The sequence below is a fragment of the Plecotus auritus genome (genome assembly GCF_963455305.1).
Source record: "Plecotus auritus genome assembly, chromosome: 10".
Taxonomy (NCBI): domain Eukaryota; kingdom Metazoa; phylum Chordata; class Mammalia; order Chiroptera; family Vespertilionidae; genus Plecotus; species Plecotus auritus.
In genome coordinates, this window is record NC_137785.1 from 3,128,684 (window position 1) to 3,247,510 (window position 118,827).

The following is a 118,827-nucleotide window of genomic DNA, read 5'->3' on the forward strand; positions in this document are numbered from 1 at the left end:
CACACATCAGCTGCCTTCTGCACACCCCCTACTGGGGATGGAGCCCCGAAACCCCCACATGTGCCCTGACCGAGCCGGCAACCATTTGATGCAGGGGACATCGCCCAACCAACTGAGCCACACCGGCCAGGCCAGGCCGGACAGAATTTTTTAAAAATATATTTTTATTGACTTCAGAGAGGAAGGGAGAAGGAGAGAAAGATGGAAATATCAATGATGAGAAAGAATCATTGATCAGCTGCCTCCTGCCAGCCCCCTACGGGGAATTCAGCCCGCAACCCAGGCATGTGCCCTTGACCGGAATCGAACCTGGGACCCTTCGTTCCACAGGCTGACGCTCTATCCATTGAGCCAAACCAGCTAGGGCTTTTTAAAATATATTTTTATTGATTTTTAAAATGTATTTCAGAGAGGAAGAGGGAGATAGAAACATCAATGAGGAGAGAGGATCATGGATCGGCTGCCTCCTGAACGCCCCCTACTGGGGATCGAGCCTGCAACCCTGGGCATATGACCTGGTCCAGAATTGAACCGTGACCTCCTGGTTCATAAGTCCATGCTCAATCACTGGGCCACACCGGCTAGGTCCTTCCTGCTATTTAGGGGGACTTTGTGTTGTGGGGTCGAACCCTGGAGTCAGAATAAGACCACCACAGGCTGCTGATTGATTAAAAAAAGCAGGCAAGGATTTATTGAGCTGGCCAGGACGGCCACGGAGTCCACCCTCACGACCGCGCCGTCTCAGGTGTAGGCAGTCCTTTTAAAGGTCTAACCCACAAAAACTCTCCTTTGTTCTAAACGAGCCCCAGCCACATCCTGCTGGACATCGGATTGGAATGTGGACCTATCTTGCGAAAGCAGATGGTACAGAAGCAGAACTGAGCAAAGTTAATCATCTCTAAAAGTTGTCTGCCGTTTCAACTCCTGGAGCCACTGAGTCAGTGGGGATCCATCTCCTGTGGTTCTGGTCCACAGGCCCAGGAGAATAACCTCTGTGATGTGGGATGGGTTTATGTGCTGAGGTAACTACCCTATTGTTTAAGCAAGTAAGTGTGTGCAGAAGCCAGAATAGCAGGGTTAACATTCAAACAGCAGTTTTTACCCAAGTGTGGTTGCTACCATACTTCACTTTGGTGGAAAGAGTGGGAAGCTCAGGGAAAAACTCATGCATCAGAGACCCCCATGGCTACAGAGAGACCAGGGTGCCAGGGCCCAGACGTCTTGAATCTGCTGATGGAGGAACGTCACCAGGTGTCCGACCGAGGCAGTCCGCCGGGTCCTGGGTCCAGCAACCTGGGCGCTGGAGTTCTGGCTAAGGAAGAGATCAGAGCCAGGAATCCAACGATAAGAGAAAGTTCACGTTTAGAAAGTCACAGCGGTGGGAGCAGGGAGCCGTGGAAGCAATGGGCTCGGGAAGCAGGTCACGGAGGCAATCCCCACCCTGGGAGCCAGGAGAGAGAGAGGCAGGGAGACTGGGCCGGGGGGAGGGGGCGGGAAAGGGCTTCTAAGGGCGGGGATTCGAGGGGCGGTCCCGATGGAATAGTCACCAGCTCTCCAGGTGTATCCTTTCAGGGCTGTGGGCTCCACTGATGGGTCGGCGCCAGGGCATGATCACTGGTGCAGCTGGCCCTGCGGATGCCATGGCATCACGCGTGGGGTTTTGTGGGTCTGGAGCTGAAACACAGCGGAGGCCTGGAGGTTGTCCCTGGGGGTTAGGATTTCAGGGAATCGTCCTGCAACCCCCCGCCCACTCGAATGAGGCCACTTTTCAGCCCAGTAAACAAGCAGACAAGCCCTGACGGGTTTGGCTCAGGGGATAGAGCGTCAGCCTGCGGATTGAGAGGTCCCAGGTTCGATTCCGGTCGATGTTTCTAACTTGCTCTCCCTCTCTCTTCCTCTCTGTAAAAAATCAATAAAATATATTTAAAAAAAAAAAAAAAAAATATATATATATATATATATAAACAAACGAAATTAAGTTCTGTTAAAGAAATAGAGCTTTGTTAAAAAAAAAACAAAAACAAAAAAAAACAACAACAACCAAAAAAAAGCCCTAACCGGTTTGGTTCAGTGGATAGAGCGTCAGCCTGCGGACTGAAGGGTCCCGGGTTCGATTCCGGTCAAGGGCATGTACCTTGGTTGCGGGCACATCCCCAGTGGGAGGTGTGCAGGAGGCAGCTGATGGATGTTTCTCTCTCATCGATGTTTCTAACTCTCTGTCCCTCTCCCTTCCTCTCTGTAAAAAATCAATAAAATATATTTAAAAAATATATATATATGTTAACAAACGAAATTAAGTTCTATTAAATAAATAGAGCTTTGTTAAACACACACACACACACACACACACACACACACACACACACACACACACAATAAACAACAACACCCAGAAAACAAACGTGAACACCCCGCATGTCCCCTGCATTGTGCGTTAGGATTGGCAGTCGACTTGCTCTCCCCAGCGACGGACACTAGGTGGCAGCAGAGGTCCATGAAGCCCATGAAAACGACCTACTCTCCCCATGACCAAGCGTGTCACCCTCACGGGCTCCCACGGGCCGAATAAACAAGGTTTAAGCTTATGTGGCCGCAAAAAAAATAAATAAAATAAAATAAAATAAAAGCTTCCATTTCCATGGAAACGTAGGCTTATGTCGAAAGAGACGTGCTGCGTACACAAGGGCTGAAATAAAGGAGTCGTCGTTCACACAACATAGTAGAACATTTTAATACAAATAAATATTTTTTTTTTCTTGAACGTGAACTTGCCAGACACGGCATAACGGCACAGATTCCTAAGCGTCGCGCAAATGAACCCATTTTTTTCTTGTTCTCCGAAAGCGAAATATTTCCTGTTGTGCACACCCAACACGTCGGTCCAAGACTGACGACGTGGCCCTCGGCTGCTAGAATATTGGCCGCGGGTGTCAGTGGCGAGACATGGTGCACCTGCGCGTAAGGGAGATGAATGCCACGCGATGATAGCCATCCGTCATGAGCTAACGTTGTGGTTTGTTATTAATAATTATATTAGTATTTATAGTATATGAATATATTACAGGATATTGTGAAAATTAAGTTACGACATTTTTATTTTTATTTTACTTTTTAAAAATATATTTTATTGATATTTTACAGAGAGGAAGGGAGAGGGATAGAGAGCTAGAAGCATCGATGAGAGAGAAACATCCATCAGCTGCCTCCTGCACACTCCCCACTGGGGATGTGCCCGCCACCAAGGTACATGCCCTTGACCGGAATCGAACCCGGGACCCTTCAGTCCGCAGGCCGATGCTCTATCCACTGAGCCAGACCGGTTTCGGCAAGTTACGAGATTTTTATTAAACCGTCTCTTTACATACCGTTATATTGGCCGGGCCACCAAAATATTTGTCGTGGGCCGCCTGCAGCCTGTGGGCCGGGAGCTTGACCTGCTGGTCGTACGTGAATGTGTAGCCCTGAATAAACCTTTCTCCCATGCTCACTCCATGAGTCGGATTTTGAATCCGTCCCTCGCACACCGGCATCCAGGACAGCCCAAGTGGCGATCCAAACTGGCCTTGCAGGATGTGATCCCTTTGGCCTTGGACTTGGACTCGAAGAAGGACCCCAAGCCCTGGCTGGTGTGGCTCAGTGGATGGAACGCCGGCCTGCGGACCAAAGGGTCCCGGGTTCGATTCCGGTCAAGGGCACGTACCTCGGTTGCAGGCTCCTCCCCGGCCCAGGCCCTGGTCAGGGCTCATGCAGTAGGCAACCCATCGATGCGTTTCTCTCACATCGATGTTTCTCTCTGTTTCTCCCCCTGTCTTCCACACTCCCTAAAAATCAGTGGGAAAATATCCTCGGGTGAGGATTAAAAAAAAAAAAAAAAAAAAGACTCGGGGGAAAAATTGAATGGAGAGATGCGAGCATGGAAGCATGGGACTTTCTGATTCTTATACGTTCCGGCCGAATTTATTTTTCTAGTTTTGATCTATGGTTATGGATGCGCGTTGACACCAGAGGGTCATCTCCCACATCCGGGTGGTTGCTGAGTAGGGAAGGAGAAGGGTGTCAGCAATTCCATCAGACTTCCACCCTCACACAACATCCTTTGAAAAAAAGATAGCTTTCTTGAGGTTATATACCAGATCCGTAGACACAATTCCATGGCTTTTGTCTATTCATAGATATGTGCAACCATATCTATTTATTTATTTTATATTTGTATTATATATTTAATATAATAATATATTTAAGTTCTATTAAAGAAATAGAGCTTTGTTAAACACACACACACACACACACACACACACAATAAACAACACCCAGAAAACAAATATCAAAGAGGGAGGGAGAAGGAGAGAGAAACATCCATGATGAGAGAGAATCATGGATTGGCTGCCTCCTGCACGGCCCCCACTGGGGATCAAGCCTGCAACCCAGGCATGGGGCCTGACCAGGAATTGAACCCAGGACCCTTCCGTCTGCAGGCCGATGCTCTACCCACGGTGCCAAACCAGCTAGGGCCGCCACGGTTAATTTTAGAACACTTTTATCACCTCAGAAAGAAATCTCAGGCCCTGGCCGGTGTGGGTCAGTGGGTTGGAGCTTCACCCCGTGCACCAGAGAGTTGCCAGTTCGGTTCCCCGTCAGGTCACATGCCCAGGTTGCAGGTCCCATCCCCGGTCGGGGCGCATACGGGAGGCAACTGATCAATGTTTCTCTCTCACATTGATGTTTCTCTCTCTCTCTCCTCCCCACCTCAAAAAAAATAATAATGAAAAGAAAGAAATCTCATGATCTTTATTTTATTTTTAATATATTTTATTGATTTTTTTACAGAGAGGAAGGGAGAGGGAGAGAGAGTTAGAAACATCGATGAGAGAGAAACATCGATCAGCTGCCTCCTGCACACCTCCTACTGGGGATGTGCCCACAACCAAGGTACATGCCCTTGACCGGAATCGAACCTGGGACCCTTCAGTCCGCAGGCCGACGCTCTATCCACTGAGCCAAACTGGTTTCGGCAAAAATCTCATGATCTTTGACGATCCCTCTCCACTCCTCCTGTTCCCTCATTCTCAGCAAACAGATACCAGCTTTCTGTACCTATTGATTTACCAGGAGCCTGTGGATGGCCCTTAGGAAAACGTGGTGGGAGCGAAGCATGTTGACGGAGAGCCCGGGTTATCGGTCCCATGGCACGGATGGCGCACTGTCAGGGGGTTGTGTAAACCGCGAGACGGGAAGACCCGAAGGCGAAGGGCAGGAACCCCACCTCGTTTCGAGTCCAACTCACCGTTTCCTCGAAGGAACCACTCAAAGTATTCTTCAAGTGAATTTGGATTTCTGGTGATTTTCAGCGTCTTGTGGAAATGATAACCGGAAATAATCACGTCTCTGGGATTTCTCATGATGTAAATAACCTTAAATGGAAAAAAACAAAAACAAAAAACACAAAGAAACAAGAATAAGTGTACCCATCTGCCCTGCTCAGGATGTGGGCCAGTGGAGGATAACCCACTCCCATTGAGGTGTTTGGCTCTACGTTCATCTTCTCTGCTTCACTGATGTAACAGGATTCATGGCGACCCCGCCCTACGGCACACGTTGACTTGGGCTCCATGGAAGGAGCAGTTGGCAGTCGGACATCCCCTGAGGGGTCCCAGATTGAAGAGGGTGCAGGCTGGGCTGAGGGACAATCCCTCCCCCCCGCCCCGTCCCCAACACCCAGCGCACGAATTTCATGCACCGGGCCTCTAGTCAGTAATAACCTTAAATGTAAATGGATTAAATGCTCCAATCCAAAGGTGTAGGGTAGCTGAATGGATACAAACACATGACCCAACTCTATGCTGCCTACGAGAGACCCACCTCAGAACCAAAGACGCACACAGGATGAGAGTGAGGGGATGGAAAACAATTTCCCATGCAAATAGAAAAGGAAAAAAAAAAAGCTGGAGTAGCAATCCTCCTATCTGACAAAATAGACTTCATTTTTTTATTATTTTATTATTTTTTTATAAATAATGTATTAATTATTTATTTTTTAAAAATATATTTTATTGATTTTTTACAGAGAGGAAGGGAGAGGGATCGAGAGTTAGAAACATCGATGGGAGAGAAACATCGATCAGCTGCCTCCTGCACACCTCCTACTGGGGATGTGCCCACAACCAAGGTACGTGCTCTTGACCGGAATCGAACCTGAGACCTTTCAGTCCGCAGGCCGACGCTCTATCCTCTGAGCCAAACCGGTTTCGGCCAAAATAGACTTTAAAATGGAGGCCATCACAAGAGACAACAAAGGTCACTACATGTACTAAAGGGATCGATCCAACAAGAGGATGTAACCCTGGTAAACATGCATGCACCCCATAGAGGTGCACCTACATGTATAAAAAAAACTTCTAGAGGATTTTAACGGAGAGATCGACAACAATACAGTCATAGTAGGGAGTTTAACACCCCGCTGACCTCACTGGACAGATCTTCCATGCAAAAACTTAACAGGGAAACAGAGACTCTAAAAAGGACACACTGGATCAGATGTATTTAACGGACATGGATAGAACGTTTCACCCCAACGCAGCAAAGGTGGGTGCTATGCCCAGCCGGTGTGGCTCAGCGGTTGAGCGCCGACCTATGAACCAGGAGGTCACTGTTCCATTCTCAGTCAGGGCACAGGCCCGGGTTGCGGGCTCGACCCCCAGTAGGGGGCGTGCAGGAGGCAGCCGATGCATGATTCTCTCTCATCGTGGATGTCTCTCTCTCTCTCTCTCTCTCTCTCTCTCCCTCTCTTCCTCTCTGAAATCAGTAAAAATATATATTTTTAAAAAGATGGGTGGCGATCCTGCCTTTCCTCTGGTTAACCATCGACAGAGTGTGCTCGGGGCACTGTATCCCGGAACAAGGTTTTAAACCATCTCACTGGACTGAGTCACACACTTAGCATCAGCCATTGTCTGAAACACAGGCATCCAGGGCACCCCGAGAAGTGATCCAAATGGACGTGGCCTTACGAGCTCACCTTGGCCTTGGACGTGAAGAGTGACTTGGGGAAGAACTGCATGGGGAGGTGGGAGGTGTAGACGCACGGGTCTTTCTGCTTCCGGATAAGTTCCAGCCCTGCAGGGCTCTCGATCCAAGGCGAACGGCCCCAGCTGACCACAGACTGCACCCAGCTGGGATCTCCCCTGGTGTGGATCGGATGGACGATCTCCTTCATCCAGCTGGTTCCTGGATAAGGAAGAGGGTGCCCTACAGTCATCGGACTGGGGTGCACTGGGACGTGTTAAAGGCACTGTCGTGTCATTTCAGCAATGTCGCCCACGTCCGTGAACCCAGCTGATGTTTTCTCTCTCCTCTTAACTTTCTTTTGGCCACATTCAATGGATCCTTCATTCTTTTTTTCTTTTTTTTCCCCCTTTTTCTTTTTAAATCCTCACTCGATGATGTTTTTTGCATTTAGAGAGAGGGGAAGGGAGGGAGGAAGGAAGGGAAGGATGAAGGGAGGGAGGGAGGGAGGGGGAGAGAGAGAGAGAGAGAGAGAGGCAAGATAGACACACAGGGAGAGAGAGAGAGGCGAGATAGACACACACACACACACAGAGGCGAGATAGACACACACACAGAGGCGAGATAGACACACACACACACAGAGAGAGGCAAGATAGACACACACACACACACACACAGAGAGAGAGAGAGAGAGAGAGAGAGAGAGAGAGAGAGAGAGAGAAAGAGAGGCGAGATAGACAGAGAGAGAGAGAGAGAGAGAGAGAGAGGCGAGAGACACACACACACACACACACAGAGAGAGAGAGAGAGAGAGAGAGAGAGGCAAGATAGACACACAGGGAGAGAGAGAGAGGCGAGATAGACACACACACACACACACACACACACACAGAGAGGCGAGATAGACACACACACACACACAGAGAGAGAGAGGCGAGACACACACACACACACACAGAGAGAGAGGCGAGAGACACACACACACACAGAGAGAGAGAGGCGAGAGACAAACACACACACACACACACACACAGAGAGAGAGAGAGAGAGAGAGAGAGAGAGAGAGAGGCAAGATAGACATACAGGGAGAGAGAGAGAGAGAGAGAGAGAGAGAGAGAGAGAGAGGCGAGATAGACAGAGAGAGAGAGAGAGGCGAGACACACACACACACACACACACGAGAGAGAGAGAGAGAGAGAGAGAGAGAGAGAGAGGCAAGATAGACAGACGGAGAGAGAGAGAGAGAGAGAGAGGTGAGATAGACACACACACACACACACACACACAGAGGTGAGATAGACACACACACACACACACAGAGGTGAGATAGACACACACACACACACAGAGGTGAGATAGACACAGAGAGAGAGAGAGGTGAGATAGAGATAGAGAGAGAGAGAGGTGAGATAGAGAGAGAGAGAGAGAGAGAGAGAGAGAGAGGTGAGATAGACACACACACACACACACACAGAGGTGAGATAGACACACACACACACACACACACACACAGAGGTGAGATAGACACACACACACACACACAGAGGTGAGATAGACACACACACACACACAGAGGTGAGATAGACACACACACACACACACACACACAGAGGTGAGATAGACACACACACACACACACAGAGGTGAGATAGACACACACACACACACAGAGGTGAGATAGACACACAGAGAGAGAGAGGTGAGATAGAGATAGAGAGAGAGAGAGGTGAGATAGAGAGAGAGAGAGAGGCGAGATAGACACACACACACAGAGAGAGGTGAGATAGAGAGAGAGAGAGAGGCGAGAGAGAGACACACACACACACACACACACAGAGGTGAGATAGACACACACACACACACAGAGGTGAGATAGACACAGAGAGAGAGAGAGGCGAGATAGACACAGAGAGAGAGAGAGAGAGAGAGAGAGAGAGAGAGAGGTGAAATAGAGAGAGAGAGAGAGAGGCGAGATAGACACACACACAGAGAGAGAGGTGAGATAGAGAGAGAGAGAGAGAGGCGAGAGAGAGACACACACACACACACACACACACACACACAGAGGTGAGATAGACACACACACACACACAGAGGTGAGATAGACACAGAGAGAGAGAGAGGCGAGATAGACACAGAGAGAGAGAGAGAGAGAGAGAGAGAGAGAGAGAGAGAGAGGTGAGATAGAGAGAGAGAGAGAGGCGAGATAGACACACACACAGAGAGAGAGGTGAGATAGAGAGAGAGAGAGAGGCGAGAGAGAGACACACACACACACACACACACACACACACACAGAGGTGAGATAGAGGGGGGGGCACATCAGTAGGTTTCCTCCCACACATGCCCTGACCCGAGTGAGGCAAGAAACACAACCCAGGCATGTGCCCCTGACCGGAATCGAACCCAGGACCCTTCCGCCACAGGCCCATGTTCTACTCACTGAGCCACACCAGCTGGGACTTGCTCCAAATCTTCGTGACCAACACCCTCCACGGACTGTGGCACCGCTGCGCAGCGGCCTGTCCTAAGCATGGACATTTCTGTTCTAAGCAGTCACAGCGGGAACGCCTCAGCCCACCCCACAACGCGGTAGCCAGGCCAGCGTCTCCGGCGCCATCGCTCGGAAAGGCTGCCGACCTTTAAAACTCAATGAGTCACTTTGAATCCACTGCCCCGATGTGGCCGGGTTCGCATTCCTCTCTCGCTCTCCTAGTCTGATCAGAGCTGCCAAGGGACTCGCCTGCTGGCATAGAATTCTCAGATCTTCATCTCATCGCCTGCTTCCGACTCATTTTTTTTAAAAAATATATTTTATTGATTTTTTACAGAGAGGAAGGAGAGGGACAGAGAGCTAGAACCATCGGTGAGAGAGAAACATCGATCAGCTGCCTCCTGCACACCTCCCACTGGGATGTGCCCGCAACCAAGGTACATGCCCTGGACCGGAATCGAACCTGGGACCCTTCAGTCCACAGGCCGACGCTCTATCCACTGAGCCAAACCGGTTTCGGCCCGACTCATTTTTTTGCTCTTAGGATTCCGTCATCGTAGAGAGCAGGTAGTGATCTTTGCTCAAATGCACCTGCCATTTTGCCATTTATTTTTTTTTAAAAATATATTTTCATTGATTTCAGAGAGGAAGGGAGAGGGAGAGAGAGAGAGAAACATCCACGACGAGGAAGAATCATGGATGGGCTGCTTCCTGCACGCCCCCTACTGGGGATCCAGCCCACAACCCGGGCCTGTGTCCTTGGCTGGAATCGAACCTGGGACCTTCCAGTCCTCAGGCCGACGCTCTACCCACTGAGCCAAACCAGCCAGGGCCATTGGGTAGGTGGGAGGTGATCAACCAAAGACCCTGTATGCGTATATGCATGGCCCAGGGACACAGCCAATAGGGTGCTGAAGGTGGGGGGTGGGGTGGGCTGGAGGGCATCAATGGGGCGGGGGGCGGGGGGAGGGAGGAAGGGGAAGATATGTAATACTTTCAACAATAAATAATTATTTAAAAATAAAGACATCATCTTATTTTTATTTTTTTTTAATATATTTTATTGATATTTCACAGAGAGGAAGGGAGAGGGGTAGAGAGCTAGAACCATCGATGAGAGAGAAACATCGATCAGCTGCCTCCTGCACACCTCCCACTGGGGATGTGCCCGCAACCAAGGTACATGCCCTGGACCGGAATCGAACCCGGGACCCTTCAGTCCGCAGGCCGACGCTCTATCCACTGAGCCACACCGGTGAGGGCCCGACCCTGCTTCCTTACCTGACTTTGGGTAGGACACTGCGATGACGTCTTCGTCCCTCACCACGAATCCGTCCCGCACAGACCTTAGGTCCCTGATGGTAATCGTGTAGAAGGGGATCCCTTCAATCCACAGGTAATCTGTAGCCATCCCACATGACAGCCGGCCCAGCTTGGTCTGTGTGTGCTCTGGTTTTCTCAATGGGGACAGCCGCTCTGCTTCCTGGGTTCGGAGCCAGATGATAATACACCGAGTGGCCAGATGATGATGATATCTGAACGCATAATAATATCAGAGGCCCGGTGCATGAATTCATGCATGGGTGGGGTCCGGCCAGCCTGGCCAGGGGGAGGGGACGTGGGCGGTTGGCCAGCCTGCCTGCTGGTCCAACTCCTGGTCGAGGGGACCATTTGCCTATGAGCCTTTTATTCTACAGGATAGACACGGAGTGGCCAGATGATTATGCGTCCAGAGATCATCATCATCTGGCCACTCCGTGTGTAGAGGGCAGAGCAATCCAAGGCTCCTGCTTGACGGCCACTGAGACAGAGAGAGTCACAGGGAGGGTGAGTCATCAGAACACTTTCTGAAGACTCAGCCACCCATTGCATCGCGGGGAGCTCCTGGAGATTTACAGACACAAAGAGAAGAGAGAGAGGTGGACGCCTTTCCCCTTAATGGCCATTTCGGGGTGGGGGGAGGGGAAGGGAATAAAAACATAAAACACTTAAGCTCTTCCCCCCGCCCACCTAATTATCCCCACGCTGTGGGCAATTTTTCTCAGGTTCACAGCCAATTATGGGCTGAATTATGAACGCCTCCAAGCAAGTGGCTTCTAGAGAGCCCCTGAAAAATGGCGATTTTTCTAACAGGATCAGGTTAGATTTGAGTTCTCTTTGGCCTGTTGAACATGCCTGAGCCCTGTCCACCCACGACTGGCAGCCTTTCCGGTGTCCCTACGTGTAGGTACGGGCGGAATGGGTACAGTCTTTTAACACGAAATGAGCTCAGAATTGTTTCCTTGCCCGATTTTTCTCCTTCCAAGAGTTTACGTGTCCCTGGAAGCTGAGACTCAGGTGGGTCAACCAGGACTTCATGAGCCCAGAGGACTGTCAGGGGGAACCCCGATCGTTTTAATCTTCGATCAGAAGGGCTCACTATGCCGAAACCGGTTTGGCTCAGTGGATAGAGCGTCGGCCTGCGGACTGAGGGGTCCCGGGTTCGATTCCGGTCAAGGGCATGTACCTTGGTTGCGGGCACATCCCCAGTGGGGGGTGTGCAGGAGGTAGCTGATCGATGTTTCTCTCTCATCGATGTTTCTAGCTCTCTATCCCTCTCCCTTCCTCTCTGTGAAATATCAATAAAATATATTTAAAAAAAAAAAAAAGTCATGCCTCGGGGTTATCTGTTGTCCTCAATAAGTTAGTGAGCCCTTCTTTTTTTTAAAAAAAAATATATTTTATTGATATTTCACAGAGAGGAAGGGAGAGGGATAGAGAGCTAGAAACATCGATCAGCTGCCTCCTGCACACCTCCTACTGGGGATGTGCCTGCAACCAAGGTACATGCCCTTGACCGGAATCGAACCCGGGACCCTCCAGTCCGCAGGCCGACGCTCTATCCACTGAGCCAAACCGGTTTCGGCCCGAGGCATGACTTTTACATCCTTTCCACAACTTCCCCTTTACAAACAGGAGTGATTCTGGGTTGTGTAATGTTTAACAGTGGAATACACTGAGGGAAAGGTCTGTATGTACTCAGAAAATAAACATTTGCTTCTGTGACTGTGTGTTTACTTATGGAGGACACGTTATGCCTACAGCATACAGTCTGAAACAAGTCTCTTCCAGGTTGCATATAAATGGGTTTTTTATTTATTGTTGTTTTTTTAAAAAATATATTTTATTGATTTTTTACAGAGAGGAAGGGAGAGGGATAGAGAGTTAGAAACATTGATGGGAGAGAAACATCCATCAGCTGCCTCCTGCACACCTCCTACTGGGGATGTGCCCGCAACCAAGGTACATGCCCTTGATGGGAATCGAACCTGGGACCTTTCAGTCCGCAGGCCGACGCTCTATCCACTGAGCCAAACCAGTAAGGGCTATTTATTGTTTTTAAATACTTCTTCATTGTTTTTTTTTAAGTGTAAGCTCTATGACAGGGGTGGGCAAACTTTTTGACTCGAGGGCCACAATGGGTTCTTAAACTGGATCGGAGGGCCGGAACAAAAGCATGGATGGAGTGTTTGTGTGAACTAATATAAACTCAAAGTAAAGGAGCGGAGGGGAGAGCAAGAGAACCGGATAGAACAGCCGGATCTGGCCCGCGGGCCGTAGTTTGCCCACGGCTGCCTATGATCTAGTGTTGACCATTTTTTAAATATATTTTATTGATTTTTCACAGAGAGGAAGGGAGAGGGATAGAAGGTTAGAAACATCGATGCGAGAGAAACATCAATCAGCTGCCTCCTGCACACCTCCTACTGGGGATGTGCCCGCAACCAAGGTACATGCCCTTGACCGGAATCGAACCTGGGACCCTTGAGTCCGCAGGCCGACGCTCTATCCACTGAGCCACACCGGGTAGGGCCTTCTTCATTGTTGAAAGTATTACATATGTCCCTCTTTTTCCCCCATGGACCTCCCTCCAGGTAATTCTTGATAGCTATGGACTTGCCATTCCCAATTTGTCCACTGCCTCCTGGCTGTTTCAGAATTCCTTTCTCTTTTCTCTTGCTGGGTTCCGTTGCTGAAATCAATAAAATCAGACAGAGGAGAAGTAACAACAGACACCACAGAAACAAAAAAGGTTATTTCAAAAAAATATTATGAACAACCCACATGCCAACAAATTGGACAATCTGAAAGAAACGGATGCATTCCTAGAAACATACCCATTCCTAAAACGGAATCAAGAAGAAAGAGAAAATCTGAACAGACGGATTACAACTAACGAAATCAAAGCGGTAAAAAAAAAATAAAAATAAAAATAAAAAAAATCTCTCTCAACAAACCAAAGTCCTGACCTGGATGGCCTTCAAAGCTGAGTTTTCACAAACATCCCAAGAAAAACTCACACCTATCCTTCTCAAACTATTACAAAAAAAATTCCAGAGGAGGGAAGACTCCCACACACATTTGATGAGGCCAGCGTGATTCCACTTCTAAAACCAAACAAAGACACTACAAAGAAACAAAAATTATAGGCCAGTGTCTCCGAGGAACACACGTGCGACCGTCCTCCACAAAATATGAGCGAACCGCACTCAGCAATACAGTCCAAAGGTCACACACCACGGTTACGTTGAGTCCGTTTCTGGGATGCAAGTTCGGTACAATACGCACTCGTCGGCTAACACGCCACGCCACATACACAGAATGAAGAAGCAAGGTCAGACGATCATATCAACGGATGAAAGAAAAAGCATTTGACTAAACCATGCATACATGCACGACCCAAAACTCTCAGCAGCCGAAACCGGTTTGGCTCAGTGGATAGAGCGTCGGCCTGCGGACTGAAGGGTCCAGGGTTCGATTCCGGTCAAGGGCATGTACCTTGCTTGCGGGCACATCCCCCGTGGGAGGTATGCAGGAGGCAGCTGATGGATGTTTCTCTCTCATCGATGTTTCTCGCTCTCTATCCCTCTCCCTTCCTCGCTGTAAAATATCAATAAAATATATTTTAAAAAAACAAAACTCTCAGCAAAGCGGGGACAGAGGAAACATACCTCAACATAATAAGGGGCCAGGAATGCCAAACGCACAGCTCACATCACACTCCGCTGGAGAAAAAATCAAGGTGTTTTTTCTCAAGATCAGGAATGACACGGGGAAGTCCACTTTCACGACTCATAGTCAACATCGTCCTGGAAGTCCCGGCCACAGGAATAAGACAAGAAGAAGAAATAAAAGGCATTCAAATAAAAAAAAGGAACAAGTAAAAATGTCGTTATTTGCCAATGACAAGGTACTGTATACAGAGAATCCTAAAGCGTTGAGCAAAAAACTACTAAAACTAATAAATAAATTCAGTCAAGCAGCAAAATAAGTCTAAAAATTTAGAAATTGATCACACTGTATGCACCAATCATGAACTATAAATGAAGGGCTCATACAACTCAACTAAATGAAGACAAAAATCCAATTAAAAAATGGGCAATGGACATGAATAGGCACTTTTCCAGAGAGGACATACAGATGGCCAATAGAGATATATGAAAAGATACTCAATGCCACTGATTATCAGAGACATGCAAATTAAAACCACAAGGATATATCACCTGTCAGAATCTGTCCCAGAAAATAGTCCCATTTACAATTTCATTAAAAAAACAAACAAACTAGAAATAGCCCTAACTGGTTTGGCTCAGTGAATAGAGCGTTGGTCTATGGACTGAAGGGTCCCAGGTTCAATTCCGGTCAAGGGCATGTACCTGGGTTGCGGGCATATCCCCAGTAGGGAGTGTGCAGGAGGCAGCTGAATCGATGTTTCTCTCTCGTCGATGTTTCTAACTCTCTCTCCCTCTCCCTTCCTCTCTGTAAAAAAACAATAAAATATATTTAAAAAGTAACTAGAACTAAATTTAACCAAGCGAATAAAAGACCTGTACTCAGAAATGTATAAGATACTGAAGGAAAAAAATTGAAGAAGATAACAAATAAATGAAAGCATATACCGTGGTCTTGAACAGGAAGTATTAACTTCATGAAATTGTCCATACCACCAGAGCAATCTATAGATTCAATGCAATTCCTATCAAAATACCAATGGTGAATTTCACAGAACTGGAACAAATACTCCAAATTTTATTTGAAACCACAAAAGACCCCCAAATAGCAACACCATTGATGTTTCTATCTCTCTCTCCCTCACCCTTCCTCTCTGAAATCAATAAAAATATATTTAAAAAAATAAAAATTAAATCAAACCACACTGCCTCAGATTCAACCTGCTCAATGACAGTCAACTTTCAAAGTTATAAATTTCCCAACATTTAGTCTGAGATCATTTCTAATACCGTTTGGCAATTTTACATTTCTTTTATGTTGATTTTCGATTTTGGGAATTATTTTCATTGAAATGAAATTCACATAACGTAAAACTAAAGTAAACATAATGGCTACATATTAAAGTAAACATTTCAAAGATAACTTTTGTTGGTCATTAAAATTCTGTTATTTTTTATTTTTATTTATTTTTTAAAATATAATTTTATTAATTTTTTACAGAGAGGAAGGGAGAGGGATAGAGAGTTAGAAACATCCATCAGCTGCCTCCTGCACACCCCCCACTGGGGATGTGCCCGCAACCAAGGTACATGCCCTTGACTGGAATCGAACCCGGGACCCTTCAGTCCACAGGCCGACGCTCTATCCACTGAGCCAAACCGGTCAGGGCTCTGTTATTTTTTAATTTATAAAAAAAACATGTTCACTGAAAAACGTTAGAAGAAAATAGTTAAATTGTCAAAAGTTTAAACAAATATAGAATCTGTGAAGCACTGAGAGAAAATAACTTTTTTTAAAAAAATATATTTTATTGATTTTTTACAGAGAGGAAGGGAGAGGGATAGAGAGTTAGAAACATCGATGAGAGAGAAACATCCATCAGCTGCCTCCTGCACACCTCCCACTGGGGATGTGCCCACAACCAAGGTACATGCCCTTGACGGGAATCGAACCTGGGACCCTTCAGTCCGCAGGCCGATGCTCTACCCACTGAGCCACACCGGTTTTGGCACACTTTAAGAAATTATAGAAAGGACGTGACATTTATTTTCTGGAAATTTCTATTCGTCTGAACAGAGTCCCCAGTCCTTCGGATAGACGGGGCATGGCAACGGTTGCTTTTGCCGTTGGCAGTCGCCTGATGCTCCACGTCTCGTGTCGCCACGGTAAACTGAACAACTGAGCAAATATTAGCTCACTTCACGGTAGGAGGGTGTTAAAAGAAAAAAAAACAACAACTACCAATGTCCTCAGCTCATGAACATTTGGAAATACCGTCAATCAAGTGTGAACGCGGCTTCAACGTTAACGGCGACGCATCCAAACCATCCCCGCCCATCACGATATTTCGAATTCAATTAAGAAAAATCAATGTGCGACGCATATGATAAAAGTAAACGTGTTACTCGCAATTCGGGTGTTCTTGAATATTCTCAGCTGAAAACTCTCCGCGAAAAAAATGATTTTAAAGTTGGTTCGGGGCCCTGACCGGTGTGGCTCAGTGGATAGAGCGTCGGCCTGCGGACTGAAGGGTCCCAGGTTCGATTCCGGTCAAGGGCATGTACCTTGGTTGCGGGCACATCCCCAGTGGGGGGTGTGCAGGAGGCGGCTGATCGATGTTTCTCTCTCATCGATGTTTCTGACTCTCATCCCTCTCCCTTCCTCTCTGTAAAAAATCAATAAAATATATTTTTTTTAAAAAAAGCTGGTTCGGGCTGCCACGTAGGGAAAATATATATATATATATTTCTTTAAATAGACACGCGTGGCCCGTGGGGAAGGTCTGTCGTGTGCGTCTGCAGACGCTCACGGTGTACAGTGGGTAAATGTATTTTCCCAGACCAAATATTACACACGTCTAATCTACTTCAGATGAGTCACGGTTTTCATGGGCTCGAGGCACACCACTGGACGGAACGTGTTCACAGCTTACTCAATGGTCAGCCGTGGGCCCTGGGGGGAGGTGTCCATGGAGGGAAGATAATTGCGGCAGGAGAAAGAGCCTCACCTTTAATTTCCCTGAAATTGCCCGCAAATGGAAAAGAGACGTCCATGTGTCTTTAAAAAAAAAAAAAAATATATATATATATATATATTATTGATTTCATAGAGGAAGGGAGAGGGAGAGAGAGAGAGAGAAACATCAATGATGAGAGAGAATCATGGATCGGCTGCCTCCTGCACGCCCCCTCCCCCCCCCCCCCACCCCACTGGGGATGGAGCCCACAACCCAGGCATGTGCCCCTGACTGGGATCGAACCAAGGACCCGTCAGTCCGCAGGCCGACGCTCTATCCACTGAGCCACACAGGCCAGGGCTCCATGTGTGTTTTATCCCCTCTTTGCTTGTTAGCCTTTGGGCCCCACCCCCCCTCTTATGAAATGAATCCATGAGTCCTCAACACAGTATTCCGAGTTAGCTCATGACTATTGAAGATAACTATGACCCTCCCAGTTGTCACCCAGGAAGCCTGGATGGCTCTGCCCTTCATATTATACTAGAGGCCCGGTGCACGAAATTTGTGCATGGGGGGGGGGGCCCTTAGCTCAGCCTGCACCCTCTAGCAATCCAGGACCACTGGCTCCTAATGACTTGCCTGCCTTCCTGTCTGATCGCCCCTAACCGCCTCTGCCTGCCAGCCTGATTGCCCCTAATTGCCCTCCCCTGCTAGCCTAATTACCCCTAACTTCCCTCCCCTGCCGGCCTGATCACCCCCTAACTACTCCCCCCTGCCAGTCTTATCGCCCCCTAACTGATCCCCCCTGCCAGCCTGATCGCCCCCTAACTGCTCCGGGCTGCTGACATGATCGCCCCTAACTGCCCTCCCCTGCCGGCCTGATCGCCCCCTAACTGCTCCCCCCTGCCAGCCTGATTGCCCCCTAACCGCCTCTGCCTTGGGCCCCTGCCACTGTGGCTTTGTCCAGAAGGACGTCTGGACGATGTCCGGTCTAATTAGCATATTACCCTTTCGTTAGTATAGATAAGATCTGAGTCAGAAGCAGGAAGCAGAGTGTCTGTCTTCTATTGCTGTGGCCAGTACAGCCGGACCTAGCTTGGAAGGCTGGCGTTGGGAATGGCTAGAGATTACGTGTGGATTGAAGGGGTTCCTTTCCCCACAACCACCAGCAGGGACCTCAGATCTCTGCGGGATGAATTTGTGGCAAGGGATGAAGATGTCATCGTAGTCTCTTACCCGAAGTCAGGTAAGAAAGTGGGATGAGACACTGAGGAGGTGGGGAGTGGGGTCCCCAAAGGTGTGCCTTCTCTAGGCCTCACCTTTGACTGTGCTGTGGTGACTGGGGTGGTTACACTCCAGAAAGAGGGGGTTCATGCAGGCAGTTATGATAGAAAGGCATGTGACTACCAGGGCATCGTAGAGCTCTAGAGAGCCTTATGGGTGAAGCGTCTCAGGCAGATGACTCAGTGGATGGCGCTGGGCGTTGAAAGGGGACAGGTGCCCTGGCCGGCGCGGTTAAACGGTTAGAACGTTGGTCCGTGCACTGAAGCGTCTTGGGTTTGATTCCCAGTCAAGGGCACGTACTTGGGTTGCAAGTATGATCCCCGGCCTCAGGCAGGGTGCATGTGGGGAGTAACCAATCGATGTGTCTCTCTCACATCAATGTCTCTCTCTCTCTCTCTCTGTCTCTCCATCCCTCCCTCCCTTTCCACTGTCTCTAAAAATCAGTGGAAAACTATCTTTGGGCGAGGATTAACGAAACAAAAACAATAAATATAGGAGACAGGATACCTGAGAATCTGGGCACAAGGAACCATCTCTCCTGAGATGTCCACAGCAAATGTACTATTGTGAGGCGCAAATACATATATTCTGACATTTGATAAAATGGGCATAAAGACTTTATTCCAGATTAGTGCAATGAGAGAGAGAGAGAGAGAGAGAGAGAGAGAGAGAGAGAGAGAGAGAGAGAGAGAGAGAGGCACTAAAATCAACTCTGAAGGTAACTGATAGCCGGGGATTTGTAGGTCATGAGCAGAATGAGGAGGTCAGTGGATGCAAAATCGCTAAGAGGATTTCATTAGACATCAAGGGTTAGCAATTTCTTGCAAACATGGCCTAACAAGATCCAGGCTAAGGCAAGCCAAGGCGTTGGACATCAAGGACGGAGGACGGGGACCTTGATAAGCTATCCAGGGTGAAAGGGTTTCTCGTGATTGATTTATAGAAATTCTTACTAACCTTGGCTCAGCACGGACGGTCACAGACCGTCGAGATCTAGTCACGTAGAGGACTCAGAAGAGTCTGGCTAACGTTTGGTCAAAGATAAGAGTCTCGGTCAGCGTTGGAGAGGGAACAGAGCAGGGTGGGTTACACGAATGGTCTAGATTTGAAATATATGGAGGGATAGTCAGGACCCTGAAAAAAAACACACAACCAACCATGTTGTGGAGGATAGGAATAGTATAGTATCAGGAGATGAGGCTGGATGTGTTTAAATGGAAAAATCAATGTGGAATATTATTATTATTATTATTATTTTATTAATCCTCACTGGAGAATATTTTTTCCATTGATTTTAAAAAATAAATATTTTTGCCGAAACCGGTTTGGCTCAGTGGATAGAGCGTTGGCCTGTGGACTGAAGGGTCCCGGGTTTGATTCCGGTCAAGGGCATGTACCTTGGTTGCGGGCACATCCCCAGTGGGAGGTGTGCAGGAGGCAGCTGATCGATGTTTCTCTCTCATCGATGTTTCTAGCTTTCTATCCCTCTCCCTTCCTCTCTGTAAAAAATCAATAAAATATATTAAAAAAAAAGTAAAAAAATAAAAAATAAATATTTTTATTGATTTCAGAGAGGAAGGGAGAGGAAGAGAGAGATAGAAACATCAATGATGAGAATCATAAATCGGCTGCCTTCTGCACGCCCCACACTGGGGATCGAGCCTGCAACCCAGGCATACGTCCTGACTGGGAATCGAACTGTGGCCTCCTTGATTCATAGGCCAATGCTCAACCAGTGAGCAACACCGGCTGGCTCTTTTAAAAAAAAATATTTTTTATTGATTTCAGAGAGGAAGGGAGAGGGAGAGACAGATATAAACATCAATGATGAGAGAGAATCACTGATCAGCTGCCCCTTGCACGCCCCCTCCTGGGGCTTGAGCCCGCAACCTGGGCATGTGCCCTTGGCCGGAATCGAACCCGGGACCCTTTAGTCCACAGGCCGACGCGCTATCCACTGAGCCAAACTGGATAGGGCAGTAATTCATTTCTTGATGATAGTGGACATACCGTATATTAGTTTCAGGTGCACAGCATAGTGATCGGATGTTTATGTACCTTACAAAGTGATCCCCCCACCCCCATATCCCCAGTCCCCACCTGGCCCCACCCGTAGTGATTTACAATATTACTGACTCTATTCCCTGTGTTGGCTATTTCCGTTTTTCAATGTATCTGTCTCAACCACCGAGCCAGGCCAGCTGGAATCAATGAGGAATCTTGAAGTCCTGGTAAGGCATTAGGAAATTGTCCAAAGACAATGTAATTCCAAGAAAGGTTTTGAAATGGCAAAGCGATAGGTGCATATTAAAGACATACATACATACATAAAATGTAGCGATGGAGTCAAAAGTCAGATTGAAATAGGTGGCACTGCGTTCGTTGCTATACAGGAACCAACTGGATATTGGAGATCGTCCATCTGATCCACACCAGGGGAGATCCCAGCTGGGTGCAGTCTGTGGTCAGCTGGAAACGTTCACCTTGGATCGAGAGCCCTGCAGGGCTGGAACTTATCCGGAAGCAGAAAGACCCACGCGTCTACACCTCCCACCTCCCCATTCAACTCTTCCCCAAGTCACTCTTCACGTCCAAGGCCAAGGTGAGCTCGCAATGCCATGTCGGTTGGGATCACTTCTTGGGGTGTCCAGGATGCCCGTGTTCTCAGGACACGGCTAACATGTGATTCAGTAAAGGAAGATATGTTAGAGGCTTGCTCCATGGCACAGTGTCCTGTCCCAGACAGTCTCCCTGGTATGGCTCCAGAGGACACTCAGCTTTTAGTTTAAAAAAAAAAAAATCCTGGCTGCATCGTCTACACCAGTGGTCGGCAAACCGCGGCTTGCGAGCCACATGCGGCTCTTTGGCCCCTTGAGGGTGGCTCTCCCACAAAATACCACGGCCTGGGCGAGTCTATTTGGAAGGAGTGGCGTTAGAAGAAGTTTAAGTTTAAAAAATTTGGCTCTCCAAAGACATTTCCATCGTCGTCCTGTTGATATTTGGCTCTGTGGACAAATGAGTGTGCCGACCCACTGGTCTACACCGAGGTCCTCAACATGGCCATGGCCATGGGGTAGGCATCTCAATCGTCAACCCGCACCTAAGTTTCAGAGGGCATGTGAGTTTGGCCCTCACATTTGAAACTCAATGGGGGCTTTTCCAATCATGATACAATCCATGATGGGCAAGTCATTTCCATTCAGCAGATCGACAGCCCTCCAATGTGTAATTTTAGGAGCTCGAAAGGAAGACTTTAACACTGAGTGATCCTGGGCTATAAATGTGCATTTCTGCCTCATCTGAGATTACAGTTGAAAACATATGACACCAGAAATATTATCCACATTGTATGACACTCCTTCAAACCATCTTAGGGGATGTCGTATTACTGGATTTATTATGAAGATAGTGGAAGGTATGATAACTGAGAACTTTCCCACCTGGTGAAGGACATAGACATACAAGTCCAGGAAGTGCAAACAGCTCCAAACAGAATGAACCTACCAGAGGCCCACACCAAAAACACATCGACATTAAAATGCCACAGGCTAAAGCCAAAACCGGTTTGGCTCAATGGATAGAGCGTCGGCCTGCGGACTGAAGGGTCCCGGGTTCGATCCCGGTCAAGAACATGTAACTTGGTTGCGGGCACACCCCCAGTGGGGGGTGTGCAGGAGGCAGCTGATCGATGTTTCTCTCTCATCGATGTTTCTGACTATCCTTCTTCCTTCCTCTCTGTAAAAAATCAATAAAAATATATATTTAAAAAAAAAATGCCACAGGCTAAAGACAAAGAGAGAATCTTAAAAGCAGCCAGAGGAAAGCAATGAGTCGTGTACAAGGGAGCTCCCATAAGACTATCAATTGATTTCTCAACAGAAACGTTGCCTTTCAGTGCTGAGTGGTTCATTGCAAAGACCCTCTCTTATGCACGCACTCAACTCCGCTGTATCTCTCCCTTCTCCTCACGGGGGACACAAATCCTACTAGACCTGAGCCTTTCATGCATAGATTTCCATCATGATCTCTCACATATAACTTTCCTTAATGACTTGTGAACAATGACCAAAAGAACCCCACAAAAAAAAAACAAACAATGACCTGCCCTAGCCGGTTTGGCTCAGTGGCTAGAGCGTCGGCCTGCGAACTGAAAGGCCCCAGGTTCGACCCCGGTCAAGGGCACATGGCCGGGTTGTGGGCTCGGTCCCCAGGGCAGGACTGGCAGGAGACAGCCAATCCATGATTCTCTCTCATCATGGGTGTTTCTCTCTCTCTCTCTCCCTCTTCCTTCCTCTCTGAAATCAATAAAAACATATTAAACAAACAAACAAACAAACAAACAAACAACAAAATCCCAATGACCTGTTATAGGGATGTCTACTCCAAGTCTACACGACTCTCCTGTGTACACATGAAAGGCCAACCCTGAGTAGAGCTTAGAAGCTGAGACCGCCCTACTTCCTTCTTCCCCTGTACCTGTCCTTCCCCCTTTGAGGAAACATTGGAGAAATTTGCAGGTGTGTTTTATCTCTTGAGTTTGCACCACTTAAAGCAGCACGACGGGTCTATTCATGCCACGATTTTGAAGTTTGTAAAGACCATTACCATCTGTCTGATCCGTATCTGGGAAATGCTGGCATGGTAGGAATTTCTAGGAAGATCATCGGAAGCCCAGAGCATGAACTTCCTGGAAGAACACAGCAGGGTTGTCACGGTCAAAGACCCAACAAAACTCAGGATGCTTAATTCACACGCAGGGCTTCTTCGTCAGTGGTGCCCAAATGGAATAACATGATCTCCCCCGCGAAACCTTTAGAAAACTTCTGCATTCATTGCGTCATAATGTCCTTGAGAACCTAAATGATCCACACGTTTCTCATTGTTCCTTCTGTAAAGCCTATCAAGTGTCTGTCACATGGCGGGTTCTCAATATTTTGTTAAATGAGTGAATGAAAGATTAGATTGAAGCTCAGCACTTTAATGAGAACTGAGTTTTTCTTGACTTGCAAAAATCTCGGGGCAGGGAGAATGAGTATACCTATTTTTCTTATCTCCTTTTTTTCATTTTTTTTTTTTTCATTTGAGTGTGTCTACATCATGAGAAATCCTAGAGATATTGTTGTTTCCGGTTATCATTTCTGGAAAGCGATCAAGGTCACCAAAAATCCAGACTCACTGGAAGAATATTTTGAATGGTTCCTTCAAGGAAATGGTGAGTGTGACTCAAAATAAGGATTCTAGGTGGAAGGGTGGAGTTCCTGCCCCCTCACATCCAGGTCTTAGTTTCTCATGGTTTATACAACGACACTGCGATCCAACCTCGATATTGTGGAATCTGAGTAAGTCCCATTTACGTAGAACCTTTGTCAACATGCTTTGCTCCCACAGCATTTTTTAAAAGTAGTATCTATATACATAAAAGCCCAGTGACTGGAATGGTGGAATGACCAGAACAACCGGGACAACTGGTGGCTATGACACGCATTGTGGCAGCCAACCTGCCTGATCCGGGCCTCAATCAGCACCCCCAACCCCCCGGGTGGCCTGGCCCCTGATCAACCCCCAACACCTTGATCAGGGGTGAGGCCAACCAGCCACCCACCCGCAGCCCCTCCCCCCGACTGGCCCCACCCCCAATCAGCCCCCAACACCCCGATTGGGGGCTGGGCCAGCTGACCAACTGCCCACGGCCTCTCCCCACCCCGCCAGCCCACCATGATGGGCCCCCATTGGGGTGGGCGGGCCAGACCCTACCCGTGCATGAATTTGTGCACTGGGCCTCTAGTAAACATATAAAAAAGTAATTCACTTTACTCAAAATAAGAGATGTGTGAATTTAAACTCTACTGAGATATCGTTTCTCACCTATCATCTTGGGAAGTTGTTGGAAACTACCCATTGTCTTCACTATCAGAGAAGTGTAAACAAGGAGTGTGGAACGCTGGTGAACCTTGAGCCCTGGCAAGGGCCAGAGCCATGCACTGATTGTTTAGTTGAGACAATGGTAGGTCAAGCAATTTCCTGACCAAATAGTCTCAGAGTAAATCTTTACTAATAGTCTTTCTGTTACCGGTATTGCCTGCCTGACTAAGGGCTAGATGTGCATCCAAAATTGAATAAAAGGTCGGCAAGGCCTGGGCACCAGTGAAGTCCTTCCTCTCGTGTTGGATTCTCCGCCTGGCCCCCCGATTTCCAAATTATTATTTCTTGTCTTGTCATTTGCGCTCAGCCCTTCTCCAGATCCCGAACCCTAAACCGCGCGGGACGTGGCTCGCACAGGAAGTGTATTCGTTTCCTATCACTGCTGTGAGAAATTATCACCAATTCATTGGCTTTAAACAACAACCAAAAATTGTCTCATGCTCTGGAGTTCAGGGATCCAAAATATGCCTATGAGCTAAAAGTAATTCAAGGGCCTCAGTACATTCCATTCTTGAAGCTCTAGGGGAGAATTCACTTCCTGCCTTTTCAGCTTCTAGAGGACGCCCACATTCCTTGGCACATGGCCACATCCTTCCAACTGTACTGTCATCACGTCCGTCTCTGATTCTGACACTCTGAATCTTTCTTATAAAGACTCTTTTAAAAAAAATATTTTTAGTTGAAATTTTTATTTTATTTTTTTAAAGTCTTATTTTATTTTTTTAATTGATTTCAGAGAGGAAGGGAGAGGGATAGAGAGATAGAAATATCAATGAGAGAGAATCATTGATTGGCTGCCTCCCGCACGCCCCCTACTGGGGGGGACTGAGCCCGCAACCCAGGCGCAACACCGGTATGTGCCCTTGGCCAGAATTGAACCTGGGACCCTTCAGTCCGCGGGCCAACACTCTATCCACCGAGCCAAGCCAGCTAGGGCTGAAATTTTTATTTTTTGTTAATCCTCACCCGAGGATCTTTTTCCATTGACTTTAGAGAGAGGGAAAGACAGAGAGAAATATCGATGTGAGAGAAACACATTGATTGGTTGCCTCCTGCGTGAGCCTTGACCAGGGCCAAGGCCAGGGAGGAGCCTCTAACCAAGGTACGTGCCCTTGACTGGAATCAAACCCGAGACCATTTGGTCTGCAGGCCGATGCTCTAGCCACTGAGCCAAACCGGCCAGGGCTCTAAGGACTCCTGTGATTGCATTCTTTCCATCTGGATAACCTTTCCATCTATAGATCCTAAATCACATCTCCAATGTGATTTTGGAATTAGGACTTACACACTTTTCGTGGGGACCATTATTTGGCTAATCACAGCTGTCATTCAAAGCATTTGAATGACAGTCTGGTGATGAGACTGTGTAGGAGGCATGCTTGTGTTTCTGATGGGATGGGAAAGGGTACAAATCTAGGGGAACTGTGAAAATTCTGACATGGTAGCTGCCAGGGTTCTTGTCCCAGCATTAAGAAGGGTTCAGCAATCTGGAGAAAGGCTGTGAGTAGATTAAGTAAGAGTCCAAAGACGAAAGATAATTTTGAAAGGCATTGGGGGGTCAGAGGAGCTCTAGCTAAAGGAGCAAAGTTCTCCTTGTCTCAGGACCCTTGCTTTTTATTAGCACAATTTGTCCTAAGGCAAGGTGGAGATAATACACTTCAAAGGGTAGGGTACAAACACATTGTCAGATTGCTTCTGAACAGACACTACAGGCTGTCCAGGTGTTTGGCCAGTAGGAGGCAATAACATGTAGATTAAGATGCCTTGAGCTGTCTGGCAGCAAACACTCATCCTATTCAGGTTTGGGGAAAATGCCTTTCAGCCATTCCAACAGGTGATTACATATGTGACTCAGCCCTTGTTGAGTCCCCAAGTTCCATCAACCTTTTGATGAAACTCTTGCAATTACGACTTGCTGGAATTGGCTTATGGCACGTAGCATTTACACTTTCATGTGTAACTTCTCCTTCTTCAGTGGAAACACATACACACAGAGAGAGAGGGGGGCGGAATAAAAGCATATAAAACTATTGAAATGGTCCTTATTTGTCAACTAGCTTATTTGGTACAAATCAACAATATCAAAGGGAGAGGCGCACTTGACATGTGATCCCCCAGCTACATTCATCTGAACAGAGAACGTGTGGCAGAGACAAAATTCCTGTAAGATGTGCTGTCCCAAAGGTATGGGTCGGTGAAGGAGAGGCAAAAACGTGTCCTGCCTACACATAATGACATCATTTTAACCGCAGCAGGAAAAACACACACACCCCCACACACACACAACACCAAAGATTCCACCAAACTAGGTGGAATTTGAGTTCAGCTCTTTCATTTCCCGACTAAATTCTCTGTAAAGTTCAAAATCTCTTTTTCTCACAGGTAGAGCTGGCGCTCATCTTAAATATGGTTACCCTAGAGAGCGCCCCACTGGCTGCCCGTTTAGGCAATGAGTGCGGAATTCTATTTCTTGTGCAAGTGAGAGAAAAAGAACTTCCAGCACTTGAGCCACCTGCCCATCAAATAGTTATGGCCTGGGGGGAAAGTGCAGAGTTTCCTACCTGCTTATCAACTCCCGAAGGCGTGGCTAACACGAGCAGAGTTGCCCAGGCAACGGAGCTCGGAAGTATCAACGAGTCACCTTCTCTCCTCGCTTCCCTTGCAGTGCCGTTCGGCTCATGGTTTGACCACGTTGGTGGCTGGCTGCAGCTGAGAGGAAAAGAGAATTTTCTATTAATATCATATGAGGAGCTGCATCAGGTAAGGCTTCTACCAAAAATGTCACTCTCTCCCACTCCATTCATAGCTGTCTACCTTCCCTCCATACTTTGATTTTACGTATTTATTTTTAAAACTAAATTTACTGGGGGTGACACTGATTAATAAGATTACATAGGTTTCAAGTGGACATTGCTATGATTAAGAACAGAGTTACCGCCCTAACCGGTTTGGCTCAGTGGATAGAGCGTCAGCCTGCGGACTCAAGGGTCCCAGGTTCGATTCCAGTCAAGGGCATGTACCTTGGTTGCGGGCACATCCCCAGTAAGGGGTGTGCAGGAGGCAACTGATTAATGTTTCTCTCTCATCAATGTTTCTAACTCTCTCTCCCTCCCCCTTCCTCTCTGTAAAAAAGAAATCAAAAAAAAAAAAAAAAAAAAAGAACAGAGTTACCATATGACCCAGCAATCCCTCCATTCTTTTTTTAAAAAAATATATATTTTTTTAAATTGATTTCAGAGAGGAAGGGAGAGAGACAGGTAGATAGAAACATCAAGGATGATAGAGAATCATTGATTGGCTGCCACCTGTACACGCCCGTACCGGGGATGGAGCCTGCAACCTGGTTATGTGCCCTGAGTGGGAATCGAACTGTGACCTCCTGGTTCGTAGGTCGACACTCAACCACTGAGCCACGCTGGCTGGGCAATCCCTTCATTCTTTAATGTTTCCATTCTACACTTTCAATCAGAGCTGATCCCAGAAATGTGACCAAGTAGGGTCATTGCCTTTTTTGTCATTGACCTCCGTAGTTGGCACATGTTCTTAATTTTTTTAATTTATATCTTTTGACACACTTAATGCATGCGCCAAGGAAGAGCTTCACAACGTATGTACTTGCTGGGGGGGGGGGTCATCAACGATTCTACGGTAAAAATCTGGGAACCAAGGGGCAGTGTCAGGTGGGGACCCATGTAAGGTGAGGCGTGATTGGGTCGGGACCAGTACAGGAAGTCAGGACGTGTTCCCAGATGGATTGGCAGGATTCCTGTAGAAATGGATTATGTCGATATTCATGGGAAGCATCAGTTGGCATCAAAAGAAAGTGGCTTACACGAGTCTCGCAGTCAATTGTCTCTAACGAGCATCTCCCTAATAAGAGAGTAACATGCTAATTGACCGTACCTTTGCGACGCCCACCAGCCAATCAGGAGGGAGTATGCAAATCCACCCAACAAAGATGGCGGGTTATTTTGCATACTCAGGTGCTGAGCGGCCGGGGGTGGGGCGGGACCCTTGCGTCATCGCCACGGCTAGGATGCAGGCGTTCCGCACCGCCCCTGGCTGCTCTGGGCCTCTGGGTAGCGTGGGAAGGTGGGTAGGCGGCTCCAGGCCGGAGCAGAAAGGCAGCTCTGGCCAGAGCGAAGGCAGTGCCGGCAGCCAGGGAAAAGAAGGCCCATTCTGGCACCAATCTTTGTGCATCGGGCTTCTCGTTTGCTTATAAGCCCACTCACCCACTCACGCAGACCGCACATTTCCTACATGAACGTGACGAGTGCACGCTCTTCCTGATTTCCTTCGTTTTTCTCCCGCCTTCACTCTCTCCCGACTCTCTCCCTGTTTCCTTTCTCCCTGTTGTACTTCAGTTTCATGTCTCCTCTGTTGTGGTTCTCATTCCAGACCTAAGAGCCAGTGTAGAGAAGGTCAGCCAATTCTTGGGCACCGAGCTAAGCCCAGGAGAACTGGACTCGGTCCTCAAGAACGTGACCTTCCAGGCCATGAAGGACAATAAAATGAGCAATTTCTCTCTCGTCCCCGATACCATTATGGATCACAGCAAAGCACATTTTATGAGAAAAGGTAAGAGAGGGTCTCTAATCTTTACAACATGGATGTGATGGACAGTGAACTCCCCAGCTTCTACTGATGCACTAAGACCCGGGATGATGAAAATATCTGAATCGATTAAAATCACGTAAGCTGCGCCTGACTTTGAGAGTTTAAGGAATAATTTGGAGTATTTCTAAGGTTGTAAAGAAATCTTAGGGGGGAAAAAAGAAATCTTAGAAAATGAAGCATTGCTGCCGAAACCGGTTTGGCTCAATGGATAGAGTGTCGGCCTGCGGACTGAAAGGTCCCGGGTTCGATTCCGGTCAAGGGCATGTACCTTGGTTGCGGGCACATCCCCAGTGGGAGGTGTGCAGGAGGCAGCTGATCGATGTTTCTCTCTCATCGATGTTTCTAGCTCTCTATCCCTCTCCCTTCCTCTCTGTGAAATATCAATAAAATATATTTAAAAAAAAAGAAAAAAAAAAGAAAATGAAGCATTGCTGATGAATTACATCTCTCTCTCTCTCTCTCTCTCTCTCGCTCGCTCTGACAATTTTTATGAGTTTATTTGAGCCACACTGATGACAATTGCCAGGAAGCAAAATCTCAACAGATGGAGGAAATGCTCCAGAAAATGGCAATTTTACAATTTCTTTTATACATCAGAACCAACGCAGAAGATGAAAGGGGTTTACATAAAATCCGCTGATGATAGCTTAGGGAGGCAGAAGAAAGCAAAGTGGGGGAATCCCTGGAATTGAATAAAAAGTGGAATGAAGAGACAAATACATTTTTGGTTTTTTTTTTTACATTGGTGGGTACAGGATAGTTAACAAGGAGCATTTTTAGCTCATCGAGATGGTGGTCCGGGAATAAGAATGAAGATTTCTGTGATCTTGTGCTGTAAAGGCTTTGGAAGCAAAGGGGGGGTTCCTCTGACATTCCAAGGGTATGTTGTCTTAGATGCAGACAGACGATAAACAGTCTCACTTAAATTAAAGATGGACCTTTGCCAAGGAAGGTGCTACAGGCCTAGGAGATGACTACCCACCATGACTCGCCTTTGGTTAGGAATTTTAAAAAATATATTTTATTGATTTTTTACGGAGAGGAAGGGAGAGGGAGAGAGAGTTAGAAACACCCATGAAGAGAGAAACATCGATCAGCCGCCTCCTGCACACCTCTCACTGGGGATGTGCCCGCAACCAAGGTACATGCCCTTGACCGGAATCGAACCCGGGACCCTTCAGTCCGCAGGCCGACGCTCTATCCACTGAGCCACACCGGTCAGGGCTAGTTTGGAATTTTTATGTAGAGACCGTTCTATGTGGTTACTTTCATCCTCTGAGTTTGTCAGGCCTGCCACGTAGGCCTTCCCTGAGCTGGTCAGGTTTAACATATGGCCTTTTTTATTTCATCTGCACTTCCCCTTCTGGTCATCAATCAATGTAAGCACTTCCCCTTCTGGTCACCAATCAATGTTAGCACTTCCCCTTCTGGTCATCAATCAATGTAAGCACTTCCCCTTCTGGTCACCAATCAATGTTAGCACTTCCCCTTCTGGTCACCAATCAATGTAAGCACTTCCCCTTCTGGTCATCAATCAATGTTAGCACTTCCCCTTCTGGTCACCAATCAATGTTAGCACTTCCCCTTCTGGTCACCAATCAATGCAAGCACTTCCCCTTCTGGTCACCAATCAATGTAAGCACTTCCCCTTCTGGTCATCAATCAACGTAAAAAAATGCAGTGATGACCAACCTTTTGGTTGGATGGTGTTGCCCAACGGTGCTAGGAAGGTTTATTCTTGGTAAGTCTCAGTGTCAGCGTTGGTCTTACTGGACGGTGGGGCCACTGGAGACGGGGCAAGTCCATAACCTTGGACGGAAGTCAAGGCCGGATTTTCCCCCAAGGGGAAAAGCAGGGGAATGGAAGGTGGTCAGGTCTATGAGCCTTAAGTAAGAAAAGAACAACACCCTGGATCATTTCTAACCTGCAAGCTATCATGATCCAGGTCTTGCTGTCTGTTTTACTCTTCTGCATGTTGCGTCTAGCAGGCGTCCTCAAACTGCGGCCCGCCGAGGACATGGATCCGGCCCGCCGGGTGCCGCTGCCTGTCCTGCTTAGCAGCCGACGCGTCCCGGGCCCACAGTGCGCATAGGAATTTGTTCATAGTTTTTTTTTTTAAACTATAGTCTGGCCCTCCAACGGTCTGAGGGACAGGGAACTGGCCCCCTGTTTAAAAAGGTTGAGGACCCCTGGTCCAGAGTAACATTTATAAATAGTTCGAGAGCGCACCACATGCGTCTCTTCAGTGTTCACAATCTGACCATGAGACGGGTTCCCAGTTACTATTATTATTATTATTATTATTATTATTATTTTACCATGGCCTATCTACTTTCCATTGGAAGTACTTAAGTGTCTTTTAATCAATTAATTCAGTTCCCGTTGGTTGCACCATTAGGAACCGTAACTTTAAGGTTTAATCGGGGCCAAGACAGTAAGAATGCAATGGTGTACATGACAGTGACCATTTAAAAATGTCCAGAGGGCCCTGACCGGTTTGGCTCAGTGGATAGAGCCTCGGCCTGCGGACTCAAGGGTCCCAGGTTCGATTCCGGTCAAGGGCATGTACCTTGGTTGCGGGCACATCTCTAACAGGGGGTGTGCAGGAGGCAGCTGATCGATGTTTCTCTCTCATCGGTGTTTCTAACTCTCTCTTCCTCCCTGTAAAAAGTCAATAATATATATTTAAAAAAAAAATGTCCAGAGGTCAGGAGGACAGCAAGAGTTTCATAAGTAAGTTTTCTGGGCCCCAGCAGCTGTCATAGATGGCCATGGTTTTATTTACTTATTTATTTTAATTTTTAAAAAATGTCTTTATTGATTTCAGAGAGGAAGGGAGAGGGAGAGAGAGATAGAAACATCAATGATGACAGAATCATTGATTGGTTGCCTCCTGCACAACCCCTACTGGGGAATCAAGCCCTCAACCCGGGTACGTGCCCTGGACCGGAATTGAACCTGGGACCCTTCAGTCCGCAGGCCAACGCCCCATCCACTGAGCCGCACCAGCCAGGGCGATGGCCATGGTTTTATACAGCCGTGGGCAAACTACGGCCCATGGGCCGCGCGGAGCCGAAAGAGCGGAGGGTTCTCTTGCTCTCCCCTCCGCTCCTTTACTTTGAATTTATATTAGTTCACACAAACACTCCATCCATGCTTTTGTTCCGGTCCTCCAGTCCAGTTAAGAACCCACTGTGGCCCTCGAGTCAAAAAGTTTGCCCACCCCTGGTTTTATAGCTCCTCCAGCTTCCATCTAAATTAATAGCATGCATCGTCCTTGTTGGGTGAAGGCAGAGGGCAAGCACCAGGCAATCACTGGCTTCTAGAAATCACCTATCCCCTGAGGTTCTATCTGGACCCACCTCTTTCCTAAATATTACTCCTCAGGTAGAGCATATCCATTTTTTTTTTTTTCTTAAGAGAATGTCCACTCTCGCTGCTGGTGAGCTGTCTAGCCCTGTAGCGTGACCTTGTGCTCACGTAGGCGGACGATGGGGATATTTATTCCACCAAAAGAACCCCCATCAAATGGGACCCTGGTGGAGGCAAAACTGAGAGGAAATGTGGGCAGCGCAGCTCCAGACCAAACCTCCAGCTGAGACCCCTGTCACAAAGACCACGCGTGTCCACTAGACACGAGCAAGGAGCGTGTGGACTGCAGGGACGTGGGGAGGTTTCATTGTCGACGTGGAGTTTAAAGGAGGGTGGTCGGGGCGACGTCCGTGAGGAGATGGCATTGGACCGGGGGCTGGGTTACCCGCGGGAAGAGTGGTCCAGGTGAGGGAAGCCAGCTGGATGCCAGGCCAGGCGCAGGGGGAGCGCTGAGGGCTGGTTTTGGGGGAGCAGTCGATAGGAAGGCCACGCCCTCACCGGTGTGGCTCAGTGGATAGCGTGTCAGCCTGCGGACTCAAGGGTCCCGGGTTCGATTCCGGTCAAGGGCATGTGCCTTTGGTGGCAGGCACATCCCCAGTAGGAGGTGTGCAGGAGGCAGCTGATCGATGTTTCTCTCTCATCGATGTTTCTCGCTCTCTCTCCCTCTCCCTTCCTCTCTGTAAAAAAATCAATAAAATATATTTAAAAAAAATATTAAGATCACCATGTAACTTATATGACCCAGGGTCAGAGGGCATGGGCTGAAAGATCCCCCCCTGCCCTAAAGAAATGTCTTGCATGCCGAAACCGGTTTGGCTCAGTGGATAGAGCGTCGGCCTGCAGACTGAGAGGTCCCAGGTTCGATTCCGGTCAAGGACACGTACCTTGGTTGCGGGCACATCCCCAGTGGGGGGTGTGCAGGAGGCAGCTGATCGATGTTTCCCTCTCATCGATGTTTCTAGCTCTCTATCCCTCTCCCTTCCTCTCTGTAAAAAATCAATAAAATATATTAAAAAAAAAAAAAAAGAAAAAAAGAAATGTCTTGCATGTTAAACGAGGCTGACGTGTAACATCCGAGCACAGTGCCTGGCCTGGGAGACATGACCGTGTGTTAGGCATGATCGCGGTTGTTGCCTTTGTCGTCACTCAGTCCTCACAGGGTCACAGGAGGCAGGTCCTGGGGACGGTCTTGCGAAACAGACGGCAAACGGTGCACTCAGCTACCCTGTTAGGCAGCTAGCAGTCTGGTGTGGGAGCCGAAGGCACCCGAGTCCAGACGGGGAGCACTGAACTGCCTGGTTCCGCTGGGTGCGTGTTGCATTCACGGTGGAAGGAAGGTTCGCAGTGGAGACGGACAGAGTTCGAGTCCCGAGACCGTATTTGTAAATCCGATCCGGACTCACGTTTTGTGTTTGGCAGGAATCGTGGGGGACTGGAAAAATCAGCTCACCGTGGCCCAGACGGAAGCCTTTGATAAAGTTTACCGCGAGAAGATGGCCGGGCACCCCCCGGGCCTCTTCCCGTGGGAATGAGGGCCCCACGTGTCTGAATCGGGTGCGAAGGCCGAATTTCCCTGAGGATCGTGTGTACCCAGCAAAGCAGACTCTCCACGATGAGCGATACCCAGGAAATAGGTGGGTGCGGACAGAAGCCCAAGAGAGGTGATTTCTAGAACCCAGTCATTGACAGGGGCTCACCCCTCGCCTTCACCCAGCCAGGCCTGCAATCCACTCCACACGTCATCGACACGAACCGTGTTCCTTTTCGGAAGCCGTTATCTTCTTCAGACATACAGAAGAATAAACAAACAGCGTTTTTAAAACGGATGGCAGCCCTGGCCGGTGTGGCTCAGCGGATACAGCGTCGGCCTGCGGACTGAAGGGTCCCGGGTTCGATTCCGGTCAAGATGCACAGGCCTGGGTGGCGGGCTCGATCCCCAGTGTGGGGCGTGCAGGAGGCAGCCGATCCGTGATTCTCTCTCATCGTGGATGTTTCTCTCTCTCTGTGTCCCTCTCCCTTCCTCTCTACAATCAATAAAAATAATTAAAAATAAATAAATAAATAAAACGAATGGCAATGCTATCCACGTTTAAAAAATAAAATGTAAAGCCACACCCGCCTCCCGTGATCAAATGCCCAGGCACTGCTCCTGCCCTGGCCACACCCCGCCCCCTTCAATACCCTCCACTTTCCAGCCACCAGGATCTCGGAAGCTCTGAAGCTAAGCAAACAAGGGGACCCCCTGGGAAGGGTCTGTAAAATTACAGCTTGAAGAGATCCTCGCAGAGGCCTGTCCGAGAAGGCGGCGTAGGTGAACGCTGTGCTTGCCTCCCCCAATGACCACGTCAGAATTACAAGTCAGCTCCGCTGGAGGGGCTCAGGGGTCGAGCGTCGACCTAGGAACCGGGAGGTCACGGCTCCATCCTCGTCCAGGGCACAGGCCCCGGGGTGCGGGCTCCATCCCCAGCCGTGGGGCGTGCGGGAGGCAGCCGGTCAGTGATTCTCTCTCATCGTTGATGTTTCTATCCCTCTCCCCCGCTCCCTTCCTCTCTGAGATCAATAAAAATACTTTTTTTTTAAAAAAAAGTTACAGCTTAGCCAAAACCGGTTTGGCTCAGTGGATAGAGCGTCGGCCTGCGGACTGAAAGGTCCCAGGTTCGATTCCGGTCAAGGGCATGTACCTTGGTTGCGGGCACATCCCCAGTGGGAGGTGTGCAGGAGGCAGCTGATCGATGTTTCTCTCTCATCGATGTTTCTAACTCTCTATCCCTCTCCCTTCCTCTCTGTGAAATATCAATAAAATATATTTAAAAAACAAATAAAAGTTACAGCTTAAAAGAGATCCTTGGAGAGTCCCATTCAAGAAGGCGGCGTGTTGATGTTGCTATCTCTCTATCCCTTCCTCTCTTTCCAAACATCAATAAAAAACGTATTTAAAAAATGTGCCTTTGGAAATAGTGATGTTGGGTGGGGGATAATATTAACATTTCGTAATAAGTTACCCAACTCCCAGACAATGGTTGGCTCGGGTGTGACTCGAATAAAAACATTTACGGCGTGCAGCACAACAGGCGGTATCTTTTTTTTTTTTTTAAATATATTTTTTATTGATTTTTTACAGAGAGGAAGGGAGAGGGATAGAGAGCCAGAAACATCGATGAGAGAGAAACATCGATCAGCTGCCTCCTGCACACCTCCCACTGGGGATGTGCCTGCAACCAAGGTACATGCCCTTGACCAGAATCGAACCCGGGACCCTTCAGTCCGCAGGCCGACGCTCTATCCACTGAGCCAAACCGGTTTTGGCAACAGGCGGTATCTTATTTTGTTGTTGTTGTTGCGATGGTAAATGGGAGTGTTTTGGGGTTTTTTTAAGTTGTAAATGAAACTTTTCATTTTTCTCTAATATTAGTAGTTAACGAAAGGAATGTCTCCCTATCCTGTTTTGTTTTGTGTTTTGTTTTGTTTTTAAATTGATGAGAGAAAGAGAGAGAGAGGGTGTGGGAGGCACAGGGACGCCTCGTCCTCACTCCTCAGGATCTGCCATTAGCACAGCGAGGCCATTCCCCTCCCACGGGGACCATGTGCTTTGGCTACGGTGTCAGGATCTTGGCGAGAATCTCCTCGGAAAGCAAACACGCCTAAAGCGTTTCCTTGACTTGTGTGCGCGCACGCACACGAAAAACAACGTTTTGCACAGCTGGGTTGTCCTGCCCTGGAAAAGGACAGAAGACCGTCTGTGAACCGAGAGCTCCATCTTTCTGTCCGTTTAGTGACAACGTTTGGGGCTTTCTACCCTTCAGAGGACAGAGGAAGGTTGTGCGACGAGAGAGAGGTTTGGAATCCAATCCTGACAACATCCAGGAAGTCCGTAAAATCCCCTTAGTTCTCTCTTATCACGGGGTAAGGGAAAGGACTAAGCCAGCCGTGGGCAAACTACGGCCCGCGGGCCGGATCCGGCTGTTCTATCCGGTTCTCTTGCTCTCCCCTCCGCTCCTTTACTTTGAATTTATATGAGTTCACACAAACACTCCATCCATGCTTTTGTTCCGGCCCTCCGGTCCAGTGTAAGAACCCATGGTGGCCCTCGAGTCAGAAAGTTGGCCCACCCCTGGACTAAACATTTCTCTTTCGTTCAGAATCCAATTAAGAAACCTTGATTATAGATGATAGTAGAAACCCGGTGCATGAAATTCATGCACGGGGGTGGGTGGGGTGGGTGGGTACCCTCAGCCCAGCCTGGACCCTCTCCAATCAGGGACTGCTCGCTCCTAACTGCTCACCTTCCTGCCTGCCTAATCGCCCCTAACTGCCCCCCCCCCCGCCAGCCTGATCACCCCTAACTGCCTCTACCTGCCAGCCTGATCGCCCCTAACTGCCTCCCCCCCCCCCCCCGCTGGCCTGGTCAGCCCCAATTGCCTCCCCTCCCCCGCCGGCCTAGTCGCTCCTCACTGCCCCCCTCTGCTGGCTTGGTCACCCCTAACTGCCACCCTGCCAGCCTGGTTGCCCCCTCACTGTCCCCCCTGCCGGCCTGGTCACCACTCAATGCCCCCCCTGCCGACCTGGTCACCCCTTAATGCCCCCCCTGCCAGCCTGGTTGCCCCTAACTGCCCTCCTGCCGGCCTGGTCACCCCCAACTGCCGCCCCTGCCAGCCTGGTCACCTCCAACTGCCCCCCCCTGCTGGCCTGGTCGCCCCTCACTGCCCCCCTCTGCCAGCCTGGTCATCCCTCACTGCCCCCCTCTGCCAGCCTGGTCACCCCTCACTGTCCCCCCTGCTGGCCTGGTCACGCCCAACTGCCCCCCCCGCTGGCCTGGTTGCCCCTCAATGCCCCTGCTGGCCTGGTCACCTCCAACTGTCCCCCCCTGCTGGCCTGGTTGCCCCTCAATGCCTCCCTCTGCCAGCCTGGTCATCCCTCACTGCCCCCCTCTGCCAGCCTGGTCACCCCTCACTGCCCCCCTCTGCCAGCCTGGTCATCCCTCACTGCCCCCCCCTCTGCCAGCCTGGTCACCCCTCATGCCCCCCCTGCCGGCCTTGTCGCCCCACGCTGCCTGCTGTTTGGTTGTTACTGTGAGGGCATCACAACCAATTTGCATATTACCCTTTTATTAGTATAGATGACCCAACTATTGGACTTTTTTCTTTTTTTGAGCCAATTGTAATTTTTCTTTAGACACTTCATGTCACTCTCCAGCTAATGGAGACAATAAATAAGGGTTTCTCCCTGGATGGGTAGCTCAGTTGGTTAGAGCACAGTCCCAATACGCCAAGGTTTCGGGTTCGATCCCCAGTCAGGGCATATACAAGAACCAACCAATGGATGCATCGATTAAGTGGAACAACAAAGCTATCTCTCTCTCTCTCTCTCTCTCTCTCTCTCTCTAATAAATAAATTAATAAATACTTTCTGCTGAAGAAACGTCCTCAGCAGAGGGGAAGAGGGACAATTCGCCCACACATTGTGTTAAGAGCAGAATCACTAGAAAACACAGGATCTTGAATGTCTGCCTTCAAAAATCTGAAAAAGCTGGGCTCTCCCTATATTCCTGTGGCGTAACCGTCCAGGTATATCGCTGCTGATTCCAAGTTACAGGCACACAAAAATGGACTCTGGGAGGCCCTGGCCTGGGAGCTCGCTTGGCCAGAGCATCATCCCCGATACGCCAAGGCTGTGCGGGTTTGGTCCCCGGTCAGGGCACATACAAGAATCAACCAATGGATGTAGAGGTAAGTGGAACAACACATCCATGTTTCTCTCTCCTTCCCGCTCTCTCTCTCTCAAATCAATGCATTAAATAAAAAAAAAAAATTGACCCTGAAAAGCATTACTTAAGTTATAATCCAGAAATAGGAATTATTTCCAGGGATATTTGAAAGCAGAGTGTGAGGACTGGGCACCTCTGGATGTCAGAGAATCTCTATAGTATTGGATGCTTTTTTTTTTTTTTTTAATATATATTTCTTTTTAGATTTCAGAGAGGAAGGGAGGAGAGAGAGAGAAACATCAATGATGAGAATCATGGATCCGCTGCCTCCAGCATGTCCCCTACTGGGGATGGAGCCCGAAACCCAGGCATGTGCCCTTGGCCGGAATCGAACCTGGGACCCTTCAGTCCGCAGGCCGACGCTCTACCCACGGAGCCACACCGGCCAGGGCGGATGCTCTTGAATCTTGCAAAAAGTAAGTAAGGGTCTATTTTTTAGGAAGTGCCCTACGCCCAGTCACAGGTGAGCTAGTGCTTAAAGACCTGGCTCCCTAGATGGCTCCCGGGAGATGGGTTCTGTAGGGGCGGAATCATGAATCATGGGGACTCAGGGAGTCGCGGTCATGGTCAGCGCAGGGGTCTCTACTGATTGGTCAGGGATAGGGTAGAGGTAGCTGGTCACTGCACCTGTCCCTGATGTCAGCCACAGTGTCACCCAGTCTTTTTTTTAAAAAAATATATTTTATTGATATTTTACAGAAAGGAAGGGAGAGGGATAGAGAGCTAGAAACATCGATGAGAGAGAAACATCGATCAGCTGCCTCCTGCACACCTCCCGCTGGGGATGTGCCCGCAACCAAGGTACACACCCTTGACCCGAACCGAACCCGGGACCCTTCAGTCCGCAGGCCGACGCTCTATCCACTGAGCCATACCGGTTTCGGCTCACCCAGTCTTATTTTGCCACTTTTCTGGGCTTGGAGCCGAAATACCAGGGCAGCCTAGGTGTCATCTCTAGTTTCACCGAAGCTCTGTCTCTGTGGCCAACAGACCGGAGGCTTTTGTTCCTGAGATTATTTGGTGCCACCAGAACATCACTGTCCTGAGGGCTACTGGATACGAATGTAAACATGCAGCGGAGAAGGAGGCAGGTGAGCCAGGGTGCTGGACGGGGCCAGTTTCCATCAAAAGGGGAGCAGAACAGGTCTCACTAAAAAAAAAAGAAAAAATTTTATAGCTGGCTACAAGCTCTCTACTCCAACAGTCATGGAGGTCAGGTGAGAAGAATCAGAAGCTCTGCAGACACCGGAGAGAGTTACAATATTCTTTTGTCCAGTTTTTTTTTTTAAGGATCATAAAAGTGGAAATAACCACTAAATTACGGCATGGTCTGGTCCGAATTAGCTGCATTGTTTTGCAGCTACCAGTCCACCATATTGTACCTCGATCATCCTATCTAATAAAGAGGGGATATGCTAATTGACTGCCATGCCCTCAAAGATGGCGGCACCCACAGCCAATAAGGAGGGAATATGCTAATTGACTGCCACACCCTCAAAGATGGCAGCACCCACAGCCAATAAGGAGGGGATATGCTAATTGACTGACACACCCTCAAAGATGGAAGCGCCCACAGCCAATAAGGAGGGAATATGCTAATTGACTGTCACACCCTCAAAGATGGCAGCACCCACAGCCAATAAGGAGGGAATATGCTAATTGACTGACACACCCTCAAAGATGGAAGCGCCCACAGCCAATAAGGAGGGAATATGCTAATTGACTGTCACACCCTCAAAGATGGCAGCACCCACAGCCAATAAGGAGGGGATATGCTAATTGACTGACACACCCTCAAAGATGGAAGCACCCACAGCCAATAAGGAGGGGATATGCTAATTGACTGACACACCCTCAAAGATGGAAGCACCCACAGCCAATAAGGAGGGAATATGCTAATTGACTGTCACACCCTCAAAGATGGAAGCACCCACAGCCAATAAGGAGGGGATATGCTAATTGACTGCCATGCCCTCAAAGATGGCAGTGCCCACAGCCACAAGTTGGTGGCACCCAGTCCCTTAAGCCCCACTGGGGCGCCTGCCTCCAGAGTCCCCCAGCCCCCTAGCTGACCAGGGCTGGCCCAAGGTGCAGGCAAGCCTCGGGTGGCGGCTGCCCAGCTGCCCAGGGCTGCTTGAGGCTTGGTAACCGGGGCCGGCCGAGGCCTGCGCTGCCGGCAGTGGCAGCAGCAGAGGTATGATGGGGGTGTCGTCTTCCCCTGATCGCCGGGTCACCTCCTGCCCCTGAGGGCTCCCGGGCTGTGAGAGGGGGCAGGCCGGGCTGAGGGACCCCCCTCCAGTGCATGAATTTTCATGCACCAGGCCTCTAGTATCTGGATAAAGCTGGAGGGAAGGGGGGAGAAATAAAGGGGCCCCCCAGTTGTGCAGCCCAGGTGGACAGCAGGAATGGTGGGCCCGGAAGGAGCTCCTCATTCATTCCGAGGTCTCCCTGTGGTTGCCCCGGGGTCAGGGTGTCAGCTAGGGTGGGGAGGCGTTGGCAGGGGTGGGGCAGACCAGTGAATGGGCAGCCCTAAGAGTGTGAGACACGCTGTGACGAGGACAAGTACAGGACCCCAGGGGACCACCATCAAGTAAGCACTTGCCCCCACACTGGGGAGGGGAGAGAGGGCAAAGGTCACCCCAGGTACAGCTCCTGGACAAGTGCTGTGCTACTTAAACAGAGAGCAGGAGAAGAGACTGGGTGAAGGTGGGTGAAAAGCTACACCCCTCTGTCCATGTCCCATAGCCCAGAACCTTGGCTGCCGGGGAGGCTGGGGAAAGCAGGCTTGACTCTCAGTGGCCACGGACCAGCTCACAATCAGGGTCTCACCTCTGTGCTGGAAAGAGCCTGGGTAAGGGAGGGGTGGGGGGGCAGCTGGTCTGATGCATCCTATCTAATGAAAGAGTAATATGCAAATTGACCATACCCCTGCTATACCCACATGCCACGCCCACCAGCCAATCAGGAGCGAATGTGCAAATTAACCCAACCAAGATGGCTGCAGCCATGGAGAGAGCAGGAGGCTAGGGTTGCCCCTGGCGATGGAACAAGCCAAGCTTTCCGCACACCCTGGCCTGCCTTGGCCTCTGCTCAAGGCTACAAAGTTTCAATGATAGAAGATAAATATATCCCAACAAAATTGGCTGCGGCCACGGAGCGAGCAGGAGGATAGGGTTGCCCCCGGCGATGGAAGAAGCCAAGCTTTCTGCACACCCTGGCCTGCCTTGGCCTCTGGCTCAAGGCTACAAAGTTTCAATTATAGAAGATACATAAATCCCAACAAAATTGGCTGCGGCCACGGGGCGAGCAGGAGACTTGGCTCTGCTCAAGGCTACAAAGTTTCAATTGTAGAAGATAAATAAATCCTAGATACCAGGGCCTCTGCTTGGGTCGCAAGGGGGCGTGGCCGGCCTGCAAACCACCACAGGCCCCTCACCCAAGCCGCCCCACGCCCCAAGGGAACCCCCACCCTGATCCGGGACACCCTTCAGGGTAAACTAGCTGGCCCCCACCCATGCACCAGGCCTCTATCCTATCTAATAAAAGAATAATATGCAAATTGACCATCACTCCAACACACAAGATGGCTGCCCCCATGTGGTCAAAGATCCTGCCCCCATGTGGACACAAGATGGCCACAACAAGATGGCCAGCAGGGGAGGGCAGTTGAGAGGGACCAGGCCTGCAAGGGAGGGCAGTTGGGGGCAATAAAACCTGCAGGGAAAGGCAGTTAGGGGTGACCAGGCCTGCAGGGGAGAGCAGTTGGGGGGAACCAGGCCTGCAGGGGAGGGCAGTTAGGGGCAATCAGGCTGGCAGGGGAGCAGTTAGGCATCAATCAGGCTGGCAGGGGAGTGGTTAGGGGGTGATCAGGCTGGCAGGCAGAAGCAGTTAGAGGCAATCAGGAAGGCAGGCAGGCAAGCAGTTGGGAGCCAGCAGTCCTGGATTGTGAGAGGGATGTCTGACCGGGGGGGTAGGATTGGGCTTAAACCGGCAGTCGGACATCCCTCGAGGGGTCCCAGATTGGAGAGGGTGCAGGCTGGGCTGAGGGACACCCTCCCCCCGCCGTGCACGAATTCCGTGCACGGGGCCTCTAGTCTGATGATAACAACCAAGCAGCCGGGATAACGAAACCACCAAATGCCATCTGCTGAGCACACGCGGCTCAGCAGAAATTCTGCCAGCACGTGACCCACAGTTCTCTCACGGAGACGATTTGGCAGCCCAGAGATGTGCCGCCCTGTCTTATAATAAATGGGGACACTGAGTCACAGCGTCGCTCTCTGAGCCTCCCTCCCCTCACCTGCCTCGTGAAGGCACCACTGCCTATGTGGACCTGAGGAAGTAACACGCCATGCTCCCAGCACACAGTGGGACCTCAGGAGATGACCTGCTTTCCTGAGAGCTGCTGGACGGTGGGAAGTATTCCCGCACCCTCCGGTGGTCGAACAGCGCAGCTGGTGCCATCTGGTGGCCACATCCTGCAACTGTTCCGCCGAGCACTGGAGGATGTTGCTTCTTTTTTTTTTTTTTCTTTTTTTTTAATATATTTTATTGATTTTTTACAGAGAGGAAGGGAGAGGGATAGAGAGTTAGAAACATCGATGAGAGAGAAACATCGATCAGCTGCCTCCTGCACACCTCCCACGGGGGATGTGCCCGCCACCAAGGTACATGCCCTTGACCGGAATCGAACCTGGGACCCCTGAGTCCGCAGGCTGACGCTCTATCCACTGAGCCAAACCGGTTTCGGCAGGAAGTTGCTTCTTGGTGGAGTTCTCCCTCAGCTCAGGTGAGGGTCGGACAGACGACCATGAGGGAGGCTGGTTTCGAGACCCAGAGAGCCATGGGGTCGTGACAGACTGGGAAGCCATCCCAGGTCTCCAGCAAAGTGCTGCGGCGTGGTTAGTTTAAAAAAAAAAAATCCCCATTTTTGTGAATTGCGTCTCTACACTAATTGGCCAGATGATGGTGATCTCTGGACGCATAATAATCTGGCCACTCAGTGTATATTCTATAGAATAAAAAGCTAATATGCAAGTTGTCCCCTTGACCAGGAGTTCAACCAGCAGGCAGGCCGGCCAACCACCCATGTCCCACCCCGCCCCCCCTCACCCCGGCCAGGCTGGCTGGACCCCACCCATGCACGAATTCATGCACCGGGCCTCTAATATATATATATATGTATATGTGTGTGTGTGTATATATATATATATATGTATATGTATATTGTGTGTGTGTGTGTGTATATATATACACATACACACACTGATTGGCCAGATTATTATGCGTTCAGAGATCATAATAATCTGGCCACTCAGTGTATATATTAGAGGCCCAGTGCATGAAAATGTGCATGGGTGGGGTCCGGCCAGCCTGGCCAGGGGGAAGGGACGTGGGCGGTTGTCCGGCCTGCCTGCTGGTTGAATTCCTGGTCGAGGGGAGAATTTGCATATTAGCCTTTTATTCTATAGGATAGACACCGAGTGGCCAGATTGTTATGCGCTCAGAGATCACCATCACCTGGCCACTCCGTGTATTTTTAGTGGTGGGCACTGGTCACAATTGTTTTGCGAGTACTTTGCTGGCCACACTCATCTGGAGGCTGCCCACAGCCCATTATCCTATAGAACAAAAGCCTAATAGGCAAAACAACCGAACAGCGGAATGACTGGTGGGACGACCGGTCACTAGGATGCGCACTGACCACCAGGGGGCAGACGCTCAACGCAGGAGCTGCCCCCAGCCCACAGGCCCCAGGCCAACCAAGGCGGGTGCCAGTGGGAGCCCCCTGATCGTCCCACCGGTCGCCCCACGGATCGGCCCTGGTCACCGGCCAGGCCTAGGGACCCTACCCATGCATGAATTTAGAGCACCAGGCCTCTAGGAGTGTCATAATATTTTTAAAAAAATCTTCCCCTTTTTTTTGAGCTCTTCCTTGCTTTCGGCACAAGCAGATGCTGATGTTTCACAGGGTTTTGTGTCTGCTCCAGATCTCGAATCCACCATGGTTCTCTGAGTGAAGAATGGAGGTTATAAATAAAATTTTTTTTTTTTTAGGCATTGAAGCATGCAGATCAGCAGTTCCTACTAAGGAACTGTACCTCTGGGGATTTATCTGAAGAAACCCCAAACACTAAATTGCAAAGACAATATGCACCCATATATTCGCTGCAGCATTATTTACAATAGCCAAGACAGGGACGCACCTAAGTGTCCACCAACAGATGGATGGATAAAGAAGGGTGCGTACATACACAACGGAGTATTAGTCGGCCATAGAAAAGAGGGAAACCTTGCCATCTGCAACAACATGGACGGGGCCGGGAGGGTATCGTTGAGTGAAATAAGTCAGATTGAGAAAGACAAATGCCAGAGGATTTCACTTATGGAATCTGAAACAGACTCATAGGTACAGAGGCCATTTTGACGGTTTCCAGATGGGAGAAAGTCGTGGGGGGTGGATGAAAACAGTGAAGGGATTAAGAAGTACCAATTGGCAGACACGGAATAGTCATGGGATATAAAGTACACATCGGGAGTCTCGTCAAATAGTCCTATATAATAAAAGCCTAATATGCTAAGTGTCTGGTCGTCCGTCAACCAATCAAAGCGTAATATGCTAATGATATGCTAAGGCCCCTCAACCGCTTGCTATGACGTGCACTGACCACCAGGGGGCAGACGCTCCGAATGGCAGGTTAGCTTGCTGCTGGGGTCCAGCTGATCGGGACTGAGCGAGACGGGCCAGACACGCGCTGGGGCCCTCCTGCAGTCCCTCCCTGGCCCCGATCGTGCACTGGTGGGGTCCCTCAGCCTGGCCTAAATCCAGGACCCCTTGGGGGATATCAGAGAGCCGGTTTCAGCCTGATCCTGCAGGCCAGACTTAGGTCGAATTCGTGCACCGGCCTCTAGTATAGTCAATAATATTGTAATAATTGTGAATAGTGTCAGATAGGTACTAGATTTATCAAGGTGATCACTTTATAAGTTATATAAATGTTTAATTGTGATGCTGAACACCTGAAACTAATCTAATAGTGCATGTCAACTGTAATTGAAAAATTAAAAAATTATATTGAAAATAAAAGAGAGATAAAGTATGAAAAGCAGAGAGTATAGTAATTGGCATTGAGTGAGTCAGCAATAAATGTGGAGGAGGAGTTATGTATGTACTGTAAGAGGGGAGGGAGATCAGTATCTTAATTACAAGGTATTTTGTACTTGTCAATACCTTGAGTGTAATAAAAACCACTTAAGAAAAAAAAAAGGGGGGAGGGAGATTATTTTATATGAAATGGACTTACTAATGACTCCAAAAGGAACATTTTAGTTAAAAAAAAACAAAACCAAACACAGAATAATTTTTATTCTAATCTTAGAGAAATTATGGTAAAATTTTTAAATTCATTTTTTGGCTTCATCTATTAGGCTGAGTAAATTATATAGCCCTTCTGATATACAGAAGATTAAAGCTATTGGGTTCTCAGCAGACATTCATTTGGGCTCAGGCAGCCTTGGCCTACCCACCTATAGAACACGAATCTAACCTATTTCCATCAATAAAATCACCATTTTCATGGGCTCTCAACAGACGCTTCCATTGGATGTGTTCTCAACCGAGTTGATAATTAGCTGTGGGACCTGGGATTTAAAAAAATCCAGAGAAAGAAGGTAATTATGTGGCAGGGGAAAAAGCATCCAGTTTATGTTCCCGGAAATTGTTTTCAAGTGAAAAAAAAAAAAAAAATCACCCCCACTTCTTCATTCTCTCTTTGTGTGTGTGTGTGTGTTTTTTTTTTTTTTTAATATATTTTATTGATATTTCACAGAGAGGAAGGGAGAGGGATAGAGAGTTAGAAACATTGATGAGAGAGAAACATCGATCAGCTGCCTCCTGCACACCTCCCACTGGGGATGTGCCCGCAACCAAGGTACATGCCCTTGACCGGAATCGAACCCGGGACCCTTTAGTCCGCAGGCCAACCCTCTATCCACTGAGCCAAACCGGTTTCGGCTGTGTTTTTTGTTTTAATCCTCACCTGAGGATATCGTTTTCATTGATTTTTAAGAGAGAGTGGAAGAGAGTGGGAAAGGCAGAGAGAAATACTGATGTGCGAGAAACACATCTGTAGTTGCCTCCTGCACGAGCCCTGACCAGGGCCCTGGCTGAGGAGGAAACTGCAACCGAGGTAGGTGACCGTGACCGGAATCGAACCTGGGACCCTTCGGTCTGCAGGCCGATGCTCTATCCCAGGGGTGGGCAAACTTTTTGACTCGGGGGCCACAATGGGTTCTTAAACTGGACCGGAGGGCCGGAACAAAAGCATGGATGGAGTGTTTGTGTGAACTCATATAAATTCAAAGTCAAGGAGCGGAGGGGAGAGCAAGAGAACCGGATAGAACTGCCGGATCCGGCCCGCGGGCCGTAGTTTGCCCACGGCTGCATCCACTGAACCAAACCGGCTAGGGCTCTGTTTGTTTTTAAACCGGCTGGATTCCGCTCTCGTGGAATTCATCACTGAATTCCCAGAATGTATTCTGAGTTAATGATTATTCAAGCGGACGTGACTTTTGGTTTCAGAGCTGCTATCCAAGAAGCGTTCCCTTTATATACGACCGGGCTCGGAACGAGACAGCAAGGAGGCTGCCTCTATCGCTGAAATAAGTCGGAACACGCAGACCCAGCCTGGAAGGCTGTCGTGTGGGATGGCTACAGATTACGTGTGGATTGAAGGGCTCCCTTTCCACACGACTACCATCAGAGACCTACGGTCTCTGCGGGACGGATTCGTGGTGAGGGACGAGGATGTCGTCACACTGTCCTACCCAAAGTCAGGTAAGGAAGCGGGGCCCTGGCCGGTGTGGCTCAGTGGATAGCGCGTCGGCCTGCGGACTGGAGGGTCCCGGGTTCGATCCCGGTCAAGGGCATGGACCTTGGCTGCGGGCACATCTCCGGTAGGGAGTGTGCAGGAGGCAGCTGAATTGATGTTTCGCACTCATCGATGTTTTGAACTCTCTATTCCTCTCTGTAAAAAAAAAATCAATAAAATATATTTTTTAAAAAAATAAAGAAATTGAGGGGGTGGGGAGCTGGGTTACCAGTTAAGGACCATCATTCGCTCTCCGGGGTGGGAGGAGTCTCATGACTGACTCAGCAGGAGCTGAGTAACGATGGGCACAGGAAGCCAGCGTCGACGTCTGGTCAAGAAAGCGGCTCGGAGGCGTCTGACCCGAGTCTGGTCACACCGAGAGGCTGGGTCAGCGTTGAGGCCAGAACAGAGCAGGCGGGTTCCGTGCGAAATGGAGCAGATCTGAGAGACACACTGAGGGCTTGGTCAGGAACCTGATCGAACATCATGGAGAGTAAGGACCGGGAGTCGCAGGAGGTGAGGCTGACTATGTTTCAATGGGACATGAACGTGGAACCTGACGTTCATACTAAGGAACCGGGAAATGGTCCAAAGGTAATGGAACTCGACGACGAACGTTTAAACAGCAGAGAGACGAGAGCACATGAGCAAAGATCACTGGGTGTTCCCGATGATGAAATGTTAAGAGCAAAGGATAAGTAGGGAGGGGCAGGAGATCAGAGTAAATCTGATCAGATTAAATGTTAGTGGGTGGCTCGATGGGAAACTATATTGAGGACTAGGATTAGTGACAGAGAAATGAGAAGCAAGCAACATTTAAGCAGTGGGTTCAAAGTGATGTATTTTTTAAAATATATATATATATATTATTGATTTTTTACAGAGAGGAAGGGAGAGGGATAGAGAGTTAGAAACATCGATGAGAGAGAAACATCGATCAGCTGCCTCCTGCACGCCCCCTACCGGGGATGTGCCCTCAACCAAGGTACATGCCCTTGACCGGAATCGAACCTGGGACCTTTCATTCCGCAGGCCGACGCTCTATCCACTGAGCCACACCGGTTAGGGCAAAAGTGATGTATTAATTGTTAGAATGAGGCAGCATTTCTGAACCATGGCACCATAAGATACTTTGGCCGCGGTACTATATTTTGGGGGTATGAAGTTTTGACGAAGGAATGTAAGTATAAATAACGTAAATACTGAGGAAGTGTAACCAAAACCCGGGTTCAGCTGCCTGGGGGGCCGCAAAAAGCCAGACTCCTGAGACAGGCGCTGGTGAACAAGGAAAGGGGTTTATTCGAGTGCCAGCACCTCAGGAAGATGGGGGACGCTCGTCCAAAGCCCATCTCCCCACCTCAGTTCAGGCAGAGAGGTTTTCATAAGGAGGGAGAGGGAAAGCAGAACAAAGCAATCAAGAGGAGGAGGATGAAAAGTTCTCTCCATGCGGGCCAGCACAGTCCATTCCTATAAGGACCTTGACCTTGGTCAAGGGATGGTCTGGTATGCACCGTCCTGCTCTTCACCGTCCTGCTACGTACAGTTGCAGGTCGGCAAACCTCCCGGATCTGGGATGAGTGAAAAAGTTGGCGTCTGTATCTTCTGAAGTTCGTTCCTAGGATTCTTATATAAACACTAGAGGCCCGGTGCACGAAATCCGTGCACTCCGGGGCGGGGACGGGGGGTGGGTCCCTCAGCCTGGCCTGCGCCCTCTCACAGTCTGGGAGCCCTCGAGGGATGTCCCACTGCCGCGGGGGTGGGAGAGGCTCCCGCCACCACCGCTGCGCTCGCCAGCCGTGAGCCCGGCTTCTGGCTGAGCGGCGCTCCCCCTGTGGGAGCGCACTGACCACCGTGGGGTGGCTCCTGCATTGAGCGTCTGCCCCCTTGGTGGTCAGTACACTTCATAGCGACCAGTAGTTCTGCTGTTCGGTTGATTTGCGTATTCCTCTTTTATTATATAGGATGCTGTTTATGTACAAACTACGTATTAGTCGGAGTACAGAAACTATTCAAAAGCATGGTGGGGTGGGTCACACAATTCCCCACTGTTACAGAAGGGCATCTGTGCAGTGGTTCGACAGTATATTTAGTGTGTGAGCTTCAGAGATATTTGGGCAAGACAATGCTTTCTCCTGCTGACCTCGTCAGGACCCATATGTATAAAGCAAGTATGAGAGTGCAGATATAGCCCTAGCCGGTTTGGCTCAGTGGATAGAGCGTCGGCCTACGGACTGACGGGTCCCGGGTTCGATTCCAGTCAAGGGCATGTACCTTGGTTGCGGGCACATCCCCAGTGGGGAGTGTGCAGGAGGCAGCTGATCGATGTTTCTCTCTCATCGATGTTTCTGACTCTCTATCCCTCTCCCTTCCTCTCTGTAAAAAATAAATAAAATAACATTAAAAAAAAAGTTTATATTAAAAAAAAAAAGTGCAGATGTAGCCTGGGCAGTGTGGCTCAGTGGTTGAGCATCAGCCTATATGAACCAGGAGGTCCCAGTTCGATTCTCTGTCAGAGCACAGGCCCAGGTCGTGGGCTTGATCCCCGGTAGGGAGCGTGCAAGAGGCAGCCGGTCAATGACTCTCTCTCATCATTGATGTTTCTCTCTCTCCCTCTCCTTTCCTCTCTGAAATCAATAAAAATATATATATATATTTTTTAAAAAAGAATGAAGGATCAATGGAATGTGACTACAAGGAAAATAAGATGAGGAATAAGCCATCAGTTGGATGTATGGACATGGGCACCGGTGCACGATCAGGGCCAGGGAAGGACGTGGGAGGTTGGCCAGCCGGGGAGGGACTACGGGAGGGCTCCAGGGTATGTCCGGCCCGTCTCGCTCAGTCCCGATTGGTTGGACCCCAGCAGCAAGCTAACCTACAGGTTGGAGCGTCTGCCCCCTGGTGGTCAGTGCCTGTCATAGCGAGCGGTTGAGCGGCCTTAGCATATTATACTTTGATTGAACGGCGGATCGGACACTTAGCATATCAGGCTTTTATTATATAGGATGGGTAGGTCCTTAACATTCAATAGATCCCCAGACCTCTGGTGCATAATTGCAGGAGCTCAAATAACACTGTCTTTCAGACGGCACAGTGGAGTCAAAAGCCCTTTGAAGGAGGTAACACTCTGTTCTTCCTTATCCAGGAACCAATTGGATGAAGGAGATCATCAATCTGATCCACACCAGGGGAGATCCCAGCTGGGTGCAGTCTGTGGTCAGCTGGGAACGTTCACCGTGGATCGAGAGCCATGAAGGGCTGGAACTTATAGAGAAGCAGAAAGACCCACGCTTCTACACCTCCCACCTCCCCATTCAACTCTTCCCCAAGTCACTCTTCACGTCCAAGGCCAAGGTGAGCTCCTAATGTAATGTCATTTTCATACTAAGGCCCGGTGCACGAAGGCATGCACTGGTGGGGTCCCTCAGCCTGGCCTGCAGGGATCAGGCCGAAACCGGCTCTCTGACATCTGCCGAGGGTTCCCGGATTGTGAGAGGGCGCAGGCCAGGCCGAGGGACCCCCCGATGCACGATCGGGGCCAGGGAGGGGCCGCGGGAGGGCTCCAGGGAATGTCTGGCCCGTCTTGCCCAGTCCCGATTGGCCGGACCTCAGCAGCAAGCTAACCTACCGGTTGGAGCCTCTGCCCCCCTGGTGGTCAGTGCGCGTCACAGCGACTGGTCGGACACTTAGCCTATTAGGCTTTTATTATATAAGAAGGATATTCATTTCAGAGAGGAAGGGAGGGGGTGCCCTGACCGGAGCCGAACGGTGACCTCTTGGTTCATAGGTGACGTTCAGCCACTAAGCCACACCTTTGACCACTTGTAGGGCTGTCCTGATTGTCCGTGTTTCAGGACACGGCTAACATGTGACTCAGTAAAGGAAGATATGTTAAAGGTTTGTTCCAAGTCACGGTGTCCTGTTTCAGACAGTCTCCCTGGTATTGCTCCAGAGGACACTCTGCCTTCCGTTAAAAAAGTCCTGGCTGCACCACCAACACCAAGTTCCTCAGCATGGCCATGGGGGAGGCATCTCAGTCGTAAACCAGCACCTAGGTTCCAGAGGAAATGTGGGTGGGCACCCCCCTGTGGAACCCAGTTGAGATATTATTAACAACTAGAGGCCCGGTGCACGAATTGGTGCACCAGTGGGGTCCCTCGGCCTGGCCTCCAGGATCAGGCCGAGGGACCCCACCGGTGCATGATCAGGGCGTGTCTGGCCTGTCTCGCCCAGTCCCCATCGGCTGGACCCCAGCAGCAAGCTAACCTACCAGTTGGAGCGTCTGCCCCTGGTGGCTGGTGCGCATAGCAACTGGTTGACTGGTTGACTGTCTGCCCCCTGGTGGTCAGTGCATGTCACAGCGAGCAGTTGAGAGGCCTTAGCATATCATTAGCATATTACGCTTTGATTGGTTGAATGTCCGACCGGACGACCTGACACTTACCATATTAGGCTTTTATTTCATTTTTTAATTATTTTTTTATATATATTTCTATTGATCTCAGAGAGGAAGGGAGAGGGAGAGAGAGAAATATCAATGATGAGAACCACCGATTGGCCGCCTCCCGCACGCCCCCCCCCCCCCCACCGGAGATCGAGGCCGCCACCCAGGCATGTGCCCTTGACCAGAATCGAACCTGGGACCCTTCAGTCTGCAGTCCCGACGCTCCATCCACTGAGCCACACCAGCCAGGGCCATATTAGGCTTTTATTATATAGGACGGGTAGGTCCTTAACATTCAACAGATCCCCAGACCTCTGGTGCATAATTGCAGGAGCTCAAAGCGGGCGGGGGGGGGGGGGGCGGGGGGGGCGCGGTAACATTGGGCGACCTGGGCTACACTACGGGGAATTCGTCTCATCTCAGATTATAGTTAAACACACGGGGCGCCAAACACGGTAGGAAAGTCCTCCAAGCCGTCTTGTTCGAGGCGGCAGAGGCAGCATCGTGAAAACATTCTCACGCCACAGTCCTGTGTCTCACTCAGGCGGTCCTCCATTTCCAGTTGTTCGCTTGGAAACGTTTCTCTTTTCTTTTCTTTGTTGTTGTTGTTGTTGTTGCACTGGGAGGGACAGGTAGGGAGGTGACGGATGTGGGAGGGAGGGGGAGAGAGGGTGGAAGCAGAGCCCAGGGCCAACAGGGTGTGGGACAGCGGCGGAGCCCCCAGACCTCGCGGCCAAGCAGTCCTGAGACTCCCAGGGCTGAAGAGGGAGAAGACCCAGCGATGGCCTGAGAGAGAGAGAGAGAGAGAGAGAGAGAGAGAGGAGGAGGGGCAGAGAGCAGGTCCCAGACCCCCCACTTCCCCAGGCTCAGAGACTCTGGGGCGCAGGAAGCGGGGAGGGCAGGCAGGCGGAGACCAAAGGAGACAGGGGGCTTGAGGGATGCTGAGACTTAGACACCTTGAGCCAGGCAGAGGGACAGGGAGACAGAGACAGACAGACAGAGGCCCTGGGGCTCTGGTGGGGCCTGGGGAGGAGCCTGGGGTCAGGGCGGCTGGAGGCACCAAGAGGGGGGGGACGTCCCGGGCCGGGGTCCCCAGAGCAGCAGGTGGGCACAGAGCCAGCCAGGTCCTGCTGCCACGGTTGAGCCGGGAGCCAGCCACGGGCACTGGGTGGGGTACCGAGGCGGTGCTGGGGGAGACAGGGGAAGCCCCGGTATCCAATTGGACCAAGTCCCTGATACCCAAGAGGGATGGAGAGACGCTGCTCCCCCCACCCCCCCCCCACCTCAGGGAGCCCGCGAAGCTCTGTGGCCCAGTCCTTCCAAACACACAGATACAGGCACACCGTTCCACCGGCCCGCCGGCCCGTCCAGGCACTCGGCCTCCCATCTCTGTGGGGGTTACTTATTCTACAGCGATCACCATCCTTACCGAGAGCGTGTTTACCGTGTTACTATTTTTATTTATTTATTGTTTGATTCTCGCCCGAGGATATTTTTCCATGGATTTTTAGAGAGAGTGGAAGCGGTGGGGAGAGACAGAGAGAGAGAGAGAGAGAGAGAGAGAGAGAGAGAGAGAGAGAGTAACATCCATGTGACGCTCACCTGTTCCCACAAAAGGCCGGCGTCGGCCAGGGCTCAGGGGCTGAGGCCCCTCTGCTCCCCCTTCTCGGGACCTGCCCTTCGCCTGTGGAGTGAGCATCGGACAAGCCCCCCCATTCCATTTCTCTCCTGAGGCGGCACCGTTCGCAGCCGCGTACTGCATCCGTTCACGCCACCCTTTTCAATTTTATAAAAGGCCATCGCGTTTGTCTGAGGCGTACCTGGGAGATGCTGACACGGTAGGGATTTCCAGAGAAAGAGACGGAGAACATGAACTTCCGGGAAAGCTCCGAGTAGAAAATCGTTGTCATGGTCCCAGGAAAACTCAGAATTCCTGGTCCATCGCCCAGAACTGCCTACCCAGCGGCGCCCAGGTGGTAGTGACATCAATTCCCCGCAAACCGTGGGAGAACCTCGCCCGCCACGGGTCACACTGTCCTCGAGCCACACTGTCCTCGGGGCGGACACGATGCAGCTTGTGTTAACTGCTCCTTCCATGGAGCCCAAGTCAGCGTGTGCCGTAGGGCGAGTTCGCCATGAATCCCGTTACATCAGTGAAGAAGGGAAGATGAACGTAGAGCCAAACACCTCAATGGGAGTGGGTTATCCTCCACTGGCCCACATCCTGAGCAGGGCAGATGGGTACACTTATTCTTGTTTCTTTGTGTGTTGTTGGTTTTTTTTCCATTTAAGGTTATTTACATCATGAGAAATCCCAGAGACGTGATTATTTCCGGTTATCATTTCCACAAGACGCTGAAAATCACCAGAAATCCAAATTCACTTGAAGAATACTTTGAGTGGTTCCTTCGAGGAAACGGTGAGTCGGACTCGAAACGAGGTGGGGTTCCTGCCCTTCGCCTTCGGGTCTTCCTGTCTTGCGGTTTACACAACCCCCTGACAGTGCGCCATCTGTGCCGTGGGACCGATAACCCGGGCTCTCCGTCAACATGCTTCGCTCCCACAACGTTTTCCTAAGGGCCATCCACAGGCGGAAAGGTAATTCACTCCCACGAAGTAGAAAAAGTGAATTCGCCAAAACCGGTTTGGCTCAGTGGATAGAGCGTCGGCCTGCGGACGGAAGGGTCCCGGGTTCGATTCCGGTCAAGGGCATGTACCTTGGTTGCGGGCACATCCCCAGTAGGAGGTGTGCAGGAGGCAGCTGATCGATGTTTCTCTCTCATCGATGTTTCTGACTATCTATCCCCCTTCCTTCCTCTCTGTAAAAAATCAATAAAATATATTTTTTAAAAAAAGAAAAAGAAAAAGTGAATTCAAAACTGCATGGAGATTCCACGTCTTCCCTTATCATTTGGGAAGTGTGTTATTTTTCTATCACCAATGATCACAAATGTAACCACCACCCAAAATCGTCCTTGCTCTGGAGTTCAGAAATCCAAATTATGTTTTAGAAACTAGAATGAATGTGAGGGCCTAGCTCCATTCCATTCTTTCTTTCGTTTTTCATCCTCATCCGAGGATATGTGTTTCATTGATTTTTAGAGAGAGTGGAAGAGAGGGAAAGACGGAGAGAAATGTCGACGTGAGAGAAATATCGACGTGAGAGAAACACACGGATTGGTTGTCTACTGTAGGTGCCCCGACCAGAGCCCGGGCCGGGGAGCAGCCCCCAACCTAGATACCTGCCCTTGACGGGAATCGAACCCGGGACCCTTTGGTCCGCAGGCCAAGGCTCTATCCATTGAGCCAAACGGGCTAGGACCCCATTCCATCCTTGAGAATCTGGCGGAGAATTCGCTTCCTGCCTCTTCAGCTCCTAGAGGCGCCCACGTTCCGTGGTGCAGGGCCACATCTCCCAACTCCGCTGCCGTCACATCCGCTCTCCGATGCTCACACTCCTGCCTCTCTCCTCTGAGGACTCTTGTGACTACGTGGTTCCCACCTGGATCATCCGAGACACTGTCTCCACCCGAGGATCCGTAATCACATCCTCCAAGTCCCTTCCCACAGGAAAGAGCACATTCGGGGAATTGGGGGATTAGTCCATTCATACCATGGGGGCGGGGGTCATTGTTCCGCTCACACAGCTCTCCTTCGAGACATCGGGACCACAGGGTGGAGGTAAGACTCTGGGGAGGAGGCACGCTCAAGTGTCGATGGTGGGATGGAAAATAGTGCAAACCGACCTAAGGGAAATTCTTTTGACTCTTTACACCTTCGTGTGTGACTTGCCTTTCACCGATAGAAAAAAATACAAAAGCAAAAAGAAGTTGGACTTACAAGACTAGTCAAATGCTCCTTATTCGTCACATGCCCTATTCAAGACCAGACAGCCACATCCAGTGACATGATCATTGACCTATGACCCCCCAGCTACAGGCATCCGAACAGCGTGGGCATGGGAAAGGGAGAGTTTAATAAAATATATATCTTTGTTGATTTCTGAGAGGAAGGAAGAGGGGAGAGAGAGGTAGAAACATCAGTGATGGGAGAGAATCATGGTTCGGCTGCCTCCTGCACGCCCCTTACTGGGGATGGAGCCCTCTACCTGGGCATGTGCGCTGACCGGGAATCAAACCTGTGGCCTCCTGGTTCATAGGTCAATGCTCAACCCCTGAGCCATGAGGCCGGGGGAAGGGAAGAAGAGACAACAACATGTGTTTGCTACAGTTCATGACATCTCGTTATTCACAGAAAAAACAAACAAACCCACAAACAAAGACATTGACTTCAAACTGGGTGGAATTTAAGTTTAGCTCTTTTATTTCCTAAGGAAATTCTCTTCAAAATTCAAAATAATTTTATCGCAGGTAGATCTGGAGCTCATGTTATAGTATCCTATAGAGCACCCACTGCCTGGCCATCCAGGCTATAAGTGTAAAATTCTATTTTTTAAAAAATATATTTTTATTGATATCAGAGAGGAAGGGAGAGGGAGAGGGAGAGAGAAACATCAGTGATGAGAGAGAATCATTGGTCAGCTGCCTCTTGCATGTTCCACACTGGGGATCGAGCCTGCAACCCAGGCATGTACCCTGACCGGGAATCGAACCGTGACCTCCTGATTCATAGGTTGAGGCTCAATCAGTGAGCCACTCAGGCTGAGCTAGAATTCTATTTCTTATGCAAACAAGAGGAAGAGAATTTCCAGCACTTGAGTCACCTGCTCATAAAATCTATGCTAATAAAAGGTAATATGCTAATTAGACCGGATATCTTCCGGATGTCCTTCCAGACAAAGCCATGGTGGCAGGGGCCGAGGCAGAGGCGGTTAGGGGCGATCAGGTTGGCAGGGTGGAGCAGTTAGGGGGCGATCAGGTCAGCATGGGAGGGCCTTTAGAGGCGATCAGGCCGGCAGGGGAGGGCAGTTAGGGGGCGATCAGGCTGGCAGGGGAGGGCAGTTAGGGGGAATGAGGCAGGCAGGCGAGCGGTTAGCAGCCAGCAGTCCCAGATTGCGAGAGGGATGTCCGACTGCCGGTTTAGGCCCTAAACCGGCAGTCAGACTTCCCCCGAGGGGTCCCAGATTGCTAGAGGGTGCAGGCCGGGCTGAGGGACCCCCCCCCATGCACGAATTCCATGCACCGGGCCTCCAGCAAAAAAATAAAAAAGAGTAAAAAGGGAAAGCAAAGAAACGCTGAAGGGCAACGTTGTTCGATAAAAATAGAGAAAAAGAAAATTCCTAGTAACACGAGCAGAAATGCTAGGCAACAAAAGGCGGAATCATCAAGGGGTCACCGTCTCTCCCCGCTTCTCTTGCAGTGCCATACGGCTCGTGGTTTGACCACGTTGGTGGCTGGCTTCAGATGAGAGGGAAAGAGAACTTCCTATTTATATCATATGAGGAGCTGCATCAGGTAACGCTTGTCCCAAAAAATTCACTCTCCCCAACTCCATTCGTAGCCGTCCACCTTCCCTCCATTCTTCAATGTTTCCATTCGATACTTTCAGTCAGAGCCGATCCCAGAAATGGGACCAACGAGGGTCCTTGCCTTTTTTTTTTTTTTTTTTTTTTTATTAACCTCCAGTGGGCACGTGTTCTTTCTCTGGTTTTCTAATGTATGTATTTTTACAACATTTAATGCATGCACTGAGGGGGTGCTTAACAACATCTATACTGTACAGGGGGTTGTCAACAGTTCTACGGCAAAAATCGGGGAACCCGCCGGCTGCTGTGGCTCAGTGGTTGAGCATCGACCTATGAACCAGGAGCTCATGGCTCAATTCCAGGTTGGGGCACATGCCTGGGGTTGTGGGATCGTGCAGGAGGCAGCCGATCCATGATTCTCTCTCATCATTGATGTTTCTCTCTCTCTATCCCTTTGCCTTCCGCTCTGAAATCACTAAAAAAAAATTTTTTTTTTTTTAAATCTGGGAACCAAGGGGCAATGCAGTTGAGGATAAAGTGTCAGGTGAGGCTTGATTGGGTCACAACGGTTGCAGGAAGTAGTTCCATGTTCCCAGATCGACGGACAGGAAGGGATTCCTGTACAAATTCATTACATCAATATTCATCGGGATTCCACGCCGTACTTCTCTCCAAGGAGCATCCTATCTAAGAAAAGGGTAATATGCAAATTAACCATCACTCGGTCACAAAGATGGCAGCGCACACAGCCACAAGGTGGTGGCGCCCAGTCCTCTCAGCCCCGCCGGAGTCCCCCAGTCCCAGGGGGGCGGCCACTGAGAGCGGGCAGCGTGAGCAGCCTGGCAGAATGTTTGCTTCATTGCCGTGGCGACGAGGCAAGCGTTCCGCGCCTGGCCGCAGATGGGCCTCTGGGCCGCAGATGGGCCTCTGGGCAGCGGGCACTGAGCGGCCAGGCCCCGCCGAGAGCTCCTGGCCCACGGATTCGTGCGCAGGGCTACTAGTCTGCTTACGCACTCACTCACTCACTCTCTCAGAACGCACATTTCCTAGCCCGGTGGTCGGCCAACTCCTTCGTCCACAGAGCCAAATACCGACAGGACAACGATGGACATTTCTCTGGAGCCAAATTTTTTAAACTTAAAACTTCTTCTAACGCCACTTCTTCAACATAGACTCGCCCAGGCCGTGGTATTTTGCGGAAGGGCCACGCTCCAGGGGCCAAAGAGCCGCAGGTGGCCCGTGAGCCGCGGTTTGCCGACCACAGTCCGAGACGAACACGAGGAGCTCACGCTCTTCCTGATTTTCTTCGTTTTTCTCCCACCTTCACTCTCTCCCGACTCTCTCCCTGTTTCCTTTCTCCCTGTTGTATTTCAGTTTCATGTTTTCTCCGTGTGGTTCTCATTCCAGGACCTAAGAGCCAGTGTAGAGAAGGTCAGCCAATTCTTGGGCATCAGGCTAAGCCCAGGAGAACTGGACTCCGTCCTCAAGAACGTGACCTTCCAGGCCATGAAGGACAATAAAATGAGCAATTTCTCTCTCGTCCCCGATATCCATATAGATCACAGCAAAGCGTGTTTTATGAGGAAAGGTAAGAGGGAGTCTCTAACGTTAAGACGTGAGTGAAATGGACAGTGAACGCTTCCCAGCTCCTACTGATGCCCTGAGACATGGGATGAGAAAAACATTTCAATGTACACCAGTCACATAAGTGGGAACCTGCCTTTGTAAGCTGAAGGGAGGGTTTAGGGTATTTATTAGGTTGCAGGGAAAACTCAGCAACAAGAAGGCTTGCTGACGAGCCACACATTTCTTGTGTATTATCTGGTCCCGCCCATTTCCTCATCATGTCGATGACCCTCCTATCTACATATATAAAAGCCTAAGTGACCATCCGACTGTCCGACCGTCCGACTGGTAGCTATGACGCGCACTGACCACCAGGGGGCAGACGCACATCACAGGAGCTGCCGGGCTGCGGGGATTTGGCAGCTGCGGTTCTCAGGTTACACACCTGGAACCCGAGAGGAGGGAGCCCGATTCTGGGGTGCATCACCCGAGAACCACCCTCTCGCAATCCAGGACCCCTCGGGGGATGTCGGAGAGCTGGTTTCGGCCCGATACCCACAGGCCAGGCCACGGGACCCTACCGGTGCATGAATCTGTGCACCGGGCCTCTAATTTTCTACAAAGAGTTTCCACTCACAGTGCTAGCATGATCCCTGCACATGTAGCGTGACAATCTCCTCACATATATGGACAATATACACTGAGTGGCCAGATGATGATGATCTCTGAACGCATAATAATCTGGCCACTCAGTGTATATCCTATAGAATAAAAGGCTAATATGCAAACTGTCCCCTCGACCAGGAGTTTGACCAGCAGGCAGGCCGGCCAACCGCCCATGGTCTCTCCCCCTTGGCCAGGCTGGCCGGACACCACCCATGCACGAATTCACACACTGGGCCTCATATATATATATATATATATATATATATATATATATATATATATATATATATATATATTTCAATATATTAGAGGCCCGGTGCAATATATTAGAGGCACGGTGCATTAGTGACTCAGGAGTCTTCCTACGATGGAATCCCAGCTCCCACTGTGTACTGATTGTGTGATATATATATACTGAGTGGCCAGATTATTATGCGTTCAGAGGTCATCATCATCTGGCCACTCAGTGTATATCCCACCAGAAGAAGCCTGACAATAGGACCTTTGTGGAGAGACACATCTCTTTGTGGAGAGACCTGTGACTTAGCTCCACCTGAGACCCCCGTGACAAAGACCAAGCATGCCTACGAGGGACGAGGGTGTGGACTGCGCAGACTGGGAAGACCCCACGGGCGGCCTGGATTTTTTTACGGTCGAGTGGCTGGGGCGAACGTGAAGGGATGATGACGCTGGACGACACGCTGGGCTGCCCACGGGGAGAGCGTTCACGTAAAGGGGACTGCAAGCTGGGAATTCTGGGTCGTGTCGCCGGGTGCTGTACCAGGCACAAGTGGAGCGTTAGAGGAAAGAAGACCGATTTGGGAGTCATAATCTAGAGCCAGGGGTGGGCAAACTTTTTGACTCAAGGGCCACAATGGGTTCTCAAACTGGACCGGAGGGCTGGAACAAAAGCATGGATGGAGTGTTTGTGTGAACTAATATAAATTCAAAGTAAAGGAGCGGAGGGGAGAGCAAGAGAACCGGATAGAACAGCCGGATCCGGCCCGCGGGCCATAGTTTGCCCACGGCTGATCTAGAGCAAGAACACCAGCCCGGCCGGCGTGGCTCAGTGGTGGACCGTTGACCCATGAACCGGGAGGTCATGGTTCGATTCCTGGTCAGGGCACATGCCCGGGTAGTGGGCTCAATCCCCAGGGGGCAGGGGGGGGGTGGGCATGCAGGAGAGCCCTTATTTGTAAATCCGATCCGGACTCACGTTTTGTGTTTGGCAGGAATCGTGGGGGACTGGAAAAATCAGCTCACCGAGGCCCAGACGGAAGCCTTTGATAAAGTTTACCGCGAGAAGATGGCGGGGCTTCCCCCAGGGCTCTTCCCGTGGGAATAATGGCCCCACGTGTCTGAATCGGGTGCGAAGGCCGAATTTCCCTGAGGATCATGTGAACCGACCTGCTCATACAATCCATTATACACTAAATTAACACTAACCTTTTTCCTTACTAACCTTAAGCCACGCCAGCTTCAAAAGGTTACACAATCAGCCCTGACCGGTTTGGCTCAGTGGATAGAGCGTCGGCCTGCGGACTGAAAGGTCCCGGGTTCGATTCTGGTCAAGGGCATGTACCTTGGTTGCGGGCACATCCCCAGTGGGGGGTGTGCAGGAGGCAGCTGATCGATGTTTCTCTCTCATCGATGTTTCTAACTCTCTATCCCTCTCCCTTCCTCTCTGTAAAAAATCAATAAAATATATTTAAAAATAAATAAATAAATAAATAAATATTTGAAACTTGTGGGGGGGGAAATCAATGGAAATATAATCTCTCTTGGACGGCGTGGCTCAGTGGTTGAGAGTCGACCTGTGAACGAGGAGGTCACGGTTCCGTTCCCGATCAGGGCGCATGCCCCAGGTTGCGGGTTCGATCATCAGTATGGGGCGTGGGGGGGGGGGGTGGGCAGCCGATCCATGATGCTCTCTCATCATTGATGCTGCTATCTCTCGCTCCCTCTCCCTTCCTCTTTGAAATCGTTACAAAATGTAAAATTCAATAAAATATTCTCAGGTGAAGATTAAGAAAAAAATTAAATAAATAAATAAATAAATAAATAAATAAATAAATAAATAAATAAATAGATGGGGCAGTGGGGAGTGCTGCTTCTGGAAGGAAAGGCTCATGGGAATGCCTCTCACCCGCCTCCACAACCTCCATGTCCTCAGCCCCATAAAGAACGAGAGAAACGCCCCTCGCTGGTTTGGCTCAGTGGATCCAGCGTCGGCCTGCGGACTGAAAAGGTCTCGGGTTCGATTCCGGTCAAGGGCACATGCCCGGGTTGCGGGCTCGATCCCCAGCGTGGGGCGTGTGGCAGGCGGCCGATCCATGATTCTCTCTCACCACTGATGTTTCTCTCTCTCTCTCCCTCTCCCTTCCTCTCTGAAATGAATAAAAAGATATTTAAAAACAAAACAAAACAAAACCAAGAGGATGAGAGAAACAACGTCCCAGTCCGGAGAGGGTCTGGGACTGGGTGGGGGGTGGGGGGGGTAAGCCCAGAGCGTGCCCAGCCCTCGCCTCCTGGTGCCCTGAGTCTGTGTGGCTCACTGTCCCAGCACATGGCGTCTTTCCAGATGGACGTGCTGTTTGCTTGTGCCCGGGGGCTGAGCTGGTAAAGGCGTAACGTGAGGCTGGGAGCGGGGGGAGGCCCTGGCCCATGGCGCTTGCCCAACACCCACGGGGTGGTAGAAGGAGGCCGGTCTACCAAGCACACGCTGAGTGTGGACTTTGGAAGAGGTGTGTGTGTGTGTGTGTGTGTGTGTGTGTGTGTATGTGCGCAATCATAGCATTATGACCCGCAGCGTTTCCTCCACGCAGACCCGGCACGGACAAGCCAATGACCTCGGGAGCATGGCCGGTAGTAAAAAACTAAGATGGGACAGCCCTGGCTGGTGTGGCTCAGCGGGCGGGGGCATCGTCCGGTGCACCACAGGGTCGAGGGTTCGATTCCCGGTCAGGGCGCAAACCTGGTTGGGGCATGTACGGGAGGCGGTCGATCAACGTTTCTCTCTCAAACTGATGTTTCTCTCTCTCTCTCCCTCTCTCTCTCTCTCTCTCTCTCTCTCTCTCTCTCTCTCTCTCTCTCCCCGTCTGTCACAACCCCATCGCTCTCTGGGGCTCACACCCCAGCCTCCCTCCTGTCCTGTCCAGCCTGCACCGGAGCCGAGTCTGAGAACCACCCTCCTGGGAACAACACAACTTCACGGCTTGGAGGGGCCAGTGCAGGAGGTTGGCCCCAAACTTGCGCTGTTCGACCCCTAGAGGGCGCGCCAGCACCACCGCACCACCGTCCAGCAGCTCTCAGGCACGCAGGTCCTGTACGGAGGTCCTACTGTGTGCTGGGAGCGCAGAGGGTTACCGCCTCAGGTCCTCACAAGCACACAGAGGCAGGGGTGCCTTCCACGCGGCAGACGAGGGGAGGGAGGCTCAGAGCGCCACCCTGTGACTCAGTGTCCCCGTTTGTAAGACAGGGCAGGGCGTCCCTGGGCTGCCAGAAGGTCTCAGTGAGATAACCAAGGGTCACGTGTGGGCAGAATTTCTGCTGAGTCGCGTGTATGCTTAGCAAGTGGCATATGGTTGTTTTTCACAATTAACTAGAGGCCCGATGCACGGAGATTCGTGCAAGAATGGGCCTTCCTGCCCAGCCGGGTGTGGCTCAGCGGTTGGGCATTGACCCAGGAACCAAGAGGTCACCAGTTCGATTCCCGGTCAGGGCACATGCCCAGGTTGCAGGCTCGATCCCCAGAGCGGGGTGTGCAGGAGGCAGCCAATCAATGATTCTCTCTCATCATTGATGTTTCTATCTCTCTCTCCCTCTCCCTTCCTCTCTAAAATCAATAAAAATATATGTAAAAAGCCGAAACCGGTTTGGCTCAGTGGATAGAGCGTCGGCCTGCGGACTCAAGGGTCCCGGGTTCGATTCCGGTCAAGGGCATGTACATTGGTTGCGGGCACATCCCCAGTAGGAGGTGTGCAGGAGGCAGCTGATCGATGTTTCTCTCTCATCGATGTTTCTAGCTCTCTCTCCCTCTCCCTTCCTCTCTGTACAAAATCAATAAAATATATTAAAAAAATAAAAATAAATAAAAATATATTAAAAAAAAAAAAAAAGAATGGGCCTTCCTTCCCCTGGCTGACAGCACCGCCTTCGCTCCGGCCCAGAGCTGCCTTTCTGCCTTCCCACGCTGCCCAGAGGCCCAGAGCGGCTGGGGCGGTGCAGAACACCTGTGTCCCGCCCCCGGCCGCTCAGCGCCTGTGTATGCAAATTAACCCGCCATCTTTGTTGGGTTAATTTGCATGCTCACTCCTGATTGGCCGGTGGGTGTCACGAAGGTACGGTCAATTTGCATCTTTCTCTTTTATGAGTGTAGATTTTATTGATTTCAGAGAGGAAGGGAGAGGGAGCAAGAGATGGAAACATCAATGATGACAGAGAATCGTTGATCTGCTGCCTCCTGCACGCCCCCCGCTGGGGATGGAGCCTGGCATGTGTCCTGACCGGGAATCGAACCCTGACCTCCTGGTTCATAGGTTGACGCTCAACCACCGAGCCACACGGGCTGGGCTGCTTCATCCTTTTTTTTTATTATTATTATTTTTATTTTATTGATTTTTTACAGAGAGGAAAGGAGAGGGATAGAGAGTTAGAAACATCGATGAGGGAGAAACATCGATCAGCTGCCTCCTGCACACCCCCTACTGGGGATGTGCCCGCAACCAAGGTCCATGCCCTTGACGGGAATCGAACCTGGGACCCTTCAGTCCGCAGGCCCACGCTCTATCCACTGAGCCACACCGGTCAGGGCTGCTTCATCCCTTTATAAGGGCACCAATCCCCTCATGGTGGTGGTGGGGCTCCCCCCAGGACCTCATTCAAACCCAAGCACCACCCCAAGGCCCCACGTCCAAATGCCATCACATTGGGGATTGGGGCTTCCACAAATGAACGGGGGGGGGGGGGGGAACACACACACCTTCAGTCCCTAGAACCCAACGCCAGCAGCTCCAGGCAGCTGGAAGAGGCAAGACAGTGGAGTGTCCCCCAGCTGTTCGCTTCCGGGAAGGGGTGACCCCACGGTTCGTTTGGGGGGGGGGGGCGGCGGGGGGAGGAGAGGTTCGTGACTGAATGAATCCTAAGGGGACAAGCAAAGACCCCTCTTTAGGATCTAGGACTGAAAACCATTAACCGACGTTACAGCCTCACCGATCGGCCGGGACTCACCGGGCCAGGGGGAGGCATTTTTATCCAAATCCTCAAACATCAACACGGACGCCGGCCTCGGAGCGGTCGCTGGGTACGCGGCCCTGTCTGTCCTAAGGCTCCTGAAACTTCCTAACCGTGGTGGTCCGCGTCAGGTGCCAGCACCACCCGCCCTGCAGGTGGGGAAACCGAGGCACGGGGCCTGTGCACCTTGCCCGGGGCCCCAGAACTAGCACCGGAGGAGCCCCAAAGATCATGTCACAAACGGGGAAACGGAGGCCCGCAGAGGGGGAAAGGGTCCCGGTTCACGCTCCCCCGCAGGCCGGGAGGAGGGAGGGGGCCCGGCTAAGAATTAACAAGCCCTTACCCAGGTGCTCTTCCCACGCCGCCGGATTGGGGGGGGCTGTGACGTCACAAGCAAACGAGAAGGGCCTGTTACCACGGAGACTGAGAATCCGTTTGGAAACCGGGGCGGGGGAACTGGGGGGGTCGCACTCACCTCCGGGGCATTTCGGAGTCCATACTTCTGGCCTCGGGAACCAGGCCCCGAGCGTCTTCAGGCGCAGACTCGGCCTCCCCGCGGCGCGACCCGGGAAAACTGCCCGGGTGATGGAGGCTAGCGGGTCCCCGGTCTCCACAGACCTGGGGCGCGCGCGGCGCCAACGCCATGCGCCCGTGCGCCCCTCTGACGTGTTCTTTAAAGCAGACGGAGTGGCCTCTCCGCCAATCGGAATCCTTCTTCCGCCCTGGCCCCGCCTTACTCCTCAGGCTTCCGGCGTCTCGCCGTCTCCAAGGCAACTCTCACACTGAGGGCCCGCGCAAGCGTGGCCCAAAGACTTCTGGGTGTTGTAGTCTCAAAGGGGCAGAGAAACGGGAGACGCCCTTGTTTATATAAAAAAAAAGAGATTGTGACCAAAAGGCTTACATCCAGTGATGACTCCGTGCATAGGAAGCGCTTGTAAATGGTGTCGCCATCTGTTATTTGCTGGGGAAGCCGAAAAGAAGAAGGAGGTGGGGAGGTTGCCACCGAGGTTTCTGGGAATTGTAGTTCAGCGCGTTGAGGACGGGCTGGGGTGCTGGAGACCCCACCCCACGTCCCCGATCCTGACGTTCCCGCTTTATTTTTATCTTCCACGTCCTGCTACGGCGGTGGAAGCGTTTGCGGGCCTTGCGGTCGGTTGGGGAGCGGGAGGGAGCCCTCCAGGTCGAAGTTTCTGAGCGTGAACGGTCACTATGGTAACACCTTTCGCTTGCTCTCCGCCCCTGGCGTAGTGACGTCACACTCCGGCCCTGTGACGAGGAGGGGCCAGGTGTGGGAGGAGCCAGTGGTGGGACCAGAGGGGCTCCTGGGAGCTGTCCTTGTTGGGGATAGAATTGCAGAGCGGGTTGGATCACTTCATAAATTATATAAATGGACCTATGTAATACTTTCAACAGTAACGATTTAAAAAAAAAAAAGAAAACATACATGTCTAACCCCTATGTTGTACTCCTAAAAGTATTATAAATCCTATATAATAAAAGGGTAATATGCAAATAGACCAAAGGGCAGAACAATTGAACAACCAACCGAAGCGTAATATGCTAATGATATGCTAAGGCTGCTCAACCGCTTGCTATGACGTGCTCTGACCACCAGGGGGCAGATGCTCCGACCCGTATGTTAGCTCGCTGCTGGGGTCTGGCGGATTGGGACTGAGAGAGATGGGCCAGACATGACCTGGAGCCCTTCCGCAGTCCACCCCTGGTCTGATCATGCACCGGTGGGGTCCCTCAGCCTGGCCTGGGCCCTCTCGCAATCGGGACCCCTCAGGGGATGTCGGAGAGCCCGTAGCCCAATCCCACAGGCCACTCCCCTTGGGAGGGCGCCAGACGCAGGGCTCATGGCTGGCTAGCGCTGCTGCAGCATCGTGAGCCTCTCCCAGTTGGGACTGATTGGGCGTGAGCCTGCAGCAGGCACAGTGGGGCCGGGATGATCAGGAGTGGCAGGTAAGGAGCTGCAGGAGGCGTTGGACTGTGGGTTTTGGCCCGATCCTGTAGGCCACCCAGAGGGTCCCCACCCATGCACGAATTCGTGCACAGGGCCTCTAGTATAAAATAATATTGAATGTCAACTTTCACTGAAACATTGGAAAAATAGTAAAATAATAATAACAATAATAAATAGTATACATAGGCACTCCCAGCATGGTGCCTGGATGGCTGCTTTCCGTATTGGCTCAGAGACTTCCCTGGAATTCATTCGCTCGTTTCTGTTGGTCATTATTAGTTTTGCCCCTAATTGGGTTGCAAACCTGGACCATACGGTTTCATGCCTGTGTCATTAAGAACAATAACAAATGGAATGACATAAAAATGGATCTGGAGCTGTCTTGCACGCTTTAGGCCTCAAACTTTTGGATGTTAAAACAGGGCATAATAACCTCTGGACTGGGTCTCAAGGAAATTAAACCCTAAAAAAGCTTCAAAGATCATGAGAAAGCAGGTATTATGACTACTGGATGGGTGACTACTAGACTGAAGAAAATTAAGAATATTGCCCTGACTGGTTTGGCTCAGTGGATAGAGTGCTGGCCTGCAGAATGAAGGGTCTCAGGTTCGATTCCAGTCAAGGGCATGTACCTTGGTTTCGGGCACATCCCCAGTAGGGGGCGTGCAGGAGGCAGCTGATGGATGTTTCTCTCTCATCCATGTTTCTAACTCTCTATCCCTCTCCCTTCCTCTCTGTAAAAATCAATAAAATATATTTTTAAAAAATCAATGGAAAAAATATCCTTGGGGAGGATTAAAAAAATAGTTTTAAAAAAAAGAAAAAAATATTTTGTATTGAATTTTTACAGAGAGGAAGGGAGAGGGATAGAGAGTTAGAAACATCAATGAGAGAGAAACATAGATCAGCTGCCTCCTGCACACCTCCTACTGGGGATGTGCCCACAACCAAGGTACATGCCCTTGACTGGAATTGAACCTGGGACCCCTCAGTCAACAGGCCAAAGCTCTATCCACCGAACCAAACCAGTCAGGGCCAAATTTTTTTAAAAAAATAATATTATCTAGGCCCGGCAGATGTGGCTCAATGGTTGAGCGTCTACCTATGGAACCAGGAGGTCACGGCTTGCGGTCAGGGCACATGCCCAGGTTGCGGACTCCACCATCCCCGGTGTGGGGCGTGCAGGAGGCAGCCGATTAATGATTCTCCCTCATCATTGATGTTTCCATCTCTCTCTCCCTCTCCCTTCCTCTCTGAAATGGATAAAAATGTATATTTTTTTAAAAAAGAATATTATTTAGAATTAACATCGTTGTGTTAGGCTATCTGACCGATGGCAATGCCTTCCTTCTGTGGGTGAATTGCCCCTTCGCTTCCTCATAAATACCCACTTCCTTTGTCTCCTGCTATTTGGGCTTCTGCCTGAATCAGTGCTTCCCAAATATTTGACCTCAAACAAACGGTGTAGCCTCTCACTTGGAAAGCCTTTTCTGTTTTCAGGTTAACACTTGTCTGCGGGAAAGTAGGTCACTGTTAGCGTTCAGGAGCTCCCAGCTGCCCCTGCCTGCTCCAGGCTCCTGCAGTTATTCAGTCAACAGGTCATTATTTAACCAGAGGCCCGTTGCACGAAGATTTGTGCAATAGGCATTCCTTTCCCTGGCTGCCAGCACCTGTTTTCCTCTGGCACCCGGGACCCGGGCCGCAGCGGAGCCTTCAGTCTTCAGTCTTCACTCGGGCGGAGCCTTCAGTCTATGCTCTGTGCCTGTGTATGCAAATTAACCCGCCATCTTTGTTGGGTTAATTTGCATACCCACTCCTGATTGGCTGATGGGCGTCGCGAAGGTATGGTCAATTTGCATCTTTCTCTTTTATTAGTGTAGATGCCCCCAAAGTGCCCGTTGCCAGGGAGACAGCGGTGACAAACAGGCCTAGGGCATTATGGTTCTTTGTTTTGTTTTTATTGATTTCAGAAAGGAAGGGGGAGGGAGAGAGATAGAAACATCAATGATGAGAATCATGGATGGGCTGCCTCCTGCATGCCCCCTACTGGGGATCGAGCCCCCAACCCAGGCATGTGCCCTTGACCAGAATCAAACCCCGGAACATTCAATCTGCAGGCCAACGCTCTGTCTACTGAGCCACACCAGCCAAGGCTAGGACGTTATGTGTTGACTAAGGAGACACGGGAAGGGCACCTGCATGTCTCATCCTCAGCGTCATTGACCTTGGGATCTGATCACTCTTTGCTCTGGGGCGATGGAGGGTGTTGAGCCCCCCACTAGATGTGAGGAGCAACACCCCATCCTGCCCCCAAGTCGTGACAACTGAGAATGTCTCCAGACTCTGACACAGGTCCCCCTAGGGGAGCAAAGTCAGCCCCTGAATACCACACACACACACACACACACACACACACACACACACACAGCCTTTGGAATGAGTAAAACCTGGATAAAAAAAAATCAGCTCTGGCCCAGGCAGCGTGGGCTCAGTGGTTGAGCGTTGAGCGTTGACCCATGACCCAGGAGGTCATGGTGCAATTCCCAGTCAGGACACATGCCCGGGTTGTGGGCTCCATCCCCAGTGTGGGGTGTGCAGGAGGCAAGCCCATCCATGATTCCGTCATCATGGATGTTTCTATCTCTCTCTCCCTCTCCTCTCCTCTCTGAGGTCAGAAAAATCAGCTCTGTCACTCATGTGACCTTGGACACATGACCAATCCCTACTGGATGGTAAATGAGAACACGGGCCCCTTCCTCATGCTCCATCTGCCCCTCCCGCCTGTGGGAAATGCAGTGAAGGCCATCCGTCAGCGGGCTGTGAGACCTTGGAAACCTGGCCAGCTCCTGAGTCAAGAAAACACCTAGCAGTTTTGGTCTCACGCAGCTTGCACAAAAACACACCCCCTTCCCCCTGCATGCCCTGTTTTTTCTCTGACTTCCGTACTGTTAGAGAGCGGGAATTTCTGAGCATGCTTACTACTCCCATTCCAGAGAGGCCGTGGACTATGCCCCAGATGGAGTGGTCAGTGCTGACACCAGGCCAGGCCTCGAGATACGGTCTCATGGCCCCTTCCCAGCACGTAGGCCTTCTTTCAGAGAACACGGTCACCTTTCTGAAGAACAGGATGACCCTGTGAATAACATGGTCGTCCATGGCATGACCCTGACGTGGCTTGGGAAAAACTGTCTTGTCTTGGGTTACGTGCTCTGCAAAAACAGGATGTGGTTCATGTGCTTAAAAGCGGTCCCGCACAAAGGGTCGGGGCTGCTCTCTGGACTCCCTGCGTGGAGAAAGGCAGAGCAGTCGCCGGCCGGCTGATAAAGGCTCCCTGAATTTTAATTTGGTCTGGACCCCAGTGGTTGTTCACCCGTATCCGCTCCACCACACGTGCTCTATAAAACCTTGTGCTGGGGAAGTCTAGAAGGGGCGAGGAAACAATAGTAGCCCCAGCCAGCTGCCCCGGGGTGGCCCGTCTGCAGGCTGGATGGGACTTGGCGGTTCCACGTCACTGGTGGCAGCCAGCGTGGCGGGAAACCCTTGTGTTCCACGGCCAGCCCACTGCGTCATCCCTTTGGGAATCCAAGAACAAAACGCTCAGGTGTTCTGGGACCTCGGCGCTTTGCACAGCACCCCCTGAGCCAGTGTCTCCCCCTGGGAAGTAAGCAGCATCACAGAGCCTCCTTCTCGGGGTGTGGCCGGAATTGTGTGATACACACGGCTCTTGGCACCCCTGCCACCCTACACGTTATTCATTCTCCACGTTGGGCGAATGGCATAACCGAGCGTTCGGCCGTTTCAACAAGTGGACGTTTTATTACGGAAACAGCGGGGAAGGGTTGAAGAGGGTCTGGAAGGAGGGTGATGGGGGAAACCCCTGCCAGTGCTCACTCAGCGACTCTCTCAGCCCGTCTCTCCGTGACTCTCTCAGCCCGTCTCTCCGTGTGGCCCTCAGAGACGCGTTTCCACCGTGCCTCTGGGCAGGAAGGTGTTATTCCTCAAAGGACCCAATTCGTTACCCTTCAGGCACAGAGAAGTTTCTTGGAAGATGAGACTACCTGGGGGACGGAGAACCTGTAAAGGTTGAGCTGAGATGGAGCAGGGTTTGCTAGAAAGAACAGCAGGGGTCGTTTCTAAGGAAAGGAATAAAAAAAAAGAAAGGAAAGAAATGTATTTATGCATCCATTTGCATATTAGACCACTCTCCTCACTCACTATGCTTCACTCGCTCTGTCCCTCCACCCTACAGGTTTTCCCACCACCCGAGACACACTTCCATAGATCTCCGTCGATAATGGCTCCTCCCCATTACTCAGTACAAATATCTCCTCTTCGGAGAGGGGTTCTTCTAATCCAGCCGTGGGCAAACTACGGCCCGCGGGCCGGATCCGGCCCGTTCGGCTGTTCTATCCGGCCCTCTTGCTCTCCCCTCCGCTCCTTCACCAGCAGCAGTGTTAACATGGCAACATCGGGAAACACGGCCGCAGCTCCTTCTTCTGAGTGGGCGGATTTATATCCCCCATTCAGTAGAAGGAACAACCTCTCCATCTTCCAGAGGCTCCTTGTAATGCCCGCGGACGCGTCCCCCGACATCACCCTGGGAATGCGGAGACACGTTATCCTGGTGATGTAGGGAGACACACCCCTGGAGAGCACAGTATCAGAGCATTAGCTAAAAAGGAGACCAACAACACTGTTCCCACTGAAGGTGATGTTTTAAAGACCAAAAACCTTTCAACCCAGTCTACATGGCCATCTACATCTACGTCCCGGGCATAATTTGGAAGTTGCACTAAAGAAAATGTTTCATTTACTGTTTACACATTTTGTTCTTTTTCTATTTGTTTTAGTTTTAAATTATTTTATTATATTTAAGTTTAATTTGAAAGGCTTTTGTACCTTTCCTTTGTTAGGCAATTTTATTTTGCCTTTGCCATCTTCAATAGAAGGTATGTTATTGTGCTATGATTCCTCCATTTTTTGAAGTTTCAAATGATAATAATTAGTGTTTACATTCTTCTTGTTAAAATGTTTGAAATGAATAAAACTATTGAAATTAAAAAAAGACCGTACCCTTTTATGTAATGATGTTTACTTTGAATTTATATTAGTTCACACAAACACTCCATCCATGCTTTTGTTCCGGCCCTCCGGTCCCGTTTAAGAACCCATGGTGGCCCTCGAGTCAAAAAGTTTGCCCACCCCTGTTCTAACCCCAAACCGTAGAAAGAAGGCGCCCTCTCCAGTTCCTCTGTGTCACAGCACCCTGTCGGGCCTTCCAAGAAAACTCATGTTTGCCCCCTACCCTCGGGAGACCTTCGTAAGCTCAAGGACCCCCCAACATGGCACACTGGAGCACCCAGGGTTGGTGCCGGGAGTGAATATATAAAGTTTTCTCTGGGTACTGGAGTCTCAGCGATAGATTAAGTAGACTCTTGCTCCCAGAGGGGCTCACAGAATGGTGGTGCAGGGGTCCATTAACCAAAAAAATAAAAATTAAAAAAAAATGCTTAAGGGTGCATCTAGCTTCCACCCCTCCTTTTATAGTTTTTTTTTTTTTTAAGTTAACATGATTATGTGAGTTTTTTTTTTTTTTTAATATATTTTATTGATATTTCACAGAGAGGAAGGGAGAGGGATAGAGAGCTAGAAACATCGACGAGAGAGAAACATCCATCAGCTGCCTCCTGCACACCTCCCACTGGGGATGTGCCCGCAACCAAGGTACATGCCCTTGACCGGAATCGAACCCGGGACCTTTCAGTCCACAGGCCGACGCTCTATCCACTGAGCCAAACCGGTTTCGGCTTTTTTTTTTTTTAAATTGTGGTAAAATCCACATAACATACAATGTGTCATCTTAACCAATCCAGAATTTGTCATAGAGTAGTGGCCCAATAAAAATTTATTGAGTGAGTTCCTCAAATAACTGAAACATCTCTATATATAAAAGTTTAAGCAACCGTTACAACCGAACGGATGACCGAACAAGCTGCGTGGGGCGACCAGGCCGGCAGGGGGTTAGTGAAGGACGACCAAAGGACTGAGCAGCAGGCTGTGTGGGGCGACCAGGCCCACAGAGGCAGTGGCAGTTGGGGGCAACCAGGCCAGCCCGGGGGTGGGGCAATTGGGGGTGACCAGGCTGGCAGGAGGGCAGTAAGGGGTGACCAGGCTGGTAGGGGGGGGGTGGCAGTTAGGGACAACCAGGCCGGCAGGGGGAGGCAGTTGGGGGTGACCAGGCCAGCAGGGGGGGGCAGTTCGGGGCGATCAGGCAGGCAGGCAGGTGAGCAGTTAGGAGCCAGTGGTCCCGGATTGTGAGAGGGAGGTCCGACTGCTGGTTTAGGTCCGATCCTGGGGACTGGGCCTAAACCGGCAGTCGGACATCCCCCGAGGGGTCCCGGATTGGATAGGGTACAGGCTGGGCTGAGAAGACCCCCCCCCTGCCCCGTGCACGAATTTTGTGCACCGGGCCTCTAGTAGAAATATAAATTGACCCAGCAGTTCCACTCCTATGTATGTACCCAAAAGAATTGGAAATGGGTGTTCACATGAAAACGTGTACACAAATGGTCACAGCAGCACTATTCTCAACAGGCAAAAGGTGGAAAACAACTCAAATGTCCTTGGACTGATGAATGGATAAATAAAACGTGGTATATCCATTCCATGGAATACTATTCAGCCATGTAAAAGAATGGAGTACTGATGCATGCTACAACCTTGAAAACAGTATCTTTTTTTTTTTTTAAACATATTTTATTGATATTTTACAGAGAGGAAGGGAGAGGAATAGAGAGCTAGAAACATCGATCAGCTGCCTCCTGCACACCTCCCACTGGGGATGTGCCCGCAACCAAGGTACATGCCCTTGACCGGAATCGAACCCGGGACCCTCCAGTCCGCAGGCCGACGCTCTATCCACTGAGCCAAACCGGTTTCGGCGAAAACAGTATCTTAAGTAAGACCCAAAAGGCCATATAGTGTGTGTGTGTGTGTGTGTGTGTGTGTGTGTGTGTGTGTGTGTGTGTGTGAGAGAGAGAGAGAGAGAGAGAGAGAGAGAGAGAGTGTGTCTTAGTGGTAACTGGCTCAGAGGTGTAGAGAGTAGATTAGGGGGTAGAGAGACTACTTATGGGGACAGAGTTCCCTCAGGGATGATAAACATTTAAAAAATTTCCTGCCCTGACCGGTTTGGCTCAGTGGATGGAGCGTCAGCCTGCGGACTGAAGGGTCCCATGTTCGATTCCGGTCAAGGGCATATACCTTGGTTGCGGGCACATCCCCAGTGGGGGGTGTGCAGAAGGCAGCTGATCAATGTTTCTCTCTCATCGATGTTTCTGACTCTCTGTCCCTCTCCCTTCCTCTCTGTAAAATAAATCAATAAAAATATATTTAAAAAAAATAAAAATAAAAAAAATAAAAAATTTCCTGAGCTAGGTAATGGTGATGGTGGCACAACGTCGTGAATGCACGAAATATCACGAATGGTAAACTGAATGTCCTGTGTATTTTACCACAGCTGAAAAAATAAGCAATCTAAAACCCATAAATTAATTCCTCCAGCTCTCCAAATCGTGATCGCCTGTGAGGCTCTTCATGGGCTGAGGCAAGCAGTGGCTTGAGATGAACATTGGAACTTCTTATATCATTCTGTGATTCTGTGATTGGCGTGCCCAAACCCACCTGGAGTTCCCTACTCAAACACTAGGCAGTGGGGACCAAGCCCTCCCACCCCGGGAGTGGGCAAACCCCCCTTCCCTGCCGTTACATACCTGATCTCCAACTCCGTGCTGCAGTAGTGGCAGTAGCACTGGGAGGTTGACGAAGGGGTGAACCGGAAACAGAGAAGGAAACGGTAAGGGTGAGGCAAGTCACCTTGACACCTTCCCTTCCCCCTCCCCGCTTCCTTCCTTCCTTCCTTCCTTCCTTCCTTCCTTCCTTCCTTCCTTCCTTCCTTCCTTCCTTCCTTCCTTCCTTCCCCTCTCTCGTCCTTTCCTCTAGCAACATCCCGTGGTCTTGCTGGTCTACTTAGCCTCACCTCTCACTGCTCCCACCGTCCACCCCATCTTCCAGCTTCTTCCGCAAAATACTAAATGCTTGGTTCTTTTTAAAATATATATTTTTTTGCCCTAACTGGTTTGGCTCAGTGGATAGAGCATCGGCCTGAGGACGGAAAGGTCCCGGGTTCAATTCCGGTCAAGGGCACATGCCCAAGTTGCGGGCTCTATCCCCAGTAGGGGGCATGCAGAAGGCAGCCGATCAGTGATTCCCTCTCATAATTGATGTTTCTATCTCTCTCTCTTCTTCTCCCTTCCTCTCTGAAATCAATAAAAAATATGTTTTAAATAAATAAATAAAAATAAAAAATATATTTTTTTATTTATTTCAGAGAAGAAGGGAGAGGGACAGAGAGAGAGAAACATCCATGATGAGAGAGAATCATGGATCAGCTGCCACCTGCACGCCCCCTACTGGGGATCAAGCCTGCAACCCGGGCATGTGTCCTGATCAGGAATCAAGCCATGACCTCCTGGTTCATAGGCCAACGCTCAACCACTGAGCTACACTGGCTGGGAAAATCCTTGGTTCTTAAGGGCTTCCCCTACATGAAAAAAGGTAGTGAGCAAGAAGGAGAGAGGGGGAGAGAGAGAGAGAGATGAAGTGGTGGTGTTTTACAGGAATCTCTGGGGCTATGTGAGTGCTATGCAAGTCTGAGGATGGAGAGAGGGAATGGCCCTAGCCAGTTTGGCTCAGTGGATAGAGCATTGGCCTGCAGACCAAAGGGTCCCGGGTTCTATTGCGGTCAAGGGCATGTACCTTGGTTGCAGGCTCCTCCCTGGCCCCGGGCCTGGTCAGGGCTCGTGCAGGAGGCAACCCATCGATGTGTTTCTGTCTTTGCCTCTCTCTTCCATGCACTCAAAAAGATCAATGGAAAAATATCCTTGGGCAAAGATTAATAACAAAAAATATGGAGAGAGGGATGGAGAGAGAGAGAGGGAGGAAGGAAGGAAGAGGGGTCTCCTCTCCTATATTTTGTTTGCTCCTCTTTGGCTCCCTTCCCCCCTTCTTTGTGCTCCCCATCCCTCTCTCTCCTCCCCACTCCCTCCTCCCCACCCCTCCTCCCTCCCTAGGGACCAGGCTCCTTCTTACCCAGTCTCCTTTGTTGTAGGACACAAACAGGAAGGTGACCATCATGTAGGCGCACTTCAATATGTTCCATTTGCTCCTTTTTCTGAATGGCTTCTTGGTGGGTATGGTCGTTGGGGGAAGCTTAACTGGGAGGAGCGGATGGCAATGACTTACACCGAAGGCGTGCCCTCTCTTCGTCTAGAAATTCCCGCTCTTTCGGAATCTCCCCTCTAGTACGTTTCTTGTTGACTTAGAGCCTAATGCCATGGTACTCAGAGAGAGACCCTGAATGACTTCAATCTGAAATTGATGGAGGCTCTCGCTTTATGAACCGCCATATACCCAACTTGGGTAAGACAAAAATCCCGACCTACGTATGTGTCCTTGTAAGGTCTGGGGCTGGGAAAGCAGGAACTTTACAAACTTTGCTTTCTAGCCTGCTTGAATAATGAGGAAGATAAACTTAAGCTGTCTGACCTTGTAGGCCAGAGACTAGATATGCCCATAATTTCAATGCCATGCCAGGTGCATTTTTAATTGGATAGAACTGTGTTGTTTTCAAGGCCAGCAGCGAGATAACCACTAAGTGCACATAGGGCTGGCTCTTTAATAAAAAGGGAAGTTCTGCTTGTAGCCTTGCTTAGAATTTGAATTCATTTTCTCTAAGCCCACCGGTGAATAAGTGTGACTCCCCCGGCCTGTGCTCTCAGACCGCGGGACCTCACCCGAGAGCTTTCAATAAACGCGATTTTTTGCTTTTACCCTGCTTGTCTTGGTCAACTTATTGGCTTCGGTCAGATTAAGTCTTACACCTCTGATTAAACCTTACAGTCCTGACTGGGAATCCAACCCGAAACCTTTTGGTGTATGGGACGACACTCCAACCAACTGACCCACCTGGCCAGAACTCGTAAAAGTGATTTTTTAAACGCACATTCAGCCTTGGGGCACTGAGAACTTTCAGAATCTGTTGTTTGGTGGTGATTTTTATCCACATGCAAAATTCTTAGCCATTAACGCTTCAGAGATTACTTCAGCTTTATTTTCTCTTGATTCTCCTTCTGAAATTCTTTTTTTTTAAAAAAATATATTTTATTGATTTTTTACAGGGAGGAAGGGAGAGGAATAGAGAGTCAGAAACATTGATGAGAGAGAAACATTGATAAGCTGCTTCCTGCACACTTCCTACTGGGTATGTGCCTGCAAGCAAGGTACATGCCCTTGACCGGAATCGAACCTGGGACCCCTCAGTCCGCAGGCTGACGCTCTATCCACTGAGCCACACCAGTTAGGGTTCCTTCTGAAATTCTAACCTTACATTCGTCACAACTGTTCACTGAGTATCACACGTCTTTTGAGCTCTTTTCTGCATTTTCTATACTTTCATCTATTGTGCTTTACTTGAATGATCTCTCCTGTTTTCTAGCTCAATAATCACCTTTAAAAAAAGATTTAATTGGCTTTATTTAATGATACATGAATCAGGCACCATCCCCAATAATGATCCCTTTTGATGTTAAGGTCAGCACCTGGAATCTTCATTTCAGTTATATGTTCTCAGTTCTATAATTTCCATTTGATTATCTTTTTAAACAAAGTATGATTCTCTGGTGAAATCATTTACCTATTTTTGTGAACTTAACAATCCTAGCTATTGCCTAACTATTGCCTGGCATGGCTCTGTGGTTGAGCATCGACCTATGAACCAGGAGGTCACGATTTGATTCCCGTTCAGGGCACAGGCTCGATCCCCAGTGGGGGGCATGCAGGAGGCAGCTGATCCATGATTCTCTCTCATCATTGATGTTTCTATCTCTCTCCCTCTCCCTTCCTCTCTGATACCAATAAAAACATATTTTAAAATAATAATAATAATAATAATAATAATAATAATAATAATAATCCTAGCTATTTTTAAGTGTTTCTCTCTAATATCTGGGTCACCTAGAAGCTTGCTTATGTTCTCTGGTGTCCTTGCTCTTCGTTTTCATCCATACAGTCCTGTCACTCAGGACTTGCCTGGTAACTTCCAAGGAGGGAACAAGGTTCAGAGATCAATAGCAGAAGGGACTGGGAAACACAAAAATGTTTTCCATTCATATCTTAGGATGGGGGGTCACCTTGATACTAGTGAGCAGTCAGAAGGGGGCAGGCTTTGGATGCCCTGCAAAAGCACTTCCCAGGTACTGAAACCTCGACCTTGGTTACCTGAGATCTTCTCAGGGCTTATGGTAACCCAGCCTGAAGGAGCTCACCGTTCTCCAGATTCCATGCACTCACCTTCTTCTTTGCAGTCACTTGTTTCTTCTAAAAATGGAGGAGGGGGGAGGAGGAGGAAGAAGAAGAAGAAGGAGGAGGAGGAGGAGGAGGAGGAGGAGGAGAAGGAGAAGGAGAAGAAGAAGGAAGAGGAGGAGGAGGAGGAGAAGAAGAAGAAGAAGAAGCGGAAGAAGAAGAAGAAGGAGGAGGAGGAGGAGGAGGAGGAGGAGAAGGAGAGGGAGAAGAAGAAGAAGAAGAGGAAGAAGAAGAAGAAGAAGAAGAAGAAGAAGAAGAAGAAGAAGAAGAAGAAGAAGAAGAAGAAGGAAGAGGAGGAGGAGGAGGAGGAGGAAGAGGAGGAGGAGGAGGAGGAGGAGGAGGAGAAGAAGAAGAAGAAGAAGAAGAAGAAGAAGAAGAAGAAGAAGAAGAAGAAGAAGAAGAAAAGAAAAAGAAGAAGAAGCGGAAGAAGAAGAAGGAGGAGGAGGAGGAGGAGGAGGAGGAGGAGGAGGAGAAGGAGGAGAAGGAGGAGAAGAAGAAGAAGAAGAAGAAGAAGAAGAAGAAGAAGAAGAAGAAGAAGAAGAAGAAGAAGAAGAAGGAGAAGGAGAAGAAATAGGAGGTGGTGGTGGAAGTGGGAGAAGAAGAGAAGGAGGAGGAGGTGGGGGAGGAAGAAGAAAGAGGGGGAGGAAGAAGAGAAAGAAGGAGGAGAAAGAGAAAGAAAAAGAGGGAGGGAGGGAAGGAGGGATAGGGAAGGGGGTGAGAAGGAGAGGAAGCAAGAAAAGAAATCATCAATGAATTATGACATGGATGGAGACCAAACTGTAAACAGCGCTTCTGGGTGCCTCACACGAGAAGGGAATGCCATGAGCCTCCTTGCTGTCCCCTGATCCCAGCACTCTCCTGCCTCATGGTCTTTGCACACGCTGTTCCCTCTGCCTGGAACACCCTTAGCCCAGTCGTACACATGACTGGCTTTCTCACCTCCTTCAAGTCTTTGCTGAAATGTCACTTTCCCTGATCACCCTTTAAAAACGTATCAACCTCTCCCACAATGCATTTCCCACTGCCTTCCCCTACTAACTTCATAGAACTTTTCAGCGTCCAACAGACTTAACCTCCTTCTTTATTTTTTTCATTCTCCTCTCATTAGTTCCAGCTGGGCACATATTTTTGTCTGTTCTATTCCCTAGAATGGGACTTAGGGTAGCTAATATCTATTAGTATTTGTTGCCAGATGAAGGAAAAATGTTAAACATGCATGATGCTAATGATAAGGATGATGACAGGGTATAAAGGCCCTTTCAACACCTTTTTTAAAAAGCCAGTATCTCTCTATTTCTGTGTATGGGACCAAAAACCAGTAGTGAGGCCAAAGAGCATTCACCACTTACCATTTAGCACTTGGAGGCTCAGCAAACCTATGGAAGACAACATACAAATTACATACAACATACACACTGAATTGCATAAGGCAGCATGATAAGTGCCCCCAGACCAACAGATTCAACACGCTCATCCCAAGCGACCTCTCACCTTTTCTCATTGCCCCTTCCTGAGGACATTCATTCATTTCCTATATAATAAAAGGCTAATATGCAAATCGATCAAATGGTGGAACGACAGGTAACTGTGACCCGCACTGACCACCAGGGGCAGAGGCTCAATGCAGGAGCTGCCCCCTGGTGGTCAGTGTGCTCCCACAGGGGGAGCGCTGCTCAACCAGAAGCCGGGCTGATGGCTGGTGCAGCGGCGGTGGCAGGAGCTTCTCCTGCCTCCAGGGCAGTGCTAATCCATCAGTAGGACATCCCCTGAGGGGTCCCAGACTGCAAGAGGGTGCAGGCTAGGCTGAGGGATCATTCCCCCCACCCCAGTGCACGGATTTCGTGCACTGGGCCTCTAGTTGTATTATAACTATTCATCTGGCTCCCCTATCACGTGCCTGTCTTCCGCATTAGACTATGAGTTTATGTAGAGGTATGAGAACATCTTTTTGGTTCATCTTTTTTGGTTTCCACCACCCTCCATAGTCCCGACACATACTAGGTATTAAAGGATATTCTTGCCAGACAAGATTTCCACCAAAATCCCAGGTCATGGATGGAGTGAGATACTCACCTAGAATCTCTGATGTCGTCCATCCAGAAGGAAGTGTGGTCCCGGAGGCAAGACCACGGTCAGGTTTGCAAAGTCCAGATTGTTGAGTTTAAGGAGCCATGAGAGATGAGACCATAAGTAGGGAGGAAAAACCACAAGATCAGAAGGCGGGAGATCAGGACCAATGAGAGAAGAGCCAAGATGGGAGGTGGTGGGCAGTTAGGATGTATGGCAGGGAACTGGGCGGGGGGAGCTGACCAAAATCTCATTGTGTGGGTCCGAGGGGAATCTAATGGCTTAAAGGACTTGCGCAGAATCAGGGTTAGGTTGGGAAGGTAGCCACCACCTCTCCATATACTAGTGTCACCATGCTGTAGGCACCTACATACTTCAGATGGATAATGCCTACCATTAGAAAGTTTTTTTTTACAATATGTTTTTAAAATATATTTCGGAGAGGGAGAAAGAGAGAGAAACATCAATAATGAGAGAGAACCATTGATCGGCTGCCTCCTGCACGCCCCACACTGTGGATCGAGCCCATAACCTGGGCATGTGCCCTGACAGGAATAGAACCATTATCTCCTGGTTCATAGGTTGATGCTCAACCATTGAGCCACGCCGCTGGGCCATTAGAAAGTTTTTAGGGGATATATAACATAATACATAAAGGTGCCTGATACCTGAGAAACTCTTAGTGACTATTCGTTATGGTCATCACCATCATTATAATAGCATCACCCATATTCCTGACTTGGGGTGGGGATTGGTTCTCCTAAGACAACCCACTTCTTTGAAGGGGAAGATAATGCATTATTTTCCAGTCCCTGGGCTAAAATAAGTTCTCTAAGAGATGATCCATGGCTAGGAATGGACCCTTGAGCAGACCTAAGAAAGTAAATATGGGCCTGGCCGGCATGGTTCAGTGGTTGAGCATCAACCTACGAACCAGGAGGTCCCGGTTCGATTCCCAAGTCAGGGCACATGCCTGGGTTGTCGGCTCAATCCCCAGTGTGGGGCATGTGGGAGGCAGCTGATCTCTGACTCATTGATGGTTGTATCTCTCTCTCCCTCTCGCTTCCTCTCTGAAATCAATAAAAAATATATTTTAAAAATTAAAATTAAAAAAAAAAGAAAGTGAACACGGCAAAAGAGGGGAGGGGCAGGGACATAGAACAAGAGTCTTACGTTTCAATACTGTTGAGATGTGAGCACCACGGAGGGGAAAATCCAGTAGGAGTCGTTGGCACCAACAGAAACAAGGGTGAGAGAATGAGCAAGGTGTTAATGGCTCCTTCCTAGCTCATCCCACCCCGTTGGTTCTCAGAAGAGACCAGCGCATAGGAGGGAAGTGAGAGCGTTGTCTGAATTTCATGGGATGGGCTGGGGGTCCACGGTGAGTGATTTTAGATGCTTCTACTATATTTGTCCCCTTGGGAGACACATTTCCCCACGTGGCCAGGGTCCCCAGGGACTCAGTGTCCTTGGGGATTCATCCCCCAAAGATTAAGAAAATTATAAGAAGAAGATTCCGCCGGACCCATTTTTATCTCCTTTCTCGCCTGTGGGGTCAGGACGGGAGAAAAGCTTGAGGGAAGAGTTGCACCTCTTGGGTCTCCTTATTCAGCCTCCCTCTCAACAAATACGTGCAACTCAACACGTCTCTGTATTCTGGGGCAGCGGTCTTCGGCTTTTGAGAATCCAATGAAGACTGGGAACCGTATATGTGCTCACCTACCCCATCGCGCCTACTGCCGCGGAGCCTCCCGCATTCCCCACATACTCTCACGACTTTAAGTGCAATCTTGGGGGGGGGGCATGTGGACCCCTACAGCCCATCCTGAGCCTCCTTTGGAAGTTGGGACAGAAGGAGACCTCCCTTAGCAGAGGGTCTCTCTTGCAATGTGGCTCTTCCATGGAGAAGAACCCAAAGAGTCCCTTCTCTCTCTTGCTTTCGCTTCTTCCCAGCATCCAAGGTGCCCAAGAAATAACGTACCTTTCACTGAAGGGTGCAGCAGAACCAGAAGTCAGAGAGTCCATGTGGAAAAGAGTGAGCGAGAAAGTGAGATCAACATGAACCTCCCTCCCCCGAGTCCATTCCATTATTCCTTCACTAAATAGCCTTAAAAATTATTACGTGTTTATTGTGGACCAATTATAGACTCACAAGATATTGCAAAAATAGCACAGAGGGGTCCTGGGTACCCATTGTCCAGCTTCTCCGCCACCCCCAGGGTGACATCTTACATAACTATAGGACTTTATCAAAGCCAGTAAATTGGCATTGACCCAATACCATTCACCGGGCTATCGACCTTACTTACTCAGATTTCACTTTTTTTCCCCATGTACTCTTTTTTGTACTTTATTAAATATTTATCTCACAGTCATGGAGAGGCTATCTATACTAACAAAAGGGTAATATGCTAATTAGACTGGGAGACCTTCCAAAGAAAGCCATGGTGGCTGGGCTGAGGCAGAGGTGGTTAGGGGTGATCAGGCTGGCACAGGGGCGGGGGGCAGTTGGGGAAGAGCAGGCCAGAAGGGGGGGCAGTTAGGGGCAATCAGGCTGGTGGGGGGGCAGTTGGGGGTGATCAGGCCGGAGGGGGAGCATTTGGAGGCAATCAGGCCAGCAGGGGGGGCAGTTGGGGGCGAGCAGGCCTGCAGTGGGGGGGCAGTTGGGAGAGAGCAGGCCGGTCGCGGGGAAGTTGGGGGTGATCAGGCCAGCAGGTAGAGTGGTTAGGGGTGATCAGGCAGGCAGGCAGGCAGGCAGGTGAGCAATTAGGAGCCAGTGGTCCTGGATTGCAAGAGGGATGTCCAGATCAGGCCTAAACGGGCCGTCAGACATCCCCCCAAGGGGCCCCAGATTGGAGAGGGTGCAGGTGGGGCTGAGGGACAACCTCCCTGTATGAATTTCGTGCACTGGGCCACTAGTCTTAAAATAATAAGGACATCCTTATCTTGCTTTATAAATGAAAGAAGGGAGGTTAATACAGTCACTGGAGGGGTTTCGTTGAGAAGACCCAATTAATGACCCCAAACAGGTGGGTACCATTGACTCACCACCTCTCCATCTCAAGGAGAGTGGAAGCAGGACTTGAGAAAGAAGAATGGACATTAACCTTACTCGTCCGTTCCACCCCCATGCTGGAGTTGACTCACACAAAAAGTGGTTAAGTGTTTACAAATTTTTCGAGCCAGCTGTGAAACCATTACTAGCTTTATTTACTTATTTTTAAATATATTTTATTGATGGTTTACAGAGAGGAAGGGAGAGAGATAGAGAGTTAGAAACATCGATGAAAGAGAAAGATCAGCTGCCTCCTGCACACCTCCTACTGGGGATGTGCCCGCAACCAAGGTACGTGCCCTTGACCGGAATCGAACCTGGGACCTTTCAGTCCGCCGGCCGACGCTCTATCCACTGAGCCAAACCGGTGAGGGCCCATTACGAGCTTGAGATCAGCCAGAGTTAAAGTATTTACACCACAGAAATGGGCCATCACTCCAAATCAGGGCTCCCTTCTCAACCCAACCCCCACAGCTCCATTCTTTGATGGAGTTTGTTTGCACTAATTTTGTTCCTGACCCAAGGCCATGTCTAAATGCAAGGCTCCTGGCGGGGTAGCTCAGTTGGTGAGAGCGTCGTCCCGATACACTGAAGTTGTGTGTTCAGTCCTCAGTTAGGGCACATTCAAAGATAGACCTCTGAGCCCCGCTGGCAGGGCTCAGTGGTTGAGCATCGACCTATGAACCCAGGAGGTCACGATTCAGGGTGGGGCACATGCCCGGGTTGCGGGCTCAATCTCCAGCATGGGGCATGCAGGAGGTGGCCGGTCGGTAGTTCTCTCTCATCTTTGATGTTTCTAACTCTCTCTCCCTCTCCCTTCCTCTCTGAAATCAAAAATAAAAATATATTTGGGGGAAAAAAGACCAATGAACGCATAAATAAGTGGAACAACAAATCTCTCTCTCTCCCTCCCTCCCTCCCTCTCTTTAAAATCAATCAATAAAAATGCTTTTTAAAAATCACCAGGGCCCTTCCCCCAACATTTTAAAGGAGTTTCCAGGCCGAAACCTGTTTGGCTCAGTGGATAGAGTGTCGGCCTGCGGACTGAAGGGTCCCAGGTTCGATTCCGGTCAAGGGCATGTACCTTGGTTGCGGGCACATCCCCAGTGGGAGGTGTGCAGGAGGCAGCTGATCGATGTTTCTCTCTCATCGATGTTTCTAGCTCTCTATCCCTCTCCCTTCCTCTCTGTAAAATATCAATAAAATATATTTTAAAAAATAAACAAACAAAAAAAAAGGAGTTTCCAGGCCCAGGGAGGGTTCCAAGAAGGTAATTTCAAGGACACAAACGTGGGACTGCCCCAATACTTACTTTCTTCTTCTGTCCTATCTGGAGGTGAGCATGCAGGCAGCCAGGTTCCAGTGGGGGTGCAGAGTAAAGAGAGAAATCGGCATTAAGACTGGGATCTTGGACCCCCCAACCCAGGAAGCGTCCCCGGCCAGTCCGAGGAGAGCAGAGGCAGAAATGCTACCAGCGACGACGCAGGCAAGCCTCGGACTCCATCAGGAAGTCAGCCTTTCCCTTTAACCAACATCAGCGGGACATCTACGTGCACGGGATGGAGGATGCAGGAAGATTGGGCGGGCAAGGCCCCTACATGCAGAGAATGCCAGCGAGCCAAGTCTGGTAGGAGAAGCAGGCAACGGAAGAACCCTAAATTGAGGACAGGTGGGACGTGTGTTTCTGGGTGCACCTGTGGATACTGTTGGGCACCTATAAAGGGGGGGGGGGCGATGGTTGCTAACCTGTTGGGGGTGCCAGGGAAGGCATCTTGAAGACTTTGTTTCTGGGTCTGAAACCTGAAAGGTGAGGAGGGGTTAGCCAGGCGGAGACATTGGGAAGGAGAGAGAGAAGCAGCTCAGGCAGAGAGAATGGCGTGGGCTTCGTGTTGGGGCGGTGGGGGGGGGGGGGTTGTGCAGAGCTTTGGTGGGTTGAGAGAGACCCTCCGTGAGGCACCACGGCAGAAGATGGCTGTGGCGTGAGAGGCAGCAGAGCTAGAGGATGTGGAGCTGTGGAGGTAACGGGAAAGACCTCAGCCTTGTTGTTAAGGACAATGGGGTCCTGGCTGGATAGCTCAGTTGGTTAGAGCGCTGTCTCCATACGCCAAGGTTGCAGGTTCAATCCCCAGTCAGGAGCACGTATAAGAATCATCCAATGGCCCTGACCGGTGTGGCTCAGTGGATAGAGTGTCGGCCTGCGGACTGAAGGGTCCCAGGTTCGATTCTGGTCAAGGGCATGTACCTTGGTTGCGGGCACATCTCCAGTGGGGGGTGTGCAGGAGGCAGCTGATCGATGTTTCTCTCTCATCGATGTTTCTGGCTCTCTATCCCTCTCCCTTCCTCTCCGTAAAAAATCAATAAAATATTTTTAAAAAAAGAATCAACCAATGAACGCATAAATAAGTACAATAAGAAATTGATATCTCTCTCTCTCTCTCTCTCTCTCTCTCTCTCTCTCTCTCTTTCTCTCCCTCTCAAATAAATAAATAGAAAAATGGTGTGGCTCAGTTGGTTGGAGCATTGTCCCATGCACCAGAAGGTCACTGGTTCAATTCCTGGTCAGGGCACATGCCCGGGTTGTGGGCTCCATCCCCAGTAGGGGGTGTGCAGGAGGCAGCCAATCAATGTTTCTCTCTCACGTGGATCTTTCTCTCTCTCTCTCTCTCCCTCCCTCCCCCTTCACCTCTCTAGAACAGTGGTTCTCAACCTTTCTAATGCCGCGACCCTTTAATACAGTTCCTCACGTTGTGGTGACCCTCAACCATAAAATTATTTTCGTTGCGACTTCATAACTGTAATTTTGCTACTGTTATGAATGGTCAAGTAAATATCTGTGTTTTCCGATGGTCTTAGGCGACCCTTCTAGGGGTTCTCAACTTGTGGGTCGCGACCCACAGGTTGAGAACCGCTGCTGTAGAGTCTACGACCATCGGAAAACACAGATATTTACATTACGATTCATTAACGAAAATAATTTTATGGTTGGGGGGTCACCACAACAGGAGGAACTGTACTAAAGGGTCGCGACATTGGAAAGGTTGAGAACCACTGCTCTAGAATCAATGAAAAACATATCCTCGGGTGAGGATTACAAAGAGAGAAAAATGGAACATCACGAAAGATGTGGGTCCGTGTCCCAATTCCAGCTCTGTCCTTCACTGGCTCAGTGACCTTCAGCAACGTATCCCACCTCTTTGTGCCTCAGTTTCTGCCCCATAAGAGAGGAAATATAACAGGATGGCCAACCATCCTGGTTTGCCCAGGGTCAGAAGGAGATAGTTTTCATGGAGGAGAGAGTTTTCATGCAAAAACCAGGAATGTCCGGGGCGAGTGGTGTCACTCCAGATTAAAATATCACCAACTTCTCTTGGGAGGGGAGATGTAAGGATTATAGAAAACAATACAAGCAGAGCCCTGAACACACACACACACTGGCTTTTTAAAGGTGCTTCATGACATCCCAGCCAGTGTGGCTCCGTGGTTGAGCGTCAACCTATGAACCAGGTACAGGGGTCCTCAAACTTTTTAAACAGGGGGCCCGTTCACTGTCCCTCAGACCGTGGGAGGGCCGGACTATAGTTAAAAAAAAACAACTATGAACAAATTCCTATGCGCACTGTGGGCCCGGGACGCGTCGGCTGCTAAGCAGGACAGGCAGCGGCCGGATCAATGTCCTTGGCGGGCCGCATGTGGCCCGCGGGCCGTAGTTGAGGACCTCTGAACCAGGAGGTCACGGTTCCATTCCAGTCAAGGGCACATGCTCAGGTTGCGGGCTTAACCTCCACTAGGGGGCGTGCAGGAGGCAGGCAGCCGATCAATGATTCTCTCTCATCATTGATGTTTCTATCTCTCTCTCGTCCTCTCTGAAATCAATAACAATATACTTAAAAAATGAAAAGAAAAATTATTTATTTATTTATTTTTATTTTTTTAAAATATATTTTATTGATATTTTACAGAGAGGAAGGGAGAGGGATAGAGAGTTAGAAACATTGATGAGAGAGAAACATCGATCAGCTGCCTCCTGCACACCTCCCACCGGGGATGTGCCCGCAACCAAGGTACATGCCCTTGACCGGAATCGAACCCGGGACCCTTCAGTCCGCAGGCCGACGCTCTATCCCCTGAGCCAAACCGGTTTTGGCAAAGAAAAATTATTAAAAAATAAAATAAAGGGGCTTCAGGACATTTATGTGAGTTGCGACTTTGCCTCTGAAGCCCCGCCTCCTTCGGGGCCCAGTTCCCTCATTTGCATATAAGTCAGGTGATCTCCACCCCACGAGCCCACGTCTCTCGCCTCCTCCACCTCTGCTCCATGTGGAGGGTGTTAGGTGTTAGGTTATTGTGCCCCATGGTGGCCCTATTAAGTTGACCTCGTACTTCACAGCCATTTCACCTGCGGAATAAGGAGCACCTTTTGCTTTTTATAAAGTCCAGCTGCCTTCCAAGAAAGGAGGTTCTATGTTCAGAGGGCTGATACATTTTTTAAAAAATATATTTTTATTGATTTCAGAGAGGAAGGAAGATAGAAACAGCAAGGATGAGAGAGAATCATGGATCAGCTGCCTCCTGCAGGCCCCACACTGGGGATGGAGCCAGCAACCCGGTCATGTGCTCTGACCGGGAATCGAACCTGGACCTCCTGGTTCCTAGGTCAATGCTCAACCACGGAGCCACGCCGGCTGGGCACACGGGGCTGATGTTTATGGGTTAGGTGGGTTCTCTGAGGGTAGGATTGAGGGAGAGCGAATGACTTGACTCAGGAGGAGAAATATTTTGGGCTCCACAGGCAACGGGGGAGGAAAGAAAGGAGAGACAAGGAGCGAGCAGAGTTCTCGAGATGGAGAAAGCCATTTTCTCAAGGTGGTGACGACGCTTGACCATCTCATCTTCATCCAAACGGGTTCGTTGTAAATACAAGATCTCTTGTAGGAACCAGCGAAGGAGCGTGATGCCTCCAGGTTGAGGAGAAGACAGACAACCCCGGGTGGAGAGAACTTAGAAATTATCTTAGAAGTAGTAGAAACCCATGAAGACGGCTTTAGACTCCAGAATCCATGGAATAGAGCAATGGTCGGCAAACTCATTAGTCCACAGAGCCAAATATCAACAGGACAACGATCGAAATTTCTTTGGAGAGCCAAATTTTTTAAACTTAAACTTCTTCTAACGCCACATCTTCAAAATAGACTCGCCCAGGCCGTGGTATTTTGTGGAAGAGCCACATTCAGGGGGCCAAAGAGCCGCATGTGGCTCGCGAGCCGCAGTTTGCCGACCACTGGAATAGAGGGTGGGGAGGTTGAACCAATTTTAACCCGTTCCCTAGTACCTGAGTTGTTTATATATATACTAGAGGCCCGATGCACGAAATTCGTGCACCGGGCGGGGGCGGGGATGGCTTAGGCCTGCTCGCCATCCACCGCCATTGCGCTCGCCAGCCATGATCCCAGCTCAGGGCTTCTGGCTGAGCGGCGCTCCCCCTGTGGGAGCGCACTGACCACCAGGGGGCAGCTCCTGCGTTGAGCATTTGCCCCCTGGTGGTCAGTGTGCATCATGGCGACCAGTCATTCCGCTGTTTGGTCGATTTGCATATTAGCCTTTTATTATATAGGATTTTTCTTTTTAAAAAAATCTATTTTTATTGATTTCAGAGAGAGGAAGGGAGAGAGAGAGAGAGATAGAAACATCAATGAAAGAGAAACATCGATCAGCTGCCTCCTGCACACCTCCCACTGGGGATGTGCCCGCAACCAAGGTACATGCCCTTGACCGGAATCGAACCCGGGACCCTTCAGTCCGCAGGCCGACGCTCTATCCACTGAGCCAAACCGGTTCCGGCTAGGATTTTTCTTTTTTAAAAAAATCTATTTTTATTGATTTCAGAGAGAGGAAGGGGGAGAGAGAGAGAGATAGAAACATCAATGAAAGAGAAACATCGATCGGCTGCCTCCTGCATGAGACCCCCTACTGGGGATCTAGCCCACAACCTGGGCATGTGCCCTGATGGGGAACTGAACCTTGACCTCACTCATGGGCCAACACTCAACTAACTGAACCACACTAGCTGGGCAGTTTTTATTTTTTTTATTTTTTTATTTTTTATTTTATTTTATTTTTTAAATATATTTTATTGACTTTTTACAGAAAGGAAGGGAGAGGGATAGAGAGTTAGAAACATCAATGAGAAAGAAACATCCATCAGCTGCCTCCTGCACACCCCCCACTGGGGATGCGCCCGCAACCAAGGTACATGCCCCTGACCAGAATCGAACCTGGGACCCTTGAGTCCCCAGGCCGATGCTCTATCCACTGAGCCACACCGGTCAGGGCGCTGGGCAGTTTTTAAATACATTTTTATCTTAACATCATAACCATCCATATAGTGGCTATTACGAGTCCCACTTTAAGGGGTAACAACAGACTTGTCCCTGGTCACATATGCTGGTAAAGAATGGCGCTGAGCCCTGGCTGTTGTGGCTCAGTGGATAGAGCATCAACTCAAGCACCGAAGGGTGGCGGGTTCAATTCCAGGTCAAGGGCATATAGCTGGGTTACAGGTTCTATCCCTGCCCCCATCAGGGTGCATGTGGGAGGAAACCAATTTAGGTGTCTCTCTCACATTGATGTTTCTCTCTCTCTCTCTCTCTCTCTCTCTCTCTCTCTCTCTCTCTCTTTCTCTCTCCCTCACTCCCCCCTCTCTCTCTCCCTTTCTCCTCACTCCCTTCCACTCTCTCTAAAAATCAATGGAAAAAAAAATATCCTCAGGTGAGGATTGACAAAACAAAGCAAATCCTCAAAGTAACAAAATGCGATTGGATACTACCTGCATGGTTTTTCCAAAATAGATAAATAAAAGCTACATTAAAGAAATGAACAATATTCATCTTAAACAGACAAGAAAAAAACTGACTCCATACATCTGCATTTTCTTAAAGACGAATAAACGCCAGAAAAAAAATAAAGTCCTCACACTTACCATCCGTCGACAGTCTGCTCATCATGCCTGAGGAAGAAGAAATGCCAAATGATGTGTAAATGCGCCCCGGCTGGGTGTGGCTCAGTGATTGAGCATCAACCTATGAACCTGGAGGTCACAGGTTCGATTCCCCGTCAGGGCACAGGCCTGGGTTGCCGGCTCCATCCCCAGTAGGGGGCGTGCAGGAGGCAGCCAATCCATGATTCTCTCCCTTCATGGATGTTTCTATCTCTCCCTCTCTGAAATCAATAAAAATATATTTTAAAAAAAATTAGGGAGAAGTGGGGGAAATAAGAGATCAACGGAAGGACTTATATGCATGCATATAAGAATAACCAATGGATGCAAAACATTGGGGGGGTGAGGGCATGTATGGGAGTGGGGTGGGCGAGGGCAATGGTGAGATATGTACACATATAATACCTTAATAAAATAAAAAAAGAAAAACTGGAAAAAAAAAAAACAAATGATGTGTAAATGCAACAGAAAGAACTGTTCCTTATTAGTATATTTCCCCCAAATCAACAGATTCAACAAACTCTCTTCCCCGGGAAGTATGGCTATGATGCTTCAGGCATGTTGTAGGGTTTCCTCAATATTCCCACAGTCCCTTTTCCTAGCCCCATCACCCCAAGCAGGCATCATTTGCCTCTAATCCAATTTAATCTCTCTCTCTCTCTCTCTCTCTCTCTCTCTCTCTCTCTCTCTTTCTTTCTTTTTAAAAATATATTTTTATTCATTCCAGAGAGGAAGGGAGAGGGAGAGAGAGATAGAAACATCGATGATGAGAGAGAATCCTTGATTGGCTGCCTCCTGCACGCCCCCTGCTGGGAATCGAGCCCAAAACCTGGGCATGTGCCCTTGACCAGAATGGAACCTGGGACCTTCAGTCCGCAGGCTTATGTTCTATCCACTGAGTCAAACCAGCCAGGGCCTGTTTATTTGTTCCTGTTCTCCCCACTGAGTTCATAAACAGTGAGTATAGCTGATCCATCTTTGGGCTTCCATCCCTCAAACATGGGTCCCCCTCCCCCAAGCATGAGTACAGGTACATAGTCATGCTCAGAAATTCTTGCTCAAAGTCTTCCATCAAAGTTCACCGTCCAAGGTCACCAAGATATTTACCTAGGATTCCTGATAGCAGCCCATCCAGGAGAGGAGTCAGCATGGAGGTCAAGGTTGCAGGCATGGTACAGAATGGTGGGATGGGGATCACCCAGGTGAAGCCATAAGTAGAAAAACCAAAAACAAGATCAGATGCTGGGTGCTGCAAACAGGATGGGAAATAGAATCCACAATGGGTCCACCTAACTGCCCTCTCCTGCAGGCCTGATCTCCCCCAACTGCCCTCCCCTGCTGGCCATCTTGTGGCAGCCATATTGTGATGATATGGGGGTGGCCATCTTGTGACAGCATGGGGGCGGCCATATTGTGATGACATGAGGGCATTGCGCAAGGGCACGAGGGCCACCTAGGCTTTTATTAGTATAGATACTAGAGGCCCGGTGCATGAATTCATGCACAGGTGGGGTCCCTCGGCCTGGCCAGCGATGGAGGCCTATGTGTGTGTGTGTGTCGGGGGGAACCAACCAGGTGGAGGGACCCCCAGGAGGTTGGCTGGCCAGCCCCCCTATCGGGGCCTATGGGGGAACTGGCTGGCAGGAGGGGCCGTAGGTTGTTGGCCAGCCGGCCCTGTCCCCGATTGGGGTGGGGGGACCAACCAGGGGTGGGGCCAGCTGGGGGGATGGGTTATGGGAGGTTGGGGGTGCCTATTGGGGCTGGATTGGGCCAGTTGGCAGCCGCAGTGCGTATCATAGCGACCAGTCAAGCTCTCGTAGGTCGAACTCCCACCTGAGGGGACAATTTGCATATTGGCCTTTTATTATATAGGATATTTTTAAGTGATTTGTTCGAAAATTAAGTAATTTTTTCCCACTAGAAATAACATAAATTGAATTCATTCGTTCCAGACCCACAAATGATTCCATTTTAACCTGCTATATATACAGCACATGTCTAAAGTACTGTTTACTCTACAAACAAACACTTCTTTTCTTAAATTTATCAAAGACACCACCGGTTCCGGGGGTCTCTTTCAGGAAGTCAGTATGCAGCAGCTTTGCTTCCTCTCATATCACTGCCTAACTGCTTTTCATTTATCTAACCAATAGGAGGAAGAGGGGGGACATTATGTAATACTTTCAACAATAAAGATATTTTAAACAAAAAACACAGATTTTATAAACCTTTTCTGGAGGGAGCAGCTAGGGTCAAGCCTCGGGCTGACCTGTGGCAGGGCCAAACAAGTCCCAGCCTGGAGGGCAGAGGTCTCCTAGCATAATTAAGGCTGACCTTGCAGCCTCCCTCATTCCTTCCTAAGTCGCTAATGGGCTGTGGGAGGTGCAGCAAATGTTGCCAAAACAAGAACATTTGTATTCGTGTTAATCTACTCTTGTTTTAATCAGATTATAAAATAAAGCATTGGCTTGCAGGCTGGGTCTTTTATGTCCTCATCCAGGCACGGGAGATCCACCAAGCCCCAGCCGTATTCTCTTGTCTGTCTTCTCTTCAATCCTTCACCGCCCCTCCTCAGGTTCACCCTTGGCACACTTTTCATGATAATAAAATATGATCTGCTTAAAATAAAGTAAAAAAATTTTTAAAAAAGAATGTCCAGCTGAAACCAGTTTGGCTCAGTGGATAGAGCGTCAGCCTGTGGGCTGAAGGGTCCCGGGTTTGATTCCGGTCAAGGGCATGTACCTTGGTTGCGGGCACATCCCCAGTGGGGGGTGTGCAGGAGGCAGCTGATCGATGTTTCTCTCTCATCGATGTTTCTAACTCTCTATCCCTCTCCCTTCCTCTCTGTAAAAAAATAAAAAATATATATTAAAAAAAAAAAAAAGAATGTCCAGCCCTGGCCTGTTTGGCTCAGTGGATAGAGCGTCGGCCTGTGGGCTGAAGGGTCCTGGGTTCCATTCCGTTCAAGGGCCCATACTTGGGTTGCAGGAGGCAACCCATCGATGTGTTTCTCTCGCATCGATATTTCTCTCTGCCTTTCCCTCTCTCTTCCACTCTCCCTAAAAGTCAATGGAAAAATATCCTCGGGTGAGGATTAACAAAACAAACAAAAAAGAATGTCCAGCGAAGACGGGACAAACGCAGGCTCTGAAGACAGAGGGGCCTGAGCCTGTGCACTTGCCACCAGATGCCATCACACTTCCTGACGGGACTCCTCGCTCCCCAACTTACAAACCCAACCATAGCGCTGTGGTGCCATTGGACTGAACTGGCGCCAGGGAAGAAAGGCCCATGGATGGCCATTAGCCATCGGAAACGTCCCCTGTTGGACAAGGACGTCGTCACGGAAAGGGAGGGAGGCGGGCCAGGGCTTACCTTTCAGCACTGGACACGCACCCAGCAGGACAGAGGGGACCGATGGTGGCCGGCGGGGTCATGTTCCCAGCAGAGGTGCAGAGAAAATACGAGATGAATGAAGTCACCCTTGGGCCTCAGTGCACCCCGTGGGCCCCGAGATGGGACGGGGAACCAGAATGAGAAGCTGTGACCCACTTTATGAGCCCTGGGCCCCTTTGAAGACACACGCATCCCAGAAGTCAAGGAACGCTGGGGAGTGCTCTCCCTCCCAGGATCACGGTAGCGCCTTCTCCCCCACCTCCCCCTCTTCTCTCCTCACCCCCCGCAAGTTTTCCATGCCTCTCCCTCTTTCTCCTAAGCTCCAAGGGCCCTTCTTCGGCCTCTGTAACTTGTTTCCTGAGCCCGTTTCTTCTACCAGTCACTTCTTCTACTTCTGTGACTATCTAAATCAGAGGTGGGGAACCTTGTTTTTTTCCTGCCAAGGGACATTTGGATATGTCTAACATCATTTGCGGGCCAGACAAAACCATCAAGTTAAAAATTATGCTGCGCCTGGTCGGTGTGGCTCAGTGGTTGAGCGTTGACCTATGAACCAGGAGGTCACGGTTTGATTCCCGGTCAGGGCACATGCCTGGGTTGCAGGCTCCATCCCCAGTGTGAGGTGTACAGGAGGCACGCAAACCATGATTCCCTCTCATCATTGATGTTTCTCTCTCTCTCTCTCTCTCCCTCTCCCTTCCTCTCTGAAATCAATAAAAATATATTTTTTAAAATTTTATGTTGCTATGAAAAAAGCTCCTAGATTTATTGAATTTTGAGTCCGGCCTGTGGTTGCCTTGGCAGGGCCGGACGTTCCCCACTCTGTAAATAAACATTCTCTTATTAAAAAAAAAAAGAGAGAGAGAGAGAGAGAAAGAGAAGTCCCGAGGGGGAAAATAAAAAGAAATCCCAAGGATATCAGTTGCCTGTGGCGTCCAAATCTTCCCCCCTCTACCCGACTCTTAGGAGATTGTCAGAAGGATTGTCTCCATAACAACCAATCATCATCTCCATTTCTCAACTAGACACCAGGACGGTTGGTACTTGCCAAAGAGAGAGGTTTGTGCGCTCTGCACCATATTTCTTCTCATCGAAAACCCACCAAGAGAGACACACAATCCAGTTGGTACATTTTAGAGCAGACGGTCCCCCATCCTACTGAAGATCTGACCCAGTGGTCGGCAAACTCATTCGTCCACAGAGCCAAATATCAACAGGACAACGACGGAAATTTCTTTTTGAGAGCCACATTTTTTAAACTTAAACTAGATAGGTAGGTACATTGTTATTAACTTAATTAGGGTCCTCCTAAGCTGGCCTTTGCTAAAAACTCAAGGGGCCAAAGAGCCGCGTGTGGCTCGCGAGCCGCCGTTTGCCGACCACAGATCTGACCAAAGCCATGAAATCCATATTCCCAGAAAACTACGCAGGCTCCCTCTGTCACACCCAACTTCACACGAGATTACAGAGCCTTGTTGACCTCCCCTTACCCTCTTCTTCCCCCCAGGTGAGTTTTCCTCACCTCTCTCTCTTTCTTCTAAGCTCCCAGGGCCCTTCTTGGGCCTCTATAACTTGTTCCCTGAAGTCCATCCAGTTGCCCTGCCCCCCCCCCCCCCCCCGGACCTGCAGGTTCTGGGTTCAGATCCCAGGTGGGACTGAGAGTTTCTCTCTGCGTCTGCCCTGGTTGCCCGTGGTGGGGAGCGGTTTCGCCTCTCCCCTTTGCCCCTTCCTCCTCTGGGTTGGAGGGCTCCCTATGCATGTACAGAGGAGGAGACAGGACTTACATTTGACTGGAGGGAACCACAGAACCAGGAGCCAGAGGATCAACATGGGAAATAAAAGCAACAGAGAGAGTACGGTTACTACTGACATGACCCACCTGGGTTAACTTCCACACGCGTTTGTTATTCCTGCATTTACCCGCCCAGTGTTATGTGGGGAGGGGGTTCGCCAGGGGCTATTTTTATGTCGTTATCACCACGTAAACCTCTTAGTTATGCCCGGACCCCAAGACCAAGCCTGTGTCCCAGATCCAGGTCCCTCCTTTCCCCAGAACTCCCCGGGGGGTTCTTAATCTGTGAAGGAATCAGAAAGGAGCTGGGCCTCGGAATACGAACTTGGGGTTTCCGTGGTTCTTACTTTTTTCTTCCATTGCCACTGGAAGCAGAGGCATTAGCCATCCGGATCCCAACAGGAGCAGGGAGCAGGGAGCAGGGAGCAGGGAGCAAGGAGAGAATTCGGAATTAGACGCAAATCACTGCAGTGATCATGGAGACCAGAGTTGGAAGTGTCATCGGAGACCAGAGAGCCCATCCAGCATTTGCATCAATAAAGCCACGTGGGTTTATCCATTTATCCATCCATCACTTCTCTATTATCTATCCATCCATCATCTACTCATCATCCATCCATCCATCCATTCATCTTCTACCCATCTATCCACCCATCCATCCATTCATCATGTATGCATCCATCTATCCTCCACCCATCATCCATTCATCCATCCATCCACCCATCCATCCATCCATCCATCCATCCATCCATCCACCATCCATTCGTCATCTATCCAACTATCCATCATCCATCTACTCATCAATCATCCATCTATCCATCCATCACCCATCCATTCATCATGTATGCATCCATCTATCCTCCATCCATCATCCAATCATCCATCCATCCATCATCACCCATTCACTATTTATGTATCCATCCCATCCTCCATCCATCTCTCATCCATCAATCCTCCATCCATTCGTCATCCATCCATCAATCATCCATCCATCCATCCATCCATCCATCCATCACCCATCCATCCATCACCCATCCATTCATCATGTATGCATCCATCTATCCTCCATCCATCATCCATTCATCCATCCATCCATCATCACCCATTCATCATTTATGTATCTATCCCATCCTCCATCCATCTCTCATCCATCAGTCTTCCATCCATTCGTCATCCATCCATCAATCATCCATCCATCCATCCATCCACCATCCATTCATCATCTATCCAACTATCCATCATCCATCTACTCATCAATCATCCATCCATCCATCCATCCATCCATCACCCACCCATTCATCATGTATGCATCCATCTATCCTCCACCCATCATCCATTCATCCATCCATCATCACCCATTCACCATTTATGTATCCATCCCATCCTCCATCCATCTCTCATTTATCAATCCTCCATCCATTCATCATCCATCCATCTATCAATCACCCATCTGTCCATCCATCCATTCATCATCCATCATTTATGCATCTATCCATCCTCTACCCAATCAACCATTAATCTATTCATCATCCATCCATCATCCACCTATCATCCAACCATGGAAGGACTCAGCACCTTCCTGCCCCAGGACCTTTGCACCCAGGACCATCTCCCCTACCTCTTTACCTGACTTGCCCCTACACATGGGCAACGTCACGCCTCAAATGTAACCTATCCAGAGAGGCCTTCTCTGAATTACCACACGAGGCTGTGTTTATCTGCGTGACACGAGAATTCCACGACCATGGAGTTCGTCTGTCTTTTCGCCCACAGCCTCCCTCGCTTCAGCACACGGAATAAACCGGGAACCCAGCAGACGTGTGTGGAGCAAGTGACGAATAGGAACTCGGCTCCGTGGTGAGACTGCAGTGCTGTCCCCAACATGTGGTGTCTTCATGTTGGGAGGGGCTGGGGTCTGACTAGAACTCTGTACCCTATTAATATTAACCCCCGGGCACAGCACGCACACAAGCTCACTGAGGACACTCAGCCCAGCCTGCGGACTGGAGGGTCTGTGATGCCCACTGGTCCCCGAGGACGGTGAGGCTGTGCGGGCAACGTATCCCCGCCAGTCATCGCGTCCACGATAAAACCCGGACGCAGACACGAGTCTGTCCGTCTGCAATGGCAGGGACCCCCGTACCCACTGCCCCCCATCTCCTCCGAGGAAAAGGGAGAGGAGAGAAAGATAAATACCACATGATCTCACTCATTTGTGGAATATAATGAACAACATAAACTGATGAACCAAAATAGAGCCAGAGGAAAAAAAAATATCTTAGAATATAAACAGGCGTCCTCAAACTACGGCCCGCGGGCCACATGTGGCCCGCCAAGGACATGGATCCGGCCCGCCGGGGGCCGCTGCCTGTCCTGCTTAGCAGCCGACGCGTCCCGGGCCCGCAGTGCACATAGGAATTTGTTCATAGTTTTTTTTTTTTTAAACTATAGTCCGGCCCTCCAACGGTCTGAGGGACAGTGAACTGGCCCCCTGTTTAAAAAGTTTGAGGACCCCTGATATAATAGAAGTAATCCTGTTATTTGCAGATTTTTAATATTTCCTACAACTTTTGTGATGATATACTATGTTAGGACAGTTTTGGTAATATTATTATATTTAAAATCTTTTTTTCTTGAAATATTTTTATTGCATGTAGTATTATATTTAAAGTCGTTTTTCTCGAAATATTAATGTTTATTGCATGTAACATTATTATATTTAAAATCGTTTTTCTTGAAATAAAAAAGTAAAAGAAAGAAAAGGGAGGGGAGGCTGTCTGAACCTGAAGCCAGAAGGAGTCTGATTCGACGTCAGGAAGCCCTGTCTGAGGCCAGCCCACCGCGGTCGGTCGGAAGGGAGACCAGGAAGGGACGGAGGGAGACCAGGAAGGGGGCCAGGCGTTACCTTCGCGGGGGACGCAGGCCTCCGCGAGCCCCAGGAAGAGCAGAACCAGCAGGGACATCTTCAGAAGCAGCTCCGGTCTGCTCATGGCGGGGCCGGGGTCGGGGTGGACCGTCCCCCTTCCAGGACAAACAGGACTCGGCTCACCCCCGCTGTCCTAACGCCAAGGGCAGAGCCAGCTGCCCACACGTGCCCTCCAGCTTCCTGCAGGCCCGCAGGGACCCACCTGTGCCCACGCCCCCGGCTGCTCACACAGAACGGCTTCTTCCCGCCTGCAGCTGCTGCTCGATCTGAAAGTCACCTTCTGAACAAGGTCAGGTCGGGCATGATGCTGGCTGTGCAGGACCCACAGACCAAATCCTGCCCGTCTCCTGTTTTTGTAGAACCAATGAGCCAAGAGTGTTGGTTTTTTGGTTTTTTTTTTACATTAAAAAATAATGGTTTTATTGCCCGACTGGTGTGGTTCAGGGATTGAGCGTCGACCCATGAGCAATAGGTCATGGGTCCGATTCCCCGTCAGGGCACATGCCCGGGTTGCAGGCTCCATCCCCAGTGTGGGGCATGCAGGAGGCAGCAGAATAATGATTCTCTTTCAATAAAGACATATTAAAAAAAATAAAACTAGACTAAAAAAATTGATTTTAGAGAGTGAGAGGAAGGGAGAGGGAGAGAGGAGAGAAACATCGGTGAGAGAGAAACATCGATCGGCTGCCTCCTGCACACCCCCTTCTGGGGATGGAGCCCGTAACCCGGGCATGTGCCCTGACCGGGAATCAAACCGTGACCTCCTGGTTCATAGGTTGATGCTCAGCCACGGAGACACACTGGCCAGGCTCTGTTGCTTCTTTTATCCCAAGCCCTTCCTTCTTCCACTGTCCCCAGCTTTAATAAACGTACTCTCAACATAAAAAATAAAAGGAGAGAGTCCTGGCTGGTGTGGCTCAGCGGAGAGAGCGTCGGCCTGCGGACTGAAGGGTCCCGGGGTCCATTCCGGTCAAGGGCACATGCCAGGGTTGCGGGCTCCATCCCCAGTAGGGGGCGTGCAGGAGGCAGCTGATCCATGATTGATGTTTCTCTCTCATCATGGATGTTTCTCTCTCTCTCTCTCTCCCTGTCCCTTCCTCTCTGAAACCAATAAAGATATATTTTTAAAAAATAAAAGGAGAGCTGAAACCGGTTTGGCTCAGTGGATAGAGCGTCGGCCTGCGGACTAAAGGGTCCCAGGTTCGATTCTGGTCAGGGGCATGTACCTTGGTTGCGGGCACATCCCCAGTAGGAGGTGTGCAGGAGGCAGCTGATCGATGTTTCTCTCTCATCGATGTTTCTAGCTCTCTAACCCTCTCCCTTCCTCTCTGTAAAATATCAATAAAGTATATTATCAGGGGGAAAGGGGTATGGGAGGGTTCATGAAGTGACTGGACAAAAATCATACACCTATGGATGAGGACAGTGGGGGGGAGGTAAGGGCAGAAGGTGGGGTGGGAACTGGGTGGAGGGGAGCTATGGGGGGAAAAGGAGAAATAATTGTAATAATCTGAATAAAGATTTATTTAAAAAAATAAAAATAAAAAATAAAGCAAAAAAAAAATTAAAAAATTAAAAAATTAAATAAATAAATAAATAAATAAAAATGAAAGGAGAGAGAGGAATAAAGCAATGTATGTGCCATGACAAGAACGAACCTTGGCTCTAGGGTGCCCAGTGAAAGCAGCCAGACAGAGACGATGACGTGTGTGTCTCCACGTCAATAAAACATCCACAGGAGGTGAATCCAGGCGGACAGAATGTGGACTAGTGCTGGCCAGGGGGAGGGGGGCAGGGTGTGGGGGGAGGGGACCACTGGTGTCTCCTTCGGGGGCGATGAAAATGTTTAAGAGCCTTAGACGGGTTGGCTCAGTGGGTAGAGCATCGGCCTGCGGACCGAAGGGTCCTGGGTTGGAGTCCCGTCGAAGGCAGGTACCTGGGCTGCAAGCTCCTCCCTGGCCTGGACCCTGGTCGAGTCTCATGCAAGAGGCAATTAATCAATCTGTTTCTCTGACATTGATGTTTCTCTGTCTTTCTCTCTCTCTTCCACTCTTCTTAAAAAATCAATGGGAAAAATATTCTGGGGGGCCTAACCGGTGTGGCTCAGCGGATAGAGCGTCGGCCTGCGGACTGAAGGGTCCCAAGTTTGATTCCAGTCAAGGGCATGTACCTTGGTTGCGGGAACATCCCCAGGAGGGGGTGTGCAGGAGGCAGCTGATCGATGTTTCTAACTCTCTGTCCCTCTCCCTTCCTCTCTGTAAAAAAAAAATCAATAAAATATATATATATATATTTTAAAAGAAAAATATTCTGGGGTGAGGATTGCCAAGACCAACCAAACGAAAGAAAAGAAAAGAAAGAAGAAAAGGTTTGAGAACCAGGGACAGGGGGTGGTTGAGCAACATGGTGAATGCACCAAATACACTCTTAAGTGGATGATTTCGTGTGAGGTGACTAGTAGCTCAATTTAAAAAGCGTTTAGTGTGGGAAAATATATGAAAGTCTGTAAGAATAACACTAACATAGCAACCTGTATTTTTTTTTTTTTAAAAAAAAAACAACTCCAAGCTGCCCTGATCGGTTTGGCTCAGTGGATAGAACGTCGGACTGTGGGCTAAAGGGTCCCAGGTTCGATTCCAGTCAAGGGCATGTACCTTGGTTGCGGGTACATCCCCAGTGGGGAGTGTGCAGGAGGCAGCTGATCGATGTTTCTCTCTCATCGATGTTTCTATTTGTCTATCCCTCTCCCTTCCTCTCTGTAAAAAAAACAATAAAATATATTTTAAAAAAATAAAAGAAAAGAAGATAACATTTAAAAAAAATAAATAAATAACTCCAAGCACAGCGACTACATATAAAACAAATCACATTGACAGCCTGCTCAGCTCTTCACGGGGAAATTAATGGAAACCCTTTGAGCCTCACAGGCCCAGGCCGTGCCTGGAGGGGCCCCGAGCTCAGTCCAGGAGGGAAGAACGCACTGTCCGTCCTGCCCCAGGGCCGTTACTCCCACACAGCAGCTCCCACACAGGTGGCTGCCACCTGAGCAGGGGTCACCGGCCTGGCCCCAGCCACCCTCCTCTGACCGGGACAGTCCGGCTTCCTGCTCCCACCTCCCAGGACACGCCACACGCCCCTGGCCAGGTGCTGGAATCCACCATCCATTTCCTGGGCTCTGCTTGGTCAGTTCCTTCTCACGCTTCCCCGATGGGCCTCTCGGGGTTCCTTGTCCCCCCCACTGACCTGACGTGGGAGCAAGGAATTTAAAAGGGATGTGGCCACGATCAATGATTCTCTCTCATCAGGGATGTTTCTGCTAGTATCTCTCTCCCTCTCCCTTCCTCTCTGAAATCAATTATATATATATATACGTGTGTGTGTGTGTGTGTGTGTGTGTGTGTGTGTATACACACACACACACACACACACACACACACACACGTATATATATATATAATTGATATAAATATATTTATATTTTTTTTCTTTTAAACATACAGAGGGTTGGCCTGGGGACTGAAGGGTCCTGGGTTTGATTCTGGTCAAGGGCACATGCCCGGGTTGTGGGCTCAATCCCCAGTAGGGGGCATGCAGGAGACAGGCAATCAATGATTCTCATCATTGATGTTTCTCTCTCTCTTTCCCTCTCCCTTCCGCTCTGAAATATACCATATATATATATATATCCTATCTAATCAAAGAGTAATATGCAAATTGACCATCACTCCAACACACAGATGGCTGCTCCCATGTGGTCAAAGATGGCTGCCCCCATGTGGACACAAGATGGCCACCACAAGATGGCCAGCAGGGGAGGGCAGTTGGGAGGGACCAGGCCGACAGAGGAGGGAAGTTGGGGGCGAACGGGCCTGCAGGGAAGGGCAGTTGGAGGGGACCCATGCCTGCAGGGGAGAGCAGTTGCGGGGGGGACCAGGCCTGCAGGGGAGGGCAGTTAAGGGTGACCAGGCCTGCAGGGGAGGGCAGTTAGGGGTGACCAGGCCTGCAGGGGAGGGCAGTTAGGGGCAATCAGGCTGGCAGGGGAGCAGTTAGGCATCAATCAGGCTGGCAGGGGAGTGGTTAGGGCAGCCGTGGGCAAACTACGGCCCGCGGGCTGGATCCGGCCCATTCGGCTGTTCTATTCGGCCCGCGGAGCTGAAAGAGCGGAGGGTTCTCTTGCTCTCCCCTCCACTCCTTTACTTTGAATTTATATTAGTTCACACAAACACTCCATCCATGCTTTTGTTCCGGCCCTCCGGTCCAGTTTAAGAACCCATTGTGGCCCTCGAGTCAAAAAGTTTGCCCACCCCTGGGTTAGGGGTGATCAGGCTGGCAGGCAGAAGTGGTTTGGGGCAATCAGGCACACAGGCAGGTGAGTGGTTAGGAGCCAGTAGTCCTGGATTGTGAGAGGGATGTCCGACTGCCCTCGAGGGGGTCCCAGATTGGAGAGGGTGCAGGCTGGGCTGAGGGACACCCCCTCCCCGTGCACGAATTTTGTGCACCGGGCCTCTAGTATACACACACACACGCGCACACACACACACACACACACACACACACACACACTAGAGGCCTGGTGCATGAAAACTCATGCACTCTGGGGGGTCCCTCAGCCCAGCCTGTGCCCTCTTGCAGTCTGGGACCCCTCGGGGAATGTCCACCTGCCAGCTTAGGGCTGCTCCCCGGGGGATTGGGCCTAAGCTGGCAGTCAGACATCCCTCTGGCAGCCCGGGAGCCCTTGGGGGATGTCTGACTGACAGCTTAGGCCCTGTTCCCCCCCCGCCCCAGCAGGGAGCGGGTCTAAGCCACAGTTGAACATCCTTAGTGCTGCTTAGGAGGTGGGAGAGGGTCCTGCCACAGCCACAGCGCTCACAGCCGTCAGCCCGTCTTATGGCTGAGCAGAGCACCCCCTGTGGGAACGCACTGACCACCAGGGGGCAGCTCCTGCATTGAGTGTCTGCTCCTCCGGTGGTCAGTGCTCAACATAGCGACCGGTCATTCCTGGTTGTTTCGCTGTTAGGGTCAACTTGCATATTACCCTTTTATTTTTTTTTATTTTTTGCCTTTTTTTAAAAATATATTTTATTGATTTTTTACAGAGAGGAAGGGAGAGGGATAGAGAGTTAGAAACATTGATGAGAGAGAAACATCGACCAGCTGCCTCCTGCACACCCCCCACTGGGGATGTGCCCGCAACCAAGGTACATGCCCTTGACCGGAATCGAACCTGGACCCTTCAGTCCACAGGCCAACGCTCTATCCACTGAGCCAAACCAGCTAGGGCTATTACCCTTTTATTATATAGGATATATATACTGAGTGCCAGATTATTGTGACCTCTGAATGCATAATAATCTGGCCACTCCATGTATATCCTATATAATAAAAGGCTAATATGCAAATTGTCCCCTCGACCAGGAGTTTGACCAGCAGGCAGGCCGGCCAACCGCACATGTCCCCTCCCCCTGGCCAGGCTGGCCGAACCCCACCCGTGCACGAATTCATGCACCGGGCCTCTAATATATCCTATCTAATAAAGAGGGAATATGCTAATTGACCATCATGCCCTCCCAAAGAGGACTGTGCCCACAGCCAATAAGGAGGGAATATGCTAATTGACTGCCACGCCCTCAAAGATGGTGGCACCCACAGCCACAAGATGGCAGCACCCAGTCCCCTCAGCCCTGCTGGGGCCGCAGGTGTGTGGCACAGCCAGGCCCGCCTGCCTTCGGAGTCCCCCAGTCCCCTCAGCCCCCCAGCCACCCAGGGCCCCCTAAGCTCAGGTAACCAGGGCCGGCCAAGGCTTGTGCTGCCGGCAGTGGCAGCAGCAGAGGTGTGATGGGGGTTTCGCCTTCCCCTGATGGCTGGGTCGTCTCCTGCCCCTGAGGGCTCCTGGACTGTGGAGTCCTGGGCTGAGGGACTCCCCCCTCCAGTACATGAATTTTCATGCACCGGGCCTCTAGTGTGTGTGTGTGTGTGTGTGTGTGTGTGTGTGTGTGTGTATATATATATATATATATATATATACTGAGTGGCCAGATTATTATGTGTTCAGAGATCATAATAATTTGGCCACTCAGTGTGTGTGTGTGTGTGTGTGTGTGTGTGTGTGTGTGTGTGTGTATATATGTGTGTATATATATATATATATATATATATATATATATATATATATATAAAGGGATTTGCCCAGAAGGGCCATGCAATATCCCTTCTGAGAATGAGCTAGGAACCCAGATTTCTCTGTCTCCTCAGCACCCACCCAGGCCTAGAACAAGGTGGGTGCTCAGTGTCTACCATGGGGTGTCTACCTGGCCCAAGGGAGGCCCATAGAGAGGGCTGGGGTGATCGCCTGCCCCTGACCCCATCACTCCTGAGAGCTGGCAGCAAGGGGCCGTGAGGGGCACGTTCCTGAAACCCGCGGAGGCCCCCTGCGCCTCTCTGTCTAACAGGGTCAGGCCGCCTGGCAGGAAGGCCAGCCTGGGAGGCGGCCAGCTCCTCGGCCCGGCGAGGACTGATGGTGGGCGTCTGGCGTCTGCACATGAGTGACCTGTCTGGTACTGGAGGGACTCCCCGCCCACGTTCCAGGAGCAAGTGGCCCATATCCGCCTGTGACTTCTCCTGGGACGAGGAGGTCAGCCTCGGGTGCATTCCCAGCTGCCCGGTCCTGGGGAGGCCGCAGGAGTGCGGATTCTTGATACTTTGCAAGTGTTTGCTCTCCACTCGCCTCCCTCTCCCCTGGCCCCGCCAACACCACCGTTCCCGGGGTCCCTTTCCCTGCCCTCACTCCTTCCCCTGGTTCTGAACCCCGATACCCTTCGGGGATGATGGCCAGGGTGGGTGTCTCCCTCCAGACATGTCTCCAGGGATGTCCCACAGACCTTCTCACGTGGGCCCCCCTTCAGACCAGCTCCCCCTGGTGGGTGTCCCTTCGGGGGACCCCCAGAGCCACGTGTTCGATGTTCTTTGCCTCCATGTGCAGCAGAGGCACCCACGGCATCGGCCCTTCGCTCTGTCTGAATGTTTCTCTGACTTTCATCTTTCTCAGGCCACTGCCTAACTCCAGGCAAAGTCATGGCACTGTGGGGTGTCCACCCCCTGGTCTGTACACTGGGGCATCTCTCCCCAGACTCCCAGATTGCTTCCTTTTTTTATTTTTATTGATTCCGGAGAGAGAGAGAGAGAGAGAGAGAGAGAGAGAGAGAGAGAGAGAGAGAGAGAGAAACATTGATGTGAGAGAGAAACATCAATCAACTAGTGGGTGGCCCGGTGCATGAAATTCATGCACATTAAAAGGGAATTAATTAGAGCCGAAACCCGTTTGGCTCAGTGGATAGAGCATCAGCCTGCGGACTGAAGGGTCCCAGGTTCGATTCCGGTCAAGGGCATGTGCCTTGGTTGCGGGTACATCCTCAGTGGATGGTGTGCAGGAGGCAGCTGATTGATGTTTCTCTCTCATGGATGTTTCTAGCTCTCTATTCCTCTCCCTTCCTCTCTGTGAAATATCAATAAAATATATTTTTAAAAAAATTTTTTTAAAAAGGGAATTAATTAGAGGAAATATTTTAATATTGCTACTTGCCCTTTTTTCTATAATAGAAGTGTCAGAGATGAAAGAAAATTAGTAAAATGTATATGAAAATCTTCCTCCTGTCAGAGTCTGAGGCATGCCGAGGGACCCAGAGTCAAGTCCCCGCCCACCCATGCCCAAATTGAAATTGTGCGAGACCCAGACCCAGCCAGCCCCACCCCTGTCAAGCCCCCCGCCTGGCCTCAGGTCCCCCTGCGGGAGGGGATGACAACCATTTGTATATTAGCTCTTTATTTTATAGGATTGCCTCCCAAATGTGCCCTGACCGGGGATCAAACCCACAACTGGGGTATGTGCCCTGACCTGGGGTCCAACCTGTTAAGCTTTGGTACACCGGACAATGCTCCAACCAACCGAGCCATCCAGCCAGGCGCCAGACTGGTGTATTTTTGTTGTTGTTGTTGTTGTTAATCCTCACCGGAGGATATTTTTCCCCGTTGATTTTTAGATAGAGTAGAAGGGAGTGTGACAGACACAGAGAGAGAAACATCAATGTGAGAGAGACACACTGATTGGTTGCCCTCCCTTGGCCCCTCACCCCCAGCCCTGCACCTCGTGGCTGACGGGAGGCCGGCGGACAAGCCTGCAACCATGGTATGTGCCCTGGAGCGGAATCAAACCCGAGATCCGTCCATCTGGGAGGCCAAGGCTTCAGCCACTGAGCCAAACTCACCAGGGCCAGACTGATATATTTTTTAAAATACATTTTTATTGATGTCACAGAGGAAGGAAGAGGGAGAGAGAGAGAGAAACATCCATGAGGAGATGGAATCACTGATGGGCTGCCTCCTGCACGCCCCACACTGGGGATGGAGCCCGCAACCCGGGCATGGGCCCTTGACCGGGAATCGAACTGAGCCAGGCCGGCCAGGCGGGTTATGTTTTTTCTTTTTAAATACACGCCCCAATTATTTATTCATACAGTAAAGAGACCTCAAAGTACATTCCAATAAATAGGAGTAGAAAACGTAAGAAGAAATAAAAGCGTTACTGAAGCTCTACACATTATCTTTTGAAAATGTGCTTATAAGGGATAACAGGAAATTGCTCTAACACGTACAGCTTTCTGCCATTCTGCAGTCGAGGCTAAATAAAATTACAAAGGACATGGTTTGTCTTTTGTGTTTTTTTTTTAAAAAAAAAAAAACCATTTAGCAGAATATATGCAAAGGCGTTTGCTGCTATCTAGCGGATATTTGTTATAATAGTTCTACAAATGACCTCTAAAAGCAAGTTACAGCCCTGGCTGGGTTGGCTCAGTGGATAGAGCGTCAGCCTGCGGACTGAAGGGTTCCTGGTTCGATATCGGCCAAGGGCACATGCCTGGGTTGTGGGCTCCAGTAGGGGGCGTGCAGGAGGCAAGCCGATCAATGATTCTCTCTCATCATTGATGTTTCTATCTCTCTCTCTCTCTCTCTCTCTCTCTCCCTTCCTCTGTAAAAATCAATAAAATATATTTTTAAAAAGGAAGTTATTTAATAAATAAATAAATAAATAAATAAATAAATAAATAAATAAATAAAAACAAGTTACAACTTAAACTGTTCAACCCCGGCTGGGCAGCTCAGCGGGTGAGACCATTGTCCAGATACGCAAAGGTTTCTGGTTCAATTCCTGGTCACGGCACACAAGAGCATCAGTGAATGTTGCCTGGCCAGCATCATCTTGTGCAATAAAAAGTTGCCGGTTCCATTCCTAGTCAGGGTACATGCCTAGGTGGCGGGTTCAATTCTGGATCCAGGTGCCCACAGGAAGCAACCAATCTCTCTCTCTCTCTCTCAAAATCTGATGCTCAGTGAGCCCTGACCGGTTTGGCTCAGTGGATAGAACATTGGCCTGCAGACTGAAGGGTCCCAGGTTCAATTCTATTCAAGGGCACATGCCCGGGGTTGTGGGCTCCATCCCCAGTAGGGGGCGTGCAGGAGGCAACCGATCAATGATTCTCTCTCATCATTGATGTTTCTATCTCTCTCTTCCCTCTGCCTTCCTCTCTGAAATCAATACAAATATATATATATAAATATATAAAAAATATAAAATAAAAAGGTGGTGTATCTGACATCCACATTGCACTGGGCATTCTGCAGGGAATCTGGCCACTCTCTTGGGACCTCCCTATTTTACAATGAAATTAAGGACAACAGGAGGGATAAGAGTAGAATCAAGAAATATTTATTGAAACAACCAGCAAGACTGACACCATATGGGGCCCATAGGGAACATGAGTAGTTATTGGAGGACCCCAATTCTAATCCATAGCACTCCCTCTGTCTAAGTGCTCAGAGACCATTTTTGCACCAGAGGTGACCCGTTCCTTTCCTTCTGGGTCAGAAGGGACCCGGTCCCTTGGGGCACCTGGTTGGCATGTCCTTTGGTGGCGTTTAAACGTCCCCAGTTGGCGGAAGGCCCGGTGGCACTGGGGACACCGGTAGGGCCTCAGGCCCGAGTGGGTGCGCATGTGGACGTTGAGGTTCCCTCGGTGGCTGAACCTCTTGGGGCAGGCGTCGCACCGGTACGGCCTCTCCTGGGTGTGGACCCGCTGGTGGCCACGCAGCGTGGACTTGTGAGTGAACCTCTTCTTGCAGACGGCACAGCGGTGCGGCTTCTCGCCCGTGTGGATGCGATGGTGGACGTGCAGGTCCGAGGCCTGAATGAATCTCTTGGGACAGAAACGGCATTGGAAGGGTCTCTCTCCTGTGTGTGTCCTCCGGTGAAGGGCTAACTGAGATTGATAACTGAACCTTTTGCTGCAGTCCTGACACTCGTACGGGATCTGTCTCCTGGATTCTTTGCCGACAGGGTGACCAGTTGGCCCCATGGTGTTGGATGCACTGACTGAATGGCAGGACAGGGCATGTAGCCGTGTGTCAGGAGGAATGATGGTAGAGGGGCGGGGCATGAACAGTGCCATTCCGGAGACAGTGCTGTCGAGAAGCAATATATTCTGCATAACTGACGGTCACCTTCTCACTTTGGTACCTGATGAGTCTGATGGTTTTTCTGAATTCCCTGGTAATTGGGGCCTTAAAGCCACCTTTCCTGAGCAAGGAGTCTATTGTCTGGATCTGATCCCAGCCTTGCTCCTTAGCAACCTCAGGTAAATATGTGGCTGTCCCTTGGACACCTTTCTCATCGCTGAATTCAATTCGAATCCCATGGACCCCGACCTCCCAGTCCAGATGATCACTGGCTTCCTCGAAGTTAGTCAGGAGGGACACAGAGCAGGAAAGTTCCGGCAGCTCCTCTGGGGTCAGGGGCGGGAATCGACTGTCCTTCAGTGCACTGGTTAACGTGCATTCCCGGAGTCCCGAGTGAAGATTCATGGCGGAGAAGGTCCCAATGCAGCCGCGAAGCCGCTGGTCCCGCCCTGTCTTCCAGGTCACAAAGAGCGGATGGGGGTCGTTGGTGAATCTGGGAAGTCGGGGCGGAGGGAAGCCATAGAGGTGACAGCACAGGACATCAAAGCAGTAGCAGCACATCTCTGCGCTCACCGCCGGATTCGTGGTGGCGATGGCAGCTCCATCGGGTCGGGGAGGGGGACTCGGGGCTCCTGATACGGGATTCATTCCTGTCACCGGAGAGGTTCCAGGTCCCAGAGTTAAGTCTGACACATCGTCTCGACCACGGCTGCCACCTCGATGTGGAATCTGAAGAACAAAATAAGTGACCACACTCACTACCAGACACGGAGAAGGGACTCATGGTTGTCACAGCCAGGGCTGCAGGGGAGGGGAGGCACTGCAAGGCACCCTGAGATGCACAGGACAGCACCCCCATTCACCCCCCAAAATAAAGATGAATTCCGTCAAAAATGCCAACAGTGGCCAAGACTGAATGCCCTGGTTTTGAATAGAAACCACGCCCCGTGTGTGAAGGGGGTTTGGGGAAACCGTTGTTTTCCCACGATCTCAGAAATGATGCACAGCGCACACACCCGGTTCATTCTGAGACCAACCTCCATCCATCCATCCACCCATCCGTCCATCCATCCATCCAACCATCCATCCATCCCTCCATCTGTCCGTCCATCCATCCATCCATCCATCCATCATCCATCCACCCATCCATCCACCCACCGTCCATCCATCCATCCATCCTTCCATCCATCCATCCATCCTTCCATCCATCCTTCCATCCATCCATCATCCATCCTTCCATCCATCCTTCCATCCATCCATCATCCATCCAACCAACCATCCACCCATCCATCCATCCAGCCAGCCTTCTCTAGGACCATCGGTCCATCCATCGCTCCTCACTCACTTCAAAGCGCCCGGCCTCGCCTGGTCTTGGACGCACTCGCCCCACTCACCTCCTCCGCAGCGCCCGAGCCCGAACCGCACCTCCTGCAGCCTGCACTGGCGAGCTCTGTGCCAGGGGCTGAAACCCGCCTGTTTATATACACGCTCCGGGCATCACTTCCTGCTCCCGCCCCGCCCTGTGATTGGTTAGAGACCAGGCACTGATCCGTTTTTCATAATCGGCTTAGATAGGGAGGGTTTCCGGGAGAGAAACGCCCCGCGGTCCCATGGGGGTGTGGGCCTCTGAGCTCCTCGGCACGTGTCTGCAGCGTTGGAAGGACCCAGACACTTAGGCCCGGCCCTGGCGGGTGTGGCTCAGTGGTTCCAGCGTGGGCCTGGGTGCCGAGGGTAACGGAGGGTCCCAGGTTCGGTTCCTCTCTCTCTTTTTCTCTCCCTAGAATCAATTTAAAAATAAAAATAAAAAGTAAAGCCCAGCCAGGGTGGCTCAGTGGTTGAGCATTGACCTATGAACCGGGAGGTCACAGTTCGATTCCTGGTCAAGGGCACACGCCTGGGTTTCAGGTTCAATCGCCAGTGGGGGGTGTGCGGAAGGCAGCCAATCAATGGTTCTCGCTCATCATTGATGCTTCTATCTCTCTCTCCCTCTCCCTTCCGCTCTGAAATCAATAGAAATCTATTTTAAAAATAGTTAAGATGGTAAATTTCATGTGACTTGTATTTCATATCAATAAACAATGTTTTTAAACTTTATTTTTATTGTTGACGCTGTTACAGCTGTCCTCACCGCCCCCCGCCCCGGCCCCGCCCCTGCGCTTTGCCCATCTCCACCCAGTTCCCACCCTTACTGCCCTCAGGCCCTCACCACTGGGCTGTGCCCATGGGCCCTGCATATGAATTCTTTGTCTAATCCCTTTACCTTCTCTCAGACAGTCCTCCCCTCCCTACTACCACAGCTGTTAGCCTAATATATTAAATATTTTTTAAAAACTAGTTTGGTCCAGCCAGCGTGGATCAGTGGTTGAGCGTCAACCTATGAACCAGGAGGTCACAGCGCAATTCCTGGTGAGGGCCATGCCCAGGTTGCAATCTTGTTCCGCAGTGGGGGGTGTGCAGGAGGCAGCTGATCCATGATTCTCTCTCATCATTGATGTTTCTATCTCTCTAATCCCTCCCCCTTCCTCTCAGAAATGAATCCTATCTAATAAAGAGGGAATATGCTAATTTACCATCACTCCAGCACAAAGATGGCTGCACCCACAGCTGAGGCCAAGTTCCCTTAAGGTGCCTTAAGGAGCAATCAGCAGGGACTTGAGGCCATGCCCTCCCCCTGCCCCTGTGGGGCTTGACAGGGGACTTCAGGCCACGACCCCCCAGGACAGGGCTTGACAGGAGACTTCAGGCCGTGCTCCCCACCCTGGCATCAGGCTGGGGAACCTCAGGCTGCACCCCCCGCCCCAGTGCCATGCCAGGGGACCTGAGGCTATGCCCTCCCCCGCCTCCGTGGGGCTTGATTGGGGACCTCAAGGTGCTCTTCCCATTCTGGTGCTGGTCTAGAGGACCTCAGGCTGCTCCCCCCACCCCAGTGCCAGGCAGGGGGACCTCAGGCTGCACCCCTCACCAGTTGGGCTTGACAGGGGACCTCAGGCCATGCCCCCCACCCAGCAGGGCTTGACAGGGGACCTCAAGGTGCACCCCCAGTGCTGGGTTGGGGGAATGCAGGCTGCGTCCCTACCCAGCTGAGCTTGATGGGGGACCTGAGGCTGCACCCCCCTCCTGGTGCAGGGCCGGGGGACCTGAAGCTGAGCCCCCACACCTGGTGGGGCTTGATGGGGGACCTCAAGGCATGCCCCCTGCCCTGCTCAGGGCTGGGGGACCTAAGGCCATGCCCCCAATCCTGGCACCGGGCCAGGGGACCTGAGGCTATGCCCCCTGCCTGGCAGGGCTTGACAAGGGTGGGACTGGCCGGGTCTGGATCCAGCCCAATGGGTGGGGGCCCGGCCAGGTCAGGGTCTCACGTAATTTTGAGGTGCATGTCGGTGGGTGTGGACTTGACTCTGGGTCCCGTGGTGTGCCCCAGACTCTGACAGGAGGAAGGTTTTCATATACATTTTACTAATTTTCTTTCATCTCTGACACTTCTGTTATAGAGAGAGGGAAAATAGCAATATTAAATTATTTCCTCTAATTAATCCCCTTTTAATGTGCACGGATTTCATGCACCCGGTCACTAGTAAGAATATATTTTTTTTACAAAATAAAAAATGTGGTGTATCTGACATCCACATTGCACTGGGTATTCTGTAGGGAATCTGGCCTGGGACCTCCCTATTTTACAGTGAAATTAAGGACAACAGGAGGGATAAGGGCTGAATAGTGAAATATTTATTGAAACAAGACTGACACCATATGGGGCCCATAGGGAACATGAGTATTTATTGGAGGACCCCAATTCTAATCCATAGCACCCCCTCTGTCTAAGTGCTCAGAGACCATTTTTGCACCAGAGGTGACCCGTTCCTTTCCTTCTGGGTCACAAGGGACCCGGTCCCTCGGGGCGCCTGGTTGGCATGTCCTTTGGTGGCGTTTAAACGTCCCCAGTTGGCGGAAGGCCCGGTGGCACTGGGGACACCGGTAGGGCCTCAGTCCCAAGTGGGTGCGCATGTGGACGTTGAGGTTCCCTCGGTGGCTGAACCTCTTGGGGCAGACGTCGCACTGGTACGGCCTCTCCTGGGTGTGGACCCGCTGGTGGCCACGCAGCGTGGACTCGTGGGTGAACCTCTTCTTGCAGATGGTACAGCGGTACGGCTTCTCGCCCGTGTGGATGCGATGGTGGACGTGCAGGTCCGAGGCCTGAATGAATCTCTTGGGACAGTAACGGCATTGGAAGGGTCTCTCTCCTGTGTGTGACCTCCGGTGAAGGTCTAACTGCGACTTATAACTGAACCTTTTGCTGCAGTCCTGACACTCGTACGGGATCTGTCTCCTGGATTCTTTGCCAACAAGGTGACCAGTTGGCTCCACGGTGTTTGATGCACCGGCTGAATTGGACTCATGCTGTCCGGTGACTTGTCCTCTGTCCAGCGGCACGGCTGCTTCTTGAGGCTCCTCGTGGGGGGTGGGAGTATTGCCCCGTTTTCTCTTGGGGGCACCTCTTGGATTCCAAGAACCTCTTCTCTTCGGACGCTGAGTCAAAGCCTGTGTCTCTGGAACGTGGGTGGGAGGTACGTCAGCAGCATCCACATGGTCAAGGCCCATTCCTTCTTCCAGGTTCAGCTCCCCCTCTGTCCTCACGGAATCTCCTGAAAGAAAGGATTCAACACACAACGGTAATAAAAGCAGTTTCAGCCCAGCTCAGGGATTGAGCATCCACCTAGGAACCAAGAGGCCGCCAGCTCCACTCCCTGTCAGGGCACATGCCCGGGTTGGGGGCTCGATCCCCGGTGGGTGCCAAGCAGGAGGCAGCCAAACGATGATTTCCGCTCTCATCGATGTTCCTCTCTCTCTCTATGTCCTCTGCACTCTCTCTAACAATCAATTGAAGTATATATATTTTTAAAAATATACACTTGTTAAAAAGTATAACACTACTACTCTACCAAAGGCCTCTGAACCAAAGCCGATGTTGGGTGAGAACATTCCCATCAACCAACAAACCCGAGGGACTAGACCTTAGAACACCAGGGAGTCCGTCCGTGATGGGGAAGGCTTGGCATTGAGAGCCAACTGGCCCAATAGAAGACCACACTGGATGCCCAGCCGGGTTCCCAGCAGAGGGAGCATCAATAATGGCTCTAAAGCCCAGTTCCATACTCACCAGGACTGCTGGGAAGCGGAGGCTCTGGAGATGTGAGAACTGCTGCCTCTTCCCCATCTTCCATCACATCCTTCTCTAACTTCTCCAACTTCTCCATGGGCCTCACACCCTGTGGGTCACTTGTCTTGGGAATCGTCTCCGGCGTGAGGACGTTCTGCCCCTGCCAGTGGGTAACCAAGGTTGGTTAGACCTGTCTGAAGCCAGGGGTGGGAAAGACTTCCTTGGGGCCAACCCCATCACCCCCAACTCCCAAGTCTGTCGTTATGTACACCCATCACACCTTTATGTCAAGCCCATATATTATACTCTTACTCTTTTTGTTGTTGTTGTTCATCCTCACCCCAGGATATGTTTTCCATTGATTTTTAGAGAGCAAGGAAGAGAGGAGGAGAGAAAGTGAGAGAAAGAAAGGGGGGGGGGGGGGGAGGGGGAGAAGAGAGAGAGAGAGAGAGAGAGAGAGAGAGAGAGAGAGAGAGAGAGAGACATCAATGTGAGAGACACATGCGTGGTTGACTCCTGCAATCGCCCCAAACTGGGCAGGGAAGGGAACCTGCAACCCAGGTGTGTGCCCTTGACTGGGAATCAAACCCACAGCCCTACAGTCCTGGGTCCGATGCTGGAACCACTAAAAACACTGCCAGGGCCACAGTGTTTAGTCTTCATTCTCCAGGCGTACCTCCCCTGGGCATCTCACTGCTCGCTGCCTCCAATTGTGGAAGCAAAGCGATTCTGGACCCGGCTCTCCCCACTGCTCACGCCTGATAATGCCTAGAGGAACATTAGATTTCTACTGGCCAAAGGTCAAAGGTCGGTGGATCTTTATGGCCCACATTGGTTCAGAAAGGCCCGTGGACTGAATGCTTCCCCTGGATGCATTCAGGGGTCCCTTTCCAGCCTGTGTCAATGCCCCAAATGCTGTAGCAGCTACGGGCACCACGTCCCCTTGTACCGGCTCCCACCCGTCCCCACAGATCAGGGCATCACACACTCACCTGTCCCCACACCATGTCACTGGGTCCTGGCTGGTTCCCCGGCTCTCTGTGGACCTCCGGGCTGTTCTCAGGATGTGTCCCCGGCTTACTTACGGGGGATGGGGACTTCAGGGACAAGTCCATCCGGAGGTCTGTGTCCCCGGGTTCCTCGTCGGAATTCTCCTGAAGATAGTCCTGCCCTTGGAAGGTGACCACCGTCTGTGGGAGGAAATGAAACAGGATAAGACCCGGGAGTCACCCTCCTCCTTGTGTGTGTCCTCCTCACACTCACACTTTAGAGGAACACACAGGGATGTTTCCCTCTCTCTCCCTTCCCCATTCTCTCTCTAAAAAGGAATTCTTTAAATCAATCAATAACATGGCAACCGCCCACATGGTGGCAACCAAACATGTCTCCCAACACTTCCAAAGGCTCTCTGGGGAGAAGGCGCCAGGCCTGCACCTGGTCTGTGCCTCAGTTTCTCCGCCTGTGAGGCAGAACTGACAAGTCTACCTCCTGGTTTATTCTGAGGTCATTGGAAAAGTGAAGCTCAGGATGCGAGATCCAATGTCTGAAGAAGATGTCCATCTAAGGAATGCTCATGTGGCCTGGGCACCGTGGCTCAGTGGTTGGGCATCTACCTATGAACCAGGAGATCCCGGTTCGATTCCCAGCCAGGGCACACCACCGGGTGGCGAGCTTGATCCTCAATGGGGTGGGCAGGGCATGCAGGAGGCAGCCAATCCATGATTCTCTCTCATCATTGTTGTTTCTCTCTTTCTCTCCCTCCCTCTCTGAAATCAACAAAAAATTTATTTTAAAGAGAAAATTAAAGAATGCTACTGTGTACATTTACTGGCCTCCCTTGCCCCCGCCCATCATGAGGGTCCCACTCACCCATTTCCTGGGTTTCTCCTTATTTATCAGCAAGACCTCCAGCTCATCGCAGCTCTGCACCCTCCTCTCCTTGACCAGGACCTGCAGCTCCAGGGGCATGCAGGTCATAAACTTCTCCAGCACCAGCTGGTCCATCATCTGCTTCACGGTGCGCACATCTGGCCTCAGCCAGCGATGGAGGAGCTCAGACATGGTGTGCAGGCTCCGGAGGGGGTCCGAGTGCTCCGAGGGGTGGAAGGCCCTGAAGAGCACGTGCCCCCTCTCGGAGTCCCAGTACTGCCCCTCAGTGAGGCGTCCAAGGGGCGGTCCATACCGTGGCAGCTCCCAGCCCAGGCTGCCCTGCGGGTCCCCGTGACCATCTGAAAACATCTGGTCTGTAGCCATCGTCACTGGAAACGTCTCCAAGGGGACTGGAGCGAACCGGTCCTGACGTCAGGTCCTGAGGGAGAGCGAAAGAAGGGAGACACAGGGTAACAGGTCCACAGTGCTGGAGAAAGAGAGGAGAGATTGCCATGAGTTACCCTGATGACACACCCAGTACTAAACACCCCTCACTGGCCCCATATTTAATGCCATGGAGGTTAACCCATAGTATTCCTCTTTTTAAAAAAATATTTCATTTTATTGATTTTAGAGAGAGAGGAATGAAGAAGTGGGAGAAAGAGAGAAACATCAATCAGTTGACACCTGCAGGCCCCCCAATGGGGATCCAGCCTGAAAGCTGGGCATGTGCCTGACCAGGAAACAATCCAGTGACCTGTGGGTCATGGGTCGACACTCAACACCTGAGCCACACTGGCGGGGCTCCAAAATCTACTTCAATAATCACACCAGCGTTTATAGCTTCTGCTCCAGGCAAGATGCAGGGGCCTGGCCGGGCGGCTGTTGGTTAGTGCATCGTCCTAACCAAGCATATGAAGAGAGAGTGAAAAAGAGAGAGATCTGTGTGTCCAGGTATGTACGCGCCCTGACCGGGTTTTCTAACCACCTGGGCTCCTCAGCGAGGGCCTAACTCATTTTTAAGGGGTGCAGTTTGGGGCCACTAAGTGCCTTGGAAACGCTCTTTAACCGTCACCACTGTCTGGGGCCAGAACCGAGTTTGGGTCACCACAAAGGGAAACCCTATCCCCACCAAGTTCCCTGCCACCCACCTCCCACCCGCTGCCCTCAGTTTCCGGATATGTTTGAATGAATGGATGGACGGGTCTCATCCAGATAATCCCATCCCAGAAAATGCTCTTTGCTCTTTGAAATATTAAGGTAGCAAGATTTGTAATGAGAAATGTTCACCCTAGTTGGTTTGGCTCAGTGGATAGAGTGTTGGCCCTTGGACTGAAGCATCCATGTCAAGGGCACGTACCTCAGTTGCAGGCTCAATTCCTGGGCTCCGATAGGGCGGGTGCAGGAGCAACCAATCCATGTGTCTCTCCCACATCCATGTTTCTCTCTCTCTGTGTCTGGCTCTCCCTTCCACTGTCTCTAAAATTCAATGGTAAAGCATCCTCCGTGAGGATTAACCAACAAGAAGGAGGAATTGTCACAGGCCCTAAGGGACCTTCCAGAGGCAAGAGCCACTTCCCAGGATTCTCAGGGCCCAGGTTTCTCTCAAGTGCAGCAGCTATGAGCACAGGGCCGCCTGGGATCCTTCCACCACAGGTAGGGGCCCACCTGAAGGTCAGGGCAAGGTCGCTGGAGAGTCAGGAGGATGGGACCCTAGGTTTGTTTGTGTGTGTGTGTGTGTGTGTGTGTGTGTGTGTGTGAGTGTGTGTGTGTAGGAGGTTCCCTAGAGTTTCCTGTGTGTGGAAAGTGAGAACACATGTGTGAAAGCATGAAGCTAGGAAACCCTGGGGATTCAGAGGTTTCCTGTCACTGGAAATGGGGGAGGAGGCAGGGATTTGCCTGGTCATTTCTAGAATGTTTGAGTTCCTTTCACGTTAAGAAAGTCATGGAAAAACAAACAAAAATCACCACCAACAACAAAGACAGCCATGGCATCAGAGAAACATAAAACCAGCGCCACGCTATGGAAGGGACCGACGGGCCCATGAATAAGAGGACGGGATCAAGCAGAGGTGGTGCCTGGACACAGGGGAACATTACTCGGCCATAAAAAGGGATGAGACCCTACCATTTGCCAAAGCTGGATGAGCCTAGATTGTCTTAGGCTGGGTGACATATGTCAGTCAGAGAAGGACAAGTTACCACAAGATTTCGCTGGTTTTGAATAGAAACCACGCCCCGTGTGTGAAAGGGGTGCTGGGGGGACCCTTGGTTTTCACACGATCTCAGAAATGATGCACAGCGCACACACCCGGGTCATTCTGAGACCAACCTCCATCCATCCATCCACCGTCCATCCATCCATCCATCCATCCAACCATCCGTCCATCCGTCCATCCAGCCATCCAACCATCCATCTATCCCTCCATCCATCCGTCCATCCGTCCATCCGTCCATCGTTCTCTCCGTCCATCAGTCCATCCATCGGTCCTCACTCACTTCCAAGCACCCGGCCTCACCCGGCCTTGGACGCCCTCGCCCCACTCACCTCCTCCGCAGCGCCCGCACCCGCACCTCCAGCAGCCTCAGCACTGGCGAGCTCTGTGCCAGGAGCTGAAACCCGCCTGTTTATATACACGCTCCGGGCATCACTTCCTGTTCCCGCCCCGCCCTGTGATTGGTTAGAGACCAGGCACTGATCCGTTTTTCATAATCGGCTTAGATAGGGAGGGTTTCCAGGAGAGAAACGCCCCGCGGTCCCATGGGGGTGTGGGCCTCTGAGCTCCTCAGCGCGTGTCTGCAGCGTTTGAAGGACCCCAGACATGTGGGCCGGCCCTGGCGGGTGTAGCTCAGTGGTTCCAGTGTGGGCCTGGGTGCGGAGGGGTCACGGAAGGTCGCAGTTTGGGTTCCTCTCTATCTTTTTCTCTCCTTAGAATCAATTGAAAAAAAATAAATAAAAAGTAAAGCCCAGCCAGGGTGGCCCAGTGGTTGAGCATCGACCTATGAACCCGGATGTCACAGTTGGATTCCTGGTCAAGGGCACATGCCTGGGTTTCAGGATCAATCCCCAG

The 118,827-nt window shown here is 50.3% G+C and overlaps 5 protein-coding genes across 12 annotated transcripts; 2 read left to right on the forward strand and 3 right to left on the reverse strand.

The window, feature by feature from the left end:
* Positions 1–370: 370 nt before the first annotated feature.
* On the reverse strand, positions 371–65,272 carry LOC308234869 (sulfotransferase 2A1-like; the record flags this gene model as incomplete). Of its 4 annotated transcripts, XM_080643290.1 has the most annotated exons (7): positions 371–1,312; positions 1,548–1,674; positions 5,285–5,411; positions 7,016–7,224; positions 14,491–14,628; positions 27,215–27,362; positions 65,085–65,257. In XM_080643290.1, 4 exons carry the CDS (start codon positions 7,211–7,213, stop codon positions 1,171–1,173), a joined length of 594 nt encoding a protein of 197 aa, XP_080499416.1. In that variant the 3' UTR covers positions 371–1,170. The 4 variants fall into 4 exon arrangements, with proteins under 4 accessions (XP_080499416.1, XP_080499415.1, XP_080499414.1 ...); XM_080643289.1 differs by lacking the exon at positions 14,491–14,628 and having other exon boundaries at positions 65,085–65,272; XM_080643288.1 differs by lacking the exons at positions 7,016–7,224; positions 14,491–14,628 and having other exon boundaries at positions 65,085–65,261.
* On the forward strand, positions 18,564–34,425 carry LOC308234868 (sulfotransferase 2A1-like; the record flags this gene model as incomplete). Its single annotated transcript, XM_080643286.1, has 6 exons — positions 18,564–18,693; positions 21,125–21,333; positions 23,817–23,943; positions 27,319–27,413; positions 29,051–29,231; positions 34,062–34,425. 6 exons carry the CDS (start codon positions 18,564–18,566, stop codon positions 34,172–34,174), a joined length of 855 nt encoding a protein of 284 aa, XP_080499412.1. The 3' UTR covers positions 34,175–34,425.
* Positions 47,009–73,958, forward strand: LOC308234866 (sulfotransferase 2A1-like). 5 transcript variants are annotated; one of them, XR_013959149.1, is made up of 7 exons: positions 47,009–47,242; positions 50,422–50,630; positions 54,013–54,139; positions 57,040–57,134; positions 58,553–58,733; positions 60,610–60,895; positions 73,773–73,958. XR_013959149.1 is itself a non-coding variant. In XM_080643282.1 (6 exons), the coding sequence occupies exons 1-6, from the start codon at positions 47,113–47,115 to the stop codon at positions 60,720–60,722; spliced, it is 855 nt and encodes a 284-aa protein (XP_080499408.1). In that variant the 5' UTR covers positions 47,009–47,112; the 3' UTR covers positions 60,723–61,087. The 5 variants fall into 5 exon arrangements, 3 of the variants coding, with proteins under 3 accessions (XP_080499408.1, XP_080499410.1, XP_080499409.1); XR_013959150.1 differs by lacking the exon at positions 47,009–47,242 and adding an exon at positions 47,584–47,870; XM_080643282.1 differs by lacking the exon at positions 73,773–73,958 and having other exon boundaries at positions 60,610–61,087.
* Positions 70,630–98,287, reverse strand: EDDM13 (epididymal protein 13; the record flags this gene model as incomplete). The annotated part of the gene is made up of 6 exons (XM_080644042.1): positions 70,630–70,633; positions 74,345–74,382; positions 75,723–75,847; positions 77,982–78,008; positions 79,343–79,369; positions 98,203–98,287. The coding sequence occupies 6 exons, from the start codon at positions 98,285–98,287 to the stop codon at positions 70,630–70,632; spliced, it is 306 nt and encodes a 101-aa protein (XP_080500168.1).
* Positions 98,288–107,375: 9,088 nt separating this feature from the next.
* Positions 107,376–116,140, reverse strand: LOC308235282 (uncharacterized protein; the record flags this gene model as incomplete). Its single annotated transcript, XM_080644043.1, has 7 exons — positions 107,376–107,425; positions 108,167–108,646; positions 108,783–109,379; positions 112,575–113,372; positions 113,888–114,047; positions 114,880–115,077; positions 115,757–116,140. The coding sequence occupies 7 exons, from the start codon at positions 116,138–116,140 to the stop codon at positions 107,376–107,378; spliced, it is 2,667 nt and encodes an 888-aa protein (XP_080500169.1).
* Positions 116,141–118,827: the final 2,687 nt, after the last annotated feature.

Excerpts from the sequence above, each read along its gene's own strand:
- LOC308234866 (XM_080643282.1), top strand. The coding sequence starts at position 47,113 with ATGGCTACAGATTACGTGTGGATTGAAGGGCTCCCTTTCCACACGACT. Across the intron at positions 50,631-54,012 it reads TCTTCACGTCCAAGGCCAAG|GTTATTTACATCATGAGAAA; the intron begins GTGAGCTCCTAA and ends TTTCCATTTAAG. Across the intron at positions 58,734-60,609 it reads AGCGTGTTTTATGAGGAAAG|GAATCGTGGGGGACTGGAAA; the intron begins GTAAGAGGGAGT and ends TGTGTTTGGCAG.